Source organism: Melanerpes formicivorus, unplaced genomic scaffold (genome assembly GCF_026170545.1).
Source record: "Melanerpes formicivorus ecotype bairdi unplaced genomic scaffold, bMelFor1.0.p_v2 SCAF_2, whole genome shotgun sequence".
Classification (NCBI taxonomy): domain Eukaryota; kingdom Metazoa; phylum Chordata; class Aves; order Piciformes; family Picidae; genus Melanerpes; species Melanerpes formicivorus.
In genome coordinates, this window is record NW_027142354.1 from 10,813,585 (window position 1) to 10,915,652 (window position 102,068).

At 40.2% G+C, this 102,068-nt stretch overlaps 2 protein-coding genes across 11 annotated transcripts; one reads left to right on the forward strand and one right to left on the reverse strand.

Moving 5' to 3' along the window:
* Nucleotides 1-1,273: 1,273 nt before the first annotated feature.
* Nucleotides 1,274-68,735, reverse strand: REPS1 (RALBP1 associated Eps domain containing 1). 7 transcript variants are annotated; one of them, XM_068150679.1, is made up of 20 exons: nucleotides 68,361-68,735; nucleotides 53,934-54,057; nucleotides 50,209-50,405; nucleotides 39,887-40,040; nucleotides 33,793-33,920; nucleotides 33,149-33,311; nucleotides 32,780-32,843; nucleotides 31,805-31,959; nucleotides 24,448-24,569; nucleotides 18,874-18,954; nucleotides 16,330-16,417; nucleotides 15,464-15,565; nucleotides 13,231-13,303; nucleotides 10,928-11,046; nucleotides 10,124-10,188; nucleotides 8,829-9,014; nucleotides 7,230-7,325; nucleotides 6,552-6,657; nucleotides 5,771-5,876; nucleotides 1,274-4,824 (listed from the first exon to the last, which is right to left on the reverse strand). In XM_068150679.1, the coding sequence occupies exons 1-19, from the start codon at nucleotides 68,511-68,513 to the stop codon at nucleotides 5,797-5,799; spliced, it is 2,256 nt and encodes a 751-aa protein (XP_068006780.1). In that variant the 5' UTR covers nucleotides 68,514-68,735; the 3' UTR covers nucleotides 1,274-4,824; nucleotides 5,771-5,796. The 7 variants fall into 7 exon arrangements, with proteins under 7 accessions (XP_068006780.1, XP_068006761.1, XP_068006753.1 ...); XM_068150660.1 differs by having other exon boundaries at nucleotides 3,840-4,824; nucleotides 6,509-6,657; nucleotides 33,856-33,920; nucleotides 68,361-68,733; XM_068150652.1 differs by having other exon boundaries at nucleotides 3,840-4,824; nucleotides 6,509-6,657; nucleotides 24,448-24,566; nucleotides 68,361-68,733.
* Nucleotides 68,736-89,606: 20,871 nt separating this feature from the next.
* On the forward strand, nucleotides 89,607-93,780 carry ABRACL (ABRA C-terminal like). 4 transcript variants are annotated; one of them, XM_068150715.1, is made up of 3 exons: nucleotides 89,607-89,710; nucleotides 92,138-92,204; nucleotides 93,246-93,780. In XM_068150715.1, exons 2-3 carry the CDS (start codon nucleotides 92,144-92,146, stop codon nucleotides 93,428-93,430), a joined length of 246 nt encoding a protein of 81 aa, XP_068006816.1. In that variant the 5' UTR covers nucleotides 89,607-89,710; nucleotides 92,138-92,143; the 3' UTR covers nucleotides 93,431-93,780. The 4 variants fall into 4 exon arrangements, with proteins under 4 accessions (XP_068006816.1, XP_068006798.1, XP_068006788.1 ...); XM_068150697.1 differs by lacking the exon at nucleotides 89,607-89,710 and adding an exon at nucleotides 89,944-90,041; XM_068150687.1 differs by lacking the exon at nucleotides 89,607-89,710 and adding an exon at nucleotides 90,103-90,240.
* The last annotated feature ends 8,288 nt before the right edge of the window (nucleotides 93,781-102,068 follow it).

Genomic DNA, 102,068 nt, shown 5'->3' on the forward strand with positions numbered 1-102,068 from the left:
TGATCACTGCAGGGGGGTTGCAGAGGACAACCTTTAAAGGTCCCTTCTAACTCAAACTACTCTAATAATTTTAAGTGATTAGCACATCAATATGAATGGCAAAACAGGCTGGAATCCTGCCTATGAAATTTGGTTGCATGTCTCAATAAAAACAGACCTTGGGAGTGTAAATGAATGCACATGGCCTACTTTGTAAGGTTTTTAAGCAACTTAAGCATGCAAATACATTTAAACCCCACCATTTTTGTTTGAATTTTGTTGTTAGCAGGAATGGGATTTCAAATATAAAGAGACATTAACATTAATTTGTAATCTGATCAAAGAAGTTTCCAAATCACCAGAGAATTTGGTGAGGATGAAGCAAGTCTTGAATGAATACTGTACTTACATACAGCCAGCTTTGTTTTTTCTCTTGGTTATTCCAAGTTCTTTCATGTTTGTACAATGCAATCAAGTCTATAGCCATCCAGAGAATTTCTGAATAAATGTTTCATAAATCATCTGTTTCATAGAAATTGACAAAACTTCATCCATAACAGCTTCTGCTCTTCTACATGCTCAGACTTAACAGTGCAGTCTAAATACTCTAAATCATCACTGAATGATGCTTTCTAACAACAAAACTGAGAGCTTAGGAGGATTTAGGCAGAATAATTGTGAATTATCACCCTAGGAATGTAAGTATGAAAAGCAAACAAGATTTTGGGCTTCCTGAAGGTATTGTTGCATAAACTTCTATGCCCCGTTTATATGATGAGGACACAGTCTCAAGCTGTGCCAGGGGAAGTTTAGGCTTGAGGTGAGGAGAAAGTTCTTCACAGAGAGTTGTTAGCCATTGGAATGTGCAGCCCAGGGAGGAGTTGGAGCCATCGTCCCTGGAGGTGTTCAAGAGGGGTCTGGATGTGGCACTTGAAGCCATGGTTTAGTAGTCATGGGGTTTTGGGTGACCGGTTGGACTTGGTGATCTTTGAGGTCTTTTCCAACCTTATTGATTCTATGATTCTATGAATCTTCCTTGCAGAGTATAAATTGCAGTTCCTACTCACCTGGGAGCAACATCCTTTTGTGGCATTTTACCATTTCAGGAAACTGCATTTTACTAGAAAGCAAGACTAGAATCAGAATGCAGTAATTATTTTTAATGTTTTATCTTCTAGGAAAAAGTGATTCAGACTAGGTCATTCATAAAGTTGAGAAATTCAACTTTGCCCTAAACATAGAGTGGAAACATAGCACCCCCCATCCGTAAAGGGCAGAGACATTTCACACAGAAACAGTGCTGTAAATTTATTTTCTTTGTTTACCCCGTAGAAGATGTTTTCAGTAATAAGAGATCCTCTAGGTCAGGTACTATACAATAGCAAGTAAAATAGAGGGCATGGGAAGTTGAAAAAAAAAGAAAATAGGAGCTTACATTAAGGATGCTTAAAACACTGCTCAAACCCAGTGGCTTTTTAGCTTTTTATGTTCACATTTCAGAAATCTCCTCTGCAGTACGAAGAAATGGAGCAAAACCAACCCAAAGCAAGGGGCATGAAGAGGCACATTAGGTGAGAGAAACAAAGGAAATGCAAATCAAACAAAGAGACACTCTTCCAATCACAAAGTCAAAAAGGATTTTGCAGGTCTTTCAGGATCACATGCTGGTGTCCATCCATACCAGCTAAGCCCACAAATCACAATCCATGCTGTTTAACAGACTGTGTTTGTACTTGCAATAAAGAGAGCACATCTCTTGTACAGCACGTAATTCCTTGCCCCAAAGAGCTTACAATCTAAATTCACAAAGAATGCATCAAGTGGCTGAATCAAGATCTAACAAATGGAGAAGACAAGGAAATAATTGCAATAATTATATAATTTATCAGGGCTTAAAGTTGGATTACATTGCCAAGTGAGGTAACTTTGGAACATCATTGGCAGTGATGTTCTTAAGACAGCAGTAATTTTTCCAGTTAGAAGTTTTTCCAGCCATGAAAAAGTGGTTTAAAACATTCTGAATGTCTTAGAAGTAATCCACAAAAATTCTCAAAAATGGTTCTGTTGGCAAGACAAAATGCTCAGATTACCTAAATTCCTCACTTCAGGCACTAATTTATTCTACTGGAATAATAAGGATGTTACAGAAATGCAGATGTATGCGTGACATTTGACTGTAAAAAAGGCTTTTTACCATTTAAGCCTAAAAGGTTGAATTCTGACACAAGAATCCTGCTGCTATAAACACAGGCTTAACACTCAAGTATTAATATGAAAATAGTACTATTTATAAAATGCATTTTTAACTTTCAAATGAACTATGGACAAGATAAAGAATGTTGATTCCATGCCCACTGTAACTACAGTAAGAGACCCACCCTTCCCTTTTTAAAACACTGTTCTTGTTAATTGGCAGTTAACCAAAGTGATTAGTCCAACTTTAAAATCATTTAGCTTTGTTTTGATGTTTTGTTGTTTTAAAACTTTGTGTGTTGTATTGTTTCTTTTGTTCCCCACACCCCTCCCAGTTACATTTTTTAAAGGCAAAGTCTTGTACTTCATCTAGTAATTGGCAAGAGAAAACAAACCTGAAATGTAATTTATATGTAACTTTTGTGCCCATTTAGCTATCATTTCTTCATCCCTTTACAGGCAACTAGGAAGTATCACCTTTCATGCAACTATGACATTTGTGTATTTCAAACCAGGGAATCAGTTCTTCATAGAAAGAGTGACTGCCCATTGGAATGGGCTGCCCAGGGAGGTGGTGGAGTCACCATCACAGGAGGTGTTTAGGAAGAGACTGGATGGGGTGCTTGGTGCCATGGTTTAGTTGATTAGATAGTGTTGGATGATAGGTTGGACTCAGTGATCTCAAAGGTCTTTTCTAACTTGGTTAACTCTATTCTATTATACACCTAAGCCATCTGCCACACTTCCATGACATTTAAATCTGCCCCCAAATTACAATTACATGATTACCAAAAAGAGAAGTACTTCTTTTTCACTGTAACAAACAGCACATCCATCAGAAAACTCTGGCTTGAACTACCTTCTGAAAGGGATGAAGAGGTTGATACCATTTCGTTTAAGCACAGAATTGAGACAGTGACAGTAAGAACTGATAATAGGTGATCTGATTAGTTTTGAAAGGTACTTTCAAAGAAGTGAAACTGGAAATGAAGACTAAAGAACTCTACCTTTTTTTTTTTTGACACAAGTCAGTAGTGATATTTACTTTTTAGAAATTACATGTGTTCAATTTGTTGATAGGATACAAAAGGAGTATAGCCACAGATTACCAAGAGCCTTTGATAACTTCTGACCAACAGCTAAAAGATGAGGGAAGAAAATGGTCACGGGATTATGATCAACTGTTTCTCACACATGCTACGAAATCAGGAAGATTTCCCTGCACACCTGTAAGAAAACCCTGCCCCATCCACAGGAGTTTCGATTCCCAGGCAAAGATGAATCAACAAAATTAAAATATTGTGCTGTTTTATTGGTGTAAAAATCACACAATTGCTAGTTCTGATTCTGCAGAGATACATCCATGCAGTTAAACATCTATGATCCCACAGCCAGAAAAAGCCATTAAATAGAATATCTGCTGTTAGTCAGCAATTAATGCAAATTTACATATGAGATCCAAAGGTGTGTATCGTACAATATACAACAAATCCTAATACAGTACATCAACCTGAATAGCAGGATACACTCAGGGAACTCTGTTAATAGTGAAGCCTGTCTATATGCCAGAGAAATAAGGCCTGGAAACAAGATGGCAGAAGGTACCCCAGAATTCCTAAAAAAAAAAGCAAACTGTTCAATTTTAACTCATTTTTTTTTTTTTCTCCTTTTTCCTTTGTATTTTTTTGGCTGGGAATTAGAAGTTCATAGAGGTATTGACACATTAACTTGACAATACAATTTGTTATAGTGAAGACTTGGTGGATGTGGTGTGTTACTAAAAGGCAATGTGTGAAACATGCAGTTACAGGTGGTGCTCAGGAAATGTGTCATTAATATGTTGGGGATTCACACCCAACTCTTTTCACAAGAGGGAGGACTGAAAAAGGGCTGTTTGGTAGGCTACCAATTGTGCCATGACTAGGCATGCGGGTGAATCGGGATCATGAATGGGTAAAATGTGAACACCTGGCAATCTGTGGTTACATACTCTATAATGTATGCAACAAAACCACAAACTCAAATCCAGCTGAGAGAGCAAACAGCCTGCAAGAACTGTGTCAACCTGAACAAGTTGGTTTATTGCAAAGAGCAGGCTTTCTGGAATTGTGAACAATTCTCCAATTGTGAAAGGTAGCTTGGGAGGTGACATTGGCTGATGACAGATTACTTAGTTTTCAGCCTTTTCTGGCACAATCAAATAAACGCCATAGTGAAAGAAGGGGCTGTGTGCTTGAATTCTGAAGTCATGATCAGCAGTTCTCTTCTGCAAGGGGGGGAAAAAAGAAACTACTAAAAAATTCCAGTTGGAAATTTTGGTGGCAAACTCAAGTCCAACAGAGATCATGGATGCCCACAGAAAATGTCGTGAGAGGCAGTGTCACATTCAAGGAAAAAGTTCTTGTTTTTTGTTTTTCTTTGTACTGAAATTAAAATACTTAAATACAAAAGTAGACAAATTGACAAAACAGAACCACAACATTTAATGTAGAGTGCACTGAGCTAGATGCATGGATCTTTAAATAGGCTTTGAAACCAATACCCCTTTCATAATTAGTAAATTCACAGTTAACGGCAGTAGGCTTAGAGGTGAGAGAAGGGTCGAAGTTGTTCCAGTTGGACTTCCAGGGAGATTCTCTCTTCAAGAACGTCCTACAAAAGAAAGATTTGTCTACTGACTGTCCAGAGAGAATGAGTATTTTAGAATATCCTCATGTGATCCAGACTGGTAAACATCAGTTTCGGTTTTGAGAGCTGAGGACTGCTCCCAGAGCTGCAAACCCAGCTGTAATATCTTCAAATCAAGTCCAGTATGTTAGCGGGGTAAGCTCTCATCTCAGTTAAAGGATGGCAAGCTCAATTTTCCCTACCCCCACTCCGAGTTTTTCCCATTATGTAAATGTTACACACCTTGACTGTCAAATGGTAACAAAAGAAACTCAGACTTTGTAGTTTTTCAAATGGTTTACCTTCCAGTCCTGACAGCACCACACTAATTCATGCTTACAAATAAGATGATATTTAAAAAAATCTGACAATTAAACTATCTTAAGGCAAGAAAGGTTCAGATGGCAAGAGAAAGATGCTGCCTGCAGAGAAACCCCAAACAGTAATAGCTGACTTGATAAGCAGGTTGCTGTTATTTTTGTTAAGCTGCAAGTTTTGCATTAATAAAGTCTTAATAAGATTAATTTTTTTAAGGTTTGATTTTACTTCAGAAGCAAGCAAACTCCTTCAGCTGTTCTCAACAATGCTTTTTAAGTACCTGATGACCACAACAGCTACCTCCAGTTATTAACAGTAAGATTTCTGGGTGGGTTGTGATTTTTTTTTTTAAATTAATTTTATTTTATATTCAGTGTAGCTGAAAGCAAATTACATTGAAAACTGTGTTTTGCAGTAGTAGAAGTGTCCTTTTTAATTTCACAAAGTTTGTGACAATTAGGTATATTCTATGATCTACAAAACTACTAATATTATATATTAGCATCCTCTACTATGTACGTCATTGGTTTGCAGAGATGCCTGTTACTGTGCATTGCTAACATCTCCCCCTCTCAGGCTCTCCCCTCCAAACAAAACACAAATCTGGAATTACCTTTAGTTGCTGCTGTAGTTCACTATTCAATCTGGCCAAAACAGTGTTGGTTTCCTTGTTACGTCTGATTGATGCCTGAATTGCCTTCTTGTCTTTCCCCACTGATCTGAGAATATATGAGGAGTATTGTAGTAAGCCATTGCATCACTTCAGCTGAACATTTCATTTAAAATTCTCCCTTTTTTCAGATGAGCAGAATCTTCTTTTCCAATTTTTAACCTGATACACTTAATTTTCCCTCTTCTGCCTGGCTTGGTCAGTCTTGTTTGCTTGCATGGAAGCTACACACACTTGGTTTCAATGAAACAGCAAACCCCACATTTAAAAAGCTTGTCATAATTTCCTGATGTCCCAACACAGCACCACATTCATTTATCTGGAAATGACTAATGTAACAGTCTGCTCTCATGTGAGGACACAAAGACTGCACATTTTGGACTGTTCATAGCAACCATCACTTAGAATAAACACTACATCTTAGTACTTCCACCACTTGCAGAAGTTAGAAAGAGGTCATACTTCAAGATCTCTAAAAGGTCTCCCAGTAGCAGAGGCTTCAGGATGATCTGGTCCAAAAAGCCCCAAACAACAAACAAAGGAAAAAACCTCCCCAAACCCCAAATCCTTTCAATTGTTGAATTAATCTAAACTCAAACATGGAAATTGTTTGCAACTCCTGGAACAGAAAGCGTGTATGGTGTTTAAATGTAAATTTTCCAGTAACACTTCTTGGGTTACCTAGGAATAGATGGCTGTGAAGCAAGAACAGCAGCTATGACACCTGTTTTCTGTGTATGTTCCTCAGCTTCAGGTCTTAGCTCATCTTCTGATTTTAATCTTCTGCGAATAGGCTTTGGTGGTGGAGCAAGTGGGGTAGTGCCTTTACCCTGCAGAGGAAAACACAGCCTATTCATTTTCACATATTGCATTTTATTTCGATTATAACCTGGTAGCTTCTTTGCGTTACATGTTCTTAGAACCAGTTACTGAGCTAACTGAATTTACAACCCATTAGGTATTTTCTGATGGACATCTAGCTGCTTTCTCATGCAGCCTAGAAAAACACTGACAAAGAACTGTGCAAGCACAAACACCATGGTACTACCGACATTTGCAAATCTGCATCTCAGAAGATGCTTTCCCCTCGGTGATTATGCCTTTAACAACAAAAAAAAAAAGAGAGCAAGGGTTAACCAAGTTCTGCACTGAAATTTGTGCTGTTTCAAAAATTTGAATGCTTACAAACTATCTGAATTTTCTGCTATCTCAACAATAAAGCTGATTATTGACATCATCTGATGCAAAAATTCACCATATACGTGCCCATCTGAAGCACATATTGGAACTAAGCAAACTGGCTTCAAGTGCAGGAGTATGAAGCTGCTGTTCCAAACCAAAACAGACATAATTTCATAAGTATCAGACAACTGTGCTCTCCTTCCAAGTATATTTAGCATACCACACTAGTGGGGACATTAGCAGGTGCCTTGTCTTCAACTCTTCCATCTGCTTTGGCAACTCTAAGAGAACTTGCAGAATCAGAGGGCTTTTCAACCTAAAGGAATATAAAATGTATTTAGAAAACTACTACTTAACATGTATTTAATTCAGTAACAGTTGTAGTAAGTGCAAGTATGCTGTGCTTATGATACTTGAATACAGTTAACACCTAAAAAATCTAGTTCATGTTTTCTTTAGAAGCACAAGCTGGACTACAACAATACCTGCTTTGGAGATAACTCGTCTCTAAACTGGTCACAAGCACTGTTGTGGGTTGGGAGCATCTTACAGAAAAGGCACATAAGTAAAAAGCTGTATTTCCAGAATCAATAGTCAGATCTGTCATTTGATATAGAATGTGTTCCAAGAGGAGACTGGACATGGCACCTGGTGCTATGGTCTAGTCATGGGTCTGTGGAGACAGGTTGGACTTGATGATCCTCGAGATCTCTTCCAACCTCGGCTATACTGTGAATACTGTGAATGTAAGATTCAACACAGGGTCTAAAATCACTGATGACAAAGTTACCTGAAAGCACTCTGCTCTCAGGCACTGCATTCCTGATGTTAGAAAATGTCTGAACAAAGTCAAATCCCCAACGGTATGAGGCACTGTGTAGCACAAAAGAGGCTGTGGCCTGATGATAAACTGCTACAGCTGTTTCTGCTATTACATTACCACCATTGTCTGTTACTGCCAAAGCTTAACCCCTCCAATGCAACACAGTGTGACTGTTGGCTACCCACATTAACACCAAACAATGAGTAAGCTTAACCTGAGCAGTTTTCAGTGGCAGCTGAAGCTAACAGCTGATTTTGCATGAAGAATGCTCAAACGGTTATATGTCACTGATCTTCCCCGTTAAGGGAAGCAAGAACATACTGCTGGTAGTTGGGAGAACTTTAAAGCACCTCAGGTATTTTTGCAACTGAGGATGCAGAAATGCCCCAGAGAATTTACAGACTACAAATTATGAAAGCAAAACATGAATTAATGTAATAGCAGCAAAGTATCAGGACACTAACAGGAATAAGCCCCAAGGCTTCTGATCTTTTACATGCCCTGTCTGTAGTAAAAAAATCAAAGTTTTGCAAGCATTTCTAATGTTCTATTATAGAAGGGTGCCAGAGTTCTAATCACTTTAGCTGTCTGTCCAGTGGATTAGAACAAACCCAAATTAATAGAATTTTAGCAGATGTGTACAATACTTGACAGTAATCTCATTTATTAAGGGAGACTACTTTAAAGCTTAGCAGTACACCATTCTGGTGTACTGGCAAGAGCAAGAAGTAAAGTTTTGCCTCTGCCAAGTTTTAAATGCATCAACAGTACATCTCACACACGTGTTAAGTACAAAATCTGTTGAATTACACTCAAGAACTAAGAAGAAAAGAATTTCTTCTGCCTAGGTGTTTGCCAGTTACTAAATATGTGGTAGTGTGTAATGTAATTACTCTGCAGTGATGGACTGAGTTAAACCAGCAGAAATAAGTTTTAACAAAGTTTTTCAGTTGTTGGTGGTATTAAGCAATTGACAAGATTTTCACTTCAGCTCACCTGCAACACTTCCGAGTGCGGTTCAATTTCATCTTCCTCCTCTTTGTTTACACCTGAAACAGCAAATGCCTCAAATTGGCTGAAGTCTGCAAAATTTGGCTGTTCTGGTATCTGTTGAGGTGAGGTACTGGTATGAGCTATCAGGCCTTCAGCATCTACTGGGCGATGCACATGAGGACCTGCACCCTGCAATTAAAAAACAAACAAACAAACAAACCCCAAAAAACACCAAACCCCAGTTTTAGTGACATTGTTCTTAACATAGTTATCTCATGCAAAGAATCTTGCCAAACAACAGCATGGGACAGAATATGCCTCTTCAGTTAGACAAGGATTCGTATCCTGTCAGTAGGAAAAAGTGCCTGTGACTATAGAACTAGATAAATACTTAAGAGAAAAGGGAGTTCTGTCAGATCTGCTGTTACCCAAAGAATGAGACCAAAGGTGGATGCACCACAGGACTAGATACTCATTGGACAGATGTTTCTGCTGTAACAAAGTCCAGCCTGGCTCTGTTAGGCTTGATACAGATTTTTAGTTTGGATCTATAGGAAAACATGCTTATGTGATCACAGTGTATGGAGTAAGACTGTCATTCACTGCACCCTCTTTCCTTGCTGATGATTTCTGAATCCATTGACTGAGTTCAACTGATGGTAACCCATATTCTAACAATTAACTGCTGCTGCAGAACAACTGAAAAGCAATTTTATCTGTCCTTTGTTAGATCTGCCCAGCAGTTGAAGGATTCATCTGGTTGAGACAAAGAAAAACACCTTTTTCTAGATTTGTTTTCTACCATATGAGCTAACTGACCTGGTCCAGGACTGCAAAGATGACCAAGTGTATGACAAAGGAAGAAGTGGGATCATTTTTTTTTGGGAGCAGGTATGTTATGTAAAACCATAGCCTGTGCCAGACAGGCTGAGGACACTTACTTTGTAAAACTTTGAAAGACTGCTCTTTCAGTCTGTGTTACAGTTCATTACCTATACAGGGACAGGCAATGAAATGAAGACTGACCTCCCTCTTTTTTCTTACAACTGAGAGCTCCAGAGCCACTCATTATTCCTCAGTCTTCACTGTAATCCCTTCCTATGGTTCTCCCAGAAGGAGTTCCTCATTCAGGAAAGGCTAGCATTTGGCTATAGTCTAGGTTTTGCCATCATTCACATACTGGTGGTTTCAAAAAATACCATGCAGTGCTACTCCTTTGAGAGAGAAGTTAAAATTCAGCATTAGATAAAAAGTGATGCACTGAGTGAGAGTATGGATTTCAAAAGCGAGATCATTACCTGTGAAGGCTGTGGTCTTGGAGGCACTGCAGGGGGATAGGCAACAACTCCAGCCTGTTGCTGTCCTGTAAGAGAGGCATTACATTTGACCAAGATTATTACTCTTCACACAACAGTGCTATCTAACTTTTCGACTTGTCAACATGAAGACATACTGCATTTTGTCTATGCATTAGCCTGTCAGAGGACTATCATTGCAACATCACCTCCTTTCAAATTTGCAGTAAGACAAAATAAGGAATCAGACCATGGAATCATTCCAGCTCAGAGTATGGACATGGTCATACTTTGATGATCATAGATACAGTTTTTTGCTTTTGCCCTCATTATAAGCTCTTAGCATTTTCTCATATTTTGTGATCCTAAGCTGAAAAGTACTAACAAGTCAGGAGTACAATAAAACCCATTAAGCATGGCACTACAAGTGATATTTAGTAACTTCCTCTTATGTGAAATACTCAACATCTCTCTCTACTACATCTGATAATGAAAGAATTCCTCTTGAAAATTTACTAGCAGTTGCAATTCATTGCATGTGGGTGCCCTACCAAAACGTTATTTCCTGACATTGCTTCTCATTCATCATCCAAAGGACTACAATGTCAGCAGAGTTTAGAAGTAAATTGTCTGGTTAAGCAGAGTACAAGTTTTTATACAAGCAAAACCCACCCCAACAATATTTTCTGCTTTTTTCTTCAAAAGCAATGTATGAAAAGCACACTCTAAATCTTTCTTTAGAGGGGAAAAAAGATTTGTCTGCTTTCAGAGCATACATGTTGAAACACAGGAGCACAGCATATCTACCTGGGGTAACTGAAAAGGATCTGTTCATATCTAAAGATGATGACCGAGAGTGAGAAGGATGAGGCCTTGGAGGTGGTGGTGGGGGGGCAGTGTTATCTGGAGACGTTCCTGAATGTGATCTGCAAAACAAAGAAGCTTCCATAGTGATTTTAGCAGCTGTGACAGATCTAAAATTAAATTAAACCCAATTGCAATTAAACCCAAAGTCTGAAAGATGGAAAAGAACCTGGTTGCCATTGATTTCAAAGACTGAAAAAAACAGTATTAAACTTCTGGTATTTGTTGATTTCACAATCTTTCTATATTTTTCTTTACTTAAATCTGTTATGCAAATCATTCTTGTATTAAGAGAAGGAATTTATCTTTGGGAAACCAACAGCTTGACATATATCTCAATCACTTTAGGAACAGAAAGTCCTAAATATGGCATTTCCATCCAGATGATCATCACTATAACTTGCAAAGTAGGTAAGATGTAGTCAACATCCTGATTAGGTTTGAAATGGTTAAGTTCAATATCCCTGAAATAAACATTAAGTTGCTGTTGCCTCCATGTATATAGAGCTTAAGCTGTATCTCAGGGTAGGAGACCTGTTTAATTCTCTGCCTAAATCTTCCAAATCAATATTCCTGGGAGGCATCATCAGAAACTTCAACCCATTCTTAGGCAGGATCACCATCTAGTGGATACCTGTTGTAAATTCATTGAGCACACAAAGGATAGGGTGAAGTACTGCTCTAAGTGCCATGAGTGGCATTTATTGTATATATAATTTAAAACCACTTGCAGAAGCTTCCTAAATACTCCAACCTAAGCAAGATGATTTACTGAATCACTAAAATGCACACAGCTACTCTTACTCAACTCACAAGTAAATGACAAAATCTTTGCTATGACTGACTTCAACATTCTTCTGTGACCATCGTAAGATACAGAACTGGGAGAGGTAAGACATACTTAAGTTACACATAAAACCTGAAATCTCTGAAATGTATTTCTAGACAGAAAATTGAGTTATCACAATAGAAAAATCTGCTTGCTTAATACACTTTCCATGACAATGCTTCAGTGATACAAGGTGACCCTCTAGCTCATGAAATACAAATCTAATTACACTGACTCTTAGGGTCATCCTTCTAGGTAGACCACTGTGAAGGCACAAGTAGGATTAAAAGAGGAACAAAGTGGTTAAAGACACTACTGAAGTATCATGAAGTATCATTATCACAGAACCATAGAACTGACATAGCCTGATCAGTCTTTGCTTTTTCAAAATACAAAAAGTACTCTACACTAATGGTAGGGTTAAGGACAACATCATCTCTACAGATAAAGTCGCAGTTGGTAGAAGAGATATCAGTGGAAGGAAGAGGGAGAAAAACGTCTTTTGAGTGGACACTGCCAGATGTGTACAGATGATCTTGTGCCATAAACTGACAACTCTGAAAGCTTCACTCATCTACACAAGTTCAGCAAGACAACCCAACCCAAAATTAGAAATGAAAAGAACATGCTAAAACCATGTTGACAGTGCAAAAACATGCACAGGAACAGGACAGTCAAATTTGCCATTAAGAGAAAAGAAATTTTCAAGCTGCTGTACTGAGAGGCAATTGCAAATCTTTCTTTGCTGTTGAAGTCACCCTAATTATTTTTGGTTTGAAACTTACCTCTGAAACCGATTGTAAGGTAGTTAATAGTGTAGCTGGTTTTTAATCCTATCAGGCAGATTTAATAAGAACAATTAGCAGCAGCTAGTATAGCACATTCTCTTATGTTAAATGATGCAGTTGTCGGTTATGCACCCAGATAACTTCCTCCAATCTCTTAAATTGATGTTGTGCTTAGGATTGCCTTTCATTTTATAAAAGCCCACTAATTAAAGAGACTGATTTACTGCTGGGATACTTCTAATTTAGGTTTTATTCTTCTTTTATGCTATGAGGTCACAAGGTCCTTTCACCATTAATGAAAGCTTAATGGTTATTTTTAAAAATACAAGAAATTGTTTCCAAATAACATCTCCTGTATTTCCATTCCTTTGTGTTTAAGAAGAAAGTGACACTGACTGGGCCAATTCCAAACAACTTTTGAGACTGCATTATTTTTCTATTTTCAGTTTACACATTAACAGGTGCAGCATAATGCATTAGAAAGCAGATGGCCTTCAGATTCCTGGGTGTTAAGAGCCTCTTTAGCCATCATTTATACAAGCTAGCTGCCAAACAATCAGAAGCTCTGAACAGCCTTCTTTTAACACCTTTTACACGGGTTGTTTTTATTCAGTTGCTATTCTACTGACCGTTGCCGTGTAACAGTGCTTCCAATCTGCTCTGGATCTGAAGTATAGGAGTCCGAACTGCTGTAACCGTCTGCTGGCAAAGGAAAGTACAAAGTTTACACTTGTTTTGCATCATTATAAGTAACATATGATTTTAAGTATCCAGCATTTGTTTTAAAAAAAGTTTGTGTCTTTGTACTGATTCTCTGTAAGGTCTTGGCAGGACTGAAAATCCTCAAGTCTCAATGACTGAAGGACCCAATACACACCAGCTCCTCTTGCCAAATAACATAAATTATTGGTTACTACTGGGATGTACTTAAGAATAAGCAATGTCAATAATGTATTCAAAATAGAAAATGTACATTCCAAAAGCATTAAGTTTTAAACACTTGACACTGTATAATTTCAATCTAGTCAATAAGAGCAAGGGATAGCCAAAGGAAAGAAAAAAAAAAAGCAAGCAGTAGGATATGCTTGATTTTACAAACACTGAAGGATTGTTAAAATGCTTAGAAAAAGGGAAAAATATGTAGAGTACACAGGCAAACTCAGTAGCTTTGCTACTACTGTAACCTTTAAGGTTGGTAGTTAGCTCTGTTTTGGACTAAATCTTTACAAAAGCTTTTAGGCTTTAACCAAAGTCACCTATAAAAACGACATCATATAGACAGTTTCCTCAGGGACGCTCTCAGTCTTAAAAGCTGTGCAAACATTTTTTTCCCCCCAGATATGAAGAGTCTAACTTAAACCCACAAAATTTGTATGGAATGAACATAGACAGAAAATGTATCTCAGGGTAATTTATTACAAGGGATTATTACAGAGCACCTGATAAAGCACAATTCAAGGTGAAAAGTCACCGGAGCAATGAGATTCACCAGATTAACCTCCTAGGACCTTTCTTTTTAACTCTTAACTGTAGATACATCAATCTAGTGAAGTTGGCTTGAGATCCTCATCATGCTCAGTCATCTAAGGCATACACTATCTCAAGTTAATTTCAGATTAGAAGTTACTTTGCAGCTGTGTCTCTATTCAGTGAGGGCAATGGAGAATTAAAAGGAATAAAAAAGAAGAAACAGGAGTGGCTGCCATGAGGTGGCATTTAAATTTTCAAGTGAGAAAATTAAGTTTCAAGCACAAGTTGGTGATGTGATACATGAAATTCTTTCTCCTCAATCCAAACAGCTGTAGTACTGGTCCAAGCTACTCAGGATGCAATATAACCTAGTCAAACAAGAATTCATATAATCACACTTTTAAAGAGGAAAAACTTAAGCCCTTTTCAACTGAAAAATTTGATCATTTCAGTACAAAATTTTTGAGTTAACACTGGTAACAGAAGAAGCCTTTCTAAACCAATTTCAAAGGCACAGTAAACAGTTTTAATCATTATATAAGGCAAAGGACAGTTACTTAGCAAATGTAACCTTCATAATGTACCAATGTTGGCTAATCCAAACTCATGAGTTTGAACACAATCTTTAACAGAATCCTTTTTCAGTATTTCCAGTAACCTAAGTGTGACAGTCAGCCAAAGGTCCTGTTATGAAGGACAGAGGCTTGTGCAATGTTATTTTTGTCCTCAAGGGAGGTTTGTGCTTTTCAATGTTAGTTAACACACGTTATTCTCCTGCTTTGTTCATATTTCATTAGGAAGGAAGGTGACTTAGATTACCCTCCCCTTTTGACTGTAGCATTCATGCTTTTGTTTACATCATTTAGCAGGAGTCTCAAGTGACACTCAAACTGTTATTAAAGAGATATTAAAATAGCATATCACAGTAAGGTTAAAATAATTTGGGTAAACAGCAGTTCTTTTTTCTGCTTTTATTTTTACTTGCATAATAACAAGCAGAAGAATTAAGGGGAAACTTCTCCAGTTACCACTTTCTGAGGTCACAGATCCCCTCTCCTTTATTTCAAATCACACAGCTCACACAGAAAGGCAACTGTGCAGTGTCTATGCTAACTGAAGTTTTAGTTACCTCATGAAATGGAAAAGTTTGGCCCTGCTTCCTGCCATAGGTCAGTATGATGTTTATAAATCTTCATTGGTTCTCAGTTCAAACACTATTAATATATTGACCCATCAACAGTAAACTGTGGAGTAAAATACTTAACCCACACCTACATTTTGATCACTAAATCTGTACTTCTGTGCAATGCAAGAAAAAGTGAACCTATGAATAATATTGAAGAAATCTTTTTGACTGTCCATTAACAGAACACCACCGATACTGATACTTACTAACTGTATTTCCAGATGTAAATTTTACAGATGAACTCATTTTGTTTTCTTCTGGGTGATCAGGTGGTTTCACAAGTAGTGGGCTAGTAGGGTTAGCATGATCTAGATAGGAAAAACAAAGCTAAATAAACAAACTAGCCTAAAGTTGCATTGTAACGCTTCTAGTGTGTGAATTATTTCAGCTTCAAAGTTTTACATTGTAATAGCATTGTTTCTATTTCTCAGTCTAAAGAATTGGGAATCTTTACCTACTTACAAGCTAAGAAAAGTTTAAAATAAACATTTTGTGGATAGTAATTTAATCTCATGTTGAGGACTGCATGAGTTACACAACTTCAAAAAATACTGGCTTATTGGCACACATCTATAAATTCTGACTTCACTGTTCCTTAAAGAAAGTTATCCAACCATCTTTCTTAGTACTGACCACAGTATTTAAAAAAAACCCACACCTGCCAATACTCCCAGGTTTCAAACTAGTACACTCAGCATTTCTGTCCACAGAAGAGCAAGGTTTATCAATGCAGACCACGTTCTCCATCTTCAAAATCTCCTTCAGTGTTTAATAAGGAGACACAGGCACTCCTGGAGGCACAAATCAAATCTATATAATCATGCTCCTATACTACTCCAAGCAGTGATCTCCTATGGATGGTGAAACTCCTCATTGTAGCAAATAGCCAGTTCAAACTATGCACCTGTCTGAACTACATTCCAATTCTTAGTTCTGAGACTCTCAATTATGCTGGTTAGAAAGCCAGATACAGTCTTCTACAGAAAAAAAAACCCCGAAACTAGTGTTCAATCAAATAGTGCCAACAACAATTGTCCAAAATCTGCCTCATGAGCAAGAGAAAATATCCTACCACTTCCAGTTCTTTTAAGCTCCATTTCCTGCATGTGGATTTTGCTTGGAGTCATTCTTATGGGAACCGGGTGGACAATTGCAGTGTCCTGTGGAAGAGATCAGAGTTAAGTGATGTTAGTTTTAAATGGTTCTATTAAGATTCTCTGACACCACAGAAATGTCACTTCTAGACATAATTTTGTACATTTGATTTGTTACACAGTTCCAGGGAACTGAATATACCCATAAAACCAAATTTCTGTAAGGTGAAGTTTCTCTAACTTTTTATAAGGTGTAAGCTAGCATAATACTTCAGAAGGGCACTACAAGTGTTTCTATAGGTAAACAGGACTGGGATTGCACCAGATTTCTGGAGTTAAAAGGAAAAAAATAATCCAAGACTCAACCAAATCTACACAGAAGCCACTTATTTCCAAACTCCACTCTTCAACTTAACTTAAAATGGCTCAAAAAGTTATAGCCTGTTTATATATTACGAGTAATTCTCTGTAGAACAGGTACTCCACAATTGTAGAATCTTCTGAACTTTGAGTTTGTGAACCCTATGCAATACATCTCTAGACAGGTATTGACCTCACTGTGGTTCAGACAAGGGACTCCATTTTAAATGCAGTTTATAAACAGCTCTTTCTATTTGGTTTGGAGACAGTGTAGATGGCTTAAAATCTCAACATTTGTATGTTTGTTCCCAAGTAACCTAGAAGAATGAACACATCTGTCTGAGTGGATTGATTTTTTACTACCATCAGTACTCAGAATACTCTAATGGGACAGTAATACCACCAAAAAATTCAGATTATATTCTGTTCCCAGAAATAACAAGAAGCTTCAAATTACTCTTGTATCAGAGGATGAATCTGTTCTACCTTCTTAAGTAGATCAATTTCACCAAGCACAAGGTATTTACAATAATATTTTCCAAAACAGTTTAAAGTGACTTGCACAACTCTTGTTGAAAATGTAAACTTAAACCCACTTTCCAGTCACAGCTCAAACTCACTGCACCAGGCTTTTAGTTCTCACTTTAAAATATATCCTTTCCCCCTTTTTAGCTCTTTAGTTAAATTATTAACAATCCTTGTTAAGTTATTCATACTCTACTTTGTGAAAGCAGGAGTGGTTCACTAAATCAGGCCTATGCATCACTGCTGAGTGTGCTAAATTAAAAAGTCTCCACACTGCTACTTAAATCATGCTGTCATTTGTTCCTGGTTTTGATGCGAAAATAATGACTCCAAAGTATCTATTCTCAAAGTGGTACCTTAGCAAGCATCAGAGAGGCTCACCATTCTTTAAAATTGTTCTCACCTACATGGATTTTAAGAAAACTACTCCAGAGGGCAATCTCCTAGTGTGTTTTGTGTATTTCTATTGAATTTGTTCCTACACACACTTAAGAGTTTTCCATCACTGTTCTACTTTTGAGACTATCAACATACAGGGAAAAAAACCCACCAACCTCAAGCTTCAGTTTTCTGTCATTTACTAATTCTGTGCAAAATTAAAGCACTCTTTTACTGCAGATAAAAGACAGCAATAGTTCTTTACTGTCAAGGAATTATACACAGTAAGAAGCAACTAGAAAGTGATTTCCATCATGTTTACTTCATTAAAACATATAAACACACTACCTTTAAACCGAAAAAGACTGCCTCAGACAAAAATGCTGGCTTTCAGTGTAAGTAGGACTAAGTGGAACACTGATGTATTTAAAATATATACATTATACATTTTTCAGAACTATCTTGTCTAATACTAAAAGCAGTTAAATATTATGTATACCTATTACGTTTCATTATATAACCAAATGGACACTAACATTGTAATTAAAATGAACACTAGGAGTGGTCAATCTGTAAGAAAAGTGGGGGGAAAAGAGCAGCTAAGTACTGAAGCAATTTTAATGCATTTCAGAACTGCTTCAATGTCACACACTATCAAGCCTAAAACCAGCAGAACTTGAAACGCTGCAGTGAATTATTAGCTCCCAAACTTGACAGGATATTTAACTACATAATCCTTCAGAGCACTCCTCACTGAGTAACCATTAAAACAGCACAGGAATAACTGCAGAAATACTACAAGTCTTATAAGTAACCTAGTGAAAACATTAGAAAAATGAAATAACCACAGCCACTAAAGATGGTGCAAATCAAGCTCTGCAACCTGAAACCCTGAAACAACACAGGAAGAAAATAAATCTGAAATGGAACTGGTTGGTCACTGGGAGTGGCCCTTGCATTGACTTGCACATTTATTTATGTTTTCAATTATGTTTAAATACTTTGTGTAATATAGACTTCAATAGCAGTGTTGTAGTACATCAAAATTGAGGTGAAAAGGCATTCTTTGCACTCAGATACTAAACATAAGCAGCACTAGAAAATTTGTATTCCTAAAATAAGCAAAAAAAAATCAAGATGCCTGCCACCATTCCCCAAAAAGAAGTCTGTGGAATCATGCATAGTAGCTAAATACAATGAATGGAAATTCAGTGTTAATAAAATTAATTTCAAACAAGCAAGCTAAGTGATTGACTTACAGGATCAGCTGGTGCAATGTTAGAATCAAATTGGGTCAGAGTTTGTGAGCTTGAAGAGCGTTCGCTAAATGTCTCCCACTGCTGAACAGACAGAGGAGAGAAGTCAGCATGATGAGAAAGATGGAAGTAAAAGATCACTGAGGAGATTTAGCATAGTAGTTTGGAGGTTGCACTGGAAACTATTTGCTCTGGACAGTACTTGACTTGGTGAGCACACTAGTACATAGTTTCAGTCTGAGACTGTTGGGCGACCAAGTTTGCCATCTGTCAATATTAATCTTGGCATTCACATTTCATAATGAAGACACAGGTGTGCCATCAACACAGAAGTACCTTCAGAGTTCATGCTCACCAAGGACAATCACACAAGTGAAAAAAATGGTTAAGCCATTCAAGTACTGTAAAGATAAAACCAGTGACACATTGTGTATTTGCCATTGTAAAATCCACACAAAGGTTCCTCAGCTTTGTAGCTGCCAAATAAATGCATTCTGTGAATGCCAGTTTTCTTAAACTATCCCAGAGAAACAAACACTGAGCAGAGTACTCCAGTTACACCAGTTCAGTTTGCCAGTGCAACCCCTGAGAAGTGATTCTATGCTGTAAAAGAGCATTTTTACACATCTAAATCACTGTCAAGGCAAAGAATTAAATTCGAACATACTGTTGATTGCTAAAAGCAAACAAGTCAATCTCTGAACAACTCTGTATGGTATAAGCATGGTGTATCAATACACGATTGTCAAGAGTCCTCATGCTTACTAAGTCAAGCTGCAGCCACAATTGGATCGAAGTACTGAAGCACGTAAAATTAGTCTGCGATCCAGAGACCTGATTGCAAATTGTAACAGGAATGCTACACTTGTTGCATTTTGTTAAGATAAGTAAATATTAATGATGTTTTTCAAACAAAACAACAGACGTGAGAAAGACAAGAATTCTGGTGCTCACAAAATTTGATTCAAGTTATGTTAGTATAGTCACAAAAATAAATCACTATTCTTGTCCCATCTGTATGGGCACATCAAATGGAAATGATTCCTAAGATACAGGACAAGCTGTACAGTGTTAGGCAACCTAACATACTTCAGTATAGAGAAACATTTAATGAATGGCCTCTATGTCAACCTGGTCTAAACTGGCTATTTCAGCAACAACTCTTTGTGAGAAGTCCTATGCAAGAGTTTTCAATCAGCTAAAGTTATATTAAGAAAAAGATTAACTAAATTTGTAGTGATTTCAAATTTTAAATTAGTGCAGATAATGGTCAAAATTTTTTTACTTTCAGATCTTTATTAATAGGGATGCAAGTTCTCCTTCCTAACTGCTCTATCCCACTCCCCATTTTAAACAGTTTATCTCTGTGTCACTCCACCCCTTCAAAAAGAGGTAGATTTTATGTATACAAACCTGCTGAGTAAGCCAGTTTTCACTAAGTCTGAAATTTAATGGCCAGGGTTCTTGCCAGCTTTACCCCCAATTTGGCCTCTTGTGTTTACACAGCTGCTTATTTTCATGAAACAAGCATTAACATTTCATAGTATCATAGTATCAGTCAGGGTTGGAAGGGACCACAAGGATCATCTAGTTCCAACCCCCCTGCCATGGGCAGGGACACCCCACACTAGATCAGGCTGGCCAGAGCCTCGTCCAGCCTGGTCTTAAACACCTCCCTGGACAACCCATTCCAGGGCTTCACCACTCTCATGGTGAAGAACTTCCTCCTCACATCCAGCCTGAATCTCCCCACCTCCAGCTTCATTCCATTCCCCCTAGTCCTATCACTACCTGACATCCTGAGAAGTCCTTCCCCAGCCTTCTTGTAGGCCCCCTTCAGATACTGGAAGGCCACAATGAGGTCACCTGGGAGCCTTCTCTTCTCCAGACTAAACAGCCCCAACTCCTTCAGTCTGTCCTCATAGGAGAGATGCTCCAGCCCTCTGATCATCCTCATGGCCCTTCTCTGGACATGCTCCAGCACATCTATATCCCTCTTGTACTAGGGGCTCCAGACTACTACTTTCAGATTACCACTGCTCTTTTAAACTTGGTTTGGCCAGTGACTTCAGTTACCAGTGAAGCTGGCAAACTGAACACCTGATTACAAAATACTACTTCTGTAATTTTTTTTAAACACTTCCATAAAGGTTTACAGCAGCTATGTCATAGAGAGATGGATACCGAATTTACCTTTTATTCTATTCCTCTGAAGCCAAACTTCAGGACAGTTATTAACTGTCCTCAGACTCCCTAGCTGGTCACAAAGGAGCACGAACACCTCCTGAACGCTCTCAGGACTATGCTATCGCTTTCCATCCCAAAATACTACAAGAAGCTAGTTACTGCTAATGCTCTGGCTAATAGAAAGGTACATATATTAAAGACGTACTGGACTGCATCTCAAACTCTTTGCAAAGTTAAAGGGCACTGACAATACAACTGATTTGCTAAGATCAAAGTTCTACTAGCTGAAAACTAAAAATATTTGTCTTCCACACTTGCAAAATTTTCTTTTAAAAAATACTTCCAAAAGATTATTAGAAAGTAAAACTCACAGCAACCTCCATCACCATGAAAAGAACACCAAGACACCTGAACCAAAGTGTAGAAGTTGTAAATTCAAAAGCAAATCTATGTATCTTTGTCCAAGCTAGCATGACACCAGACTTCACAACAAAAAAAAACACAGCAGACTTTTTGATCTTTTTCATAAGCTCTCAGAACTAAGTGCTCAGGCTTGAGATTAGACAGAAAATATGTTTGAAGGAAGAAAAGTCATGATTGAAGAGGTAAGAGTGTGAAGCAGGTAGTATCCAGAGTTAGGAGGACATTCATGGTGCTCTTTATTCTGAAGTTTGAGTCTGATGCCTCCATCCATACTTGTGAGCTTCCAGTAAATAAGGTGGGCAACTGGAGTCTAAAAACCAACTACGAGCTAGAAAGTACAGAGTAAATAACGGTTTTGACGCTAATGGGGATGGAATTTCTTGGAAAGGCAGACGATGCATAGCTTTTCCAAGCAATTCATTTGGTGATGACAGCTATAAGAGGTTCTAAGAGGAAACAGACAGGTGCCTGCAGTAACACCAGAATTTTTTTAATGACATTAAAACTCTGCGGACTTCAGTCTTACTCATGCCAGCAAGAAAACGCTGAGGAGCAAGAAGCATGCACAGCAATATAGCTGAAAAATCAGAAATTCCAGTGTGTTAGAACAAAACAAACTCTTAAGACTTAATAAATATCCACGTCTTATTTTAGTATAGTTAGTATTTGGTAGTATACTCAGCATGGGAACTTTTCCAAACCTCTTGAAGTTTTAATAGATTGTCATCGATAAAATCCCACATCGTCTATTCAAATGGACAAACTCAGTTATCTAAGATAAGATTTTGGCTGACAGAATGGTCTTTAACCTTGTTCTGCTACTGTGATTACCCCATTCCATTGGTTTGAGTGGCACTGGACACTGAAGGAATCCGTTCAATTGCAATTCAGCTTTCCAATCGATCAGCTTATTGAATCTTGATTGCGAACATGAAGGAATGTATCAACTCATCTTTAGAAACAGTTGCAGACATGTACAGCTTTTTAGCTTTTTCCCGGGGAGGTGGTGGAGTCACCATCATTAGAGGTGTTTAGGAGAAGACTTGTTAGGGTGCTTGGTTGAATGGTTTAGTTGATCAGGTGGTATTGGATGATAGGTTGGACATGATGATCTTGAAGCTCTCTTCCAACCTGGTTTATTCTATTCTATTCAACAACTGAGTATCTGCTCACCTCCCTCCTACAAAAATGCTTACTACCAGGAAGTCTAATAGTCACTCTGTCAAGTAAAAGAACTATGAATCACTAAATCATTTCCTACATTTATGTGGTAAGGACATCAGTGTGAGGCTATCACACTTAAGATGAAGAGCAGACTTTACAAAGTCCTTTTTCTCCTGAGAGAGGAAGAAAATTTCCTCTGCTCCTAACTTTAATCCTAAAAATTTGCTTGTCTATTTCATACTGATTCTCCTTTGGTTTGTTTGTATTTTTTACTACCAATCTTCTGTTTACCTGAAGTCTAACTATAAAAGAAGAAAGCTACAAAAAGATCTTTCAGTAAGAGTCAAGTAAGAATACTCAGTTACTGAGAGAAGTATCTTAGACATTAAACCATATTTTTTTCTTGAGAGTCTAAGATTATTAAAAAGGTTTCCAAAAATGATTCCAATATACTTTCCTTTTTTAAATCCCTTTATAATAATAAAAAAAGCCAACACCATATTTATGTTATGGCTACAGTCAGGAACTCATTAGAGTCTCTGAAGTAGCTCTTAGAATAAAACATGGCTTGGCTTTACCTTCTGTCAAAGGCAGAATTATTAAAACAGACCAACAAAAATAGCCTCTAGGACTCAGCCCCTTACAGGCTTTTCAACCAACAAGTATATGTGGAAAACATTAAAAATTTGGTTCAGGAACTTCAGTTCCAAATTCTCACAAAATATGGCTTTATTATGCAAGACTGCTTAGACAGTAAATAGGTATATATAGGATGAGAAAGCAGCAGTACATAACAGTAAGAGTTTAAAATGTACACAAATTCAGTCAACAGCTGGCTTCAGATTCAATTTGGAGTCTCTGCTTCCCAGAGCTGACTTCTGTACACTGCTGGTCAGATGTTTTATATTTAAGAGCCCATCAGAGGCAACAAAAAAAAACCAAAACCACCCAAACAAGAACCTGTCCTAAATTTTTAAAAAATCAGAAATTATTTCAGCTTTTCAAAAAAATTCTATGAGCTTGTGGTGGGTTAATGCCCTTTTCTGAAAACAAAAAAGCAAAGCAGGGTGGAGGGCTTGCGGGTACTTTACCCTCCCCGCAGGGCGTTTTCCCCTGGGAAGCTGAGTCTCTTCCACTGCCCCCTCCCTGCCCAGCTAGGGTATAAAAAGCAGGACATCATAGCTGTTGGATCTCCTTTTGGCTCCTGCCTTTGCTGGGTGAGAGCTACTGCAGCTGCCCTCCTGCTCCTCAGCCACGTGGCTGGACCTGGTCCTTTTTCCCTGCTGCTTCCATGCCTCCTCAGAGAAAGACTGGTTTTGTATTATTCTTTTCTGTCCCACTCCCATCCATTCTTGTTCCTTGCCCTTGTGAACCTTTCCTGTTATATATATATATAGTTTAAAGAAAATTCTTTGCCTCTCTACTTCCAAGCCGACTCCAGATTGTTGTTTAGTGGATTTGCTCCTTACCCCTTTTTTCCCCCCCCCCCTCTCTGTTTGGAGGGAGAAGAGGGGGGAGTGGGGAAGAGATTCTCAGCCTTTCCCCCATCTGGGCTTTTAACTCCCAGTTAAGGCTCAAAGCACTACAGAGCTCATGTTGTGATTAATATAAATTTAATTCCCACATATTAAATAGTAGCTTGCCTCACAGTGAGGACAAACATCAGAAGGAAAACATTACCTTTTTCACAATGTAACATGCTAACTTCTTGCCAACGGATAATCAACAATACAGAAATTACAGAGGCATACACAGTTTAGTTATTGACTGGCAATGAAACAACTCTTAAACAGAAGTGCTAACCTCACTGCTCTGATTCAATTCAGGCCAGGTCTGGTTTAGGGATGGCATTGATGGAGACTTGCTTGGAGGCGCTTCTGCCGGAGAGCTGGAGTAACCTACCTCACCAGTCTGTTCTCCAACTTCTGAAATGACAGGAATCACTGTAAGCCAAACTTGTCAATTGCACTCAGTTTACTCTCAGAGAAGTTGTTCACATCTCATTAAAGCACCCTCTGTTTCCCTCTTTCCTAAGTGCTACTTAACAGCAGACAAAACCCACTAATTCAAGTCAAATATTTATCAGGTGCTACTCTTATTCTGAGGATCCTTCTGAAAATGGAACATTGAGAATTCTGGTGTTGGCTTTTAAATAGCATTTTTCAGATTTTGATTTCATGTGGAAATAAATGCAATTTTTTTCCTTACATTGAGAAAACATAATTAACTACTATTTAACACATTAATCCCAGCATTGAGAAGTTTCAACGAATAAAGTACTTCTTGTATGAAAGATTAAATCAAAACCACTATACAACGCAAACATGATGCAAATATATGAAAGCAGGGATGGAGAAAACCATTCCCTTAGATTATTCCCCAAAGACTATTTAAATCTCCTTAGTAAAACAATGGTGTTTCCATTCACTACATTTTGCTGCAGTCTAGCAGCTGTCACATTACCAATGTAAATTGTTACTGTTATGTCATTTTTTTTCTGAGCTTTCAGCAAGTACACTTCCCTAGAGAAACACTCCTCCGTGATGTAGCACACTTATTTTTGTTCTGTTCAAACTGTAATAGAATTGGGTAAATCTGAACAATAGATAAAGCATTCCAGTACAATCCTGCTTACAGTGTCTTCTGTTTTGCAAGATACAATACAAGCTCAGAGGTAAAGCCTCCAAAAAAAAAATGAAGTTTGGATTGCAATTGTAAGTAACTTGTACTCATGTAAATAACAGGAACACCTGAAAGAGAGGCTGAAAAAGTAGCTCGACATATTAACAAGATGTTTGCAATCTAAAGAGCTAAACCTCTGAACAATACTGCATAACAGGAGAGATGGCTTAAATTATCATTTAAAAGACTGCTTGGTAGATGTGATAGAAGATGACTGCCACAAGAACATGTGTAATACACTGTACCAAAAACTGATTACAATTTATTAAAAAAATTGGTTTCAGACTCCTGAAGAGCTGAACTCCACAGCCTGCTCTTCTGCTACAATAGCTCGATATTTTGTCTGCTGTCTTCCACTCAAAACTCCTAACAAATTCATAGTATCAGTCAGGGTTGGAAGGGACCACAAGGATCATCTAGTTCCAACCCCTCTGCCATGGGCAGGTACACCCCACACTACATCAGGCTGGCCAGAGCCTCATCCAGCCTGCTCTTAAACACCCCCAGGGATGGGGCCTCGACCACCTCCCTGGACAACCCATTCCAGGGCTTCACCACTCTCATGGTGAAGAACTTCCTCCTCACATCCAGCCTGAATCTCCCCACCTCAAGCTTCATTCCATTCCCCCTAGTCCTATCACTGACTGATATCCTGAGAAGTCAGTGTCAAACTGAACTGGAAACACTTGAAGAGAGTCAAGGCTGACCAACTGCACCTTGGAAAATCAAGAACCCATTCTTGTCTCCAAGGTGCTGCTTGGAACCAAAAGAGGGCATAGCTTTAAAAGAACAGTCAAAACACTTGTTGCAGTTTGAGCTGGGTGCCCCCTGCAATGTTTACTTCCTGTGTCCAGAAGTCCAGCCCAGAGGGGTGGACACAGGAAATTATGTAGTATTTCCTACCACAATTCTTTGCACCACTATAAGATCCAGTGTGGAGTCTAGCACTTCCTCTTTTCTTCCTCCTCCATCAGCTGGTAACTGGGGGAGATGCCTCCTGGCTTTGGGCCTGGCTAGGCCCAAGGCCATGGGGGGATGGGCAGTCTCAGATCTGGCCAGCTGAGACTAGCATAGCAGTGGGGGGGGAAGAAAGAGCCCTGGGGGTTTTGGGTGTACCCTCAGGTGGGGATGGGATCTCTCTGGGTTTGTTTTGGGATCTTTATTTGTCACTGCACTTTTGGTTTTCTGTAAGTGTTCACTGCTTTCTATTTAAACTTTCCATCGCTTTTGCAATCCGTTTGTCTGCGTGTTTATTGCTGCCAGTGGTGGGGAAGGGGGCTGCCTCATCCCAGCACAACACTGAAGTCCAAAAACACATTAATTGTCCCATCTTGAGGCCAGGGCAGTAATTCAAAATGTCAAGGTCTTGTTTTTCCTGTAAATGATCAGACATCAGGTTGGGACCCAGTTTTTCCAAACTTGTGCCTAGCATCTTGTATATATGTTTGGTAGAGGAAAGGTCTTTACAAAGCATTCAGACAGAAACTGCATCTAATACCTGCTTCTGGGAAGGGGGAAAAAAAAAGCAAGCTACATCAAGCTGGTATTTACAGGCTCAATGACGTCACCAAGCAGCCAAAATAACATGTTGTGCTTACTGTACATAAAATAATATGCTAATTTCAAAATCTGCCAGCAGAAAGATAGCTACAACTCATTTTTTCTATTAAAATTCTGCAGAGGCAGAAAAATAGAATAGAATAAACCAGGTTGGAAGAGACCTTCAAGATCATCGCGTCCAACCTATCATCCAACACCACCTAATCAACTAACCCATGCAACCAAGCACCCTGTCAAGTCTTCTCCTGAACACCTCCAGTGATGGTGACTCCACCACCTCCCCGGGCAGCCCATTCCAATGGGCAATCACTCTCTCTGTGTAAAACTTCCTCCTGACCTCCAGCCTGAACCTCCCCTGGTGCAGCCTGAGACTGTGTCCTCTTGTTCTGGTGCTGGCTGCCTGGGAGAAGAGAACAACATCCCCCTGTCTACAACCTCCCTTCAGGTAGTTGTAGAGAGTGATAAGGTCACCCCTGAGTCTCCTCTTCTCCAGGCTAAGCAGCCCCAGCTCCCTCAGTCTCTCCTCATAGGGCTTGTGTTCCAAGCTCCTCACCAACTTCGTTGCCCTTCTCTGGACTCATTCCAGCAAGTCAACATCCTTCCTAAACTGAGGGGCCCAGAACTGGACACAGTACTCGAGGTGTGGCCTAACCAGTGCAGTGTACAGGGGGAGAATGACCTCCCTGCTCCTGCTGGCCACACTGTTCCTGATGCAGGACAGGATGCCATTGGCACTCCTGGCCTCCTGGGCACACTGCAGGCTCATGTTCATCCTACCATTAACCAGCACCCCCAGGTCCCTCTCTACCTGGCCGCTCTCCAGCCACTCTGACCCCAGCCTGTAGCACTGCATGGGGTTGTTGTGGCCAATGTGCAGAACCCGGCACTTGGATGTGTTAAATCTCATGCCGTTGGATTCTGCCCATCTGTCCAGCCTGTCGAGGTCTCTCTGCAGAGCCTCTCTACCCTCCAGCAGATCAACTCCTCTTGATGACCAACTGTATAGATTCTTTATGATACAATAGGTCTGTGTCACATGAGTCATACAGCTAGATGCAAGACAAGATCTACATGTTAATGGGTTTGGGACACCTGCAGTTGGCCACTTAATAGATTCACAAGGGCTGGTAAGGGAGAGCTTGCCAGAGTAGATCACCAAAGTTCTTCCCTCCCTCTGAGCACAGCTGAAGAGTTCTGGGAGCCCTGTATTACTTTTTCTTCTGCTGGCCACTAGTTCAAAAGTCAAAATGGAAAGAGACAAAGCTTCAAGGACCAAGCAGCAGTATGGAAGAACAAGGAGAAATTATCCTAATAAAAGGACAAAATAAACAATGGTATTGCTAACACCTGAAATGGTGTGCAAGAGCGGAAGTTTTTAGAATAGTGAAATAATTCACAGTCTTCAACAGCTTGAAAATATGCTATTGGCATCCTGGTTAGTATCAGAAATTGTGTGGCCAGCAGGACTAAGGAAGCAACTGTTCCCCTGGACTTGGCACTGGTGAGGCCACACCTCACATACTGTTTAGCTTTGGGCTCCTCACTACAAGAAAGACACTGAGGTGCTGGAGCATGTCTAAAGACCAGCAACAAAGCTAGCAAAGGATCTGGAGAACAAGTGTTATGATGAGAACTGAGGCTGTTCAGCCTAGAGAAAAGAAGGTTAAGGAAAAAACCTCATTACCCTCTACAGCTACCTGAAAAGTGGCTGTAAGGAGGTTGGGGTTGGATTCTTCTCTCACATAACAAGTAACAGGACATGAGCAAATGGCTTCAATTCGTAACCCATGGAGGTTTAGATTGGCCATTAGGAAAAATTACACAGATTTAAGGGATGTCAAGCATTGGAACAGGCTGTCCAGGACATCAGTAGAGACACTATCCCTGGAGGTATTTACAATTTTCTTTATGAAAGTTTTATGCTGTGGAAAAAAGGGCCTTAAAAACCTCTCTCAGGTGTCATACTTTATAGTTTCTATGTCTGAGCAGGCTGTTGGAAACACGATTTACTGAAACAGTTTTTACAGGCTTAGCCTGGAGAGGAGGCGACTCAGGGCTGACCATATTGCTCTCTACAACTACTTGAAGGGAAGTTGTAGACAGGCAGAGGTTGGTCTCTTCTCCCAGGCAGCCAGTACCAGGACAAGAGGACACAGTCTCAGGCTGCGCCAGGGGAGGTTTAGGCTGGATGTTAGGAAGAAGTTCTATACAGAGAAAGTGATTGCCCATTGGAATGGGCTGCCCGAGGAGGTGGTGGAGTCCCCATCATTGGAGGTGTTCAGGAGGAGACTTGACGGGGTGCTTGGTGCCATGGGTTAGTTGTTTAGGTGGGTTGGATTGGTTGCACACAATGATCTCAAAGGTCTCTTCCAACCTGGTTTATTATTATAAGGAAAATTACATAAATTTAACCAGTTGATCTTTCTAGGCTGATTTACAGTCCTTAAGTTGAACCCATGTAATAGAGCATGTACATCAGCCTGCACACAGGCCTGTGAGTAACTCTTAAATTCAAATAGCGAAGAGATTTGGACTTTGCAACTACAAGCAAAAGCATAGCCATGTCAGTAACATCTAAAGCATTTAATTAAGCATACAAGTCCTGATGACAGATCATGTTAGGTGCTAGAAATTAATAGCTATTCCTAATAAAGGTGTCCCAAAATAAAACCTATGTAGTTGATTTGATAAATTTCAACAAGTTTGCAAAGACTGTAATTTTTCCTTTTAGTGACAGTTCTTTCAACAGCAGAATCGAGTATCATAGTATCAGTCAGGGTTGGAAGGGACCACAAGGATCATCTAGTTCCAACTCCCCTGCCATGGGCAGGGACACCACACACTAGATCAACCTGGCCAGAGCCTCATCCAGCCTGGGCTTAAAACACCTCCAGGGATAGTGCCCCAAGCACCCCCCTGGACAATCCATTCCAGGGCTTCACCACTCTCATGGAGAAGAACTTCCTCCTCACATCCAGCCTGAATCTCCCCACCTCCAGTTTCATTCCATTCCCCCTAGTCCCATCACTACCTGACATCCTTAGGAGTCCCTCCCCAGCCTTCTTGTGGCAATCAGAACTCTTACACAGTATGGCAGTTCTTTGAAAATTAGCTCCACTGATTTAATACCAGAGGAAATGTTTTATTTAAATTAAGAATAGTTTTCCCTCAAATTTAAAAATCACTTTGTACCTCAAAATATAAACTGAAGTATTCTATTAACACAGCTGCTTGTAAAATAAGAACAATAAACTGACAACTAACACTTTTTGGTTTTACACCACATTTTTATGAAGTTTTGAGTTTCCAGACAACTTAGCCAGGTGGGGGGGTGGTCTCTTCTCCCAGGCAACCAGCACCAGAACAAGAGGACACAGTCTCAAACTGTACCAGGTGAACTTAAGGCTGGAGGTGAGGAGAAAGTTCTTCACAGAAAGTAATTGGCCATTGGAATGTGCTACCCTGGGAGGTGGTGGAGTCACTGTCCCTGGAGGTGTTCAAAAAAGGATTGGATGTGGCACTTGAAGCCATGGTTTGGTTATTCATGAGGTGTTGGGTGACAGGCTGGACTTGATGATCTCTGAAGTCTTTTCCAACCTTATTGATTCTATGAACTTCGGTTGAATGATAAAAGCTTTGAAATCAATCAGTGAAAGCAGCAGAGGATTAGGTGCAGATACAGTTGGGGGGGTTGGCTTTTTTTTTTTTCCCCTCCTTTTTTTTGCCTTTTTTGGTATGGTTTTGTTTGGGTTTTGTTTGTTTCATTTTGTTTGGGTTTTTATGAAGTAACAATGGTTTATACAAATAAATATTTCATTTCTTATCAAGATTTATGTTTGACAATCACCTTAAAAAATCAGAGTATGTAGGTTTTAGCCTCTTGCTAGGTATTCACCCAGTTAATTGTACATATTTCTTATCAGTGTTTTGGCCATAGCAAAATGCTTACTCATACTGAAAACACTTCAGTTACAGCTGACTGCTGCTGGAAAGGTTCTTTGAGGCGCCAAGCTTCTCCCACACAAAATGGTTTAATTATTAAAGGAGAGGAGGTAAGAGCTACAGTATCTAGTTTAAGAACTCACTGATTGTCAGATGAAAGTCTCTGACATCCTACAAACACAGTAGGTAGAAACCCCTTTTTTACTAAATAATTCAAAGAAAATCCTAGGAAATCATAGAACCTGTACTCTCACTGTATAAAGTTGACTGTGTAAGCAAAGACTGCTTGTTAAAAAGTAACCCAAAGCACTTTTAAAACATCCAGTTTCATTTAACTGTGTGAAAAGAGAAAAAGGAAGATGGCCCCAACCATTCTGGTTTTGGGGACGAAGTGTTTTGGCATGTATAAACAAGCAGAACTCATACGTTCAGTGGTTTATCTGGAAGCACCCAAAGGACTGTGCACAGAAAGACACTGGAGGAGAAATCCTGGTGTCAAGCCAGTAGAATTATTTAAAAAAAAAAAAAAATCCTTGCTGCTGAGCCTGTATTTTACACTCCACAGTACTAGCACTGAGCCCAGGAATATCTGACGTACCTTCAAGACTTACAAATTCATGATGTATTTTCAGAAATAAGGGTAAACAGAAAACACATTCATTTGAAAGCAAGTTTGAAGTATAGCTAGACTGGGAATCTGGACTACAATAGCTGATCACAACATACCAAAATCCATACTGTGACAATTCTGGTTTACTATGAGTCAGTATGTGTGCTGTTCCTAAATAACACCTCCCTGTACAGACATAGACATCACATTAGCTCTGAGCACTACGATTTCTCAAACCTGCACATTGCTTTACTTGATACTGATTTACTGTGCTATGCTAACACAAACCTATAAATATCTCCTGATACACTCTTAACACCTGTACATTGGAAAACAGTGAAATTTGTGTTGAAACGAATGTCCTACCCGTCGAGTCTTCCAAATCAATCAGTTTGGGCATTAAACTTTCAGGTAACTTTTCTGGCAAATCATACCCATTCTTCCTAGCAACTACCAGATGAAATGCAGCACAGAACTCATCCAGTGTCAGTGCACCATCTTTATCAAAATCTGACAGTTCCCTAAAAGAGAAAACTTAATGTAAGTACACTTTTTAAGGTTATTTTTTTCCCAAAAGACATGCTTCTGTTGTGCTACTTGGAAGAATGAAGTTCATATTCCATTTTACTCCAACAACACTTACTAGTGCTACACACTTTACCCTTTGAAGAAGATGAGTCTACGTTAGTAACATTTCTTAAGCATCCTTTAAACCCTCTTTTATCTCTCCAAGTTTTTAACTCATTTAAGACAGCAATACACAGTATTACTGGCCTCAGCTTTTTGGCAAAGTATACAAAGGAAACAATAATGTTGAGGCAACGTGATTTGTTTTATATGGGAAATACCTGAGTTAGAAACCATTACATGGAAAGAATGGTCAAAGCTGCTAAGGTAAGCCACTTAATGATAGCATGTGATGATGCAGTACAAATTCCAAAACATAAATACAGGTGTTGCACCAAGCCAAAAATTAATCTTTCATCAAGTCCAACTAAGTGTATCAAAAGATGTTTGCACCTGTATATTTTGTTTAGACTTGAATAAATAAAATCTAAAGAGTTCTTTAAATTGTATATGAGTTTGTAACAATAAAAACTGCAAATAAATGAATTCTTACTCTGAAAAGTCTTTAAAAGCCAAAAATGCATTGTAAATTGTGCCAGCTGAGACCCATTACAGACCACTACAGTAATACTGGTACAAACATGAGTAGGACTGAACATAGTAGAGTATTACTGAAATCTCACTGAATAACACCTCCTAGTATGTAGATTATTCAATGACTTCAGATAGACATCTTCCTAAATATCATCCCAAATAAACATACATCACACTTACCAAATATGAGAAAGCTCAAGAATAGGTAGTTTTGATTTAGTGAAAAATTCTTTAGCTGCAGACCCTGAAAAATTACAACAGTCATGTTTAATATTTAAAGCCACTGACTTAAAGAGTTATGGTAAAAGAGATGAGCTATTTATCAAAGGTTTAGGGAAAGATGTCACTAATCACAAGCATTAAATGAAGGGGAAAAGAAGGCTAATTAGTTTCAAAGACCTTTATTGAATTACACTGGTGTTTACTAGGGTATTATCAGTAAAATGCATAACTTCCTTCAAAATACTATGCAAATCTAAGCACAAATCAAAGCCTTTTTGTAAGAGAACTGCTGCACCCACAATTATATCTTTTTAAAGAGTAACTTACCTGGTATAAATCCATTTAGATCTGGTTGAATGGTTTTAAACTGATTAACATAATACTGCCTTTGTTCATCAGTTATTTTCCAGGGATCATCGTAACTACTTGATTGCCTACGAATTTCATTTGTTGTTGTAGCTGATGCTACAGTTCGAACTGTTGTCTGGTCCTGAAATGAAATATTTTTCCTCAGTATTATCTACCTAAAATGCTTCTATGAAGTCTCAACTTCTTGCCTTCAAAAATAAAGCACAGTTAAATCTCGCAGTAGTTTTAACCAACTGCAGGAACCCGTCAGCAGATTGTATCTACAGGGTAACAGCAGGGTATTTTTGCACACTGATACATATGGATAGCAATGACTGCGAATATGTAAGCAAGGGAGGGGGAAAAAAAAAGCACATATGCAAAAAAAGCTGAAACACATGTTTTAAAGTCATAATTGCTGACATTTAAAAAAATTGGTAGCTTTTAGTTCATTATACCAAATGAAGTCAACCCCACGAAACAAGTATCTTTTGGGTAAGTAACACTGAAGGGACTAGAGCACAGATACACACCAAACATCTGCAACAGAAGTTATTTGAAAGAAAAATAAATTGCAACATCAGTCTGAATGAAGCAAATCAAATACCAATAAAGTGTCACACCTGGACAGAAGCAGGATGCATGGCTAAAAGAGCACTGGTTGGTGGGGTATCTGCAAAACTGACCCAGTTTTCTTGATGGGGTGGTGGTGAATGGCCAGACCATATGGGATCACTAGAAGTAGATGAGCCTGAAAGCAGAAGAAACATTTTCTTTTCAAAAACAATCTTGAAAACTGAGTAAAAAAATATGGATATGGAATGTATATCCTGAAACACATGCTCCTACCAGGGAGATAAACACTTCTAGAATGATGACAAAAATGAAAACTAAAATGCACCAAGGTGACAAAGTTCACCTCCTCACAAACTTAATCCTGTAGATTTTTGTATTAGGTCAGCTTAAATCTGCAGTAAAAAACCAAAAGTAATGAGCTTACTGCAGCATATGTAAAATGTAAATTGAGCTGTACCCATTTAATGAGTTTTGAATGAGTTATTTAATACTCCCCATTTCCATTTAATTGAGATATGCAATACTTGTATGGACAAACAGCTATATAAAAGTGGCATACAACATTAGCATACAAGTTTATTACCTGAACTATTAAACATTTTTCTTTCTTGTTTTATGTTTTAGTTTGCCAAACAAAGTATTGGAAATTCCTCTTAAGAATCAGGCATTTTGGCACAGATTTCTTTCTAAATGATTTCTAGACCAAGTTAACTCAGTTACTGAAAAACAGGCCAAGCATAATAAAATGCATGTATGTAGAGTGTTGCCATCTGCTATGTCTTAACTATCTGGAACACAGTAATTTGGATTCATCCTGACCTTTGTTATAGTCTACTTCAGCAGTACTGCAGATGTTCAATATCTTAGTATTAAAATAACAATGAAGCAACAACAGAAAAGATTCGGCTGCCCATAGTTTTATGCACACCCTCAAAATTCTCTTGAATTGCAAACTCAAAATCTAGGGAACTCAGTTCATAGGGAAAATAAACCATCTTGAACAAGCCTAGCAGAATCCCAAGACTCCATTCCACTGTAACTCCTAAAAGAAATGCTGAACTCTGTACATCTAAACAGCAATTGTGAAATTGATTACTTTAATCTCCTTTTCTTGCACAACTGAATGCTTTCTTTTGATGTGTTAAAATCGTACTCGTACAGGAATTTCTGCAGAAGCAGATTTCCTTTCCAAAGGTAGGTCAACTTCCCAGGAGTTTCTGTAAGCCCTCTGTACAACCCACAAATGAGAAATGTGAGTCATAATTTTAATCCTGCCTCAAAGATGTAAATTAAAGCAAGAAACCCCAATCTATTGCCAAGATGCTGACTAAAACATCGCTGTAAGAAGTCCATTTATATGTAATGTATGAAACTGACATAAACAGTCCCAGGTTCTTGGAGACTGATGACAATACTACACAATCTGCAGTAAACAGCGAAGGAAATCTAGGAACCAGTGAGGCACGCTGAGGGCTAACTTCTAAAGTCAAATAACATTGCTAGTGTACAAAACTGCTATTTAATTTGTGGCAGTATGCAATTTCTTTCATTCCATAAATGACCTTTTTCCTAAGAGAAAGTAATGAGAGAAATGCTTAGAACAGGTTTATCTTTGCTCTCCTCCCACATGAAATAGCCGTAACTCTGCACAACACAGACTCTTGCACTGGAGAGTGTAACTTGAGATTTAAAGGGGGAGAAAGATATTTTTTTTTTGAGGGGTTAAGTCAAACACACAGTTACATTAATTCTGAACTTAATCAAAACATGAGATTAACAGCCACGGAATTTTGTAGCTTGCTTCAGGTTTTTTGTTTGGATGGAGCATGTTTGTTTGTTTGTTTTTAAACTTCAGTCTGCTATAATAAAATGTCATTATTAATTATCTTTCCCCCAATATATCTTCTTCACTGCTGGAAGTTCCAGATGTGGACTGGAGCTTCTAGCAATTGTGCTGGTTTTGGCTGCAGTAGAGTTAATTTTTCACATCTAGTATGGGGCTGTGTTTTGAATTTGTGCTAGAAACTGTTTATAGCACAGGGATGTTTTAGTTACTGCTAAGCAGTGCTTATGCAGAGTCAAGGCCTTTTCTGGTTCTAGCATTACCCCATCAACAAGTAGGCTGGGGGTGCAGAAGAAATTAGGAGGGGAAGCAGCCAGGATCCTGACTGACCAAAGAGATTCTCTCCCATATGACACTGTTCAGCATATGAAGCTGGGGGAAGAAGGAAGAGGGGACATTGAGAGTTAGAGCATTTTGTCTTCCCAAATAACCATAGCTTGTGATGGAGCCCTGTTCCTTCACATGGCTTAACACCTGCCTGTCCATTGAAAGCAGTGAATAAATTCTTTGTTTTCCTTTCTTGTATGTCTTACCTATTAAACTGTATTTTTCTCAACCCACACCTTCTCTTACTTTTACTCTTCCAGTTCTCCCCCCCAATCCATCAGCGAGGTGGTCAGTTGACAGCTGGGGTTAAAACACAACTGTGACTTTATGCAAAGTTGCTGCAGATAAAGGCAGTTAGTTTGACAGTGGTTTTGCCTTGGGGTTCTACTTCAGTAGCTAACCTAACTCTAGATAAACAAAGTGCAGAAAACATCAGTCTCTCCATCTGGTCTCTCTCAGCATAGTGCTAACAGAGAGCAAGACCCACACAAGTCCTTCCCTGTCTGTCCTTCAGACACCAACATTATTACCACTAACCTTATACACCTTTACTCCACCCTTTACTTCAAATAACTTGTCTTAGTACATTTTAATTTGTCCATTGGAGATGCTAGCAGTATCCAACTGTCATATCCTGAGTACTTTACAATTATTGTAAGAGCTGTTTGTTTCTCCTCTATTCAAATAACGCCAATGAGAATGCTTTTGCGTTGCCATTCCTGTTATCCACTCCGTGATGCAACAATTTAGGACAGAGGACGAAAAGGCTGGAGAACACTGGAGGAAGATTATTGAACACCTGATCTACATACACTTATGGTCTGTCATCTGCTAGTAATTCGATTCTCAAGCATTATAATTACATCTGACACTTCAAGGTAGTCACCCCTCACTTTGTTCTCAAACTACAAAGCCAGACTGGAAACACTACAGTAAAAGGGAAGGTGGAATAAAACTAGATCACAGAGAAGACTCTACAGATGTAAGTGAACTGTTAGCACAGCAGACGTGTTCCACTTCTGTCCATGAACTTTTCTTGCTCTTAATTTCAAAAACTGCAGCAAAATTTCTCCAACAAGGACATGAAAGAAGTGTGGCTTAAGGCTGCAAGTTCTCATACATATTCAGACATTGAAACAGAACTTTGGTATAATGCCAAAGAAAGCTGACGGAGGTCCTATGACTGAACAGAAGACCTCAGGATTATTTTACTAGTTTGAAATCATTATTTGAATACTACCAACATAAATGCTCTGCTTTGCTTCCAGTCCTGACTACAAGGTAATAAAAAAGTTTCTAGTCCCTATTCACCATTTGAAGTGAGGAAGGTGCTCTTTCTATCAACTTTGTTACCATCATCATCCTTTTCTAGAAGCTGGAGCTGTAGTGGAAAATGAGCTGAAAAGGCAGAAGTATGATGGTTTGTTTGTTCATCTCTTGTAACTACTATATAGGAACAGGAGACTCTGTGAAAACTGATCCAGATGAGAAATGCAACCCAGAACTGGGACACATGAGTTTTGAACAGCTTCATCTTAAATTGTTAAATCAAAGGCACCTGGAAGACTTCAGACACTCCGACTTCTAATAGAATTAACTTTGACATTTGAGGATGAGATCCAAACTAACTATAAACTTCATTCTACTGGGGCAATCCACGTCTCACACTGAACTATTATTTCCTGGTATTCAAGTAAAATACACACACCCTTTGGGGCTCTCTTTACAAAAAAGGCTTAAAGAAAGATGGTAACAAGCCATGGTTTCTGATTTCATGTAAGCAAGCATATTGAGCTAATCATGAATATGCCTCAGACTACAACTCCTTGTGAAGCATCACTAACACTATCCTGAATGACTGGACAACACAGCAGCAAAACTATTGTAAAATCCAAATTCTTTTGCTCTGTTGAGTTTTCTTTCTCAAGAAACTGAGAATGACAGCTATAAGCTATGCTTAAGACTTCTGATACAAAAAAAAACCCAATTGAGTCATTAGGTAATAACTATTATACAGCCCAATTTAACACAGAAAGCACAAAGTAGTTTTGTTCATGGTGGGAACATAATGACCCAATGATGTCTCTTTAATGTGCGTAAGTCAGAACCTTCGTGTCTAAATCTTCCTCCAAACAAGAGTTCTGACTTTTGCCCTTCTGGCTTAAGGCAACACAGTGTTTAGTATTAGACCCATCAGAAACATTTTCACACCTGTGGATCCATGTACTTGACAGCCCCATTACCTTCAAACAGTGTTTCATATAACATGAAATACAAGCAGAGAGACCTGGGTTCTTTTTCCTTGGATCACAAGTGAAATGGCACAGTCCTGCTTTAAATCCTACTGTAATATTATCACATACTTGACAAATTACCTGATTTCTCAGTAACAGCTTGCACTGGAATCAAGATGAACTTGCAGTGCTGATTTCAAGAAAAGTAACCAATAGTTTATCTGGTTCTACCTAAATGTCAACAGAACACAATTTGCCTATAAAATACAGTCCTTAAAAAGTAGGCTCGGGGTGAGGGAGGGAGGGTTAGGGTGGAATTCCATATTGTCCAGAGCAGCTGAAATTCATCTCCAGTGCAAAAAAAACCCAAACCAATTAAAAAGTTCACCTGCAGTGAATCAGGATGATCATTTTTGTTAAGCTAGTGTATGAAAATCCATTCTATCCTTAGCACAGGCAGAACAGAATCTTTAGGTAACAGTATATATGAATCCCTTTAAACACACTATGAATGTGTTTCAGTATGGAATATAAAATTGGTGAATATTCAACTACTTCAGAAATATTTTCAGGCAACTACTACTGACAACTTTCTTCCTTCATTAGATACCGGAGGGAAAGCACTGCCAAACTGAAATATTAACGTGGCATTACAATTTTAAGAGGACAATATTGGGCTCTCTTCAACAGTGGAAATAACTTGCAGAATTTCCTGGAGTCCTTGAGCTCTTAAGTTGGAAAAAACTTCACAAGTTAGAAGTATTAGCAAACAATATTCAGGACACTGGCATAAATTCTCTGCATACAACCCATTTCACTTCTAAGATAAGTTTTGTTTCCTTACTCAGCTAATTCCAATTACAGAATCCCTGGTCCTTGTTGGATGTTTGTAACTACATAATGACAATAAATTGAAAGGTAATGATAATTTTGGATCATCACAATGGAAATAAACCAACCAACCACAGCTCAGTCTGAAACTACAGACTGCAAAATGCAGCGTATTATTTAGCAGTATCATAAAAACCAAAGCCTGAATTAGAATTGCTCTGCTATTAAGTCTACCAGGTATCAGAAAGAGAACAGCACTTTTTGAAGTAATAGATATTAAGGGAGAAAGCTTTTTAAATCAGAGCACTGATACAACAACAGGAAGGGTCTTCATGTTAAATGAAGAACAATAACGGATAAAAAGGGTCTTCATGTTAAATGAAGAACAATAACGGACAGAAAGATTTACTGAAATGAGTAGTTCTGCCATGACAGATTGGAGATACAGTAGCTCCAGTTATGTTTACATAAACTTTAAAGAAAGATAGAAAGAAAATAATTAGTTGTTCTGGCAATTCATCTAATCTACCAGAAGCATAATTCAAACAAACAATACTTTATCAGCTGTTTTCCTTTGAGTTCCCCAATGTTCTGGGTGTACTGACAGCTCCTGCAAAACTTCTGTAGGATGCCAGTTTTGCATTAGAAAACTTTCCACTGGGACACTTCCATAATCTCTGTCCCTCCCTCCAAACTCTAAGCATTTCCCATACTAAGAAATGGATCAGCCACATCCAAGACTATGGATTCCAAGCTACTACCATCAACATGAATATTTGAAGCTGCAAGAAAGTTTCCAGGACCGGAAAACACACACACACAAAATCATTACCTGAACTCATGTAATATATTTAAGAATTCCACAACTTTTGGTTACAGCTGAAGCATAACAGAAGACATTTATACCTGGTTGTGCTTCACTAAATGGAGCCCAAAAAGGCCCAGGTCCAGCAAGAGGTCGTTCATTATTCCCTCCGCTGGGATGGCGGTTGTGCTTCCTCCATGTATGTGGAGAGGTTGGTGGGGATTGCTGTGGTGAAACAACTGGAGATGTGGACTCCTAATAAAACAAAGGAACCTTTTAAGTTTTTTACTAAGTAACTGAATACATAAAAGCCTATCTAAAACCATTACTTCTAGGAATAACCATGACTGCAGTTCATGTCTCATTTTAGAGTGAAAAATTACTATGTATTAGAATGAGGGAACAGGAGAAGTCAGGTGCAGTATGGCTGAGACTGGACATGTTCAAACAACATCACCTAATGTATTTTTAACTTGGCATCCTTAAGACAAGAACAATGCCGAGTTAAATGGTTTAGTTACAAAGGAAACTATCATTTTCACTTGTGATAAAAGTTAGATTTGAACCCAGGTCTCAAAAGGAAAGATTACTTACTGGATAACTTCTTATCATAGTTAATTTTCACCAAATGTTTGACAATCAGTTACTTGCATTGCAAGAAGAAACAAGAGTATTAGAAAGAAAAATCACTAGATTGGCCACATTTTTAATATGCAAAAACACAGATGTATTTTTTTCCCAAAGAATGATGCCATCTAGCATACGCTTGCCTGCTGTACAAATTACAAGTTAGTTTTGCCCTGACGTTAAAACTCGAGCCCCTCTTTAATCTCATATTGTACTATGTCCTCCCTGAAGAAACAGGAAAATAAAGAATCACATCTGCAATTTCTACCTGTAATCAGTTCTCATGAGACATTGAGATTACCAGATTAACCCATTTCAAATAAAATACAAATGAAAAATCACTTCAGACTGTAACAAAGTATGTATATAGCTGAAAGTCATTTCCTCCAAGTATCTGTGCTGGTGGACAAAAAGCTCAACATGAGCTCTCAATGTGAACTTGCAGCCCACAAAGCCAATCAGATCCTGGGCTGCATCAGGAGAAGTGTGGCCAGCAGGGCAAGGGAGGTGATCCTCCCCCTCTACTCAGCTCTGGTGAGACCCCACCTGGAGTACTGCCTCCAGTTCTGGAGCCCCTATTACAGGAGGGATATGGAGGTGCTGGAACGTGTCCAGAGAAGGGCCATGAGGATGATCAGAGGGCTGGAGCACCTCTCCTATGAGGACAGACTGAAGGAGTTGGGGCTGTTCAGTCTGCAGAAGAGAAGGCTCCCAGGTGACCTAATTGTGGCCTTCCAGTATCTGAAGGGGGCCTACAGGAAGGCTGGGGAGGGACTTCTCAGGATGTCAGGTAGTGATAGGACTAGGGGGAATGGAATGAAGCTGGAGGTGGGGAGATTCAGGCTGGATGTGAGGAGGAGGTTCTTCACCATGAGAGTGGTGAAGCCCTGGAATGGGTAGTCCAGGGAAGTGGTCAGGGCCCCATCCCTGGAGGTGTTTAAGACCAGGCTGGATGAGGCTCTGGCCAGCTTCATCTAGTGTGGGGTGTCCCTGCCCATGGCAGGGAGGTTGGAACAAGATGATCCTTGTGGTCCCTTCCAACCCTGACTGATACTATGATATTATGAAATGCCTATTTGCCACATTTCTCAATTTAAACTAAACTGTGTGAGTGAAAACAAGCACAACAAGAACACAAAGCTTGAAATCCGAGTCTCCTGAAAAGTAAAAACAAAACAAAAAAATCTCAAGATCTCTTTCAGCAGTAGATATACAAAAAAAAACAGAAAAAAAGGTTTGGTACTCTGTCTCTGTGCTAATAACTGGTAACATACCATCAAGTATCATCAGACTTACTGTGGGCTTCCACACAATTCCCCAAACTTAACTGGTATACAAAGGTCATTACGCTTTTTAATCTGTACTACAGAAGCCTGCAAGAGTCTAAAAGTGGGTGATAAAGTGCCATAAACAAGCTTTTCTCCATGTGAGGTACACACTAAAACTACGTGCATTCTCACAATGAAGTTCTAGGGCCATGACAATTGCTTACTTTCTAATGTGTTGATGTAAACTTCCACCTTTTTTGCCTCCCTCTGATTTTCCTATTTCCTGGAATACAGGGCCCTTCTGGTTGATTCAGAAAATTAGGGATTTTCTTGAAGTTCTGACTACTAAGTCAGGTTTCCTTAAGTGAGTTTCTAGGCTATAAGATTTTGAACTCTGCATTCAAAACATTTGAACAATGTCCATGAGTATTAGCAGAGAGTTACAGAATGGCTGAGAGCAGTACTAATTCACTTCAACTTTTAATTCAGGGACCAACTGACTGGCACAGTCCAAGTCACTGTTTTTCCACAGCACCTTCCACCACTTCAAGATTTATTTTCTTTTGTTGCAGTTACAAATCTTCCTGAAATTTGCCTGAAGATTCCTTCTCTCTTCATCTTAATTGACAAAAAAGTTATTTTAGATCACATAAATTCTTACAAGTACACGGGGGCAAGAGTCTAAGAAGTCAGTATCCAGAGTACCACTTGCAGGCTGGAAGCTAGAACCACAGTTGTGTAATTAGTCTGCTTGGCATAATGAAACGGTTGCTAGGATGCACCACTAGAATCAATGTAGAGCTTCCTCTTCCCTTGATTTTTACACAAGTCATCGCTTATCAAAAAAGATCTGAAAGATGTTTGAATTTTCTAACAAAATACTATGAGTACATCTTGATCAAAGGTATGCTTGGTCACAGACACTACTCCTTTACTGCAGCAGTCTTACTCCAGTAAGTCAGATGATCCAGAAAGACACAGAAGAAAAATCAGGCAGACAAATATAGGATAGTCTACCTAAATGAAGTAACTCCCTATTTCTAGTAACTGCATGTGAACACTTGAACTCTTGACACAAAGACCTCATGAAACAGCCTCTAATGGGGCTGACAACTGTGACTATTCAGTAAGTCTCTTAACATTTGGCCTATGCTCAAGGCATAGGAAGAAATTGTAAATACAACCCTCAACTCCAATTCTTCTGTTTACTTTACACATGGTGCATGTAACTATGCAAAGCATGTAATATCAGTCATCAGATCAGATGTACCAGCAATGCTGCAGTCAATATTACACAAAAATTCTGAACACTTAGAGATTTCCCACAACCGATTTGGAGTTTCCAAAATTATTAAATAGCAAAAGCGTATCACCAGCTCTGATGATGAAAAGCTTCTGGAAAAGGGACAAGCTGTATCTTCAGCCTTACCATCATTACAAAACACACTCCCAAAAGTGTTTAAACCAAATTTAGATGGCATTACTGTGGTACCACTTTTCTCTAGTGCAATGCCAGTCACCTACATATATCACTCACAACCACCATTGATCTAGCTCACTGAAAGCTTAGGAGGACTAAAACTCAATTTAAAAAACTCCCAACAATATATTTGTGTGTATACATAAAAAGAGACAAGTATGTGTGCATATATATATATATTTTTAATGGCTTAGTCAAAATATTGAAGGCTTGATGAAAGTGTAAGGAAGGAAGATGCAAGCCATAAGACTGAGGAGGAGGAAGGACTGTAGCAACACTGGTTGTCATTCAAAAGCAGTCATAGAAAACACAGCAAGTAGGGATTTACTGAAACTCTAATTACATTCAGGTGCATTCACTCCTTACACATAGGTTAACAACAACTGTTTATCATTTTCATATACTCATGCCTAGAAAACATGCTTTGTTTTATGAAGATCCCACTTCAGTTTTGCATTCAGCTTCACACTTCAGTAAAGAGAGGCAGTATGCTCATAAGAACCACCTCTGTTGCTCAACAGCAACATATACTTTCATAAATGGAGAGCATTTTGAGAGTTTGAGAATACACCGCAGCTCAGAAAGTAGGCTTGTTCACTTTCATCTGTCCAATCTATTAAAAGCCTAAAATACCTTTGATCAGACTTTCCTGGGAAGAGTAGGGTACAGAATCTAGTTTAACTGCACTTCAAAATCCTAACATGTAACAACTACAATTTGCCTAACCTGTGTTACTGATAACTCAGGAATTATGCATTTCGCCAATTCTAGAAGTTACCCACCTAATCTCTTTGGGAACTTTTGACAATTTTACTCACCCTCCATATACTGTAGTTGATGTTCCACTGATTTGATCAGCTACTATTAAAATCATGTTTTGACAAACCCGTTTAGCAATTTCCAAGCACTTATAAATATTTAAAAGCTTTTCATTTCTCTCCAAACCTCAATAAAAATCATAGCAATTACAATAGCCTGGGTTTTGCTATCTTAAAGATGTTTACTCTTCCTCTTTACATTATTCCAGAACACAAATCTATGTAAGAGTATGTTGACATAGATAGTTAATTAACATTTTCACATTAAAACCAAACTGCTCAATAACTAATAAAAAAAGCTCAAATCTAACAGGCAAAATTGAAAGGCTATCTTAATTAAAAGAAAACATTTTACAAGTTCTTTAAAGAGCATGGTTTTGTGAAACTGGAATTGCAAAACTAAGACACTATGAAGGACTCAGAACTTGGGAGGCTTTTTTCAGTGACAAGCAGTTACTAAAAATGTTATGTTAATTTTAAAAAGTGACATAATATACAGCTCTAAAAGAACCACCTTAGGTGAAGTCAAACAGACTGGTGTTAGACAACACAGCACTGTGCTAAAGCAACTCTGGAGAGATCTCAACCTCAAAAGGGTATTGCAAGCATACATGAGTCAAATGAGTTCATAAACCTTTTCCTGGATCTCACACCTCAGGCCAGAAGAAAGCCTCCTAAGGAGAATTCCAGAGACAATGAAGCCAGACATGGTATCCGAAGGGTAGCTCTAAGGGTGTTGGGATCCAGGTCCTGATACCACACAGCCTGCATAAGAGTCAGGGAACAGATCCATCATAAAGAAAGATTATGCTAGAGATGGTTAATTGCATTGCAGAACCCATGTTTTCGTAATCAAGTAGCACTCATACTGAAGAGCAAAATAGTCCCTGGCTCAAGGTGAACTTCTCCACATGCAGCACTACACATTTTGAGAGAGGAGGGGTGTGGTTCAGCCAATTACAACCTAGCTTGTCTGACCTGAATAGTTTGAAAGGCTTTAGACTGGGCTTTGAAGAAAACAGCAACTGAAAACACAGAGACAAATGGAAAAGGGATGAATCACAGGATGGGAAATTTTCCTTATGTTGGCTGATATTATTTTTACTATTTTCTGAACAAGGAACTGCACTACATTTAACCTGAACCTCAAGCACACGGGTGCCATACAGTTCCAACAATGTGGCAACTAATACAAGAATATAAGGTGCAACAGGACTGGCTACAGAAGGAGCAAAGCCAGACTGCATTAGAATGGGAACTATGTGATTGAATGACTTATTTGGGGAATGACCTTATTTGATACTGTAGGTAACTGATAATGCACACTACATAGCATGCTGATGAGCTCTTAGAATAAATATTAAGGAGTTAGATGGATAGATTCCTTCCAGGACACAGGCAACAGTAAAAATAAAATACAGTTTATTGCATAGTGGAAATTAATACTGAACTGCATCAGGAGAATCAATCAGCTGAAAGCACATGTCAACTATCAGACCATGACAGCACAGCAAAAATGACAACTGTGTTTTATTCACAATTGCTAAGGTGCACGAGGAACAATGTATTAAGCAAAATCAGGGCAGTACCCTAAAAAACAGTATTAGTACTAGCAAGATGTCATTTGGAGTAAGAAATACAAATCTAGTAAAATATTTTCAGTAAGAACTACTTCAGACTGGATCAAAGGCAGAGAACATGACTATGAGGATTACTGGTAACTAGTTTGAGACAAAACTGAGACTGTGGACTAAAGCAAACCAAAGCTAAGAGGGAATACAATGTTTTTGTAGCAAATACTGGTAGTGTTCTGCAGCTGTTAAAAAAAAAGGTATTTACCTGAGCAAAGTTGAGTGGGAATTTCCACCATGTTCCCACAAATATCCCACTATATTATTATTAAGGCTCTGAAATAATTTTCTCCCAAATGGCCAGGGTAGATAGAAGGTCATGATTTCAAGAAAGAATACTGATTATTTTTTAAAAGCTCCTCTAACAATTCCTCATGAAAACAGAAGATTAGTCTCAATGACTCAAGACCTTTTCCAACCCTGCGTTCCCAGTTTATTTAGCACCAGGTACTTTACCTGGAATTACCTGCTCAATCTACAAAATAGAAACAAACGAAAATGGACAACTGGCAAAATCTTAAAGGCACACATTTTCTTACATAGTTACAAAACTTAAATTATCAACTTTTGACTGCTACAGGTGCCAAATGTGACCTCATTCCCTCAAAGTTGCACTGTTATGACAATAAATTCAGTAATTCAGTATTCCTAAGGTTGGAAGAGACCTCAAAGATCATCGAGTCCAACCTGTCACCACAGACCTCATGACTAGAGTAGGGAGGACACTACTGCCCACTTATATTATCTAGAGTGCAAATATTATGCTTAATGCACACAGGGAAGTACTTTCAGCTTTATTTTTAAATACCTTCTGTTTTCACCTGGATATAGCATGGCTCAGCCAACGAGCATTTTCCAAATGGGCTTCAGCTGTCAGAGCCTCAAATTCTATTGAAACTATCTACCCCTTTTCCTGGAGGTGTTCAAGAGGAGATTGGACGTGGCACTTGGTGCCATGGTCTAGTCATGGGGTCTATGTTGATAGGTTGGACTTGATGATCCTCGAGGTCATTTCCAACCTAAGTTATACTGTGATACTGGAACAGGTGGCAAGCCAAGTGAAAGTATCCCAACGCAGTACATAATTAACACCTGGATCACACAAAGACTGGAAAAAGTATTTGCTTTGTGTCTTTAACAATAAAACACAAAAATCACCCAAAAGCAGTATCTAACAGACTGATACTAAGAACCATTTAGTCACTTGTTAGCTACTTCCACAAGAGAGAAAATGCTTCCTAATTTCACCTTATTGCTTCTTCAAAAAACAATGTTTTCTGTACACTTGTCTGATTCCTTAAACATAAAAGGCAGCCAAAAAGCTTCCATCCTCATTGACAGCTTCCAATTCTATTAGAAGGATTTATTAAAAAACCCCAAAAGGCACAAGAACTCAGTGTAATCTTAAATGCTAAGGATTGGCCTGAATTTACATTTTTAGGAGCACAGCTCTTCCTATCAAGTTATAGAGACATGCATAGGTACATTAACCATGATGTGTCAACAAAAGTGCTCCTACACAGGTCACATTGTCAGCAGAAGTATTCAAATCTACTCAAACTCTATTATTTTTAGAAGAGGGAAAAAAAAAAAAATTTGTTTATCTCCTCTAGGATGTGCAGTCAACATGTCAACTAGTGAGTGAACACATCTTTCATTACTTGGGCTGACTCCTAGAATAAGTTCTGCATCTTCCATGACAGCTGGGCATGACTTCAGTCACCATCTATTAACACTGAAAATATTAACAGGATATGAACTTCTGGACAGTGCTATATTTACATAATACTTAGCCATTGTAAACTAAAAATACCACCACAAAAATGGCTACAGATGGAAAATAAATGTTAAAAAAGTTACTGAACTTAGCTCACACTTACTCATTTATAGCTGCTCTTTGGAAACACAACCTGACTAACACTTCCTGATACCCTGCCTCAAAGTGAAGCGCATTGAGGAGAGCTGCCAGAATAATGCATTGATAGAGAAATAGTTTTAGCCACAACATTTCAGTAGACAATAGTTCAAATGAAATTATTTTACAAAAACTATTTGTAAGTATTAAGGCTATGCATAATGCATCTCACCAAGATGAAAAGCTGCATATCAATGAATCCATTTTTCAAAGAGATGTGCATTAAGGTATCTTCTGATTTCAAACAATTAATATTTCAGCCAGAATATATAATGAAATCAATGTTATTTTGAAGTGGTAGGCATATTGTCAAAGCCAGTAAACAGTTCTAAGGAAAAAGAAAACACACTCACTAATGGAGTAGTCTTGAGAAGACTGAGAGGGAATCTTATCAGCATCTATGAATATCTGGCGGGTGGGTGTCAAGGTGAAGGCATCAGTCTCTTTTTGGTGGTGCCCAGTGATAGGATAAGGATTAACAGGTACAAGCTAGAACACAGGAGGTTCGACCTCAGCACCAGACACCTTTACAGTGAGGGTGATGGGACATTAGAACAGGCTCACAGAGAGATTGTGGCATGTCCTTCTCTGAAGACTTTCAAAATCCACTTGGACGTATTCCTCCGCAGCCTCCCCTAGGTGATCCTGCTTTGGCAGGGGTCTGGACTTAATCTCTGGAGTTCCCTTTCAACCTCTAACATTCTGTGATTCTGTCAGTATCTAATAGTTACATAACAGTCTCTAAAACTGAAATATCCAAGCTTAACTTTGACATTTAAATTCTTCCAGAAAGAACAGTGATCCCTAGAAAAATGGCATGCTATAATTCACTCCTCAGATTTCATCTCTTTTTGTCCTCATCACTTAAAGAGGTGGCATTTAATGAGAATTCACAGTCTGAATCTCATTCTAGATTTTAAAATCTGAATGGCATCTTCAGGTAAAGACAACTGGATCAGCAATTTCTTTGAAATAAATCACATATAAAAGCTGCATCAATCTGCCAGAAAATAACCCAATTAAGAGTATTGACAGGGTTAAGTGAGAAATCTGGACTCAAGCCTCCTTGTCAGTTTGCTTCTAACACAGTGTCGGATGACAAGAAGGCTGTTTGAATGGATTCATTGTATAGTCAGAAATGCAGAATCAGTCTCAGAAAGCAGAATTTTACAACAAGGTGCTAATTCAGACAATATTTCCCTGACATTCCAGACCATACAGCTTAAAACTGCTGGGCTCAGTGTTGTGTCATCTGTTACTTTTACTCCAAGTCTCTTTTCTGGGACAGACCTCACAAAGAACTAATACACAGAGTTTCTTTAGTTTCATGATCCCATGCAGGCTTGTGTGAAAGTGATACCAAGCTGCCTCTATCGGCCAAGACAGAGGAATGAAACTTGGATGCTTGTACATCTTTGTGAATATGTAGCTTCTTTATCCAGAACTTGGAAGACCTCAAACAGTTTGTTGTTGAAGCTCACACCAGAACAAATTCCTCTATCCAATTACAGCTGTACACTTAAATAAACTCAGTATCATGATGCAAGCATATAAAACACTATTTCAAACAAACTAAAAATCTATCATCAGATCAATGAGATTTGTGGCTGTTGATTTATTCATGTAGAACTTGGTAGTTTTAACACCCCTACCAAAGACTAGTCAAACACAAGCTATCTTCAAATCTACTGCCAGCCCTCCTTTCATTAGTTTCAACCTTCAGTTTGGAAGGAAGGAAGTGGCAGCCCAACACTGATTATGGATGATCTCTGCTCATTTTCTTTATATTGGATCAGGATGGTCTGTTTCCTGCAAGCCTAATAAATGTTCATGAGTTATTCCTTGATTCCCATAGAGGTGCTCAGGAAAGAGTATACCAAGGGGAAGAAAGCTGGTCATGTAGACCCAACTAAAATGTAGTGGTTTTTTTTTCTACAAGCAAGAACACTGAGTATAGTAAGAAAATATTTCCTTATGGAGAGAGTGTGTAAAGGCTATAAAAAAATGAGGAATTATGAGGAGACAGAGCAGTAAGCCTTTGCAGTTTTTCAACATTCAAATAACCTATAGCTGAAGGTAAAAACCAGCAAGCAGAAGAAAATTAATTTTGTCATTATTAGAGCTCGCCAAAAAAAAAACCAACCCCAAACCTGTGTGAAAACTTCTGTGATTTCTTGTTCTCATTGTCTCAACAATTAAATAGCTGACCAATAAAATGTAAGGCAAAGAAAAGTAAGTGTGAGATGTTAATATATTTTTTTTTCCTAAAACAGAATGCTTCAGATTTAGAGGTACTGGAGCATGTTAAAGGACTAGAAATTCATTACTGCACTACACTCAGCACCACTGTTCCAATGACCTGGAAGCCAAGGTAATCTAATAAATGAGGCATGAGTATCATGACTTCAACTCGGTATTTGCTATCATATCTTATGTATTGGTTTTCTGTTGTGTCTCAATCCTCTGTTCGTTACCACCAGTATTTTAAACACAGATTACACAACTTCTTAAAAAAGAAAAAAGCCACCTCCCACATGGAAGTATTTCAGAAGCCTGTGTGGCCTTCATGTATAACATACACCAGATATTTTGAGAAACTGTATTGAAAGCAACAAAGCTTAGACCCCCCCTCACTGACGACTACGTGGAGTTGTGGCTGGAAGTCCCATTTACTCTTAACTTACCTGTTGATCAGTTGATGTACGTTGCTGAACTGCATCGTGGCTCACAGAGCCTTTTTTGACTTGTATCCTGCCAGGTGGAGGAGGAATCACACCTGAATATGAAGCTGAGCTATCAGCATCTGAAGAATACAAGGCTGTATGTCTTGATTCTTGCTCATTCTTTGATACAACAAATCTGGGAAGAGGGAGGTCTTTTACTGTTAAAAGAAAAAAAGTGCAGGCCATTTACGATACAGAAGTATGATGCTCAAAATTAAAAATGTGGTTCTGTTCAGTAATTAAAATTTTGAGTGTCTCACTTGCCTCAAACACTGAGACTGCTGCCATACTCAAGCATTTTGTCAAACAGTCGATTTTTCCAACAAAAAATTTACAGGCATTGCTCAAATTTACTTTCTTGCCGACTTCTTGCATCAGCTCCTTTTGGTATTGGAAGTGAATCAGTGCTACTATCAATTGTATTCAAATCAGATGAAATTGCATACAATTTACTACATAAGAATTAAACTGAACTGTAAAGAGTCCACAGTATTCACAGTATCCAACAACCATGTGTCACAGACATCTTTATGTACCCAGTATTATAGAACAATGCTCCAGTAAGAACATAAATTCTTGATTTAAGCCTCTGTCACTAAGCACAATTCAACATGCCAAACATCTTTCATCAGAGATGGAGCACTGGTTCAGGCATGTCCCAAAAGAGTCCAGCCCAGTGGGTAGGCACAGGAAGCCAGGTATTTCATCCCATAATGCCCTGCTCCCCTCTAAGACATCAGCGGGGGGGTCCTGCACTTCCTCTTTCTTCCCTCACCACTACCTGGGTAATGGGGTGAGCCGCCTCTCTTGGGCCTCGCTAGGCCCAAGGCCGAGGAGCGGCAGGGGAGAAAGAGCCCTGGGGGGTTTTGTGTGTACCCTCAGGTGGGGGTGGGATGCTTTTGGGTATGTTTTGGGATCTCTCTTTTGTCACAGTGCTTGTGGTTCTCTGTTTTGTTTTCCATTTAAACTTTCCACCATTTTTTGTAATCCATTTGTCTGAGTCTTTTCTTTTGCTCCTGGTGGGAGAATTGGCCTCTCAACCTACCACAAGCATGCAACAGCTTCTTGGCTAAATTTGCCATTACCCATCACACAGATACACTGTTGAAGCAATTCCTGATGCTTTCCTCATACCTAAATACCAACTTTCACATTAGCACTGTACCCCACGTTGCACTAGGAAAGTGATTCATGTCTCTGAACAGTGAGCTACAGCCAGACAATACGCGTGAGACAGCACACTGCTGTATCATATTCAGCCAGCTGTCGATCAGTACTCCCAGGTCCCTTTTGGCCTGGCTGTTCTCCAGCCACTCTGACCCCATTCTGTAGCACTGCATGGGGTTGCTGTGGCCAAAGTGCAGCACCCAGCACCTGAACTTGTTAAATGTCATCATGTTGGACTCCACCCATCTGTCCAGCCTGTCAAGGTCTCTCTGCAGAGCCTTTCTACCCTCTAACAGACCAACACCTGTTCCCAACTTGGTGTCATCTGCAAATTTACTAATGGTGGACTCAATCCCCTTTCTAGATAAGATTCACCCCATCTAGGTCCAGCAGGCCAGATGCGTTAAAAGTTGCCCCTTGATCAAAGAATCCAAAATTCCACTGCTGGCACCATCCCTTGAGCCATTTGTTGATGGCATGGGTTCCCTTGTTCCTTTCAGCGCACACCCCTGCCACTGAGGGAAGTGAGCAGAACACCACTTGAGCTCCTGCCCCATCAATCAATTGTCTGAGGGCGTGAATTCCTTTTGGATTGTCCTGGTGCCCTTCTTATCAACCACGTTGCTGCCAGCTTGGATTACCAGTAATGGGTAACCCAAGCTCAGGACTATTTTGTAAGTCTTCAGACTACTGCATTTTAGCTGTTTAGTGGCTGGTACAACAACACTTGAATCGTTCTAGAAGCAGGAACTTTGTAGACAGGACTGGAACCACTGCAACCAAGGCAACCGACAGCCAAAGCTAAAAACGGTTAGGGTAAAAATAAATGTTCTGTCAAGTGTACTTGTCATATTTAGCAGATTTAGAACCAGTTAATCATTCCTAGAAGTCCAGAAATCATTACAATTATTTCCAGCTTTGTCAAGAATCAAGGAAATGCATTCCATTGTAACAATTCCAATGGCTGCTAATTTTACAGCACCATATTTTTAAAAATTATTTCTGTACCCTCAACTAAATGACTGACTTGATTTTGATTTTTTTTTTTAAATATATATAAAATCTCCATTCAGTTAAGGAATCTTGCCTTAAAAGACAACTAAGAATACAAAAACCCTGGGAAAAGCCGCATACATGGATTTTAGTCTTTGTTTTCCTCAGCTGGTACTTGATAAGAAATCCCACAATTGTTCTATCAAGTCCCAGTTCTATCTGATATTAAGAGTCAAAGGCCCCCTTCCAACTTTCTGAGGCTCCCTACTACAATATGCTGAAGGTTTTAGAGTTGGGAACAGTCATTATAAATTATTTCCCTAATTTTTCTTAACAGAGTGGATTATGAGCAGAAAGGAGCTTGAATACCAGCAAACCTGCTTCAGTTAACTGAAACCATGCACTTTTCCTAAAAGCTACACAAAGAAAACCCCATGAAAGTAGTATGTACTGTTTGTACAAGCCTAGAATAAACAGAACAGTGAAAGTATACAGAATGATTCCTTTCTTTTTTTATACTTTATCAAATACTTCAGTCCTATCAGGTTGCTTTTAACACAGTCCCCTTAACTACTGTTTAATCTGTGTCCTTTAGACACAAAAACATTCTAAGCTTTCTTTTAATTACTAGCACGTGTTAAGTGATATCATAATATGTATTCTACAGACAAAATCTACTAAGGAAGTCACCTTAATGCAAAGCTGTACTCCAGAGATAATTTCAAGTTGTGAATTGTGTACTACACCACAAAGGGCTACAGTGGCTTATAAGTCACTACTTTATCTTCCTAAGGCTCTTTTCATCTTACAGAGCAACACTGACATGGATTCACTTATGTCACTCAGAAGACTACGTACAGCCTTTGGTGCAGAGCCTCACACACCAAAGCTCTTTCTGCTGTTCTGAACCATTTTCCTAGAGTGAGTCTGTCCCTGATCCTATTTGGCTATCCACACTACAGCTGACCTTTGAAAAGGAGGATTAACAGGTGTTTTGGCTGATAACAGACTTCAAAGGCCTTTTACAGGTCAGGTTTTAACTAGAAAAATCTTTAACCACTAGTCTTCATATTTGTGCTTAGGGAGAAAACTGTCAGGCCAAGTGCAAAGGAACATGACTTTAGAAAAGATGATCTTCCATTTGTTGCAATCAAGGCTTCATAAACTCAGTAACTACAAAAGACTAAATGTGAATTCTTTTTTTCCTTCTAGTAGTCCCTGCAGTATATCCAGAAGAACCCAAGTTCTCACATTTGTATCTATAGAATGAACTCGTACCTAATCAAGGGGCAGTAGTAGTTGTTTATTTAGCCCATGATGAACACAATACATATTCAGTAAGAATAAGGCATTTCAATTCATATTTCCCTTAAAGTTCCTCATAGACTCTCTGCAATTTTTAAGTTAGCACCATGTATAAAAAGACAGACTACACTAATTTACAAGGTTGATCTACAAGAGCCTTTGAGCCAAGTCTACGATAATTCTGCCTGCCCTTCCCCCCTCCTGCCCGTCCTGTGATTTACCTGTATTTAAGCTTTCCACTCTTAGAGGGAGACCAGATTGGGCCACAGCAACAAGTTTCAAAGCAATGTAAAATTGACTTCTTCCAAAATAGCCAAGTCTTGTTGCACCACAGAGCTCCATGATCTGAAAACAAAATACAGTTACTTGTACAATGAGGTTTAAAACACGAATAGAGGCAATCTCATACATTAAACAGCACCCCACCTTGCATAAAATGCTTGTAACTGCTTCCTATACACAATCTTACAGTAACAACTTTATGTGCAACCTCTAAATATTATGTGACAGGAGTCAGAGTATGCAAAAAAAGCAAAAGCACCATGTCTAAAACTTATGTTTTTCTCAATTATCCACATTTCCTTTCACCTACGCTTTAGAGGTTCTGCTAAGTTGATAAGGCAGAATAAGAGACAATAACTGAGTCATGCTCCTTTAAAAAGAAGGCAAACAAACAACTTTTCCCCAAAAATAATTTTATAAAACCCACCAAAACCAAAAAGGCCAAGAGAGCAAATCATAAACATCCTATGTTGCTATTAGCTATTCTGTCACAAGTTGTATCACTGAATCATAGAACCATTTTGGTTGGAAAAGACCTTTTACGGTTGAGTCCAGCCATTATCTACCTATGAAGCCTGGTGCAAAACCATGTCCCTCGGCACCACATCTATGCATCTTTTAAACACATCCATGGATGGCAACTCAACCACCTCCCAGTAACTGCAACATAAAACATCATTCAACATTTCTAGTATTATATTGATGTAATCCAGAAACAGAAAACGAAGACTTCAATTTTGAGAATTATTTGGAACAGTAATGAAAGAGAAACAGTCTGCCTCCAAACTTCCCCCTAAAGAATTTCAGTGACAAGGCTAGAATTTAGGAAAGAGCTAGACAGTTGCAAATGATACCTTCTAGCCTCTTCTGATATAGGTTTGATAAAACTTAACCTTCAACTTCTAAAACAAACCTATAAAGCATTCATTCAGTCCACAAAAGTATCCACACACATGCGTGGATTTCAGCATTGAAGGATAATGCAGAACTTCAGGTTCCCCAAACAATGCCACAGATGCTGTTTCATTTAAGAAATACAACAAAGTGGTGTTCTGTTGGGACCTTTACAACTACTCAAAGAAAGGGTTAGCTTCCTCAGCACCCTCAGAGGTGCCCCATCTAATCTCACAAGCTTGAAACTGCTCAAAAGATCCACCAATCTTCTTGTAGTACTAATAATTTCTCTCCTCCTCCAACTCCACAAGGAAAGAAGTGACTGTAAATTGAGAGGTAACAACTTGAACAATAAAACTTTCTGGCATGAACATCTAAAGTAAATTGCCTGTACCCAGCCTAATGTCCAAAATAACTACACTGAGTTTAAGTATCTGCCAGAATTAGAGCGATGAAGATTAAAGAGACAGATAGCAATTAAAACCAGTGTGATAGCAAAAAACCACTCTTTTTGAAGCACTGTATACCGGAAGAATGATAAACATCCACGTACTTGACTATGCCCAACACAGAAAAAGCTTGTGGATCCAGTGGCCTAGCACTGACACATGAATAATTGAGCAGATTCTGGAAAAGCTTCTTGTGAAAGGAAGCAATGACACATGCATTTGGAGCCTATGGTATCATTAAACAACAAAAGCTTTGGTCAGTTTGAAAGCTAGTGTTGGACTGGAAATTATCTTGTTTGGAGTTAATCAGTACTGCCAGATTGTAAAAAAAACTTCAGTTACAAACTGAACTAATAATTAAGCTACCATGACAGATAAGTATTAGAAAGACAAGCATGGATTCAAATTAAATAGATACAAATGCAGAAAACATGCCAGATCTAAGTATCAATAAAAGGAAAAGGCTAAGGATATAAAAGAACCCCCACAACTAATAAAAAAAGAAAGCTCTTACACTGCTAAACAACAAACTGTCAAATTCACCCACAGATAGCCAGAGAAGTCCTGTATTTCAAGCAGATTACAATCCAATCAGAAATACAACTGAAGGTTGAAGAAAATAATTAAATGCAAACACCTAGTGGAGACTTCTCTGCTGCCAAAACGTTTGAACACACTCAAAACAGCCAATCTATAATCTCCCTGAAGGAGGATTTAAACATCCAACAGGTAATAAGCTACATTGACTGGGGGGGGGAAATAATAAAGTAATCAAGGGATTGCTTCTCCAAGATCTGCATTTAGTGCTTTCATCTTCTTAGAAGGAGATGGGATAAGAAACTTCCTTAAACTCTTCAAGGATTGCAGAGCCATCTTCAAGACAAATACTCCAACATCTCCTTAGATATGAAGATCCTGAGGTCACACTACAGCAGTTAGTCGGATTAAGGCAAGCAACTCTGAAGCTCCAGTATTGCTAGAAGCTGTTGATACAAACAAAAGACAACAAACCCAAAAGGAACAAACAAAACCCCCCACAAAACAAAAACACCAAAGCACTACTCAATACAGAAGCTGTAAATTACAAAACTGCACATGCAGCCATCACACTGAAGTAACAGCAGCATCAACAATACCAGAAGTTGGTGCAGATCAGATAGGCACAGGAAAAAGCATGTTGACAAATGACACCATTTCAAGCACGTAGTTTCTACAACTCTTACAAGTTTCAAATAAGAGGTCCTTGAACTTGGTAACATTTGTGAACCAAACCCACCAAGGCTGGAGAACCTTTAAAAATTCCAAGTCAAGCAGAAAAAACACATCTCTACCAAATGCGATGAAACACTTTCCAGAACTCAGAAAGCCTCTCTAGGAGAGTTTTCCAGAATATCACAGCCCACCTGCCCCCAGGTTCTTCTACAAAACAAATCAAACACATCACCTGTAAGCATTATATCCACAAAAGCACAACAGTATTTAGGCAGGGATGACTTCAGTGCTAAAACAATAAATGAAGCAACATGCATGCCACCTACATATTAAAGATTAAAAAATTTACTCTCTTTGTTGACAGTTACTGAAGTACCCACTGTTCCATACCAGAGAGTGGTAAGAGGCAAGACCTTACGGCAGTTTTAGAAGGCTGGAACTTACAACACACATGGTGTATGCTGGCAGAAGGGAGCAGCAAACCAGCTCATAGCAGGATCTTTTGTAACACCTCATCTAAACTATGACATTAACACAAATCTATCCACTAAGGATGAGTAACAAAAAAACCCACATTCATATGAAGTAAGAAAGAACTGGGATTCTGAATATACATTTGGTCCTGCTTTTATTAACAAATTCTTCATTTGGGCATTCTAGTTGTCCTACTGTGACTTGAATTTTCATATTTGTATTATTGGTGTACTTAAACCCTACAGGGAATCATAGAATTCCTGCTTGGAATCACCTGCTTGGAAAGGTCCTTGAGATAATCCACTCCACTTCCCTTGCTCAAAGCAGGCTCAGCTACAACAGGTTGCTTAGGACCACGTCCAGTTGGATTTGGAATACATCCAAGGAGGAGGAGACTACACCCTCTCAGAGAAACCTCTTCAGGTGTCTGATCACACTTACATAAGAGATTTTTTCCTTTACATGTAAATGAAACAAGCACCATGAAAATATCATATAAAGAATGCATCAGAGATGCAAAACAAATTTTCATATTAGACAATATCTGATACAAATTTGAGTTAAATCAGACCACATGAATATGCTTGTCCTTCGATATTTAGAGTTTTACTGTGCATATTGACAATAACCTTAAAATCAAAAGCAAGAAATTCATTTCTTTCTGAAAAAGGTCACAGTTACTTCAGCTAAAAATGCCAACAAATTAAAAAGAAAAAAAAATTGGCATTCAGTTCTAGGTTATTTAATCCAAAAGTAACCAAGTAGATTGATTTTGATTCACAGTTTAAAATGAAAAATCTTATCACGTCAACAATGTTATTTATGTCCCTTATGCAGCAATACATTGATGACAATTCCAAAGCTCTCTACAAACTTAAGCATTAAATAAATCTGACAGGATGTTTTCCAAACCAGAAGTTTATTACAATACAGTCTCAAATTGGGCACTAGAGTATGCTGTAGTACAAAGGCTCCTGAAGTCATGTAATCCACTCACATCAGCTACAACAAAATTTATCTGTATCTCTACAGTGTAATGAAACCTGGAGCTGTATAAGGAACGTTTAAAATAGGAAAAAATCTAATCATTGCTGCTATAGCAGGAAAAAAAAAAAAGTAAATCTGACCATCACTACATACCAATGAAAAACTACTTGCTTTATCTAGGTTGAATAGGTTCTTTCCTAGTAACTTGTGACCTTCTAATCTTGTTACTCTTCAGCCACTGTTCAACAGATCAATTCCCGCCATTTCACTTATCTCAATCTGCCTCACTAATTGCAGACCAAAGCCTGACAGTGTTCTAACTACAATCTCTCACCTATCAACTGGACAAAGCAACACTGATTAATTATTCATCAATTTTTAACTTTCCTTCAGAAAAACCTCACTTCAATGGTACCTTTTCTCAAATGCAACAGTTGACAGCCCTGAGCAGCAGAAAGAAGACAAGAGAACTGACAAAGATCCTCCTTTTGATGAGTTATTTTTAACCAAGTCAAGTCTCTGACCCAGTTCTCTGCAAGGCTCTAGAAATGCTGGCACATAGTGACACACAAGGAAAAAAAAATAATAAAAGGAGACCAGACAAAAAAAATTCATTAGAAAGTCCAAGTATCGCTCTGAATTCTGTTTCAGCACCAACAGCACAGTGTGACAAACACTTAAACAGTCTTAGACCTATCTGAAGACCATTTGTTAAATGGATTTATAAAGGACATTGAGAACTACTACATTTAATAAGTGTAAAGAAGTAAGCATTCATGTGCTGAACACCAAGTATAACATTACCTCTAATAAATACCTTTATCTCATTAGGTACTTAGAAAGCATAGCAGTAAATATAGCTAACTACTTGATATCATGTGCTTGGGAATTCTTAGTGTATTTGGGACATTGTTGTACTTTGTTGTGTAACAAATAGTAAAGTTTCCTTTTAAGTCTTACAAACTGTTTCATGAAGATGGATCTCTGTCAATGCCACAAACCTGGCTTAGGAACACAGACCTTTAATGAAATAAAGTCAATAGTACTGGAGGACTTCCAAGACAACACACTTTCTGGCAACAAACTATTTAGAGTCTCCTACTGTCTGAGCCTCTCCTTATACTTCTCCACCCTTGATTTTCAGACTGCACACATCCACCATTGAAGTAAACTGCTAAAATACCAACAGGGAGAAAAAGCTGAGTAGCTCTGACAATTTTCTGTAGATACTTAGAACACTTTCTCATTCCACAGGACATTTCAGCTTCAATTAAATGAAATTTCAGAATTAATCACACCAGAAATAAAGAATTAGCTATTAAAAAAAACAAACCAAACCAAAACAAACCCAGTATTCTAAGCCTCAGAGGAATGATTCTGCCCTTGTATTTTGAGATCTGTTTTACCAGGGTGTCTACTCCCTGAGTAAGTGGTGGCAGATGTGGAATCATGCTTCCACTGTTAGCAGAAAAGCAGAAGACAGAAAGCACTGAAAATTTAACTCTGATTTATGACAAAGGTGTGTGATATATACACATCTTGGCAAATGACTATGTTGAACACACCAAAAAAAAAAAATTCATAAAAATTTCACCTATTCTAGTACTTTTAAGCCAGCTATTTTAGGTCATTCCTGATCTCAACCCATTTCAAAAGCAGTCTGCAGCATCTCCGGTTGTTCCTGATAGCATGTATGCTTGTGGTGGATTAGCCTCACTTATCAAAGACACTTTCTAATGCAGTAGCTTTGATTTTTCCATTTGCAATCAACATTTGTGGTCCAGGTAACAGCTCCTGCAAAGGCTGTTACAAGCCATACACATGGATCTTACCTGCAGAGCTCCACAGCTCAGCAATTCCCGTGTTGATTTGGTATTACATTGTAACCAAAGTACAAAGATGAGGCAGGTGCACCCTACACTCAACTACAAAAAAAGTTCAAGATACCAGTTTAAAGGGGCCATTTCTCCAAAGATCTAGAGCCATAAACTGTCCCATTTGACTATAACTGAAAACCAAATTATTGCCAGCTATCCTCCAAAAAAGGACAGAACAAAGAGGCATATTCCTTTCTGACATGTTCAATAGCACCAACAAAGGAAAATCCAGACAACCAGATGAACACTCACTCAGAAAGGAGCTACTGCTCTCCCAAGTAAAAAGTGATAGCTGAAATACCTCAAGGTAGTGTTTCTCTTTACTTTCATTAAGATTCTCTCTACTGCTATTCTGGCAGAGCAAGGTGTTTGTGAGAGGCACCTTACAATCAGTAATGCCAATAAAGAAGCAAGATATGGAAATAAAAGTAACAAAATCTGAAACAGAAAAGACAGCCTAGGGACCTGTGAGACCCATTAATCATTTTTGACACACGTAAGCTATTTTAAAAGTAGATATTCCACATACCTGTCTCTTCTTACCATGCAATTTTACTTACTACCAAACCTAAATTGTGCTCTCAGCTGCACAATTCCTCATTCGTGAGCACTAGCTATTGCTCATCTATCTGATCCCACAGCATGATTACTCCATTTGGTAAGCCAGCAAAAAATTATTGTCTTAGTTATCTGCCCTTTTATTACATGCAATCTGTCCACTGTACAACCAACCAACACCTCAGCAGCTACAAAGCACATGGGAGCACATGGGAACACATGGCTGGTAGTACAAGTTTGCTCGTCTCTAAACTCCTTGTAAGGCTGCAGTCTCAAGAAAATTGTATGCTTTGCTTTTAGGAGGGGCAGAAAATGAAGAAATGAGGCATTCTTTTGACACATTACGAGCACTTTTTAACTCCAACTTTTTTGCCTTGCCCAAAGTTGTCCTCAGAAAGATATATTCACACATCAAGCTAAGAACTGCCCTCAAAACAAGGGTATCTCCTTTTTCCTGGTGCCGCCATGAAAGGTTCAAGCCATAGAAGACAGACACTCTAGCAAGAAAATTCAATGCCTGAGCCAGACTGCTGATTTGAGACTCCAAGAGGATTCTGTAACACTGGTGGGATTGTATCTTCTAGAACGAGCTATAGCAGGCAAAGTATCCATATAAACACCAAGAACACAGCTAGCCTCAGCAGACACTGGAGAGAAATTTTACAACAATAATATATTTAGCATATTAAATTATTAGTTAAATAAGTTGTGCAAGAGAGGTCACATAGGGTTTTTAAATGTTTTTTATTGTGGATGCTCCTGCCATGAAGTATTTAGTTGTATATTTTTCCTGCAAAATTTCTTTAAGCGCTAAATGCTGAAGAGAACAGCATTTATAGACACATTTTAATTCCTTTTGGACCTCCTTTATAACTGTGGCATTCCAGTGACTGAAATTCCTTACTAGTAATTGTTTTTTCACTTTCCCCATTTTAATATTTTCTGCACACATCACCTTCCATCACTATGCCAGAAAAAACATAAGACAAAAAACCCTGAAAGAATGAACACAAGCTTCTGGCTTTTTGCTAATGTCAAGTGAAGACTAAGGCATTCTCAGATCGTAGTATTAGTGGTCATGCTGTGGCCTGGCCAAATAGTACTGCCCTGATCTGGTCTTGTTATGCCTGAGCACTTCCACACAAGTTTACCTGCAGCTGCTGCACCCACTGCTTTACACTGCTTTCCCATCTTAATCTGTTTTCTTCTGAGCAATCTGACCAACGTTAGTCACTTGGCTCTGCACTGCTCTCCTCCCAAGTAAGGCCTACAACTATTAACAACCTGTCTATCAAAGTTTAAACAAACCACAGTTAAAAGTTATAAAATCCACACATTTAGAGAGTTATATTTTAAATTCAGAACAGAGCTTCTAACACCACTATAGACATTTTATTTCCAAAAAGAACAAGTCATATGCACTACTGCAGTAAGAACAGACTTTTCTACAAAATTAATGACTAACAAACAGTCAGGAGTAAGTTAGCACCTAATGCTTAATTCTACACAGCTTGGCCCTGTCACTCTTTTCAGGGATTACAGAAGTTGAAAGATGTATTTGAAACCAAATCTACTCATTGCTCTGTTACCATACTTCATGAGCACTTTAGATGTCAGAAGTCAATTATCTCAGAAATTCAGGTCTGACTGTCACCTTTTTTCCCCATCAAAAGCCCTTTAACCCATCAAAATACAGCTCTTCTGCACAGACAAGCATGCCTGAATTTTATAGGTTTGGGTTTTCTGTGCAACAAGTGCATGGGGTAATTTACCTCTTTAAACACCAACCCTGGTTGGAAAAACAACGAAGTCACAAATATGATAATCAGCTCAGTACACTAATTTAGAAAGAATGACACTGTTGGCTGAATAATAACTCTAAGATCTAAAGAAATTGTAAGGAGAAAGAACAAGCAAAACCTAATCATCACTGGAACTCCAACAAGAAAAAAGTCAGACAGTCAGAATATTGCTCCCACACTCACTTCTGACTAAACCTGAGCAAAGAGCAGAACTCAAATCTGAAGACTAGGAATTCTACAAGAAGGACTAATCTAAATGGCTAATATTTATGACCTAAGAGGTGTGAAGCTTGTCTGTAAAGGCTAATGTCTTGAAAGCCAGCAAACATAGTTGAAAATTCAGAGACTGCCAGCAAAGTCCTATAATTTCCTAGTATCTGCAGTAATATTTATTAGACTAAGATGAAGGCGTATTTCCCACTTTTCACTGGCAATGGGTGAAGTGCTCAAAGCTTGCAATACCAAAGAATCATCTTTTACAAGCAAAAAATATCAAGTTCACAGTTCACAATTCTGTGCAGGTTCCTTGATTCTAAGACAGCTGGATTTGCCAAAGGCCCTTGTATTTCTGGATAGATTTCAGAATTCTATCCAGTCATGTCAGGAAGGATATTAATCATCCCTGCTGTCACCTGACAACACATTTAAAAGAAAAAAATAAAACTGTTTTCAAACAAACCTGAGCTGTGCTACTTGAAATTAGCTGAGTTCTTGCTAGCACATGTAATTATGAAGGATTTACTATATAAGCAACTATACAGCAGGAATCCCAGTCAAGGCATTCAAGGGCTGAATATAATTACACTGAGAAGTCAGTCAAACATAAATGTAATTTTAACAGACTTAATCTACACTCCTGAAGTTCTGTTATTAATTTCTTGCCTTTTGTTTCACAAACAATTATTATTCTCTGACTAAATGCTGCTGAGATACGAAGCTACTCAAACTAATTAACTGCAAAGGGAAAGTAGTTTGCAACCTTTGAGAAGGTAACATCCTTAAAGTGAACATTTCTACCAGACTTCTGCAGAAAACTCAAAGCACAATTCACAGGATGCAAAGCAGACAAAGTGCCATTTCTGGCTCAGAAAGCAGACAGCTTATATATCTCATCATTACAGAGAAACAAAATGAACCTACTGCTCAGCCAAGAGAAAAGAATACTGCAGTAACATTTGAGGGGGGAAAAACCAAGCAATTCACAAAGTGGGTATTCTTAACTGCAGATCCAGGCACTGTTTGTATTTACAACAGATTCCTAACAATTCTTATTTCCTAAACAAGAACTGAGTTATGCTATAACATATACACAAACATCCCTCAAACATACAAATACTACATATAAAATGTATACATAAATTATGTATGATAATAATCATAAAGGTTACAGACTCATCTGCTTTATGGTGCTCAGGAAGAAACTCCTACGAATTAGTAAGAAAAATCCTACAGTTACACATTTCTACACCAGAAAAGGCCTTAGCTGTGAACATTGTCTCCAAAGAAATTCCATTTAGTTTTAAAACAACGGCAAGTAGAAAACCTCTGAGCTCTACAAAACAGACAACAAATCCAAAATGTTTTGGTTTGACAGGAATGATTTCTTTTTGAAAATTTGGGATTGTTTACAGATTAGGTAGAGGTTAACATTAGGAGAGGAATACATCCGTGTTTTTTAAAGATCTAAAGGTGCTATGTAATTTTGAAGAGACTCCAGATCCAAAATGCTGAAGGGAAGGAAGGCAAGTAATTTGACACATGTAGGGAATTCCAGCTTCTTATCCCACCAGTTCTGAAAAGATAATAAATTCAGCAAATTAACCAGAACAAGATTGAGTCTGCCACATGTCTGCACCTCCCAGGTAATCCTAAGCATAACTTCAGCTTCCATTTGCAGTTGTCATTCAGAAATTGTAGTTGATGAACAAGGCTTTGTGCTAAGAGCATGGACTTTACAAGAAAGCAGCTGCATCACAAGCATGTCCTTCCTTATGACTTTTGATGTGAAGGCAGCAAACTGACAGACAAGGCAGACAACCAGAGACAGCAACTTTTTCCATCCCATGTTCCACATGAGAACAATCAAAACTAATGCCTGTAGACTCCTCAGAACTAAAAAAAAACAAAACAAAAAACCACACCCCAAACACACACACACACCCCCCAACAAAAAAATCTCAACCACCTTGGAGTTGGCTTACAAGGATCAAAATTAGGCTTTACACTAGGTTTTGAACAGGCTAATGCAAGTATATTGGAATTGAAGACTCTCAAAATAATTGTACAATTAATAATTTCAAAGACTTTCTAATACTAAATTTGAAGTCAGGTAACATTGCTGTACAATGTCAACAAATTCACAACATGTTTTTTGTCTCACTCTAGCTTTTACAAGGAACTTCACTATGAGTACCAAGAACTGACTTTAAGAGTATATCTACATTAGTGTTCTAGGTGAGATGTAAAATGTGCTTTGAAAGTCAGTTTCCTGATCATACTCCCAGCTCTGCCTCATACTGTGCAGCCACTCCAGAATAGGCAACTAGCTGTCTTTTGTATGAAGCTCACCTAGAAAATACTCTCTAGGAGTGCAACCAAATGCTAATGTTCAGTCTACAAAATCAGGCCAGAACTTTATCAAAGGAAAACTTCTCCAATAGATACACAGGGCTGACTGCAGCTTATCAGTATGACTTGTGTCATACTACTTGCTAATACTGATGCACATTCAACTAAGCCATAACTCAGGCAGCTGAGTCAAGTGAAAAGTAACTTGACAAAACTCCCTAACTTTTGGTTGAACAAGCTCCCTGAACCAGCCCACTGTCTGTTCAAATGAGTGTCACTGCCAGCATAAGGCAGTTCCAGCTTCTAGTGGTTTAAGCTACCACGAAACCCACACTAGGTCACAACTGAAATATCTAATTGCTCAAGAAAAAAAGAAAGTTCTCTTTTACTCCAGCCGTGTTTCCTTCCTTGTGCCAGCACTGACATTCATTCAGCCTCACTTTTAACTGATACATAGTTAAAAAAATCAACAAAAAGTTGTGATTAATCTTCTGTCTGCACAGACCCTGATGACAGCATACAACAGCACTGGCTAGCACTTTGCAAGGAGAAACAGCAGCAGGAACACACGGCTGGGGGAAGGGGGAGAACTGAACCACCTACTTCAGCAGCAATTCACCACTAGATTGGTTTAGCTGCAATGTGAAACCACACCCTGAGAGCAATTTAAAGACTCATGTAACTGTTGTGAAGTAGCTGGACTTGTTCTCCCAACACACTTTTATCCATTGTTTTATGCAAATCCTGATTTCAGGGATGTGCACGAAAAAGCAGAAATATGGGTTAATAAAGACTGGTATCCTCACATGTGTGGTTAAGGTAACACCTCCAGTGTAGTGTTTCTGTTCCAGCAATAAGGCTGCCCTTTTGTAGATGTGCACCAAGTGGATAGACAGCTTTTCTTTCACATGGTTTTGTTGCTTTGTGAGCATATGATTTGTATTCAGCAACCATAACTGTTCCTATTTTCCAGAGATTCATTTATTCCCATTTAACAGTCAGCTAACAATGCCTCTTAGAGACAGAAATGAGAATGATTAGGAGCAATTACCCACATGTACTAACTTTTCCTGCTGCAAGACAGGTATCTCACAAACGTAACTCTTGGCAGGAGCGGTTGCATGTATATCCAACCTTTAAGCAACAGATTTGCAAGCAAAACAAGTTACAAATCTAAAAATGCAAATATCACACATTTTCATTTCTAGCACTCAATTCTAAATTATTCAGTAGTATGGGTCTGTAGATACCTTTGAAGAGGGACAACGTTGAGGTAGATCCTCAGGACTACTTGGTCCTGGCAAGTTTGAAGATTGGTACTTTTGCACTATGTTTTGCACACCTAACAAGGTACTTAGCATTTGCATGGCTATTACATTTGTACTCCAGGATTATATAAGCATTGGGTAAATGAATCGAGCTCCTTTCCCCACAAGCATCAAGTGCTTCAAATGAACAGGTAAGAACACAGCACTATGCAGTCAAAAGAAAATTCTATCTTCTCCACTGGGTTTCCTTATTTGTTAAACTACACCATCTTGAAGTTTTAGTTACATAGTCACAGCTTACAAAATGTTAAATGGAATTTCTCGAAGAAGCCCTCATCCAGTGTGTTCCTTTGTGTGTTAACCTGAGGTACAACCACACCTTAAAGAGAACATAAACTAGACAAGTAGATTCTCTTGCTCACAAGTACAAGGCACTTTACAGGTGACCAACAGTGATTGCATGAGGCACTTTTAAGGGGTCAAACTGCTAAGGGCATTTTGAGTTTCTTTGTATTATTTACAGTCTCATTCCTGAGGCAATCTAATATCTTGTTTGCCATTTTAACTACAAGGTTTTCCTTAAGATCACTACAGTGATAAGCAAGGTCTGTCTGCTTCTTGAGTTAATGTATTTAGAACCCATGGAATGATGTCTGAATAGTTTCTCTTCTTCAGATGCAATCTAATTTGCAAGAAAATATCTGACCTTCTCTGCAACAGATAAGGACATAATGTGGCCGTTTACATTTAAAATTCCAAGTCTTTTCAAGCTTTTGTACTAAATCCTTGCAGAAAGCAAAAATCTCTAGCACTAGCCTGCCTTATCTATACAACGATTTAGGCAAGTTCTATGGAAAACAGATTTAAAATACAACAAATATGTAAACATTCACTCTCCTGGGATGATTTTTCCAAAATCGGTTGGTCACACAAAAGAGATGTAGTGTGTGGCCCTGAGAAACTTCACTCACTGAGCATGCAGACTCTCTTATCATCAAGTCCAGTCTAACAAGTCATCAAGTAAGATATTACTAGTTTTACCAGTAATATGCATTTGTTATTCATCCCTCTTCCACCTTCTAGCATCTTAAACTATTTTAGCTACCCGAGCCCAAAACACATCAACAGTAATCCCAGTTACTGCTGAAGTATTCTCCTAAGTCTGGTACTAAATTGCAGGATGCTGAAATTTGTGTAATCTATTTCTGGCTACAGTAACTTTAAAGCTGTTAAAAAGGCTGCTTATCTCACTAGGATGAGGATGAAACTGCATAAAAGGCAGCATGGCTTTTTAGATAGTTTTACCCACAGCAGTTAAAAACTACATAAACTCTAAAGCACCGAACAACAACAACAAAAGGAACTGCAGAAGCAGCAAATTATTACAAATAGCTGTTCGTAAGAGCAGTTCACTGGGAATACTTTCCTCAAATAGTTACACATGGCACATCAGAACAGACTTTCCCTTCTGTAGGTCAACAGCTCTACAATACTGCTACTACTTTTCAGATATAATCTGGCAAGAGAATTAAGTGTGAAAACTGTACACATATGTACTGCATGTATAGGCTCATGTCGTTCCTAACACTGCATTTTTCATTGCTGGAAGTGTTCAGATGACTACAGGTAAGTTAATACCTGCTGCGTATCGATATCCAAAAAAGACTGCACATCTTAGGTGAAGTGGATCGGCATCAGTAGCACCTAACGATACAAACCCAGATTTCCCTCTATGCTGCTCTTCATCAGCAGACTGTGGGATAAATCTGACCCACGTCCCCCAAATCCGTTGGGATTCTCATGCTTTAGACAGCCTCTGCGACACGAAGCAAACAACACGCTTGCCTACCAGTTGCTGGACACGGCCAGCAGAGATTATCAGCAGCCCTTCCCAGCCCTGTAGACAGAGGCCCCACAAGTACATACGCGGGGGCCTGCTACAGTCACACTCAGCGCAGCAACTAGCTGCAGCCCCCGCCCTTCCCTCCGCGCCGGCGAGACTCAAGCCTTCTGCTCCTGCCCGGCCTCAGGTGGCCGGCTCCAGGGCCGGACAATAGCTCATGAGTATCCTGGCGGGTCCCTCTCCGGCCTCCCCGGCCCGCCACCGTTGGCGGGATGACCCCTGCCAAAGGGCTGCTGAGGCGGGCAAAGGGGTGAGGGCCGAGCTGCGGGCGGCAGAGGGGAGGGGCGGCAGCGCTGAGCGGGGCTGTCTCCCCGCGGGCACTAACGGCGAGGCGGTGCCCGCGCCCCCCCACTCCGGGAGCCCGCAACGGCTACCTGCATGACCACGTCGTTGGGCAGCTGCGCGGCGCGGAAAAGCTCCAGGACTCGCCCGTTGGACGCCACTTTCTTGGTGCTCTCGGTGTCGCAGTAGGAGAAGAGGTCGCAGTAGTAGCGCTGCTCCGCCTCGCTCAGCGTCAGGCCCTCCATCTTACACCCCGGCTCCGCGCGGCGCTGCTGCTGCTGCTGCCGCCGCCACCACCCCGCATCCAACGGCGGCGGCCCGGCTGGCGGTGTGGGTGTGCAGCGAAGAGCGCGCGAGGCTGCCTCGCGCGGCGCGGCCCGGCCCGTCGCGGGGGTGGGGGGAGGGGGGGAAAGCGCCGCCACCAGCCGCCGCCGCGCGCGAGCGGCTGCTCACACCTTCCCCCCACCAACCGCCCACCCGCTCCGCCCTCCCGCCCACACGGCGGCGCGCTTGCGCCTTCCCCCGCGCTTGCGCCGACCGCCCGGCGAGAGCGCGCCCCGGAAAGGGTGCAGGGAGAGAATGCCTAGCGCCGGGCGAAGCCGACGCCTGAGCACGACGGGGACCAGGTCCCCACCACACGAGCGGTGGTGGCGGAAGCGCCAGGCCTGGGGAGGCGGGGCTAACAGGGGAAAGGGCCAACAGTGTTCCCCGCGGTGGGGTGCCGACTCCCACAGCAGCACGCCCGTGACCGGGCGGAGGGTGAGGCTAGTAGTAGCTGTCCGGGCGCGCCGCCCCCTTTCCGGTCCCGGATGTGCGATACGGCCGAGAGTGGCAGCGCCCCCTATAGGCATGGCGGTACGGGGAGCGGGTGCAGAGACGCCTAGAGCTCTCTTCGGCGTGCTGTGCCTATAGCGCTGGGAGGCAGGCGCTCGGCTTCCGTGGGGAGCTCCTGCTATCTTCGGGACAGCGGAGTGGACGTCCCTCGCTGGCGTAGCTGTGACTGCCGCCAACTGCTCAGGGCCCCGAGGAAGCTCCCCAGGAAACCGCGCCGGGCTGGGTGGGCAACCCGCTTCCGCAAGGCTTCGCGGGTCCCTTGCCTCCCTTGGACGCTCCACAGCATTCAGCTCCTGCGGACCAGTCTGGAAAGCAGACGAGAGCAGGCCAGCTGCACCAGCGGGAGGGGATATGGCAGGGCTGAGCAGCATCCTTCCAGGGGGGTGCTGACACACGGGGTCATCCCCGCTACAAGTTCTCCTGGTAACTGGTTCCGCTGTAGAGGCCCAGCTACTTTTGGTTGCTACCCTCAGCTTGCTGTCTCACAACACCATGTAACGCACAACAAGGGGCCCGGATAAGAACGCTCTAGGTGTGTCAGTCAACTGAGAAAGGACAGACAGAGCTCGCTTCCCCTTCAGCCTGAGCTCCCCTCACTCTGCCCATCTCTTGGCTGTGTATTCCTGGTCTTGCTGTGTTTCCCTGAGTAAATCTATGCCCCCCCGATGCAATACGGTACCACTGTAAGTTCCCTCCAAGTAGCCTTGGTTTCTGGAGGGCACAAAGGACATATGCAGAATGCCACGATCTCTTGCTGCACCCTTCTGATTGTGATCTGATTTCAATTCTGCTATGGTGGCGGTCCACTATTTCATAATAAGAGGCACTCCTTCATTTTTAATTTCTCCTTTTTCCCTTTTCCCACTTCACCTTCCATCACAACTGTTTGTTTTTCTCTATACAGATTGTTGTTGTCAATTGCTCTAGTTCCTTTCAGCACTTCATCCTTTCTGCCTCTTAAAGTAATCATGTTCTGAACTTAGACACTGATCTTCCTTGCCATCTGCAACACACAGTATATCCCTTTGCTGTTAACTAAAGTTTCCAAAACCCACTGATACGATAGCTCATGGTTTACAAGCAAGAAGATCATCCCAGAAATGTGCCATTATCAAGCTTTTGTGACCCTGAGTGATATTAATGGTGAAACCACACACATTAGTCACATTTCTCAGTTAGTTATACAAATTGCACCATACTGAAGAAATAATTAACTTTTAAAATTTATTACCTGGTTATTAGGATTTTATAGACAAAATACCCAAGATGAGGTATCATTAGTGATACACTTTTGATACAGTGTATTTCAGCCTTTAGTACATGCAAAACTTGATTTAACATCCTTGAATTATGATTTGAACAGAATAAGAAGATGAACTTTTCTTTGCTCTTTAGGTATTGTGCCTTTTATTCTCTCTTTTTAATGTATCTTCTTGGAATTGAGAGCTCTGAATAGTTAAATACTATTCTGCGTCCCCCAAAATGCCCAATTATACTCTTATTGCCTGTGAAGCAACTCTTATGTGACATACATTAATATCACAGTATCACAGTATCACCAAGGTTGGAAGAGACCTCAAAGATCATCAAGTCCAACCTGTCACCACAGACCTCATGACTAGACCATGGCACCAAGTGCCACGTCCAATCCCCTCTTGAACACCTCCAGGGACGATGACTACACCACCTCCCTGGGCAGCACATTCCAATGACGAATGACTCTCTTGGTGAAGAACTTTCTCCTCACCTCGAGCCTAAACTTCCCCTGGTGCAGCTTGAGACTGTGTCCCCTTGTTCTGGTGCTGGCTGTTAGAGAGAAGAGACCAACCCCTTCCTGGCTACAACCATCTTTCAGGTAGTTGTAGAGAGCAGTGAGGTCACCCCTGAGCCTCCTGTTCTCCAGGCTAAGCAGTTATGCTTTTAAGAGATCAAAGTTAGAGAAAATCATCATCATCATTGGAAAAACAAATCTAATGACCCACATGGATGGAAGTACAAAGTTGTTTTGCTGCCTGTAACAGCGCTTAGTAACAAAGCCAAATTATGCATCAATAGAATATTGTTTTTTTAGGAAAGGAATACTTTCCCAACTTGATATGCAACCAGAAATATGTATGTCTGTTTCTACTAAAAAACCTCTGAAGTAATGTTTTATGGATTTAAGGGAAATGCCAGTTAAAATACTGCTCAGATTTCAGTATCTTTGTCAGATGTAAAATTACTATTGGTTTTAAAAATCTAGTTAGAACACATACTGAGACTCACTTCTAAAAATAAAAAGTCATACACATATGCAGGGTGTAGTCTTCATCAGCTGGGAGAGTTATGTCTAGGGTCTACCTGCTTCTGGTGGGCCTCTGAATCTCTTGAGTTCTTATTACAGTTAGTGGGTCTCCTGTACTACCTTATTTGCATTAAAGTAAGCTATGTGCTCCCACTTATGTTTTTATTTTATCAAAACACTTTCAAATAACTTGCAGCATTATTAAGTATGTATTTGGGTCTACTTTCCATCTTGCACCTGGTTCCCCAAGCTTAGAAGAATGGCCCCAAGGTTATTTGTCATTGCCTTTCTAAATTCTTCCGCATACATAATGCTGTAGAGCAGGTTTTACAATCTCTGCCAATATACTCCTTTACTTCCAGCTCATCAGGAGTTACAGGAACTTGTTCTATCCTGATTATTTAGTGGAAAGACAAGTAGATTAAGGCTAGAAATGAATGGGAGATGTTTAAAGTCTGATGTCTCAGACTTTAGAGCTGTTTTATTGCTTCTGCCTGATGTGTTTGAAAAAGAAGATGCCTTTGGTGGTATGGTATTTTATTCCCAGATAGAAGAGTATTTTGAGAATGGTATCGACACTTACCAATGCAAGAAGGCCCTGTTGTGCTTTTCTAAAAGCATCCCTACTTCCATTGTATACAAGCAATATTTTAATGCAAGTATAGCCACTCTGCAGATGTTTGTACTCATACGTTTGTATGTATGTTCTCTGTACTACAATTTACAACCTCTTTCTAACCACCCTTGGTGTTTACATTCTTGCAATTATGAAAAACATCTGTTTGTCATATGGTGAGATTTCACCTGCTGCTGATTTTACCTTCTACAAAATGCCATCCGTATTTCAAAGAACTCTGTTCTACTAGTCCTGCTGGGATTGTTTCTCCATCAGAAGGACATCCCAGGCTATAGCGAATGAAAAGAGTCCTTTCCATGCAGAGCCATGTAGCAGACAGTAACAAGGAAGGGGATGCTGTACAAGGGGAGTGCCTTTGCAAGGCACATACCAAAAGGGAAAATAATTACTTCTTTCTCAGCAGCTTCCAAAGTATGTTGTGCCATCACTAAAATATGTATGGAATCCTGGCTGTAGACATCTACTATCTGTGAAGCATTTAATATTTCTCTGTGTAAGTTTCCTCAGTGGAGAATGAATAATAACTTTTCACAGAATCACAGAATCACACAGAATCGCCAAGGTTGGAAGAGACCTCAAAGATCATCAAGTCCAACCTGTCACACAGTATCACAGTATCACAGTATAACTAAGGTTGGAAAGGACCTCGAGGATCGTCGAGTCCAACCTATCAACACAGACCCCATGACTAGACCATGGCACCAAGTGCCACGTCCAATCCCCTCTTGAACACCTCCAGGGATGGTGACTCCACCACCTCCCTGGGCAGCCCATTCCAATGATGAATGACTTGCTCGGTGAAGAACTTTCTCCTCACCTCAAGCCTAAACTTCCCCTGGCGCAGCTTGGGGATTTCCATATAATTTTCTATATCATTTGCCATTGCATCTGCTCTCCTTTAAGCTTTTAATTGGCACATATCTTGGCATGGTCCTTGTGAAAGTTGTACATATTTCAAAAACTGCTGTCTTTTCTTTTTCATCCAAATATGTCAATTGATTAAAAGGAGTAAAAAGTCAAATGGAAGTCTCCAAAGGAAAATGTGATTAGAAAAATCAAAGTGGAAGATACTAAAAAAGAGAAACCACTACTCCTTTATGATTTTGGTAGATTTCTACATGAAATTTCATCTCAGCACAGCTATATATGTTTGCTAGGTTCCAGGAACGAATTCCTTCAGAAAATTAATTGAAGACAGAGTGCCTTTACATATTTACCTGAGCAGCTCAAAAGCCTGAGCAGCTGATCAAATCCCACCTCTTTTTACAGTTTATCCTTGTTTCTTCCAAAAGGAGACGATCACAGAATCACAGAGTGTTAGGGGTTGGAAGGGACCTCAAAGATCATCTAGTTCAACCCCCCTGCTAGAGCAGGATCACCTATACCAGATCACACTGGAATGCAACCAGGTGGGTTTTGAATATCTCCAGAGAGGGAGACTCAACAACCCCCCTGGGCAGCCTGTTCCAGTGTTCTGTCACCCTCACAGGGAAAAAAAATTTCCTCATGTTTCCATGGAACTTCCTACACCTCAGCTTCTCCCCATAGTCCCTTGTCCTGTCATTGGGCATCACCAAGAAGAGCCTGGCTCTTAGCACTCACCCTTTACATATTTATAAATATTAATGGTCTCTCATGCTTGCATGATATTACCATATATGTCTCTTACAAAAATTAAAACTAAGATTTGCACTATTGAAAGCCCCAGCTAGTTTGAAACCCCTCTTACACCTCCTTCATTACCTTTATTTACTTAGCTCCCACATCCCCAGATCCTTGAGTAGTTCTCATTGTTCTACTTTTTACTCTTTCCTCTTGCTCCCTGAATGTGGAAGTGCACTGTAACTTGCTGATGGAAAGGGATGTTATCCCTTCCTAATGGATCATTATTGCATTGAATAATGATCTCCATCTGGGAGGGTTCTTAATGGCTACTTCAGGAAATTTCTGACACATTACTGAATTTGTCAGAAAATGGTTACAAGATGGGAAGAAGTCCTGATGGGAAGAAGTCCTGAAAGCAAAATTTCACATGTCTGTTTCCCATATTACACATACACTCACCTCCTCTTCCTTTTCTTACACTTCTCTTTTAGCTGCATGTGTAAATGCATCTTTCCTTTTTGATGTCACTTGTTTTTAGTTTCCATCTTACTTATTTTTCCTTAACAGTTTTCAGCTATAATAAGTTACTCAAGGATTTTAATTCCCCCCTTTAATCTTTCTACATATTTCTTCCTTATACTAGCAATACAATCCTCTATAATATTGATAGTCTTGAATGTTCACACTCCAACTCACTTTTTCCTTGTGCTCTGGTACCTTCTTTATTCAGAATTCATCAGTTCATTATTTCATAGTGGAATTCTGCCTCTTGGTCAGAATTTAGCTCAGCCTGTTCTTTCTGCTGTTTTACATTAAGCTCAGTTTCCCAAGGATTTTAATCCCTTCCTTTTTGTCCATGTTGCCATGTGGGCTGCTCTTGACATGTTAAGATAAATAAAATGTAAAACTCCCCCTGTGTCTTATATTTGTTTAAGATAGCAACAACCTAGTTTATTTATTTTTCTCAAAGTCCTCTAGATCAAAACCATCCCATTTACTTTCAGATCTGCTTATTTTGTTAAAACCCCCCACATTTCTCTGACGTTTGAGTCAGGTATAGGAAAGATATTAAGAACGCTCTATGCTCCATCTGTAATGGCTGTAGGAAGGAGTCTAATAATTAAAGGCCTCTCTGTGTAGCTTTGCTTTAATATGTTATAGACTCTCATTTCTTCACATTTTATATTTTTTATGGTGTTTGTTGCCTGTCTTATCTTTTACTTTCTTTATTTTTTTCCCCTCTGAACATCTTGATTTATTTTGAAGATCTGCTTCTATTTCCAATTACATCTATTTATTCACATTTGTTGTCGGGGATTAGCAAGGGACGCCAGGAGCTGAGTGTGATGACAAGACAGACAGTGGCCATCATTGCTGACAAAAGTCCCATCCTGCCATCCCCCAGGCAGGGCACTGAGCAGGGCAGGCAGGGCTGTGATGCAGTGGGGCTGCAGATCTAGACAGGCCCTGCAGCAGGGCCTCAGATGAAGAAAGCTCTCCTGGGACAAGATTGGGCCTGGCTATGGCTGCCCATCCAACACCTGTTTTGCAGCTGGCCCTGACACTCACAGCCAAACCTCTACTTAAATTTAGGTTATTGCCCTCACCTTCATGTCCCTAACTTACATGTATTGTTGTAGAAGCTAGAATAATTGCATCACACTGAGAAGTGTAACTTTGCATTTACATTAGTGCACTTGGGAGCAGAAACTGATTTTGAGCTGGTAGCACTTTCATTACACTACCATTCCTATTCCCAGAAACCCCATTTTTTGAGTTCAGCAGTAAGATACATACAACATACACGAACTGAAATATTTCTCTTTGCCTTAAGATTATCAAAATGTCACAGAAGAAAGATACAGTTTTCCTCTTAGTGTATAAATATTCCTGAAGCACAGATCTTGCTATCATAACTTGTTTCAATTAGCACATGCTAATTGCAGTCCTGTAAAGTAAAATCAATTAATATTATCTAAACTAAATCTATTATTTGAGCATAGTGGAAATACACTCAATTAGCAGACATTCAAATATTCTAAAGAAATTATGTTTGTTTTTGAAACATCATGTTCTGTTCCAGTTGTTTTAGAGAGACTACATTTGGTAGAATTGAGGCTATACAGTGCTACATCTCTCTGAATTTAAGTGGAATCATTGCCAAGCATTTTATTTTTCCCTATTCTTCTAGGAAAAGGTTCAGATCTTACAGTTCTTACAGTTCTTTAATAGTATTAGAAACTGACAGGATGGAATTAGTACATATGCATAAATACAGAGAGAAAATTTACATCTTTTCCTATCCATGCATTTTTCAATCTGTTAACTTGTGTGTGCCCTTGTGTGTACTTCCCACCAGAGTCCTTTGCCAGGATTTGTGTCTGCAATATAGGAGAGAGAATACTCTGAGTGAATGAAGAAAGTATTTCTCTTTTACGGGAGGGTGAAATCAAAAGTAAAGAAAAACAGCTGTTTGCATCATTACTGTTCCCATGTCCCTTTTCTTTCAGGCTAAGAGCACTCTGAGTCTCTTATAGAGAAAATTATTTCATTAGAAAGTGATTAGAATGTGTAGTTGCCCCTCTGAATGGAAGTTGTGTCCTGAATTGGCGTCTCTCTGTATTCTAAAACAGATCAAACTATGGCTGTGATAAAAGGCGATGTTGGTTCTTTGCAGGAATTCGAGCATTGCTGTTACCTGGCTAAGGTGGCAACCTAGCTTGAACAGGTGCTAGAAAGAAGTGGGCTATTTCATCCTCCTCCTCTCCCGACACAGAGAGTGATGTACTAGCAGGTTTCTTCATGGCCAGCTTTGGGAGGTGTATGGGTAGTGTTTGTTTTCATAGGTGTCTTACAGAATCACACATAGAATCACAGAATCAACCAGGTTGGAAGAGACCTCCAAGATCATTAAGTCCAACTGATCACCCAACCCTATCTAATCAACTATACTGTGGCACCAAGTGCCTCATATAGTTTTTTCTTAAACACCTCCAGGGACATTGACCCCACCACCTCCCTGGGCAGCCCATTCCAATGGGCAATAACTCTTTCTATGAAGAACTTCTTTCTAAGATCAAGCCTAAACTTCCCCCTGCACAGCTTGAGACTGTGTCCTCTTGTTCTGTTGCTGGTTGTCTGGGAGAAGAGTCCAACCCCTACCTGGCTATAACCACCCTTCAGGTGGCAGTAGACAGCAATAAGGTCTCTTCTGAGCCTTCTCTTCCCCAGACTAAACAATCCCAGATCCCTCAGCCACTCCTCATAGGGTTTGTACTCCAGACCCCTCACGAGCTTTGTTGCCCTTTGCTGGACACGTTCCAGCAACTCAACCTCTTTCTTGAACTGAGTGGCCCAGAACTGGACACACCAGTACCCCCAGGTCACTTTCCTCCTGGCCACTCTCCAGCCACTCTTGTCCCCAGCCTGTAGTGCTGCATGGGGTTGTTATGGCCAGTGTGTAGAACCTGGCACTTAGATGTGTTAAAACACATGCCATTGGACTCTGCCCATCTGTCCAGCGTGTCAAAGTCCCTCTGCAGAGCCCTCCTATGCTTTAACAGATCAACACCTGCTCCCACCTTGGTGTCATCTGCAAATTAACTGATGATGGACTCAGTCCCCTCATCCAAATGGCTGAGAAACTGCAAGGACAAGCCATGGGCACAACATTTACAATTCTTTTGAAGAGGGTCTCCCAGGGATAGAAGAAATACCACTGGACAGCAAAACTGGGCTTGCTGGGAGCATATGGTGGGTTCATGCTTGCTTCCCCAGATCTCCAGTTACAGCTTGTTATCAAATAAGGGCAGAAACTTCTTGCACCACTTCCCACTTTATTCCAATGAAAAAAGCCTGGGACTAAAGTAGCCAAGAGTGGGCCAAATGTACTCAATAAGTAAAACCTTTCTCTTGTTTTTATTTGATACTTCAGCCACTCAAATGGTTGAAGACTTAGGAAAAATATCTGAGAGAAACTAAACAATGGTTTATTAAGATTTTGTGAGGAGGTTATTTATTAGTATAGTTTGGTCATATTATCTTACAAGAGAGAGAATACTTTGAATGAAGAGTTACTGTGTGTTGTATGAAAGAAAAAGGTAGCAGCTACCTTTGATGTACAACCTTTTTATCAATAAAGGCTTTTCTGGTATTGTCTGTGTACTACAAGAGCTATTTATGTATAATTAGATATCCAAATACACTAAATAGAGATGATGCACTCCAAGTGGCAGACCTCTTTTTTGAATGAGGCATAGTGAAAAAAGGAGGCAGGAAACAGTAAGAACAATAAGTCTGGTCCCATTTTCCTCTTCTCTTTATACAGAGCTTTTGAAGGAAGTGAAATAGCTCTGTTTCCTCACATCTGACCTGTGAGAAAAATAGCCTGTACAGTCAGTTTTTAGCTTGGGAACACATACAGACTTTATTTCCCAGTAAAGAAACAAAGGATGTGTATTCCTTAGAAAGTAAGTGAACTGAAAACTGCCTGCATTTCTTCTGGTGTGAGCCTAGCCTTTCCATCTTCTGTTGCCTCTGGGATGGAAACATTCTGATATGTAGTAACCAATTACCCACTGTACCACTTCTTTATCCAGCAACCCTTCACTATTGTGAGAAGATGTTAATACTGAGGACAATTAATTAACTTGCTTAGAGAATCTTTGGTTAGTTCATAGAATGGGGTCTACAGTACAGACTTGGTACTTTAGTTTATATGTCTCTTAGCCTACAGCTGTAACCAAAAAAATATTGTTTGTTCTATATGCCTTTAGTTATCTAAAAGTGAGTTGTCATCTCTGATGTACTTATTGAAGCACTCTCTATTGTGTCACTTTTTGGAAGGTGAAGTATTTATCTCCACTGGGGAGGGACTTCTCAGGATATCAGGTTGTGATAGGACTAGGGGGAATAGAATGAAGCTGGAGGTGGGGAGATTCAGGCTGGATGTGAGGAGGAAGTTCTTCACCATGAGAGTGGTGAAGCCCTGGAATGGGTTGTCCAGGGAGGTGGTCGAGGCCCCATCCCTGGAGGTGTTTAAGACCAGGCTGGATGACGCTCTGGCCAGCCTGATCTAGTGTGGGGTGTCTCTGCCCGTGGCAGGGGGGTTGGAACTAGATGATCCTTGTGGTCCCTTCCAACCCTGACTGATACTATGATACATAACTATACATGCAAGTGAGTCAAGTAACTAACTTAAAATAGACACCTTACTTTCAGGTAACTAAAGTCTGTTGAGATGAATGCTGATACAAGATGTATGCACAGCTAATACAACATAAAAGCCTGACTGAAAATGAGGAAACTTTCAACTCCTACCCAAAACCTTAGCTGCTGCATTTTACCCAATGGTTTCTTATATGCCTGCTGTCTTTTCAGGGAGATTAGTTGTTCTCTACACAGTTCCTAACAGACTTTGCAAGCATCTGTGGATACAACTGACTGTCCATTCCTGTTTCCTATTACCCTATAATTGCAGTTATTTATGGTTTTTAGATCAGAAATATATATATATATATATATATATATATATATATAAAAATTCCAGAACCATCAGCACACACACACACATGCCCCCATTGTTTCAGGCAAATTTGCAGACCATCAGAAGCATACTTTCATGTCATCTAGTATTATTTTATAAAGTTCCATTAAATCAAAAATGGTGATTTTTTTTTTTTTCTTTAAATGGAGTAATATGCTAGTTCCTAATAGTGGAAGGAAGTTGAAGTGGGTCTAAACTTGCATAAAGAAGACTTGGATTCAGAGGAAGTGCATTGTCATAGACAGGCAGAGGTTGGTCTCTTCTCCCAGGCAACCAGCACCAGAACAAGAGGACACAGTCTCAGGCTGCACCAGGGGAGGTTTAGGCTGGAGGTTAGGAGGAAGTTTTACATAGAGAGAGTGATTTCCCATTGGAATGGGCTGCCTGGGGAGGTGGTGGAGTCACCATCACTGGAGGTGTTCAGGAGGAGACTTGATAGGGTGCTTGGTTGCATGGTTTAGTTGATTAGGTGGTGTTGGATGATAGGTTGGACATGATGATCTTGAAGGTCTCTTCCAACCTGGTCTATTCTATTCTATTCTATTCTATTCTATTCTATTCTATTCTATTCTATTCTATTCTATTCTATTCTATTTTCTGTAACTTTCCAGTTATTTGATTTCATGGAGAAAACACTTGTCTGTCTGCAAGACAGCTTTTGTGCTTCAAAATATGATGCCACAACACCTAGTGAAGCAATTATTGTTCATATACATGTGACAGAACTACACAGGATAAAAATGAACCAAAAAAAAGAAGATAGTTAGACTTAATTTTCTTAACTATGTTTTTAAATCTAAGCTTCTGTAACACATCAGAAATGCTTAGACAAAATTTCCTTGAGGAAAGATAAACAATAAAGAAAGGTAAGACTTATTCCAGAAGTTTGGGATTCACAATTACAGTTAACTTTGCAGATGAAAAATGTGTGAAAATTCATACACCTTAGATGAAGGAGAAAACTGGCACATCATTTGTAATCAACCCACCTGGTGTGTTTAAAAGTATAAATTAACTTGATGTTCTCATAGTGCTTCCCTGCTAGATATTTACTTTTTGAAATCAGCATACAGTTTGACCTTCTACACTGTGACATAAATTCCTCCAGGCCAGTTAGGTCAACAGGTGAAACCATCAGCAGTACTCCATGGAATGCTGCACTGGGAGTCTGATCATTGTTCTGTCTTGCAGTTTCAAACAGCATGAAATCAAATTATTTAGGATCAAAAGGCTCCTGGCTGCAGTGCCAGTGAAATTAATAAAGTTTCATTAGTTACAAATTTGAACCTCATTTGTGTTTTTGAGCTGTATCTAGAAAACAGAATAGAATTCTTAAAAGGCAGTTTATATATAAACTTGGCCCTAAAAATACACTTTGCCATATGTAGGAACCAATAAAGTTCTCCTGTACTTGGCTTCAAAATAGAGTATACAAACAGTGTAATTACAAAGATCATCATATTCAAATGACCCAATGTGCACTTTAAGCACAGTTTTTGAGCTACAAACCTGAAAACTAGACAAAACTAGACTAGCAAAATTATAGGTTTATCCCTAAAAATACTTATAAACAGGACTTTTGCAGTAAGTGATTATTCACTATAATTAAGCCAGTGATAAGCAAAGTTTTCTTATGTTTTTTGTTTAGCCAACCATAAATTTCTGTGAAGTATTCTCGGATGGCCAAGAGGAGGTCTTGGCATTTCACTAAAGAAATATTAATGTAGTGACTTTTGCTGTGACAAGGTTTTGTATGTTAAATAAATGCATTTTGACAAATATCAATCCATGATTCCATTTCAGTAACATTTACTTCAGGAAAAGATTTGATGTACTTCTGTCATGAGTCACTATAAACGCCTCAGCTTCGGGAAGAAAATGTACATGAAACTAATAAATAAAGATATTACACCTAGAGCTGTATGTGATGTGGATGTGAATAGTAATTCTATATTAATGTGACTGTCATCTCTGCTACAAGTATATGACATCTTTATGCAAAGCCAGTATTTTTGGTTTTCTGGAAAAGTCCCCAGAATGTCACTATGTGTGTGTAAATGTGTAGAGGGGAAGGGAGAAGGGGAGGTGATATTTTTTTCATGATACACACCAAACGAGAGTACAGAGGGACTGTACTGGGGTCTCCAGCATAAGAAAGACAGGGACCTGCACATGCAGGGCAGAGGAGGGCCACAAAGATGACTGAGGGGCTGGAGTACCTCACCTCATGATGAAAGTCCAAAGGCAGTTGGGATTGTTAGCCTGGAGAAGGCTCAAGGGAGACCTTACAGCAGCATCGCAGTACTTAAAGGGGAACTACAGGAAAGATGAGGAGGGAGTGTTTATCAGAGAGTGTAGTGACAGGATGAGGGGTAACAGTTTCAAACTGAAAGAGGGTAGATTTAAATTACATATAAGGAAGAAATTCTTTACTGTGTGGGTGGTGAGGCACTGGAACAGGGTGCCAAGAGAGGCTGTGGATGCCATCTGGAAATGCTCAAGGTCGGGTTGAATGGGGCTTTGGGAGGTTGAAATTAGATGATCTTTAGGGTACTTTCCATCTCAAACCATTCTGTTTCTATGATTCTATGATTCAGCTGTTACCATGCTGTCTGAAGACCAGGAGATGTACTGATATTTGCTCGCCACATAAGGTTTTTTGATACTAGAGATCTGAGAAAGTAATTTGTCTTCATGTTCCTCTTCTCTCTCTCTCTCATATTCAGATGTCATAGCAAACATCACCATAAAACACATTAAGTAAAATCAGCGATGTATAGATTTCTTTTTCTTTTCATGAACTGTCTCCGAACACTTTTTGATACTCTCTCAAGACATTACTGCACATCCTCTCTACTTCATATGCAGAAAAGCATCACTCAGGCTCAAAATACCCACCCTACTAATTCTGACTTCGAGAATATTTAGGGAAGTTCAGTGCTACAGCTTTCAAGACACTCCCCTCGGTCAGATTATTGAGATCCTCTTTGTACAGTGTGTGCTGTGTAACTAACATTGTGGACCCAGTCTTTTAGCTTGTACTGATACAGCGTCTTTCTGCCATTCCATACAGAGATTTACTCTTGGTAAAACAGGTGTAGAGCAAGTAATTTTGCTGATTTACCTCAAGACTTTAAGTAGTTTATATTTTCTGTTGAACAACAGTAAAGATCTACATGCCTAATTTAGGAACAAGAAGCATTACACTGTGTGAAGCACCTAGAGGATAACAAGAAGTGTATAATCAGAAGTGTATAATGCCCTGAGACCATTTCTGAAAGACGTCCTGTCTCCTGGACAGACACAGGTGAATAACTGTGTACATAGATCACTCCATTTACCTCAATTGCTATTTCAAACACCAAGGTAGCAGTCACTGTGTTTTTGTAATCTCGTTCTGAGGCTGCTCCATTGTGTTTTCTTTTACACTAAAAGAAATGGTTATGTTTTGCCAAATTACTTTTCCGACTCACTGAGAGAGAAAAAAAGAGAGAGTGAGGTATTCTTGTTTGGTGTGGGGTTTTTGTTATTTTGTTGGTTTGTCTTTTTCTTCTTCTCTCCCCCCCCCCCCCCCCCCCTTTTGTTATAATGGGAAAAGTAAAGCTAAGAAGAGCCTATACAATTAATGTTTTAAAACTTGGATTTACAGGAACCTTTTCCAGAGCATAGCTGTACTCTTCATTTCAGTAAAATAATTTTCTCTTTACTGACTTAAGACAGAGAGAACAGACAAGTAAGACTAGTGATTGGACCAAAAATAATGGAGATGGATATGGAGCTCATAAGAGAATAGAGTGCTGTTTTCCTGCTTGGTTGGCTTATCTCAAACAATATACTTGTTCTGACTATCTCTAACAAACAAACTCTCTGAATATTGCTTATTCCTCTCAGATTTCTACAATAGTACTGGTTTGCTGTGCTGCTTTTTTTGGCTTTCTCATTGTGGTTAAGGACCCTGTCTTATTCTAGGAGAATGCATCTAACTTTTCCCATGGTATTCCAAAGTCTACAGGAATAAGGAATGTAGTAGATCCTCTACCACTTGAAATCGTTACATCATGCAAAGACATATTTTTAAAGACCTGTTTTAGCCTGGGCTGAAGTGGCTTTACAACTTCATGTTGAGTCATAACCCTACAGTGAGTTGCATAATATGGCACGCCCATGTTGTGACTCATGGCAAGCCAAAGGCACAGATATGTGACGGGCCTGGTCTAAGACAAGGTACACATGCACACTCCTGATTGAATCACAGCTTCTGTCCAGCTTTGGAGATAGTACGGAGAATCTCTGGCACTTTGCACAGGTGTAAGTTGCTGCTGTTGAAGCAAAGGGATTGGACACAGGCACATGTGGCAGGAACTCCTGACTCTACTAAGTCAACAAGTTGAACAAAACTGAGTTGAAAGGACAACATAAAACCTGGACTATGTAAGAAGGCTGATAACATGATCTCTTATAGCAATGAAATCTGCAAATCATGGTGGCAGTTCTAACAGTCTTTAGCAGGGGAGGAACTCAACAGAAAACTGGATGTACATGTGTGGTGCATACATCTGCTATCCACAAGCCCTTATAATATGACAAAAATTCAGAAGAGCATTGTACAAACAAGAAGAGCATGGGTTATAAAAAAATAGTGCAATGAGAATACTTAATTAATATACACTGGAACACACACACACAAAAAGGGCCATTACCTAGCAAATTACCTTGTAACTTTCTCCTACATTTTTAAGGCTTGGCCCCTGCTGCTACCTGCCTGTCTCTGGAGAAACCTTTTGCAACAGGTATGTTTGCAATAAGTTTACTGTAAACATTAAGTACTTTCACAAAACTTGTATCTCAGGGGGTAAGAAGACAGGCAGCATTCAGAATTAATAAACAGCTGAAAGTTAGGAGGAGACAAAGAGGCAGAACTGACAGTCAACTTCCATGAAGAAGAGAAATTACTAATGTGCTCTTAGAATCATAGAATCATAGAATTGTTAGGGTTGGAAGGGACCTCAAGGATCAACCCCCCTGCCATAGGCAGGGACACCTCACACTACATCCGGTTGCTCAGAGCCACATCCAGCCTGGCCTTAAATACCTCCAGGCATGGGGCTTCTACCACCTCCTTGGGCAACCTGTTCCAGTGTCTCACCACCCTCATGGTGAAGAACTTCTTGCTAACATCCAGTCTGAATCTACCCATTTCCATTTTTTTTCCATTCTCCCTAGTCCTATCACTACCTGACACCCCAAAAAGTTACTCACTATCTTTCTTGTATGCCTCCTTAAGATACTGGAAGGTCTCCTCAGAGCCTTCTTTTCTCTAGACTGAATAGCCCCAACTCCCTCAATCTGTCCTCACAGGAGAGGTACTCCAGCCCTCTAATCATCCTTGTGGCCCTTCTCTGGACATGCTTAAGCACCTCCAGATCCTTCCTGTAATAGGGGCTCCAGAACTGGATGCAATACTCTAGGTGGAGTCTCACTAGAGCAGAGTAGAGGGGGAGAATCACCTCCCTCAACCTGCTGGCTATGCTTCTCTTGATGCAGTACCATCTTTCTTTGGACCTGTGGTGTTCAAAGCTGTTATTGATGACATGGGAAAACAGGTGACAACATTTGTGTCGTTCTAATTCAAATCACACAATAAAACAGCCAACGGTAGTGAAAAATGCAAAATAATATACTTGAAGGAAAATAATCCTAATATCTGTAACAGCATGACCAATTACTAACATTCTGGAAACAGTTTTTGCAAGCAATGTGGATAATGCTCAGGTCTTTTCAAAAGGGCAAGTAAAACCTTTCTAAGTATTAGGAGTGAGAATGAAACAGAAAACATCATGATGAATTGTATATACTATACCCGTGTGTGGAATAATGCTGACTGTTCTACTAATTCAATCCCAAAAAAGAAGACCTGTTCTTGGTCATTGCTGGAAGCAAAATGTTGGGCTAAGTTGATTGTTTGAGCAGATCCAGTATGTCTGCTCTGGTGTTCTCAAGCTATGTTTTTTTTAATCTTGTGTTGCATAATTCCTCTGGTTGCCTTGGTGTGAAACTGTGCATCTGCAGGGACAGTAACAGTACAGTGAGATGCTAAGAATGCTCAAATTAGACTAGTCTGTTTTAGCACAGAATTTAAAGACTTTTGGGGAACACAGAAAGGGGAATATCAATTAAGAGGCTAATGATGACCTTAACCAGTGATATAGCAATATGAATTATGTATGATCAATATCTCCTCCTCTCCTCTCCTCTCCTCTCCTCTCCTCTCTCCTCTCCCCTCTCCTCTCCTCTCCTCTCCTCTCCTCTCCTCTCCTCTCCTCTCCTCTCCTCTCCTCTCCTCTCCTCTCCTCTCCTCTCCTCTCCTCTCCTCTCCTCTCCTCTCCTCTCCTCTCCTCTCCTCTCCTCTCCTCTCCTCTCCTCTCCTCTCCTCTCCTCTCCTCTCCTCTCCCCTCCCCTCCCCTCCCCTCCCCTCCCCTCTCCCCTCCCCTCCCCTCCCCTCCCCTCCCCTCCCCTCCCCTCCCCTCCCCTCCCCTCCCCTCCCCTCTCCTCTCCTCTCCTCTCCTCTCCTCTCCTCTCCTCTCCTCTCCTCTCCTCTCCTCTCCTCTCCTCTCCCCTCCCCTCCCCTCCCCTCCCCTCTCCCCTCTCCTCTCCTCTCCTCTCCTCTCCTCTCCTCTCCTCTCCTCTCCTCTCCTCTCCTCTCCTCTCCTCTCCTCTCCTCTCCTCTCCTCTCCTCTCCTCTCCTCTCCTCTCCTCTCCTCTCCTCTCCTCTCCTCTCCTCTCCTCTCCTCTCCTCTCCTCTCCTCTCCTCTCCTCTCCTCTCCTCTCCTCTCCTCTCCTCTCCTCTCCTCTCCCTCTCCTTCTCCCTCTTCCTCTCCCTTTCCATTTTTTCCCTTTCCCTTTCCCTTCTTTCCCTTCTTTCCCTTTCCCTTTCCCTTTCTCTTTCCCTTTCTCTTTCCCCTTTCCCTTCCCCTTTCTCTTTCCCCTTTCCCTTCCCCTTTCTCTTTCCCCTTTCCCTTTCCCTTCATTTTGTAGAATCAGAACAACTGAAAATTACCATCTCCAGAATTTTACATTTCCTGCTCTCTGCTGCTGCCCTGTAAGAACATCATCAGTCACTCAGTCCTGATACTGCCAAGCTCATTTTTGTATCTTGGCAGCATCACTGTTCCCTTAATTGACATGGTAATGAATGGTTTTGAATCCTTTTTTACCTGGAATTCTGTGAATAATACATGACAAGGAAGGGCCATCAAACTAATAGTAATGAAAGCACAGTGTGTTTTGATAATTTCCTGACGAGGGACCAACAGTTTGGTACATGACACTGTCTTTTCAAAAGACAGAATTAAAAATAAATAAATTGCACCTTCTCAAAAAAAAAAAAAAAAAAAAAAAAAAGAAAATAAAATAGGGAATTGCAGATTTTTGTTCCTCTTTCTCACAGGTACAGTTGATACCCCTCTACTCTGCTCTGGTGAGACCCCACCTGGAGTACTGTGGCCAGTTCTGGAGCTCCTGTTACAAGAAGGATGTGGGCATGCTGGAGCATGTCCAGAAAAGGGCCACAAGGAAGATCAGAGGGCTGGAGCACCTTTCCTATGGAAGCAGACTGAGGGAGTTGGGGCTATTCAGTCTGGAGAAGACAAGGCCCTGAGGAGACCTTATTATGGCCTTCCAGTATTTTAAGGGGGCCTACAAGCAGGTGAGGAACTTTTTAGGGTGTCAGGTAATGATAGGACTAGGGGGAATGGAAAAAAATTAGAAATGGTTAGATTTAGATTGGATATTAGGAGGAAATTCTTCACCATAAGGGTGGTGAGACACTGCAACAAGTTGCCCAGGGTGGTAGTAGAAGCCTGGAGATTTTTAAGGCCAGGCTGGATGTGGCTCTGAGCAACCTGATCTAGTGTGAGGTGTCCCTGCCCATGGCAGGGCTGTTGGAACCAGATGATCCTTGAGGTCCCTTCCAACCCTAACAATTCTATGATTCTATGATCTGCTTCTTATAAATTATGGGCTATGATTCAAAACAGACTTACCTTCAAAACAGCATACCTTTGGTCTGAAAAGTCCCAAACTGTTACTTGATCAAACACTCATTATCCATAGTAACAGTCACATCATGCAGAGCAAAGGCCTACATTATTTGTGCAAATGCAGTGGTGTTCTGATGAGTGAGAAATCCAGAGTAGACACGTGATACACCTGAAACCATGTTCTTAATAATAAAACCAGAAAGTATTCACTTTCATTCTATACTGCTAAATAACTGAAATATTTGCCATATTTGCTAGCATACTGATTAGATTCTCTTTTAAAATGGAATCTCAGATTGTCCTTAAAATTCTATTCTTTTTACCATTGATCTGGCAGTGCTGGGTTAATGGGTGGACTCAATGATCTTTGAGGTCTTTTCCAACCTTAATGATTCTATACTGTAGTATTTAACATTGTGTTGACCACCAAAATAGTGGAAATGCAGTGTCTTAATATAAGTACCAGAACAAGAGAACAGGGGAGGTTTAGGCTGGAAGTTAGGAGGAAGTTTTACACAGAGAGAGTGATTGCCCATTGGAATGGGCTGCCTGAGGAGGTGGTGGAGTCACCATCACTGGTTCAGGAGGAGACTTGATAGGGTGCTTGGTTGCATGGTTTAGTTGATTAGGTGGTGTTGGATGATAGGTTGGACACGATGATCTTGAAGGTCTCTTCCAACCTGGTCTATTCTATTCTACCTATGCCATCATATGCACAGAGCATCAATGCTTTCTTGATACTTTTTTTTTTCTTCCTGAGAATTCTCCATTGTTTTTTTTTTATTCAATTCAGACAGATTTCTATTACATTAATTTCATTATTGTTGTAGGACAACTCCTTCAATCTTAGCTTGTATTTGTAACTTCAGGATTTGTTTTTTGAAGAGCGTCTGTTACTGATGTCAAAACAGTCTGTTTGGGAAAATGTTTTTATATTCTATCACCTTCTGAATATATAGCTCCATGAGTAGAAAACAGAAGTGTGTATGTGGGGGTGACTAATTAAAGATTCTTTTACTGATATATAGTGATTATTATAAGGAATAGTTAATATTTTAATAAAAACACCAGTGTTTAAAAAACAATCCCTTGGAAAAGGAAAGAGCTTGGACTCTGGTTATACATCCCTGGAGTGATAACCATGGGATCTTCTTGGCATTGTTTCCACTGTGCAAAATTATTTACCTAGCTGCAGGCTTTGCCAAGTGAACCCTAGCTGAACTTGCTGCAGTGGTTTACAATCACATTAGTTATGTACTCATCCTTACACCAGGGATGGGAGAATGCAGTAAGGGACTAGACCCTAAATGGCACAGACTCACAGCATGAGAAAGTATCTCAGCTTCACCTTCAGAAGCTAATGCATGAACATGTGAATTGCAAGGGCTTGAAATAGCTTCTCATACAAACTGTGCTTTAGGGGTGGTCATGCCTGATAAGGATGTGGGAGAGACAGCTGGGAGAGGCAGTGCCTTGACTTGTGCTGGCTACAATTTCCTGGAGATGCTTGGTGTGAACCTTGCCTCTGACTAGCTGGTTGGCAGCAGCCTCATTACTTTGTAGGAGTTGATGTGAGTCTCAGTTTCAATGCCTGTGCCTTGAGAAACATGCAAACATTTGAGGTGACGAGGAAGCAAGACAAGGCCAGTTGCACATACCAAGATGGGAAAAATTAAATTGCATTTTCTCCACAGTGTGTAGTGCAAGGATGTGGTGCTGAATATCAGAAAACTAAACCACGAATTCCTCAAAGGTAAATGATGTTAACCGAGCAACCTAGCTCATTGACTTTTTCTAGAAAGAGGAGCGGTTTTCTAGAACACAAACGTGAGGGACTTAGAAACAATGTGGCATGGTGTCACCCGGGGAAGTCAGCAGAGGTGGAGAGTGTGACGCGTACTACGGGGACAGATACTAACTGAAGCAACAGGGTTTCTTGAGAGCGGACCGACAGGAAGGGAGGGAATTAAGGAAGGGCAGGCCGTGGGCGGCATTTTACTGAACTCTCTCCCTAATGCCTTTTGTCACGAAAAGAACGATGCTTGCTGGTCAAATTATGGCACAAGGCAGGGAATCGCTGCTACGAAAAGGAGCGAAGTCCTCACAGTGGGGAGAACACCAAGCTCCTCCACCTGGGCACGCAGGGCCAGCCCCTTCCAAGGCGCCGAGGGTTTCGCGGGCTGGGCGCCAGCACGCAGTGCCGCCGGGACGCTGTTGCCCAGCAGCCCTCGCGTGCTCCGGGCAGACGGACCCCGCTCAAGCAGCACCGCTCCGTTGCAAGCGAGCACCCGCCCACCTCAAGATGGCCGGGGGCGCCGTACCGGGAGCTCGGAGGCGGGAGGGGGGCGGGAGGGGCGAGGCCTCGGCGGAGGCCGGGTAACCGCCGCCCGCCCCCCGCCCTACCCCCACCTTCCGCCGCCTGCCCCGCCGTCCTTGTGCTGCCTGACGCCGTTCTCGCTGGCGGCGGTACCTCGCGGCGAGAGCAGCCACGGCAGCGGGTGAGTGGCGGAGGCGGCGGGGAGCGGGCCTGGGGCGTCGCTCCGGGGCAGCCGTCCTTCATGCCGCTCTGGGGAAAGACAGGCGCTGCCCAGACGGCTGCTCGGACAGCCTGCCGGGCCGGGGCGGGCGCGGCTAGGGCTGCGGCTCCCCTCACCCGGGTGGGGCCTGTTTCCTGGTGCGCTGTTGTGCGGGGAGCGGCGGGAGCCCCGAACCGGTCGTGCCCTGGCAGTGCCCGGGCGGACGGTGGGGGTCTTGCCGGGGGGTGCCTCAGTGGGAAGGGGACCGCCCGCTGCCTCTGAGGACGGGCCCGCCGAGGAGCCATCTTCTCAGGTATTTGCAGTATCTGCTGCGAGCGAGGTCGGTGCGGCTGCCTTGCAGAGATGGATTTCTGCTAATTAACTGTTAGGTGAATTTACAGCGAATAAAGGGAAGTTTCGCTCTCGTACTACGAACTGAAAAATCGCGCTCACTTCCAGCGGTGTGTTGGCATCAGAAATATTAAGTAGTTGGCATGCACTTTGGATTGTTGGTATGTCAAGGATTTGACAGTATAATATTTAAGTGTGCTTAACTACATAGAGTTCCACTTCCTTACACAGCCACACTCCTCCAATCTCAAAAGTTTTCCATAACAATGGATTTATTTTTTATACTTCTAAACAGCACTATTTAAATTGATAGTACATGAGCGAAAATAATGTGACTTTAAAGAGTTAATGTAAAAAAAGCCTTTAAAATTAAAAGAACATCTTTAAATAGAAGCTAATTATGCCATTGTAATGACCAGTATTAAAATTGGCAATTTGACAAATTAAGAATAACAAATTAGGGTTTTTTTTTGGGAGATGGGTCGTATTTTCCTCGGTGGCTTGTACAACGTATTTGATGCTCAGTTAAACAATATCTGAATGTATGTAGAAATCATCTAAGGCAATAAAATAGTGCAGCCCTGCTACCATGCCCATTTAAGGCAGCTTTGCTGAGGTGGTGCCGCAGCACCATTCTCTTGCAGTGTAACGCGCGGGTCTGTTCGTACCTACTGCAGCATTTGTTGTTGCCATGTGCTACAGATGGAGCTGTGGCTTGGAGGAGGGGGTTGCCTGAAACCTATGCTGATGCTAAACTTGCTGAATTTTGCATGTTAAAAAGATTTTTGCAAATTAATTTGAAATCTGAAAATTAGCTCACTTAAAAAGGTTTTTTTGCCTCTTGGATAACTCACAAGGGGTCAGGAGGTGGAACTGTGTCACTCTTACCTTTTTTACTCGTTTAAAAGGGGAGGGGAAGCTTTTCTTTTAGGAAGAGTTTGTGATACATCCAGAGATCAATTTTCTAACTCTGGTTACTTAGCAGATTTGCACAGAAATCTGAGTTTCTGGAACAATAGAGAGCGTCTCAGTGCTCCCTGAGCCCCTTTTGGACAGTGCTTAGCTCTAGAAAGCCTCTCAATCTTTTGTTCCAGGCTGCATTGTTAGCACTTACGGAAGCTGCATTTCACTTACTGCTTTGTCTATGGTTCCCAGCTTTTCGTGATTACCTTGACACCAGTTTTTGCTTACAGAGTTTCCTATCTGAAGATTTCATTGTGTTGATACTGCTTTACACATCATAGATACCAACACACTTTTCAGGTGTTTGCAATTACTAACCATGAAGGCTTTGTAGCAGAATAGTGGTTTGTGTGACTGTAGTTTTGCCATCTACCAAGTCAAAAGGCATTGGTGCAAGCTAATGAAAATGTGGTGTTTAACAGGATACACAGCATATATTTGGCAGTGTAGCACTATAAATGGAAATAATTGTTGACCTTCTTGGGATGCTTGCATTGTTTTTCTGTGGTTGAGTTCTGCTCTCGGTAGCAGGAGTGTGGTAGCTGCTGAACTTTCCTGTGCCCCATGCGTAGGCCTGCTGTAATCAGCTGGATGTCTGCAGTGTGTTGCCAGGGTAAGTGGAAAGCTGTGGTGTAATTAAAAAAAACCAAATCTGCCACATGTCCCAGAGAGGAATTTAAAAGACTACTTTCCATTTTTATTGGGAGCGTTGATAGAAAGTTGCAAAGCCCCTGCAGACCTGTAACATTACCAAGATGCTTCAATTCTGCGGCAGCCTAAGCTCTCTCTTTCAAACACACGCTCTTCCCTGCCCCAACTTTACCACATTTCTCATTTTTTGAGATTAACTCCTCATATTTGTGTTCAGAATGTACTGTTCTTGTAGTCTGTGTCCCCTTCCCCACAGATGTGGAGGTGGTGTGGTTCTTTATCCATTCAAGACTGAAATCTCAGATTATCCTGTAGCCACGTGTCAGGCTACCGGAATTTACAAAGTGCTGCAGCATTCCTGATGAAGTGAGAACAGGCCTAGGTGACACAAAGGAGATTCACAGGTCTCCTAATAACTTTGTAAAAATGCCTTTTATTTTTCAGACCACAATGAATGTGGAACATGAAATTAGCCTCTTAGTTGAGGAGATTCGGCGGCTGGGAACCAAAAGTAAGTATTGCAGTATCTCTGGTCATACAGATGTAGTCTTATCAACCTATAAACATCGCACATTTAATTAAACAGGCTCAGATAACCTGAAAACTTGTGTATATACTTAATGTGGGACTATATGGTACTCCCTGTGTCTCATCCTTTAAAGCAGTTCTGTGACAAAGTTAAATATTTAAGCCTCTGTGTGCCTGAAACTAATCCAGGGGTTGTAAGTGTAGAGTAGAATAGAATAGACCAGGTTGGAAGAGACCTTCAAGATCATCATGTCCAACCTATCATCCAACACCACCTAATCAACTAAACCATGCAAACAAGCACCCTATCAAGTCTCCTCCTGAACACCTCCAGTGATGGTGACTCCACCACCTCCTCGGGCAGCCTATTCCAATGGGCAATCTCAACCTTCCTTACTTAGAAGGTAGCTTTTTCTCTTAAGATTGTTGTTGAGTGTTAAAAATCCTCTTTGCAAATATTTATGCAATTTGTGTGTGCTGCCTGCTCTCGTAATTCAGTTCTGATGCAATTTCATTCAGTTACATTTGTTTGTCAAAACCTCAACGAATACACAACGTTTTGCGTTTTGTATGGCTGCATCAGCGTTTCAGGAACAACCTAGTCAACCTTAAGACACATTTTAAAACTCTTCTTTGTATGAAAAATGAATTCACATTGCAGGTTTTTCAATGTGTACCTTAAATATTAGGAAGTGGACACAATTATTTTAGAAAATGAATTAACATTTTAAGTTTTGTCCTTACGCTTCAAAGCAGTTTAGTTGCCTGTGCTGGTCACAGGTTCCAGAAAGGCACCAGGAAAAATAAACATAGCAGATAGGTGGTCCTTTGTATGAGTCTCTGGAAAAAAGGGAGCAGTTCAGCCTGCTATTTATTGTCAACATTCATGGTATGTTCCCCAATAAACTAGGAAACACCATGGGGTTTACTTTCGAAGTTCTGATGGTGTGTCACTTTATTTCCCTGGTAATCTCCTAACTGAAAGCAAACCTGCTTGTGTTTTCATGTTGTATCTTTCAACTAGATGCTGATGGACGAGTGAGTGTGAAGTTTGGTGTGCTCTTTGCTGATGAAAAGTGTGCCAACCTCTTTGAAGCCCTAGTGGGAACTCTGAAGGCTGCCAAACGGCGGAAGATTGTCACTTACAGTGGAGAACTGCTTTTACAAGGTGTTCATGACAACGTTGATATCATGCTGCTGCAGGACTGATGCAGTATTTCAGCTATGCATCAATGGAATTGTTTGACTCAGTGACTTGCCACATCCTCTGAATAAGGCTGATCATTCTTAAGTGTTCTGATGTATTTTCTATGTCTTTATAGTCAAAAGGAAACTGTCCTATTTTGCAAAACATTCCCTTTTGTAATTCTTCCTAAAATGGTACTGTATGTAAGGAAGGTAAAATATGCCAATCTCTCTCTTTTTTAAAAAAAAAATATCTCAGGTATTCTTTTCAGTGTCTGGTGGTTATTTTCAAGTTATGAAGGAGGAGACTGGTAATTTAATGTTTACAAATGAAACCATGCCATGCAATTTTAAAATAAAAGCACATTCTTAAGTTGATAAAATTCTTATTGTCGTCCTTTCTCATTTTAGATGCAATATGAAATGAAAGCAAAGTGAATTCCTGTAAGAAGCATAGTTAGGTAACTATGCAGAAAGCATGACTCTGAGAGAGGAATAATTTTGCAGTATGATCAGTTGAAGAATGGCTGTCCTTCAGAGTAACCAGGTTATGCACGGAAAGCCACGGATGATGAATGTACGGCATTCATTTCTGGCAGGATAATATGTTTTCATTTTCCCATTGTCCTCTAGACTTTTGAAGGAAGTGGATAAGGAGCTTCCTCAATGCACTGTTAACCAGAAAGACAGCAACTTCAGATTGCAATTATTTTCCTCCCAGAAATCATACTTTCTCTAGATCACTCCAGGCAAAAAGGGGGAAGGGTGGGGAAAAACCCTTTTGATTGTTTCAATTGTTTACTGATAATTACTCTTTGTGTGCAATAATGCTTCCTTCAATAAGGAGAAAGAGTTGGTATATGAGGAAAGGAGCAGTGGGTAAGCAACCTGCTTACTGCTCTGGGCTTTCACTTTGCAGCTGCAGCTCTTGAAAGTTGTAGGATGGGTGAATTTCCTCTTTACTTAGCTGTCTTACAAATGCATATTGCTTGAAAAGTGTTTCCTTATTTCTAGATACAGAAAATGCACACGTGGCTGTGGGATCTTTACAAAGCTGTGTAATTCCAGCTGCTGCTCCTTTCATCTTTGTTTGCTCAGCTTCATAAAACAGGAAAACAACTTAAATCCTGTGTGCAAACAGATCTGGGCTGTCTCTGCCTGTGCTGGCCCCAGAATCTGCAGAGCAGGGAAGTGATACACAGAGAAACTTGAGCTGTCTGGGTCCAAGCCAGCTGGAGCAGAGAGCAGCTGAGCTCAGCACAGCTTACCGTCTCCAGTGTCCTGTGACTCCAGTGCAGCTATTGTGCTTGCAGACCTGAGCTGCCAAGTGCCTGCACCCTTGTGCTCCACAGGTGGAAAGAAGGGAGACTGAGACCCAGGCCTTCTGCATTAGGGTTACAGCCAGATAGCTGTGAGTTACCAGATAATGACAGTTAATTTTTCCATCTGCCTCTATTTTGTCAAAATCTCAAGTCTCTATCTGGCTTCACAAGATAGCCTGAGTGTGCTGGGGAATGCCAAGTACTTCCTGATTGAGATGCTGGCTTCAATATGGGAGAACACCAGCCTGCCCCAACCAGGGTATAATTCCCTGTGTGTATTCTTGATCACTCTTTAAGCACTGGAGGGGTCTCAGCCTTGAAAATTGAGCTCAAAAAAAGCAAACCCCAACAGTAAATTTAAGGCTCAGTGCTGAGTTGGAGCTGGGATGGTACTATGTGGAGACCTTTATATCTCTCATTTTGGATTTATCCTCTTAACAATGCTAATAAATGCACTTGGGGCTTCTGGGAATACTGTGTAGAAAAAGACAGAGAAAGCTGGCACTAAGCCAAATTTGTATCAGCCAGAGGAGAGTATGACTGGTGCTGTCTGGGGGGAATTGAGATTAAACAAATCCCTGTTTTCTGAAAGCAGCAGAGGAACAACATGAACAAGGATGTACATTCAAGAACGTGCTCTCAGTGCAACACTTAATGTATCTGCTGGCCTCAGAATTGTGTAGGCTTCTTCACTTCAGGTTAGACTTGACTTCTAAACATTTTTTTCCCCAAAGAAAATCAAATGCTACTCTTGCTCCATATGTGTGGTACTATGCCTCTGTTAAGGAAGCAATTGCCACCAGCAAATGGTGCCTGGACACAAAATGTAGTTTCTGGAGTATTTGACACAACAATGGAAAAGCTAACTGTGGGGAAGGCATTACCTATTTTTATGAACAGTAGGACAATCACCAATCTCCTGCGATGGGTTCATGACCTTGCCAGCCATGAGTCTGAAGGAAGTTTGTAGGTCAGTCAGGAGCACCAGTGATTCCAAAATAGCAATCGTTCTCCTGACTGCTGGGTAGTAGGAAGATACAGAGATCTTTGTGGGGAAGTTGGTGAGCCTGTAAGTTCCAAGAGCATGATGGAACCCTGAGAGGTTAGATGAGCTCCAGACAAATATGGCTAGTACAATTAAAAATGTTACCACTGGGTATCTTCTGCAGGGTCTGTTAGAGTAACTGGAGAGAATGGTATACACTCACCTCTCTGCAGCTGTTTCCATGCAAAATCCAGTGACTGAGATAAAAGTGCTTTTCAAAATGGTTTTGAGTAAGCTATGAAGGCACTGAGGTGCATATTGCTGTGACCTCTGGCAAGGGATGATAACATTTTAAGCGTCACAGCTCTTTCTCTTGTAAGCATAGATATTTATTTTTTCTGGGAATTTGAGCAAAAGAAGAGTTGAAATGTCTCCAGTATTACCTTCTACATGCCTCTTACATTGAAATGAATTTGAAAATGTGTATTGTGTTTTGCTTGTTTCTCATTTACCCTCCAAGGCATTGGTGAAAGTGTGCTTCCTGCTTCAAGGGATTGGTCCCAGTGACAGCATCATCCTTTTTGCCATTCCCATCCATATAAAGTTCATTATCTTGTGTTAGTTTCTTTGTAACAAAAAAAAACCCACTTGAAGGAAAGAACAAGAGTAAGGGGAGCAGGAAATTCTTACATGCTGAAAAGTGATTATATTGCCAGTGACACTTGGAAGTTTTATTTTAATGTACTTGGATGTTTCAGAGAGAGGCTGAGATTCCCTTCCACTCCAGCAGCACAAAGTGACTGTTAAAACAGCAGAGCCTTTTCTACGACATCATGAACTAATGAGTGCCACAAGACCAGCCTTATGGCTCCATATCAAAATACTTAACTATTTATGATACCTTTATATCACATCCATCTAGTATAAAAACAATCCTGAAGGTTTGGTCTAGACCCTGCAGCATAATTCATGTTCAGCATTGTCTGAAAATCCTGTCTGATAACTGTATGATGGATATCATAGTTTCAAGAACTTAAAGGGAAAAAAAAAAAGGGCTCCCAAAATACATTTCTTTGGGAAGCTGATTGCATTGGGTTTGGGTTGAGCTGGAGTTAATTTTCCTCAAAGCATCTTTCTAGCGCTGTGCTTTGCAGTGCTGTAGCTGAGTGTTGGTAACATACCAGTGTTTTGGCTACTGCTGAGCTGGGCACCCAGGCTGTGCTTTTCCAATGTTTCCCCACCCCAAGAGTACACTAAGGGGACACTGCCAAGCGAGCTGACCCAAACTGGCCAAAGGGGTATTCCGTGACATATGATGGCAGCTCAGATATAAGAACAAAGTGAAATAAGGAAGCTGGGGGAAGGATTCATCCATGGTGCTTGTCCTCCAAAGGAACCATCAAGCATAGAAAGCCCTGCTTCCCGAGACTGACTGGTCCTGCTGATGGGAAGTAGAGACTAACATCTCTCTCTGCTTTTCGCTTCCTTGCAGCCTATTGCTTTTGCTTATCATTACTATTAAATTGCTTCTATCTTAGAGCTGGATTTTGTTATATTTTTCCCCCCTCCCCTGTCCATCTAAGGGGGAGGATAGAATGGCTTTGGTGGGCATATGGTCCCTATCCAGGGCCAAACCACTGTACTGACAAAGTCAATAATTTAGCAAAATTCTTGTTCTTCTCAGGTGGAGAAAGGATACTTGGTCTTTAAAGGGTCTTTTTCTTCTGATGTATAAGAAAGCAATTCACTCTAAAGCCAGCCACAAAGGATAGAGCTGAGTATGAGCAAAATAGAATAGACTAAACAAGGTTGGAAGAGACCTTCGAGATCGTCACGTCCAACCTGTTATCCAACCCACCTAATCAACTAAACCATGCAACCAAGCACCCTATCAAGTCTCCTCCTAAACACCTCCAATGATGGTGACTCCACCATGAATCTCTAGACCAAAAAATACATTGCAGTTCTCTGACAGCTATTTGGAACAGGTGATCCAGCTAGAATCAAGAATATGAGTTTGATGACCCACTAGCACATTTAAGCCTGAATATCTTTCAGGACAAAAGTCAGTATGACATTTGTTGTTTTGTGACCCAGAAAATGATGCTATATGACAAAATACTGATGTTTTTTTAGTGCTTCCCCAGAGACCAGTCAAATTTAACTTTGGGAACTCTACACTAAACTTATCAAAAAGACCCAAACTGTCTCCACTGGTGTATTTATTATGTACCAGAGAGAAAGACAAGGGCAGAAGAACTTCTTAGTGCTGTCTGATTCGTACAGACAGGATCAAAGTCAAGACTGTTAATTTTACAGGTGACACTGGAAAACAATGATCTGCCTTTGCTTGAAGATCCAGCACCCATTCTGACTTAGATCTCCAAGGATTTGATTTTCAAGGTGAAATATTTTCAGTGTTTTGATCTGAAATGGCACTCTCAAAGAAAATCAGTAGGAGGTGGAAGAGTTGCTCTAATGCAATGATGTCAAGGAAATGGTCAATATTTCCAGGTACTCCTCTTTTAAAATAAAAGAGGAACAGGTTAGTTAAGAATAAGTGTTTGACAGTGTTTCTAGAAAGCCAGTGTAGAATCATAGAATGGCAGGGATTGGAAGGCACCTCTGGAAATCATCTAGTGAAACACCCCTGCTAAAGCAGGTAAGTCTAGAGTAGGTTTCATAGGATCATATCTAAATGGGTTTTGAATATTTCCACCAGAGAAGGAGACTCCCCAGCACCTCTGGGCAGCCTGTTCCAGTGCTCCATCACCCTCAAAGAAAAGAATTTTTCCTTAAGTGTATTTGAGATCTAGTTACATAAACTGCTTAACGTGAAATTGTTTTAATAACGTTTTCCTGAGGGTGGCAGTTCAGTTTAGTTCTGCCACTGACTACACCTGAGTACACAAAAGCACTGTAGATGAATATTTAAGCAGCTGAAACAGTCTCCTGGCAAGTACTTTGCATAAAGCACCAGAAGCAGCATTGTCTTGCAGTGTAGCATAGATGTCATAGCAGATTATACTTATCACTTCCAGAACACCTGAGCAACTTGGGGAGGTTAAATACCAGTCTGGTAACCTGGGGAGGGTGTAGTGCCATCTATAAACACACTCCAGAGCCTTGTCAGATCAGATCCAGATCAAACCTCTTCTCAGAGAAATGCTTAGTGTCAGACCTGAGCCTTTGCCAGTACAGCATTTTCACAATTACAGCAGTGTTATGTCTATGACCTTGCTCCTTTTTGGAGCTTATTCCTGCACAGCAACTGCACACTGACTGACACTAAGAATCTTATGTCCACCTTGTAATTCTTAAACCTATTCTCCATAGAGAGCAATAGCATGTACCATGTACTTGTAGATGCATATTATGCCTCCATATTGGTACAACAGGCACTCAAAACCTGACTACTTATTTGCAGTCAGGAAACTCTCAGTAAATCAACAGTTATGTTTGAATGGGAATATAGTGAGCTGCGTTTTCTGGTCTTGGCTAAGTCTGCTAACTGCCACAGAAGGTCACATTAGACTAACTGACAGTTTGTATCTTGCAGAATTAGGTCTTTTGTGAAGCTTTGGGGATAGGAGACATGTTATTGCCAGATCTGTATTAGTCAAGAGGCCTTGGTCTGTCTCGACACCTAATGTTCTAAAAAACTTCCTTTATAAAGTATTTTGGAGCACAATATGATTTTTTGAACACGTGCTTTGAGTTTTCTTGGCATAAAAAATATTTTAAAAGATGTAAAGGCAACAGCAATTGGACATCACTGTTCAGCAGGTGTTCAGCACTATGTAGCAGCTGATGCAGAAGCCAAGATCCAAACATGGAAATAACTACCTCATAGGTACCTTAACTCACATTGGAGTACTTAAATTCAAGATTGTGACTCTGTCTCCTGTAACATCCTCATAGGTAAGCTTAGGAAGTGTGGATTAGATGAGTGGACAATGAGGTGGGTTGAGAATTGGCTGAATATCAGAGCTCAGAGGATTTTGATCAGCAACACAAAGTCTAGTTGGAGGCCTGTAACTAACAGTGTTCACCAAGGATCAGTACTGGCTCCGGTCAAGTTCCACATATTCATCAATGACCTGGATGGAGGGGTAGAGTGTGCCCTCAGCAAGTTAGCTGGTGATACAAAACTGGGATGAGTGGCTGACGTACCAGGAGGCTGTGCTGTCCTTCAGTGAGACCCAGACAAGCTGAATAGTTGAGCAGAGGGAAACCTAATGAAGTTCAACAGGGCAAGTGTAGGATCCTGCACCTAGGGACAAGTAACCCTATGCACCAGTAGCGGTTAACACACTGCAAAGCAGCTCTGTGGAGAAGGACTTGGGAGACCTGGTGGACAATAAGTTGAGCATGAGCCAGCAGTGTGCTCTTGTGGCCCAGAAGACCAATGGTATCCTGGAGTGTGTTAATGTAACGGATTAATGCAAGGGCTAACCTGCCTGTTGCCCCAGCACAAAAGCAAGGGGAAGAGTTAACACAAAACTCAGGGTTGAGATAAAGAAATAGAAGTTTAATAAATCATAATCACAATACATAATTACCTTAGCTAATCTAATTAAAAATACAATGCATGATTACCTTAGCTTAGCCTATTTGCAGAAGCAGCACAGCAAAATACAGGAAAAAAACCCCAGCATAAACCAGAAAACTGCAACCAGTGAGCTCCCTGGCTCCCACCCATCTCACTGCCATGTCTGCAGAGAGGAGCCAACACCCAAGGCCCAGAACCCAGAAGCAGCAACCAGAACAGGTAGTCTCTCATGCTGCAGTCTGAACTTCAAGCCCCAAAATACTTTGCTCCAGTTAGCACTTTCATTTTTGAAGCTGGCATGACTGCAACATGGTGTGAATAACAGCAGCAGATTCAACTCGACCCATGACATTTAAGAAGGGTATGACTAGCAGGTCAAGGTAGGGTCTCCTCTTTTTCTCTGCCTTAGTGAGGTTACATCTGAGTACTGTGCATAGTTCTGAGCTCCCCAGTTCAAGAGAGACAAGGAATTACTGGAGAGAGTCCAGTGGAGGGCTATAAAGATTATTAGGGGAACAGAGCATCTCTTACAAAGAAAGGCTTAGAGACCTGGGGCTTACTCTGGAGAAGACTTGAGAGGGCATCTTATCAATGCTTATAAATATATAAAGGTTGAGCGTCAAGAGGATGGTGCCCAGTGGCAGGACAAGGAATCATGGGCACAAACTGAAACACAGAAAGTTGCATCTAAACATAAAGAATAGATTCTTTACTTTGAGGCTGATGGAGCACTGGAACAGACTGCCCAGAGAGGTTGTGGAGTCTCCTTCTCTGGAGATATTCAAAACTTGGAAGTGATCCTGTGAAACCTGCTCTAGGTGAACCTGCTTTAACAGAGATGCTGTACTAAATGGTCTCCAGAGGTCCCTTCCAACCCCTACCATTCTGTGATTCTGTGACATCTACAAGGTATTCTGGTAGCTGCAATTCCACAGGCATTTAAGGTTTCACTGGAAAATCACTGGAAACCTAAAACTTTGCAAGCCTCCATATGCCCAGAGACTTGTCAATCTTGTCTGCACTGAACACCAAAATGCAGAGCAAATCCGGTGCTCATTTAAGCCTAAGCTTCCCCACAATTTATCCTAAGAAGCATACACACTGAGTAGTCCTAGGCCTTGGAAAGAAATGTAATTTTCTCCTTAAGAGTCTCCTAAGAGATCTTTTGTTATCTTGACCAATGGTTCTGGATTGAAAGGGGTGGGTCCAGGTTGCTGCTAGGCCCCATGTGCTTACCCCTTGCATGGTGCATGGTGTGCTGGAAAACATGTCAGCAGATGGAATCTTAATGTAAAAAACCGTGCCTTGAATGGTTTGCTTGTAGACAAGAGGAAACAGGCTGCCCAGGGAGGCTGTGGAGTCTCCTTCTCTGGAGACTTTCAAAACCCACCTGGATGCATTCCTGTGCAGACTACCCTAAGCAATCCTGCTTTGGCAGGGTAGTTGGACACGATGATCTCTTAAGGTCCCTTCTAACCTCTGATATACTGTGATACCCTGATACTGTGTGAAACACATTTGGAAGTTTATAAAATCACAGAATATCTCAAGCTGCAAGAGACTACTGAATTTGTAGCACACATCAAATTGGTTCCCTCTCCAATACCTTCCACGGTGAGAAAAAATACTCCCAATTGTGCTTAGGACACCATTCACAGATGTGTGCCCTAGTAAGGGTCATCACAATTTTGTTGACATTACTGAACACATCTCATCTTAAAAGTATAACAATCTCTGACCCAGAAAATGAAGTGTTACAAAAATGCCAATACCACAGTCCCACTGTGTCATCACTAACTTTAG

Excerpts from the sequence above, each read along its gene's own strand:
- REPS1 (XM_068150627.1), bottom strand. The coding sequence starts at position 68,513 with ATGGAGGGCCTGACGCTGAGCGAGGCGGAGCAGCGCTACTACTGCGAC. Across the intron at positions 31,960-32,779 it reads CTTGAGCTTTCTCATATTTG|GGAACTGTCAGATTTTGATA; the intron begins GTAAGTGTGATG and ends TTTCTCTTTTAG. Across the intron at positions 7,326-8,828 it reads CGCACTCGGAAGTGTTGCAG|GTTGAAAAGCCCTCTGATTC; the intron begins GTGAGCTGAAGT and ends ATATTCCTTTAG.
- ABRACL (XM_068150687.1), top strand. Across the intron at positions 92,205-93,245 it reads TCGGCGGCTGGGAACCAAAA|ATGCTGATGGACGAGTGAGT; the intron begins GTAAGTATTGCA and ends TCTTTCAACTAG.